General features: G+C 44.9%; 2 protein-coding genes and 1 long non-coding RNA gene across 11 annotated transcripts; 1 reads left to right on the forward strand and 2 right to left on the reverse strand.

Moving 5' to 3' along the window:
- Positions 1-5,855: 5,855 nt before the first annotated feature.
- Positions 5,856-54,319, reverse strand: LOC125449112 (zinc finger protein 239-like). 7 transcript variants are annotated; one of them, XR_007246829.2, is made up of 5 exons: positions 53,699-54,319; positions 51,787-51,968; positions 33,223-33,360; positions 19,701-19,799; positions 5,856-6,013 (listed from the first exon to the last, which is right to left on the reverse strand). XR_007246829.2 is itself a non-coding variant. In XM_048524763.2 (3 exons), the coding sequence occupies exon 3, from the start codon at positions 34,918-34,920 to the stop codon at positions 34,132-34,134; it is 789 nt and encodes a 262-aa protein (XP_048380720.2). In that variant the 5' UTR covers positions 34,921-35,029; positions 51,787-51,968; positions 53,699-54,308; the 3' UTR covers positions 33,395-34,131. The 7 variants fall into 7 exon arrangements, 5 of the variants coding, with proteins under 5 accessions (XP_048380720.2, XP_048380723.2, XP_048380721.2 ...); XR_009443167.1 differs by having other exon boundaries at positions 33,272-33,360; positions 53,699-54,318; XM_048524763.2 differs by lacking the exons at positions 5,856-6,013; positions 19,701-19,799; positions 33,223-33,360 and adding an exon at positions 33,395-35,029 and having other exon boundaries at positions 53,699-54,308.
- Positions 53,552-61,680, forward strand: LOC125449126 (uncharacterized). Of its 2 annotated transcripts, none has more exons than XR_007246840.2 (3): positions 53,552-53,751; positions 56,676-56,810; positions 59,654-61,680. It is a non-coding gene; the product is annotated as an uncharacterized LOC125449126 (long non-coding RNA). The 2 variants fall into 2 exon arrangements; XR_007246841.2 differs by lacking the exon at positions 53,552-53,751 and adding an exon at positions 54,209-54,429.
- A 6,772-nt stretch (positions 61,681-68,452) lies between these two features.
- On the reverse strand, positions 68,453-88,193 carry LOC125449119 (zinc finger protein 850-like). Of its 2 annotated transcripts, none has more exons than XM_048524777.2 (2): positions 85,783-88,193; positions 68,453-69,718 (listed from the first exon to the last, which is right to left on the reverse strand). In XM_048524777.2, the coding sequence occupies exons 1-2, from the start codon at positions 87,199-87,201 to the stop codon at positions 68,999-69,001; spliced, it is 2,139 nt and encodes a 712-aa protein (XP_048380734.1). In that variant the 5' UTR covers positions 87,202-88,193; the 3' UTR covers positions 68,453-68,998. The 2 variants fall into 2 exon arrangements, with proteins under 2 accessions (XP_048380734.1, XP_048380733.1); XM_048524776.2 differs by having other exon boundaries at positions 68,453-69,629; positions 85,775-88,193.
- Between the last annotated feature and the right edge of the window lie 14,350 nt (positions 88,194-102,543).

The raw sequence follows: 102,543 nt of genomic DNA on the forward strand, positions 1-102,543 counted from the left end.
GTTTTAGGTTGTATGTTCTATCTGCTCCAAATGTGCGAAAGGATCTCATTGTTACTCCATTTACTGAGTCGCCAGTGAGTTCACAAAAGACGACCGTAACTGTTATTTTCTGTTCATCACATTGAAGAATGAAATACTCGAATTGCGATCTCCTGTTGGTGTTAGTAAGCTTCAGCCCAAATAAAATGCCCAATATTCTGATTACAATCAAATACATCAGCTTTATGTTAAATCAAATGCCTTACTCTTTTTGTTCCATCTAACACACAAGTTAATCCTCTTGAAGGGGTCTCCCTCTTCCCTTATTCCTCCATCACCATCTCCAACAACTAGTGCAAGAAGCTCATACCTGTCACGAAAATATAATCTAATTAGCTGCCTCTGCTGCTTTCTTGCCGTTTCACTCACTCACCATGCAATACTGTCTCTAAAGTTCCTCCTTGTCTGAGCCCTAAACTTGGACCTTTCTTCAGTGTCTCTCCCATCTTGTTCATGCGCCCAACTACTCTGAGTTCAAAATTATTCCTCATGAACTTCTAAGTCGTCAGTTTTCCGGTGCTATATATGACGTTTCCTTCAGGTTCTGTCCCTCTTTTCCTTAAATCTGCTCCAGTCTCAAAGAAAACGAGGCTTTATCCCCTCCTTACAAACTACTGTCCCCGTCTCCAACTTTGCTTTCTTTCTTTAAAATCAATGCCATCTCATAAATCTGCTCCAACTTTTCCGGAACGCCATGTTTGAATGTCTCCAATCAGGTTTATGTCCCTATCACATTGCACATACAGATTCTATCAAAATGATAAATTACATCCTTTTTGGCCCTATCGATGGTAAACCAACGGATCCCGTCTTCCAGAGCCGATTGTAGCCTTTAATAAAATTGGCCACAACATGCCGCTCCAGTTTTGAAGAACAAAATGTTGGACTCATGTAAACTCTCTTGCTGTCTTGCTCTCTTGCTGTCTTCATAGATGTTGCCAGGCCTGCTGAGTTTCTCCAACATTCTCCGCGTTTGTTTCAGATTTCCAGTGTCCATAGTAATTTGCTTCCATTTCTTCCAATACCCCTCCACCGTTATTGAGCTCAGTGGGACTACTCTCTCCTGGTCGTTTTCTTCTCTAAGTGATCGTAGCACAGGCAATACACTTCACTCCCACTCACATACTTCTCTCTGGTTCCCCTGAGGATCTAGCCGTGACCTCCTTCATTTCTCATCAATATGCTGCCAACAATGACAGCATCTTTAAACACCAGATCAGATGTTCACTAATAGCTCGCAGCTTGACCTCAGCACCGTCCGAAAAACCATCACTGTCTAATCCCTCCTCGCCATTCCGGATTCTGGGCCTGGGCTCCGACCAGTTCCTTTTTCCTCTCCAAATTCTCTCTCTTCCCGCCCTTAAAGTCAAGATTCAGACGGTGGTTCAATGTTATTGTTTCACTCAAATTCACCAAATACCACAGTTAACAACATATATTTGCAAAGAATCGGATATTCCTGAGTGTGGAGGTAAGTCCAGTGGTTAGCTCAGATTTTCCTTCTTCCCAGGGCCGTGGTACCAAGCGGAGTCGATGAGTTATATTGATGCCGTCAGATTAAGTCCTTTTGTAATCTCTCACTGAACCACAGCAACGACGACTCAAAGACTAGCGTTTTCAAGTCGCAGAACTTCTCAAACAGTTTCACAGGAATATAAGCACCGATGAAATCACTTCGAGTCATAGAATTCTCGCACGGAAGCAGACGGGCCATGTTTCCCAAGGTAAGCTAATCCCAATTGCGTGTTTTTGCCAACGATCACTCTCAACCTTGTCTAGTCATGTACCTATCTAAATGCCTTTAAATGTAACTATACCTGAATTTGCCATTCATTCTGGCAGTTCGTTCCACACATGGCCATAACTCTGTGAGGAAATGCTGCCCACCCAGTCCTTTTCATTTTTTTTCCCTTCTCATGTTAAAAATCTCCCTAATTTTAAATTTAATTTCCCTGTGGAAATGACCTTTGTTATTCATGTTGACCACGCCCCTCATGATTTTATAAGCCTCCATAAGGTAACTCCCCTCAACCTCCTATGCTCCGATGAAAAATGTCCCAGCCTATCCTGACGACGCAAACCCTCCAGTCCTGACAACATCCCGGTAAATATTTTTTGAGCTCTGGCCTACTTACTTACATCCTTGCCAAAGCAGAGTGGAAGTGTGCACAGTGCTCCAAAAGCGACCTTAGGAAGGCCCTGTAAATAGGAAACTTGATGACCCAACTCCTGTACGCAGTGGCCTGGGCAGTGTATTGGCAGCACGCTAAACGCCTTTTTAGCCCATCTGTTCACCTGTGAAGTAAATTTCAAAGGACTATACACCTGAACCCCTAGGTCTCTCTACTCGACAGCTCTACCCACATCCCCATATAAATTGAATAAGCCCTTGTTTGTTTTAGCAAAATGCAGTACCTGACATTTATCCAAATTAAACTCCTTCTGCCACTACTTTTTTTCCCCATTGGCCCATTGTTCAAGATCCCTTTGGAATCTTAGATAACCTTTTTCTCTATTGACTATACTACCAATTTTGGCATAACCACAAGCTTACTAACCATCAGTCTTAAATTTTCATCCAAATTCTTTGTATTAATAACAGACAAAGGTGGGGCCATTACTAATCCTTGTGGAACACAACCGTCTACCAATACTCTCTGCCTCCGGCTGTCAAGCCAATTTTGCATCGGAGTAGCATGCTCACCGTGAATCCAATTTCATATAACTTTACGAATTAGTCTACAGTGCAAAACTTCGGCAAAGGCTTTATTCAAAACTATTTCAACAACTCCCTCCACAATGGGCTTGCACATAAATGATTGAATTGGAAGCACGAATAATTTACTAGCGATAGGTAATTGCTGAAATTTTTAAAAAAATCATGGGTGACTTGGCGATGGGAAGTGAAAGTTACATCGTGTACAAGGACACTTCTGGATGTAAAAGGTAATAAAAGGAAATCTTACTCCGTTCTTCAAGCTCAGGTCTTACCTGGATGCTGTACCATCAGGGTATTTCCTGTTTTCTTTTTATTTAATTCAAATTCCTCTCGCCCGCTGTTTTATACTTGTCAACCAATCGTTAATTTTTTTTGCCTTTTCAAATTGCAGATTGCCTTATCCTGTACATTCTCAGACTTCCAGTGCCTCGGCCAATAAAACACAGTTGCAGAAGAGCGTTAATTAAAAAAAAGTAAAATATTGGGATATTTGGAGAAAAGCGTAGAACTTCAAAATTTTACAGACAGGTTGCAGGAAGGACGTCAGGTGGAAATCCAGTATTTCTGGCACTTCTGATCTCTGCCTGCCCTGATCAACATCAACTTCTGGTGTACAATTTTTGAGAGCTGTTATCCATTGATATCCTTGTGAAAGATATATCTCAGTCTCATGGAGGTGTGACATGGTTCTTCCTTTTACAATGGATTCAGAAGAACATCTAATGATAAATGTGTAAATCCAAAGACGTGCAGAACAGAGGATCCTCCACGTATATGTGCACAAATCAGGAAATGTACCATAAGGTCTCGAGAGAAGGCCAAATAAACGTTATTTCATAAATGGCGCTACAGAGAACCAATACGAAGGAATCGTGTTAAACTGAAATAAAACAGCCGCTTTTCTCACCTGGAAAATTGCGCCAGTTTCAGATGTCACATCCTTGTAAGAATACAAAGTCAGGAGAGAGGGAAAATGGCTGATTCACAACACTGTTCCCCGGATGATGCAGCGCACCAGCTTTGAGAAGTTGGAACAGTTCTCCTCTGCTGATCTGCAGTTTTCCTGTTTTGATTTTGTTCGAGTCGGATATGGAGAAATTGCTTCCACTGAAAAAGGAACGAGAACATTCAGGAGCTGGCCAACTATAATTGGCAATCGAAACAAAACGAATTAGATAAAATGAAACTTATTTTAATGTGATGAGTTTTCCTGATAATTAGTGCTCCAGTAAAATGTGGAATGGACTCCGGGTTATTCGTGGCAATCAAAGTTTATTAGCATTCAGCCTGGCTTGATGCTTTGAAACAGCAATGGTGAGTGATCAGCAATGGCGTCAGTGTCTGTTAAACAATAATCATGAAAAATATGTTTTAGCACGTCCCACATTTAGCAACACTCCATATATTCTACAGTCAGTTTATCTTTAATGCCTTCACACTATCCATGCCTTCATCATTTTCATCCCGACTCTCTTACTTTGCCTGTGTATTTCTTGTAGACATTTTGCACATTTAACAATTGCAGCTGCAATGAAAATATGCGACTCCTTCTCCAATGGCTTGGGAGATTCTCTGTGTGTACTCAATGTTATTCAAGAAGCAATTTGTTTTATTCTTGAGAATTCACACGCGTGTAAGTATTGTATGTATTTAAGTCGACCATTCATCTCTTGTTGAAGCACAACACACATGTAAGGATTAAATGGCAAATGACAAGTTTGACAAGTTCTTACCAAATAATTATCAGCCATTTGATACTTCAGGCTGACTAAAATATCAGATTTCACCGAGGCAAATCTTAATGGATGAGTGAAATGTCTGCAGCTGTTTTCATTAGGGATTCATATTACATATGTATCTCCCAAATACACTATAACTTGCGGAGAGAGCTTCAGCATCCTTCGACCAGTAAGTTCCAGCATCTGAGAACAGGTTCTATTTTTGGGGCTGACTTCTGTCTTGTGCCACATGGGTCCCGATGGCTGAATATTTCCAGTACTCTTGATCTCTGCCTGCCTAATGTGCATCGAATTCTGATTTATAATTTTGAGGGTTGCTATTCAGTGATATCCGTGTGTCAGATAGACCATGGTTTCATTTCCTGGAATTTTGGCAGCTGTGGTGTGTCTAATGGATCTCGGGATTTGTGCTCCGTGAGGCTCATGTGTGAGAAAAACTCCATTTCTGAGAATCAGCCCTTGGTTCACGCGTTGTGTCGGTACTGCCGTCTGAACGTTGGCATTTTTGGCTGATGCATGTTTAGTTGGTCATCTTAGGTGGAGATTTGTCAATTGGGAACCCAGGCTCCACCGACATTGACAGTATTTTTGTTTTCGACAGAGTAAGCTGTCTGCCTTTTGTAGGCTTCTGGTGGGACAACGCGCATATGAGGAAACATTAGAGAACCTCCTCGCGCTCTAATCATTGGCCTCAGGGTAGTTAAGCATTAACCCAAATGGCTGGATGAAACACAACCTGTCATGAGGGAAAAACAGGAACTGCAGATGCTGGAGAATCCGAGATAACAGAGTGTGGAGCTGGATGAGCACAGCAGGCCAAGCAGCATCAGGGGAGCAGGAAGGCTGATGTTTTGGGCCTGGACCCTTCATCAGAGAGGGGGGAGGGGAGGAGGGTTCTGGAATAAACAGGGAGAGAGGGGGAGGAGAGGCAGTAAAACCCTCTCTCTCCTTATTGAATAACGAGAAAGTAACATTTGGCTGGGAACAGAGTGGGGCGTGTAAACTTGGAAAAATTATCATTACTGAGGGGCCTTGAAGAAAGAATTAAGCAAACTCATGGTTCCTACTTAGTTCTTTACCCGTTCAGATAGCGGTGTTAACAAAAGTTTTATGTTAACGTTAAGAGAAGTGAATATGACCGGGATGCCACATTGAAAGCAGAGCGCATGCGCTCTGAGCTGTAAATTTTAAGTACATTTGTAAAAGTCACCAGAAAGAGAAAATCCGGCCTCAGCATAAAGGGGAGGCAGAAATTCTGAATGGGGACACTCTTGCCAACAACATCAAAGTCTTCAAACAGCTCGGAAGGGACAAATTGTTGCATCATAATTATACCAGACGACACCAATACAGTAAAATGGGGAAAAAAAATCAATTATTCTCTCTGTTACATACACTTAAACTGAAGTTATTTCACTGCTAGAGTCAATGAGAGGACAGATTGTTGGTTTGGAATTCAGAGGCTTCGATAAACAGGTGAGGAAAATCTACCGGCTCCAAAATTCATTCACTTGACCTGGAAAATAGGGACAAAGGAACAGTGCAGATGGTTGCGATCGAGGCATTCAGATTTTAACTTGTACTCCATGACACTTAAAAACTTCACAAATTATATCCGTGTGTTTGAATTGCGAATGATTTAATTATTCCCACCCTCACCAAAGTGCTGTAGCTAATACTCAGGAATGAGGAGCTGAATGTAGAAGAAGTTGCCGTTTTGCTTTTACGCTATTCCTGACTTCCTTAGTCAGCCATGGTTGCCTCACCCTCCCCATACCACGATTTCTTTTCCCTAGGGATGAATTTTCGTTGTGTCTCCTGAATTACTACCAGAAACTCCTGCTGTTCCACTGTCTTTCCTGCCTCCTCTTCCAGTCAGTTCGGCACAGCTATCCCTTCATATCTCTGTAGTCGCCATTATTCAGCTGTAATACCGTTTCCTCTGATTTTATCTTCTCCTTCTCAAATTGCAGAGTAAATTATATCATATTATGATCACTGCCTCCTAAGGGTTCCTGCATCTTAAGCTCCCTCATCAAGCCTGCCTCATTTCAAAACACTAAATCCAGCATTGTCTGTTCCTTTGTGGGCTCCAACATGAGCTGCTACAAAAAGTCATCTCATTACATTCCACAAACTCCATTTCTTGCAATCTACTGCCAACGTGATTTTCCCAGTCCACCTGCATATTGAAATCCCCCGTGATCACTGTGACTTTGCTCTACTTACACACCTATTCTATCTCTAGGTGTATCTTGTGCCCCAGCCTCTAACTACTGTTAGGAGGCCTGTACACACTCCAACTATATACATTTTTTTAACCATTGCGCTTCTCAATTTTACCCACACAGATTCTACAACATCTCGCCCTACTTCGTTTCTTCCTATTGATTTAATTTCATTTCTTACTAATAAGGCAATCCCATGCCCTCAGCCCACCTGCCTACCTTTTCGATAGGATGTACATCGTTGCAGATTCAGTGCCCAATCCTGATCCCCTTGAAGCCACATCTCCATGATGCCCACCAAGTCATACCTGCCAATTTCAATCTGCACCACAATTGAGAGCTGTTTAAATGCTGCACCTTCTTCCTTATACTGCGAGCATTCAGATATAACACCTTCAGGCCTGCATTAACCACCCCTCTTCTCATTATCATTCGCTTATCCAGTGTGCTTGAAGTTTGATTGCTCGCCCTTTCCGAACACTCTGTCCTATTTGTCTCATTAAAGTTTCCAGCACAGAGGCAAATCGGGCAAAGTGTTTGAAAAGGACGAGCAATCAAACTTCAAGCACACCGGATAACTTCTCCTGAGTTCTCCTTCCCTGTCAGTTCTTTCATATTTTTCCACATTGTTGAATTCACCACGACAGACTACTGGCGCAAGTTTCACCATTCCCTTCCTGTGCCACCGCCCCCCTCCGATTACTTTCTAGTTTAAAGTCCTTGTGAGCAGCATTTTTACCCTCTTCGCCAGAATATTGGTCCCAGCTCGATTCCAGCATTTCAGTGCCAGTGACTGTGCATCTGACCAATGTCAGCTATGCATTTCCATACTATAATGCTGGGGGAAATTATCAACTTATCTGTCAAATCAGTGAACATTTAACAAAATTTATCTCTCTTATAGGCTCATAAACGCTACTTGTCAGAGTTCATAAAATGGGAAGAAATAGCATTTCCGGCTGGGGGGGGGGGGGGGGGGTGGCATTGCCAGGTGAAGACGTGAGAGCACCAAATCATAACAGGCTTAAGCAAAGCACAAGAAGCATTCTCAGTTGTCTACTTTTTCAACACTAGGGTGGATCAATAGCTTGGCAATTGAGACGTTTAAATGATGAACCCACCGTGTAAAGCACAGGCACCACTGGGATTCGATCCCAGGATCCCCTGTGCATTGTCAGGCATTGCACAGCATCATGCTGCCCCCTTATCCAAATATTCACTTTATAACCAGTAGACCACAGTAACTACGCTTTGTTTTCAGTTTCAATGTTGTTGTGAGATTTCTGATCATCCTGCTTTTGCCAAAGGCCGACAATTCAGTCTCCACAGGCAGAAGGGATGATAGTTTCGGGCAGTGGCATGTCCCTCTGTCATGATGTGGGAGACATGGGAAACTTTCAGCGCCCCTGGTGAAAAGTGCACAGAGCTGCAGCTCCAAACATACTGCTTTACAGAACTGGATCTGGAGCGGGATGATCTCAGGATCATCCAGGGTGCCAAGAACATCGATGATAAGAGCTAGAGCAGAAGAGACACCCGGATGGTATGTTGCCTGGTCAAGGGTTGCTCTGAGCGGTCCCAGAACATTCTGAAGCAGAAGGGTGAACAGCCAGGGGTCATCGTGCATATTGGTAAAAATGGCATAGGGAGACAAAGGGATGGGCCCTGTGAAATGGGCATAGGGAGTTAGGTAAGAAGTTAAAAACCCAGACCTCAAGGGTAATGATCTCTGATTACTCACAGTGCCACACACCACTGAGGATAGAAATAGGAAGATATGCCAGATGAATAAGTGGCTGAGGAGCTGTTGTAGAGGGTAGGTTATTCTGCTCTTGGATCATTGGGATTTCTTCTGGAATAGAGGTGACCTGTGCGAGAGGGATGGGTTGTATTTGAACCAGAAACAGTCTAATACCCTTGCAGGCAGACTTGTTAGTGTTACCCAGAAGGGTTTAAACTAGATTAGCAAGGGGTGAGACTCGGAATATGAGAGGGGTCTCAAGAAGTCAGGGGAAAATACATGAGCTTTCGAGAGCAAGTTTACTATTCAGGTTAGCCTGGGGGACAGTAAAGGGAGAGAATGGAGTTCTGGTTTAAACGCACAAGGCCTGACTCCTAAAGCAGATGAGTTCAGAGCATGGATTGGCTCTGGGGAATGGGATATCACAGCCATAACAGAAACATGGCTGAGAGAAGGGCAGGACTGGCAACTCAATGTTCCAGGGTACAAAAACTACAGGCCTGATAGAAGTACATGTTAATGTTGGGGCAGTGCCTCATTGATAAGGGAGAACGTAACAACAGTGCTTAGAGAGGATATTCTTAAGGCCTCCTCAAATGAGACCATGTGGTTACAGCTGAAAATCAAGAAGAGGATGGTCACTCTGTTGATGCTGTATTATAGACCTCTAAATAGGCAGCGGGTGCTACAGGAGCGTGGGTTACTCAGAGGGTCGGTGTGGACTTGTGGGGCCGAAGGGCCTGTTTAAACACTGTAGGGATCCCATGATTCTAATCCCAAGAGCTCCGACAACCAAATTTTAAAAAGAAATAAAAGGGTGGCAAGTGAGAGAACCGATCCCCTTAGGGATGAGTATGGTCATCTTTATGTGGAGTCAAAGGAAATGGGGGAGATTTTTAATGACTATTTCCCCTCTGCGCTTATTGAGGAATAAATTGTGGATGTTAAGGAAATAAAATAAGCAAATGTTGTTGTTTCAGCCCGCAAGCACATTATAATAGTGGAGGCTTTTGCAGCTTCCATACATATTAAGATGAATAGAACACTGGGCCTGACCAAGTCCATTCATATAAGTTGTGGGAGAATACAGGTGAAATTGTAGAGGACCTTGCAGAATTTGGCTTCACCTTAAGACATCATTGACGTTCCAGAAGACTGGAGGGTGGCTAATGTTGTTCTATTGTTTAAGAAAGATAGCAATGATAAGCCAGGGACCTACTGGCCAGTGATTCTGACATCAGTGGTAGGCATGTTATTGGAGAGAAAACTTACAGACAGGATCAAACAACATTTGGATAGTTAAGGTCTGATTAGTGATAGTCAGCAGGGATTTGTGCGCAGGAAGTCATGTCTGACAAGTCTGTTAGAGATCTTTGAAGAGGTAACAAAGAGGATGGATGACAGTAGGGTAGTGGATGTTGCCTATATGGAGTTGAGAAAGGCCATTGACAAGGTCCCACATGGTAGGTCAGTCATGAATGTTAGGTCATATGGGATCGAAGGACAGCTAGCTAATTGGATTCAAAATTGGCCAATGGTTGGAAGCAGAGAGTGATGGTTGAAGGTTTTCCTCAGATTGGAGGCCTGTGACTCATGGTGTGCCACAGGGGTCGGTGCTGGGACCTTTACTACTTGTCACTTACAAAAATGATCTGGATGAGAAAGTACAACGCATGATTATTGAGTTTGCAGATGAAAAATGATTAGGAAGTACCACCGAAAATGAAAAAGTTTATCAAAAATTGCAGAGGAATCTTGATCAGATGGGGGAGTGGTCTGAGGATTGACAAATGCAATTCAATACAAGTATGATGAGGTGTTGCACTTGGGAATGTAAAATGAAGGTAGGGCTTATGCAGTAAATGGTGATGTACTGAGGAGTGTTACGGAACAGAGGGACCTAGAACTACAAGTACATAGTTCATTGAAAGCGTGGCACAGTTGTGCAGGATGGTGAAGAAGTCATTCAGCATGCTGACTTCATCAGTCGAAGCATTGAGTGTAGGAGTTGGGGCTTTGTTTTACAGTTATACAAGTCGTTGTTGAGGCTGCACTTGGAGTATTGTGCACAGTTTTGGCCACCCATTTATAGGAAATACACAGTAACAAACTGGAAAGTGTGCAAAGAAGATTTATGAGGATGTTGCCAGGACAAGTGCGACTGAGTTCTGGGGAGCGGTTGGTTCAGGTGGGATTTTATTTCTTGGAATGCATGAGAATGAGAGGTGCACAGATAGGATGACACATACAGCCTATTCCCTAGTGATGGGAAATTGAAAACTGGAGCACATTGGTTTAAGATGACAGGGCAAAGATATAAGAAGGTCCTGAGGGGCAACTTCTTCTTGCAGACAGTAGTGAGTACATGGAATGGGTTGCCATAGAGAATGGTTGATGCAGGTACAATAATGATACTTACAAAAATAATTTGAATAGGTACATGGATGAGAAGGGCTTGGAGCAATATGGACCAAATGTGGTTAATTGGAACTGACTGAGTTGAAACAATTTCCATGCTCTTTGACTCCATACCTCTGTGACCCATAAGCCAGATTAATACACACAGACAGAACCGTAGAAGAGGAGCAGGGTATTCAGCATATTTTCTGTTGATTGCTGAATAATTCAAATTCCTCTCAAACGGTGTTTTGTCGATGTCAACCATTCGTTAACGGTTGTTTGAGTTTTCAGAATGTAGGTTGCCTTACTTGCACATTCGCCAAGTTCAGTGTTTGGAATCTTGCTCTGCCCCCTGTCTAAAGCACAATTGCTGAAAAATATTGACAATAATGTAAGGTAAATAGGTATAGAGTCCAGCCTGCCCGCGTTGACTGAACTTCCTAAGCAATCTAGTCGCATTTATCGGCATTTGGCATCTGTCCCTTTCACCTGTACCCATTCAGAACTTTTTAAAATGTCCTAGCTGTATCTAATGGGAGAACAACACAGTACTTCAGAGATTCACAGGGAGGTTGCGGGAAGGAACATGAAGTACTTCCGATCTCTGCTCTTCCCTGATTTACATCGATGTCTGACCTATAATTTTTGAGGTTTGATATTCTTTCATATCCTGGTGTCAATAAATCTCAGGGTGATTGAAAAGACTCAGACACTGGCTAAAGATAATTGACTTTTGGAACAAAGTAAAACTCAATGAAGTGAAACGCATTTTCATGCAGCGAGTGTTTTGGGTAATTAATGTACAAGGAAAATGTACAGTGAATTCGAGAATAATTGTGGCATTAGAAAGTTTGTGAGTCTTTAGCTTGGCGTAATGCTTTGAAAAAGCAGTTGTGATTGATCAACAAATACGTGAGTGTCTGTTGAACAGAAACTGTAAAAATCTGTCCAGCATCTCCCAAATTAAGCAGCACTCCACAATTTCGATAGTCGGTTCATATTTATTGCTTTTCAAATTATCACTAACGTCACCATTTTCATTTCCACTCTTTTGATCCGCCCATATTTCTTTTAAACGTTTTTCACGTTGAACAACTGCAGCTGCATTGAAAATATGCGACCCTTCTTCCAACAGTTTACGGGGAGCCTCTGAGCATGTCTAATTTCATCCACTGAGCAATTCATTGAAGTTTTGAGAATTCACACATGTGGAACTTTTGTAGATATTTAAGTTAATCATTCACCTTTTTTTGAAGTGCAGCATTCACATCATTAAATGATAAACACATATAAATGGGAAAGCTTGGTTTTGACAAATTCTTATCAAGCCTCAAATAATTAACAACCGCTGGGTGAACACAGAACATAGAACAGTACTGCTCAATACAAACCCTTCAGCCCACGATGTTGTGCCTACTTATTATTCTACTAAGATCAATCTGCCCTGCATATCGTACATTTAACTATCCTCCATGTGCCAATCCAAGAGTCGCTTAGAAGTCTCTAAAATATCTGACTCGACTACCACTGCTGGCATCAGATTCCACACACCTATCACTCTCTGTGTAAAGGAGCTACCTCTGAAATCTCCCCTATACCTTCCACCAATCACCATAAAATGATGCTCCCTCGTAATAGCCATTTCAGCCCTGGGAAAAAATCTCTCACTTTCCATTCTATCTATGCCTCTCATCATCTCGTACATCTCTATCAAGTCACCTCTTATCCTCTTCGCTCCAGATAAAAAAAGACCGAGTTCCCTCAACTTTCCCTCCTAAGACCTGCCCTCTAGTCCAGACAGCATCCTGGTAAATCACCTCTGCACCTTCACTAAAGCTTCTGCACCTTTCCTATAATGAACTGACCAGAACTGAACACAACATTCTAACTAGAGTCATATAGAGCTGCAGCATAACCTCACGGCTCTTAAACTCAATTCCCCTGCCAATGAAAGCCAACACACCAGACACCTTCTTTACAACCCTATCAACTTGGGTCACAACTTACGGATGGATGGACGTGGACCCCAAGACCCCTCTAATTCCTGCACACTGCTGAGAATCCTGTCATTAACGCTGTCTTCTGCATTCATATTCAATCTTCCAAAATGAATCATTTCACAATTTTCTGGTTTGAATTCCATCTGCCACTTCTTTGCCCATCATTTTATCCTGTCACTGTCCCGTTGCAACCTACAGCAGCCCTCCATGCTGTCCACAACTCCACCAATCTTCGTGTCATCGGAAAATTTATGAACCGATCCTTCCACTTCCTCATTCAAGTCATTTATAAAGATTACAAAGAGCAGGGTAACCAGAGCACATCCCTGCAGAACACCACTGGTCTTTGAGCTCCAGGCTGAATACTTTCCATCTACTGTCACATTTTGTCTTCTACTGGACAGCCGGATTTATATCCAGGCAGATACATTTCCCTGTATCAATGCCTCCTTATTTTCTGAATGATCCTATGATGAGGAACCTTATCAAATGCCGTTAGCAGTCACTTAGCGAACGATCGATACTGTATCCTGCTCTCTTTATGTTTTCGATGTAGTAATTGTTTGTGTATCATGTCATTGTCCGATGTAGTGATTGTTTCATGTAACATGCCATTGTGAGATGTAAAATTGCTTTTTGTATTATGCACCTGGTAAGGTATAAAAGGCGGGGACTGTCCACTGCTCATGGAGAATCACTTACGAGACTCTGCACTCTGTGCCGGGTTGAGTACAGTAATCCTCCACAGCTTGTACTTGCTTTGTAATAAAGGATTTGTGTTCTTCTAAATAGGTCAGTGTCTTGTCATTGCACCAAGTCCGTGAGGATCTCCAAAAAAGACCTAACACTACATCCTGAGGTTAAACACATTGTCAACTTCATTGAGCTTTAAGGGGCCCTATGTTCTCTCTAGTTTCTCTTTTGCTCTTTATGTACTTCGAGATTCTTTTTGGCTTAGCCTTGACAAATAAGATTAGGGAAATCTCATATCCCCTGTTTGCCCTCCGGACTTCCCTCTTAAGAATGCCCCTTCTCCATTTACGCTCTTCAAGAGATTCATTTGATCCCAGTTGTCTATTTCTGATGTGTGACTTTTTCTTATTCTTTACCAGAACCTGAATATCTTTATTTATCCATTACTACCTAGTCTGGCCAGCATTACCCTTCTCTCAAACAGAAACATAATGTCCCTGAGCTCTCATTATCACACTTTTGAAAGCATCCCACTTGTCAGTCATCCCTTTACCTGTGAACAGTTTACCCTAATTAACTTTTGAAAATTCCCATCTCCTACAATTAAAATTTACCTTACTCCTTTTCAGAAATTTGACTTTTAGGAAGGCCTCTCTTTTCCCCCGACACATCAGTAACTTGCCCTGCCTTATTTCCCAAAAGAAGGCCAGGTTTTGCTCCTTCTCTAGAAAAAAATAATTACGTATTCTGGATGTGAGTTTGCTCGCTGAGCTGGAAGGTTAGTTTTCAGACGTTTCGTCACCATTCTAGGTAACATCATCAGTGAGCCTCCGATGAAGCGCTGGTGTTATGTCCCGCTTTCTATTTCTAACCCTAACCCTAACCCAGTGCTTCATCAGAGGCTCACTGATGATGTTACCTAGAATGGTGACAAAACGTCTGAAAACTAACCTTCCAGCTCAGCGAGCAAACTCACATCCAGAAACTCAACCTGAGCTATAAATCTTCTCAAAATTTACATATTGATGAAGAAAAGTTTCTTTAACACATTTAAAAAATTCTTTACCTGCAAGCCCAACACTGCGGCAGTCCCAGTCAATGTTTGGAAAATTAAAATCCCTGCTATAGCAATCCTACTATTCTTTTATATATATATATATATATATATATATGAGATCATTGTAAGCATTTGGTCATCAATTTCCCTTCGATAATTGGGGTACCTACAAAATAATCTCATCAAGGTGATCATATCTTTCTTATTTCTCAGCTTCACTAGATAATCCCTCAGAAATATCCTCTCCAATTACAGTAGTATTGTTTTTCTTTATCGAAAATGTCACTACCCCCTTCTTTCTGCCCTTTCAAAGCAACTGAAACTTGGAACATTGAGCTGCTAGTCCTGTCCTTTCCTCAGCCAAGTTTCTGGAATAGTTATTTTGTCCCAGTTCCATGTTCCCACACATGCTCTGAGTACCTCAGCATTACCTGTAACACCCTTGTATTTACATAAATGAAGTTTAATTCTTCAGAGATACCTCATTCTCTTATCTGCCTTTTTAATTAACATGCATTTTATTTTGATTCAGAGCCATCCTCATCTGTTTTTCTATTTTCACTGCTACTTAGAAACACACGTGCACACCCACGCTACGAGTCACAAGGCTCCCAAAATAGAACTAGCGAAACCCACGTCATGTGTACTGGTTTTTTTCTGTCCCAGATGTGCTCCCAAAGATCCAAACATCTGAATCCTTCCACATTGCACCATCCCTTCAGCCACTGATTTATCTGCTCTCACTAGGACATGGCACTGGGAGAAATCAGAGATTGTAAATACCTTTGAGGTGTTGCTTTTCTAACCTTCTACCTAACCTCCCATATTCTCTCTGCAAAGCCTCATCTCTTGCTCTAACTGTGCCATTTTTACCAATGCATACCACAGCTTCTGGCTTCTCACTCTCCTCTTCGACAATATGCTTCAAATGTTTTGAAACATCTTTGACCCTCGCACCAGGAAAGCAACATACTATACAGATTCACACTCACAGCCATGGAATCTCCTGTCTGTGCCCCTGACCAGAGAGACCCCTTTCACAATTATTCTTTTACATCTTGACAAACCCTGCTTAACATGATTCATTCCTTACGCCCAAGATGTGACTGCCACTTCTATTTTTCTGAGAGCCATTCTCTTCAACAATACCCAGAACAGAGTCTATTTGAGGGAGGAATAGCCACGGAAGACTTCTGAACTGCCTTCTTACCTTTTCTGACGTCTATCCATTTATCTGACTGAGCTTGCTGTGTAACCACCTCTCTAAATCTACTAACCAGTGTCTCCTGTATGTCATCAGTGAAGTTAAGTCTAAAAGAAACTGTTAAAAGAGCTTTGCATTTATAAGAAAAAGTCCTCCCTAACCCACAGAATTTGATCTTAAGTGTGCAAAGCAAAAACAAAATGCTAAAACAAAACAATTTAACTAAAACTCCAATATACTGAAAAAAAAGTCTCCTCCTCAAGTGTTCTCTCAGTCAGCTTTCAAGTCTCTGGATCTGAGAAGAGAAATGCCATTCCCCGACCCTCTCATTATTTAAACAGACACAGCCACCAGTTCAAAACAAAAATCTTCAGTGTTTTGTCTGTGAAAACAGAAGGGGAAAAAAAAACTCTCTTCAGAGCTGTGAAACAAGCACATGGACAGATCTCTCCAACAAGGTCCGTGTGAAAAACGATCTCTCCTTTTTCAGGTATTTCTTTTCGTCACATTGTTTGAGACTCTTCATATTTGAAAAAAAAACAGAAAATAAAATCTCTCTTCACAGCTGGCGACGCTCGACAAATACATAGAAAGACCTCTCCCACAAACTCCATATATGGGGAAAAAAATCTCCAGTTCACATTTTCTCCTTTGTTGTGTTTTTGAGTATAAAAGTTCCAAAAATAATTTTAAGGTTTTGGGGCATAAAAATTCACAAGAAAAAGCCTACAATTCAGGAGTATCAGCAAGATCCATGCCACTGTTCTTCCACCTTTTGTTTTCTCTTCTGTCGTTTTGTGCAAACACTGACTGCTTCTCTTTCCGAGAGGCATTTAGGAACCAGTTCAGTTTTCATGATAATTTAGCAGTTTCCCCAAGTGCTGATTCCACGATTGACCAGATTAATTTCCGAGTTTCACAACGTGTGTCTGTTCTTCTGATTTCTTTTGATCTCTACTTTTATTTACTAATTTGAATGTTTGATTTGCAATTAGAGATTTCAAATGAAACCACATCCAGATCTGACATTTTCTCTGTTTGTTGTAACCTAATTATCTCAGGATTTTGAACATTAAAGGAAAAGGACCATTCACACAAGGAAGAAACATGTATTCTTTGTGTGTGGAAGAGTCTTTGAATGACCATCTGCAATGTCCAAATGCCAGCGCAGTCACAAGAGGGAGAGACGATGGAAAGGTGGGGAATGTGGGAATGGATTTATTTATCCTTCCCAGCTGAAAATTCACCAACGCAGTCACACTAGAGAGAGATTGTGGGATGGGATTCGCTCTGTCACTCAACCTGCTGGAACACCAGCGTGCTCACACTAGAGAGAGAGATCAATCGCTTGCTCCCTGTGTGGAGAAGGCCCTCAAACTCCCTCTTCCCCAAACAAAAAATAAGGACAGAGTTCCCCTGGTCCTCACTTACCACACCTCAAACCTCCACATTTAGTGCATCATCCTCCACCACTTCTGGCACCTGCAATCAGACCCTACCACCAAAGAGGCATTTCCCTCCTCAGTCCTATCTGTCTTTTGTAGGGGCCACTCACTCCACAACTCCCTTTCCCACTCCCACACTCCTAACCAACCCCACCACACCCAGCACCTTTCCCTGCAACTAGAGGAGATGTCATTCCTGCCCCTACACCTCCCCTCTCACCTCCTTTGAAGGCTCCAGACAATCTTTCCAAATCTGACAGGGATTTGCATGTACATCCTCACCTGATCTGTGATGACCTGTGATTCTGTTGCTTTGCCCTATTCTTCCACCCACCCCACCTCACTTCATATGGGCGGCACTGTGGCACAGTGATTAGCACTGCTACCTCACAGCACCAAGGCCCTGGGTTCGACTCCAGCCTCGGGCAACTGGCTATGTGGAGTTCACACATTCGCCTTGCGTCAGTGTGGACTTGTTTGGGCTGAAGGGCCTGTTTCCACACTGTAGGGATTCTATGATTATACCGTATCTGTTGCTCCCAACGTGGTCTTCTCTACATTGGTGAGACCAAGTGCAGGCTTTGTGACCAATTTGTGGAGTATCTGGAGTGTAATCAACAACACCTCTGGTTGCCAACCAATTTAACCCTGCCTCCCACTCCCCGGGTGACATGTCCATCCTGGGCCTCCTCCGGAAGCACAATGACGCTACGCGCAAGCTGGAGGAACAACACCTCCTACTCCACCTCAGGAGATTACAGCCCGATGGCCTCAACACAGAATTCACCAGTTTCAAAATCTCCCCATCCCCGCCTCATCCTCTGTCCAACCATCCCTCTTATCACTGCTTTCTTGAACTGACACAACCTGTCAACCTTCTCTCTCACCGATCGGCCGCATTTTTCCCACTGACCAATCCCCAGGACCTCCTACCCCCACCACTATCCTGCCAACCTTCCCCTAGCCCCACCCCTTCTATTTATTTCCGAGCTCCGCCCCCTGGCCTGATGAAGGGTGTAAACCCGAAACGTCAGCTTTCCTGCCCCTCTGATGCTGCCTGACCTGCTGTGTTCCTCCAGCTCCACACTGTATTGATGCTTTCAGGAAGAATGTTTTGGCATTTTGACACCATGACAGGGAGTTAGTTGCAATATATAATGGCGATGGGAAGGTGATGACTTGGTATTATCGTTGCTAGGTTATTAAACCAGTAACTCTGGAAAATGTACTAGGGACCTGGGTTCAAATCCCAGCACAGCAGAGGGTGGAATTTGAATTCAATTTTCCAAAAATCAGGGAGTAAGAACCTACAGATGACCGTGAAACCATTGCTGAGAGTTGTAAAATCCCAACTTCAGCAAAGAAAACATTTCCTCTTCGCCTAGACTAGCTTTTATGTGACTTCAGGCCCAGATCAATGTAGTTTACTCTGAAGTGCCAACCAAAATGGCCTAGCAAGCAGAGTTAAGGCTCGGCATTAAATGCTGGCCAGCCCGTGATGCCTACATCCAATGAATAAGTATGAACAAAAAATATACTTGCGAGTCAAGATAGTGTGTGACTTGGGATGAGAGGTAGTTGAAAGTGTTGGTGCCTGTGATTCTATGCCCTTGTCCTAACCAAGGGGGGATGTTGATGGCATGGAAGGTGCTGTCAAAGGAGCACTGGAGGAGGCCCAGGATGGACATGTCACCCAGGGAGTGGGAGGCAGAGTTAAATTTGTTGGCAACAAGAGGTGTTGTTGATTATAGCATATGGAGTGCAGATACTCCACAAATTGGTCACCAAGCCTGCACTTGGTCTCACCAATGTAGCGGAGACCATATTGGGAGCAACGGATACAGTATAATCATAGAATCCCTACAGTGTGGAAACAGGTCCTTTAGCCCAAACAAGTCCACAAAGACGTGGGGAGAATGTGCAAACTCCACATAGGCAGTTGCCCGAGACTAGAATCGAACCCAGGGCCTTGGTGGTGTGAGGTAGCATGGGTTACTGTTGTGCATCCCTTAGATGGTACACAGTGTGCTTTACTCGTGAGGAGAGTGAACATTGAAGCTGTTGGAATGCATAGCATCAAGCTTTCTGCATTTTCTTTGACTGGATTCTCCCCACTGGGAATGGTGACTTTTTTCCTTTGTTAACTCTAGATTTAACTATCCTAATGCACTCTCAGACGATATACCACATTGATTCTGCCCGTGATCTCAAGCTTATCCAAAGCGGCTGCTCCTGTGCAGACGCTCAAACAGTCTTGCTCACCCAGCACCATTCTAAAATTCAAATGGGGTGGTGAGATATGCAGTGAAATTAAACACCAAGAAGTGAAAAAAGATGAATCCTAAAAGTAAAAAGTTTCCTAAATTGGAAGGAATAAAAAAATCACAAACCAATAGCAACCAAACAGTAAAGAGATAGGAGATTCTAGCCAATACCTTGTCCTACTCCTCACCAATTTTGAGATACCAGGATCCATTTGTCAGCTTTTGTCCTTTGCACAGATGTTGCCTGACCCACTGATGTTTCTGCTGTTTCTGTTGGTGTAAAAAAAAAAGTGGCACATAGTCAGATATTATTCAGGCAAAGATTACATTAATCTACATTTTCATTAATTTCAGCTTACAGTGGGGAAATCAGAGGTAGCTGTGCTCTTGGACTCCAATACAGTTTCACCACAAGGGAGTTTATTTTGTTTATTCACGTGATACGAGTGGAGCTGGTGAGTGTTTGAGTTCCATTGCTGGTTGTCCTGGCAGTGGTAGTGAGCTGCGTCTTGGGTCGTGACAATCACTGAGGAGTAGGGTCCGCTACAATGCAGTGAGCAGTTGAGTTCCAGGGTTTTACCCTTCATTGCTCACTATTTTAAAAAAAAAAGGTGGTCACACACTCATCTCAAAGAAAGTTACCCCCATTAAAGCTGGTGGTGAACGCTTGGGCCTGTCAGTGTCTGAGGCCTCTAGCTGTTTTCCCGTTTGCCGCACATATGGAAGTGGAAATTTCTAATTCTTGTCTAGTGGCATACACCATTCATCTTATATTCTCTTACCTTGTTAGTCCCCTTAAAATGTGTGACCTTACACTTTTCAGGATTAAATTCCATTTGCCACTGTTCAGACCATCAGACCAATCCTGGTGTATCCTCCTATGGTCTAAGGCCTCCCTGGCAGAACCCACAGTGGGAATCAGTAACAGCTTATTGCTGTGTAAGTACTGCTTCACAGTGCTGTCCATGACACATCCCATCAGTTACAGATAATTGACATTTGATTGGTGGGGTAGCAATTGATCAGAATAGATTTGTCCTGTTTTGTGCCAGAAAAATAAAAGCCTGGGAAATTTTCCATATGTTTGGGAAAATGCCAGTGGTGTGACTGTACTGGGTTTACAGCACTCCGTGAGACATGTTTACATTTTTGACTTGAAGATGACGAGGATTTTGAGAAGGTGAGGTTTGAAATAGTGGGCACGGACAGAAGCCTGATCAGAGGAAACTGAATGTAGAGTTTTGTGAACATAACGCAGAGGTTCAGGAGGTGGCAAAACATTTAAGGACATTGGAGGGGAAGGGGGCATTGGAGGCGGGGTGGTAGTTTGCAGTGGAAGTATTGATGTGTTATTGACAGAAGTGGTAATAGCACATTTTAAGGAGTGTGACAGAGGCAGGATTTGATGAGACATGACCATCAATAATATCAGCAAATGTGTGGAAATGGTGTGGCCGCTTACCGGGAATAGGGTGGGGTAAGCAGAAGGTGGTTGCTGCGGACAGATTGAGCAATAAGTGAAAATATGGGGAGATGGGAGAGAAATGGAATAGAGGCATACATTCTAGAGTCAAGAAAGGGGAGCTTTAAAAGGCAGTTGGTTCCCAGAGGGGTCATGGGAGAGAGGAAGCAACAGAGGCAGCTGATTAGATTGTCAATGCAGCGAGGAGCTGGAGGAACACAGCAGGTCAGGCAGCATCAGAAGAGCAGGAGGGTCAATATTTCTGACCTGGACCGCTCATCAGGACTTGAAGGGCCCAGGCCTAAAGCGTCAACTGTCCTGCTCCTCTGATGCTGCCTGACCTGCTGTGTTCCTCCAGCTTCTCGCTGTATTGACTGACTCCAGCACCTGCAGTTCTTGCTATCGCTGATAAGATTGCTTGTCACTAATGCTGAGACAAACTCCATGAGTTCCTGCCCTTCATGCTGGTTGATGATGTTGTCTCCCTATCGTCGGTACAAAATTGCGGCAGGGCTAACATGTACAAGATGCAGTGACAATATTGACCCCATCCACCATCTTCCACATTCTCTGCCTGCTGCACATTCACATCACTCAAACTTTTGTTCAAGGTGCACACGACGGTGTCAATGGCCCCGCAGAAGGATGGCGGCCCCACAGCCAATTAACCATTCAGAAAGATGGTGGCTGTAAATCTGGGCAAAATCCGATTCTGTGCAAACAGGGATGTGATGTCTCTTGTTCACTATCTGAGACGTACATAAAGTGTTTGAAAGCTTCCCTCTTCCCCCACCGGCTCCATTTGCCCCCATTGGCTTATCTTACTCTGTGTCTCTGATCCACTACGCATGCTCTATCATGCACAATGATCTCTGTAAGGTGACAGAAACAGCTCATTCCCATTGTCCATCGATGCTGGTCTATACTTACATTTAAAGCTTGTGTTCTGTAACAAACGAGTACTTATTACGATCTGATTACAACTGTAGTTAAGAATCTAAAATCACGAAGCAGCCAAGTGTATCAGATGCGCACTGTATATCTATCATCAAAGTATCTTAACAGCGGGAAACACACTGATGATAGGCATTAAATTTCTAGGGTGACAGCAAATTGTGTGAGGAAGTATTACTGCATTTCATGCAAAGGTGCACAAAGTGCCACACAGCTGTCAGTTATTGCAAGCAGTTAAACTTTAAAAGGAACAATCTATTTAACTTCCATTCACTCCGAGAGTCAAGTCTTTTGATAATGTTTTAGACTGGTTTTGAACAATCAACTTCACGTGCGAGAAAAATAATAAGTATATCAAAACAGCAGCACTGCACTGAGAAGATTCATGGGCATCTTGTTAGAAGGTCAACCTGGGAAGTAAATGCTTCATTTCAAGATCTTTTTTTGCTGGCATCAAGGAATATATTTGGCAAATTGATTGAACCGTTGAATCAGTAAATGTCACCGCACATTATGAGGCATATCAATTTATTGTATTTGTGCAAACTTTAATTTTTAAGGTCTGCTAATAAGAAGTGCTAATGTTCTTCTATCTCTCTTTATTTTTGATTTTCGCACAATCTTTGTCATTTTTAACTAATATCCAACTCTTTTTAGAAAAGTGAGTTAATAAAAGAAAGGAAAAAGTAGTGTAGAGATGTAGGAGTAATTGCAACCTCTGTGCATTGTTTCAAATTTATTAAAGCTTTTCTGACATACTGACATGAATACTTGAACATGTCATTTTTTCTATTAGCTTTCAACATGGAAAAATAAATTGCAGTAATACTTGTTCTGGTAAAGTACTACCTCATGTTCTCAGTTAATTTATACAATCCAATTTCCCCTGCTTTACAAGCTGTCCGATAAATTGTTATGGGAAAGGAGGTATGTTTTTCTCCAGCTGTTCAAACCCTCATTAGTTCATGCTTGAACGATAATGGATATCACTTGTTAAAGGACCAGTGTTGGTTTTGGAAACAGGACGGTGCTGATGTCAGTTCGCAAGGGTACGTTCTACCCTCTGTGAACTTGAGGTCATGCAAAACTGTGCAGGCCATATGTGTTAACTCACAACAAGTCCCATTCCAGTATCTCCCCTGCACTTGTCGAATTACTGGCTCCCAGTCAAGCAATACCTGAGTGTACAATTGTCATTTTGTGTTAAAATATTTATAAAGGGAACATAGAAATATATGCTGCTGCTGTAGGTCATGAATGGAAAGATACGGTATCTTGTCATAAGAATAGACAATTGCAAGTGCTGGAGATCTGAAATAAAGCCGTTCTGTTATCAGACCATTAACTGTTTCACTTTCTCCTGTTGCTACCACACCCCATAAGTTTTTCAAACATTTTGATTTTATTTAAAATCCTTCCTTGAATCTGTTCACCCTGATTTTTGTGTTTCTCACTGCACCATTTTAAATCAAAGGGACAAGGAATATGATGAAAGCTTCAGATGGTAAAAATGCACTAAGTCTGATTCGGTACTGATAACTACGGAGGTAAACACACTGACCCAGCCACAAAAGTGACAAAAACTTGAGTAGTCAAAGACCCCGAAAGCAAAGCTGTCACCAATTTATCACAATATTGTTTCATGTGTGATTGTAAATTTTCTGAATAAACAGAAACCCTAATTTCCCATTCAATCCATATTGTCTTCCATTCACTGAAACTCCAAAACAAAACCTCAGCCGTCAATACACACAATATTTAAGATTGGAGCATTCCAAAAGTACACAATTCTTTCAGTGAAGAAATGCTTTGGCAGCTTAGTCCTAACTAGCTGATTCAATATCAGGAAGACATCATCTCAGTTCACGATGCTCAAGCCAGGGAGAAACAGCCTCTCAGGAGCTATATTGTCAGATTTTCACCATATTTCAGACCTTTCATTAATATCGCCTCTCATTGTCAGACTGAACTTACTCGTTCCAGCTAATTTCTCCTCCTGGGATTCGCTCCCTAACTGAGAAAAAGAATCATAGAGGACTACAGCACTGGAAAAGCCCTTTGGGCAATCAGTATGTATCATTCAAAAGAACAACCACCTAATTATTCTCATCAAATTTTACAGCATTCTTTTCAGAGCAATGGGACCTTGGCTATGCAAGTGCACACCTAAATACTTCTTCAGTGATATGAATGCATCTGTGTCCAACACCCTTACAGGCTGCAGGTTCTAGATTCCAGTAGGAGTGTAACTCCCCAGGTGGGGACAAAGACTCAGGATTCAGGCACATGGCAGATTTTTATTTGAGCAACAACTAGTTAATGCAGGGAGAGGGCAAAAGATCTTCCCTGAATCTGGCCTCAATGTGAGAACCCAGTCATTATTCTGTGGCTCAGATCAGAAGAGAGGTCATCGACACGCTCTGGTTACAACGGTAAAAACAGTATTTTGATACATTTTGTGTTACAATGATCACAGACAATGTGGTTACTGTGCTTTCCCCCTTTCTTTAGGCAACCAAATCCTGTGAAACACTTGATCAATGATGGACCATCCTATGGGCAGCACTGTGTTGCCTTGGTTTCATGATGCTTGACAGTCATTTTGACCTCTAGGCCTTGGGACCTTTCCATGAAACTTATTAATTCACATTCTAAAATTACTGGCCATACTCCTTCAGGCATGTCCCTGACTTGCTTATCTCTAAGGGATGCTTGAATTCTACTGTTTATTGTATTCCATTTGCTATGTTTATCAAATTCTATCACTCCTTATATAAAAAAGCTACTTGTAATAATAATTTATATTACAAAGTTTTGCTTCTATTGTTGGCACTTTTTAGCTAATGAGACAATATATGTCAGGCATCTCTGTAATTATTTCCCCAGTGCTTTCAATATACTTTGATTACAGATGTGGGTCTATAAATACATTGAAATCTATCTCTGTGATTATTTGAAGAATCTTTAACTAGAACCCATTTCTTAATATTGTTAATTGTTTCAAAGAAACAGCTAATTTTTGCAAACTTACTTTAGCTGCTGTTGTCATAGCTGCATGATGCTTAACTATCACTGTTGGCTTAATTGGACAACATCCTCCCTTTAATGAGACTGAAATTAATTTCTTGTTGCAGTTTAATGGTCTTTCAAAGTTTCTCTTCTTTTATGAGCCATAATTTCATTATTTTGTCCGTGCTTGTTACAAATCTTCAAATTGCTCGTCCTTGAATAGTTCCTTATCAAGATTGTCTCTGCGTTCTTTGTAACTTGCTGTCCAGAAAATGCTCCCTTTTGCCTTGGAATAACGCCACTTCGAAGGCACTAGTGTTTCACTTAAATGCTGAAGTAGGCTTTTTAATTGTGTTTCAATCAGTTTGTTAATGGCAGTTGGTCAACCATCTTGTGTCTAAATGCAAAGCAGGCGTTTTAAGAAAAAAATCGGGCCATTTTGTGTCTCTTAAAAACAGGCAGCTCCAACAGCTCCCCACTCCCCCTTAGGCCCTAGGCCAGATTATGGTCATTGGGACATCATTAATGATAAGTCCGTAACAAAATCCTGAATAGTCCATTACAATTTTTCTATGCTTATAAACAAAAGTATTGGCTCATGATCCTCTTCTCATTGTGTGCTGAGCTGGTCATTTTCTTTCATTGTTCCATGAGAAATCGCTATTTTTTGTAGTAAGTAAGCACAACCACCTTCTGGGTCTGTCGCCCTCCTGCAGTCATCTCCTTCATCAGTGTAGTAATGCAATTTATCAACATAATACAAGCAATATAAAAGAAAAGAAAATAATTACTGTTCCCTGGGCAACAGACGTCTGGAGGGATCCTAGCCACCCTGCAAACCCAACTCCATAGGATCGAAAATCGAGCCTGTTTGAGTTTGATTACTTCATTATGAATGTGATCAGCCAAATCAGAGTGTGCAACACTCCTTTCCAATGAGTGCACATGTGCCTCCATTTTCTACTAGTAGCCAATCAGTGGCCATCCTGTTCTGTAATGCTACGGTTCGGATGGCAACTAGCTCAGCATTCACCTTAGCAAGGGCTGGAGAGTTTTCATCTGCTGCCTGTTCTGGGGTTGGTACCAATCTTTAAAAGTAGAAAAGCTGGACTCTGCTGATTCCCAAATATCTCAGATACTGCCCATGCCCACTAAGTTAACCCATTCATTGTAGAAGATGTGCCAGCCGTGTGAACCCCAGTCATTACGGATTTGTTCTAACAAGTGGTCCATTCAGCCACTTCAGATACATTAATAGGAATAGGTCTCAGATGGACACTGCCCTCTGAATGTGTGGGGATGTATAAGTAAACCCAGCAGCGGGAGACATGAATATGACTGGCATAATTGTAAGACATATACATATAAATGTATTAACATCCAGGTTTCAGTCCGTCATGTACCTGTCAGCCTCTGATAGGATCAAAATTGAGAATGACCCCATACAGGATTAGCATTTTCACACTAATACCAATGTCAGCAATATACTTAATTACAGTTTTCACAAACCCACATAACATGCACACTGGCCGCAATGTATTCCGTCTGCCGAGAGAGATTGCGAGAGAGTGAGAGAGAGAGAGACTGACGGTTATACTCTTAACTCCTATATATCCTTACCTGGCTAGGATGTTTCCATTTACCGATTGTATATTCAATAATAATTGCATTCCTTCTACCTGTGAATATTATCTCATGAGGTTTGTCCTATTTGGGGGGTGGAGGGGGCCGTGAGAATAAAGGGTCCCTGGTTTGGGATTATTTTCACCAAGACCTTTAAACATGGGGCGGTATTTCAGTCCAGCAGCCTCCTCGTCCTTGACCAGCTGCTGGTCTGGTGCCAGTCTGTGAAATGTCTATACATGGCTACAGAGAGATTTCACGTAATCCTAGGCTCGTCCCTCGCTGTTAGTCAGTTCTGCATGCCCCCTATGGTTAGGTCCTGGGGAATTGTCATTGTTCGTCCTGTCATTAGCTCAAAGGCTTTGCCTTCTGAGCCATCAGAATTACCCCTTCTCCTACCATTATCTTGGTCAGAGCATTTTACAGCGTTCCATTCAGTCTCGCTACATTCTCCAGCTCTGCGGGTGTTAGGGGGTATGATAATTCTGTATTATTCCCAAGAGTTTAGATGATTTCTTCAAGCACTTCGCTGATTCTAATTGTAAGGAACTGCCCCACTGAGGTAATATTTGACCTACCAATATTTTTGTCACCAATGTTGCGGTGGTCTTTTGTGGGGAAAGCTTCTGCCCATCTGGTAAATGGGATGACCATGACCAGACAGAATTTCTTATTCTGACTCTGTGGGAATGGCTCTAGAAGGTCCAGTTTAATGCATTCGCAGGATCCCCGTGGGCAGGCCTGATGGCTCATTTTAACTTTTAATCCCCTGTCCTTGTTCTGTCTGTACACATTCGGTTCACCTCTGGCAAAGTTCAGCTTTGTCTCTTCCCATTCCTTTCCACTATCAACAGTTAGGTATTAACTGTGTCCTTTTATCCCTCCCTACGTGTGCTAATCCATAGTAAGCATTGCATAGCGTCGTTAGTTCTGCTATGAGGTTAGTAGGTAGGAAATGGAGGTGCGGCTTGAGGTTACTAACCTCATCCCACCTCCTTGACCTGTCCGTCTTCCCTGGACTGACCTATCCGCTCCCTCCCTCCCAACCTATACTCTCCTCTCCACCTATCTTCTTTTCTCTCCAACTTCGGTCCATCTCCCCCTCTCTCCCTATTTATTCCAGAACCCTCTCCCCATCCCCCTCTCTGATAAAGGGTCTCGGCCCGAAATGTCAGCTTTTGTGCTCCTGAGATGCTGCTTGGCCTGCTGTGTTCATCCAGCTCCACACTTCGCATTCCATATCCTATCTTGTCCTGTTGAGTTCTTTTCACCTAACATTTGCGCTTGAAACAAATGTACAGCATCAACAGACGGATAACTTGCAGTAGCATTTATTTAAAAATGTGGAGGACCACTCTACAAGTTGCACGCTATACGTGGGCGTATTGCACAGTGATGCCCCCCAATAAGGGAACTGTCCTCCCTTTATATAGGAATTTACACCACAGTCAATCATGTATGCAAGGTACAACATTTTACTTCCCCATAGTCATATGCCTAACAACAGTGATAGTACATGACTTAATCACCTAACTTTACCAGCAAAGTTTAGCTACTCAAAAACAATGTGTACAACTAGACAGTTCCTCAATTCTCATTCGCTGCTGTAGACAGTTCCTCGTCTTTTTAGCCTTAGTTCAACATTTACAGAGAGCAGAGTATAACTAGATTAGCACATTTTGTCTGCGAGACAGAGGTGCCCATGGCGCAGCTTAGAACCTAATTTCTTACATGTCAGCAGAACAAATATTCACCCTTTAACACTTCATTCCCTCCTTTTATCATTCTATGATAACTAACTAAATGATGGCTGAGACAGGCGCCGCCAGCTTATTCATAAGAATCTTACAGCCAGTATTTCAGCAACTGGAGTGAGGCCTTTTGACGCTGAGCGCGAATACCCCTGTGTCTTCCATATTCGTTTTACCGAGTCAGGGGCGTCCCCTTGTAAAGGCTGCACTGTGACAATGTCTGGTGCTCGTCGGTTTCGAGGCAGATGAACGATTTAGGGCCTGCCGGTTCATAGAGGACACAATAGAATTGCAAGCTGTTGCAGCGTCTTTGGCAGCTTGATCAGCTCTAGCATTGCCCTCACCGACACCTGCATCGCCCCGTACATGGGCAGCACGCTTGATCATAGCCAATTGCTTGTGGAGGAGGACGGCTTTGAGAAGGTTTTGGACATCTCGTGAGTTCTGAAAGGGCGATCCCAAGGAGGTGAGGAGCCCTCGTTGGGACCAAAGCTGGCCAAAATCATGGGCCACACCAAAGGCGTATTGTGAGTCGGGATATATAGCCGACTTCCCGGTGGTTCAGGTACAGGCTCGTGTTAAGGCAAAAAGTTCTGCTTTTTGGGCGGCTACAGGAGAATCGAAAGAGGCTGCTTCTAAGGTGGTCGTGTGGTCCACAATAGCATAGCCTGAAAGGGGAACTCCTAAAGATGATATTGAAGAGCTACCATCCACAAAGAATATGAGATCCGGCGTTGGTAATGGGGCATCTGAAAGGTCTGTTCGAGGGGAGGTTAGGATTGAGGCAAGAGGCAATCATCGGCGGCAGGGGGGGGGGGGGGGGGGGGCGGTTCCTGAAGCTCCTCCGGTGGGCTACTCAGGAAGGTGGCCGGGTTTACGGTCGAACAGTAAGAGAAGGTCAGCAGGGGATTATTAGGGAGAGCTACCTCTTAACGGCTCAGGCATCCCTGCGTAAGATGTTGGGTCTGATGGGAAGTCAGGAGGGCTACAATAGCATGTGACGAATAGATAGTCAGGGGTTGCTGGAGTGCGATATTGGAAGCAGCGGTTACAAGAGAGTAAATAGCGGGGAGAATTTGCGAGCAGGGTGGGAGTCCCATGGCTACTGGGTCAAGGCGGGTCGAGTAGCATGCCACCGGCCTTTTGCGATCCCCAGAGGCTTGTGTGAGGACAGCAGTTGCACAGTCCTCCAAGATACTGGCATATAACTGGAACGGCCTATCATACAAGGGTCTTCCGACCGCTAGTGCACTGGCAAGGGCCTTTTCTTAATTCTGTGAAGGCTGACTGTTGTTCATCTGATAGGGTGAAAGGATTTGGGGCCTTGCTCGAGGCCAAAGCGGTTAACTGTTTGGTGAGTAATGTTACGTTCGGGAGCCACTGTCAGCAGTAGTTAACTAAGCCTAAAAAGGCACACATTTGCTTGAGATTTGAAGGCAAAGGTGTCATTAGGATACGTGTAATGTGCTCGGGGGTCAACTGCCTATTGGAAGCGCTGATCAGAGTTCCCAGAAACTTTACTTGTCGCTGGGCGCGCTTCCCCTTAGCGGCTGATATAACACATCCCCAAGAGTGGAGAGCGTTCAAGAGATGGTCAGTATCAGCAATGTTAACAGGTTCCGAAGGACTAGCTAGGAGCAAGTCGTCAACATATTAGACAATGGTAGAAGCCATCCAGGAGCCGAAGCTCCTGGAGCTGCCGATGCAATATCTGAGAAAATAAAGTAGGTGAATGGACAAATCCCTGGGGGAGGCATGTCCAGGTGTATTGCTGGCCCTTAAAGGTGAAGGTAGATAAATATTGGGATACTGCAGCTAACGGGATAGCAAAGAAAGCATGCTGCAAGACAAGCAGGGCGAAAACACAGGCATACGCGGGAACATTGCTAAGAGTCGTTGCAGGATTGGGCATAACTGGGTGTAAAGGCTGGGCTATTTTGTTGATCTGTCTAAGATCCAGCACTAATCTCCATTCCAGGCTGGTTTTGGGGCACGTAAAATGGGGGTGCTGCAGGGTGATTGGCAGGGAACTAGAATACCTTGTTGGAGGAGTGACTTTATCAAGGTTGAAACCCCTTCAATAGCCTCTGGTCTTCGGGGATATTGGGGTATCAAAGGCTGGTTTGCCCCGGGGTAATCTGGATCCTTACAGGCTCTACAGAGGTGCATCCAACTTCATGCTTACAGGATGACCAAAGGTTGGAGAAAGGTTCTTCTGAGGGGTCGTGCTGGAGTTGGTGGTGACAGAGTGGGCCAGCTACGGTGTAAGGATCAGAAAAATAAGTTAAACTCCCATCAGTCAGTTATTGAGGTCTGTCATTGACACTAGGGTCTGACTGCTGCTCTAGGCGGTGGGCTAAGAATCCCAGGGCCTTTGCCTTATATCCTTCAGTCACGGACAAGGTGATGTGGGGAGATAACAAGCCTGATTGGTGCGAGAAGTGAACGGGAATGTCCACCAGGGGAGCCGACCCCTCCTCACCTCCAATGCATCCTATAATACTAACAGAGACAGTCGTTCTGAGGAAAGGAGCAAAGGTAGCCAGTAACTCAGTGGAGCTTCCAGTAGGATCATAACAAAGGGTTACATGTGGGTCAGGGGTCTGTAAGGGAGGAGTAAAATCTTCTGGTTTCAAATCAACCACCCACCATTGGGGGGAACAGTGGGTCCAAAATTGCCTCTTGATGGCCTCATTCTTTATAGCGATGCCTTCATTCAGGCAAAGGATTTCGAGCTGATGGGAACATAACTAATCTCTTCCTGCTAGATTAGTCCCGGAATCAGGAGTTTGGGCGAATTGAGCTGTACAGATAAGAGGGCCAAATTGGACAATCAGTGGTTCTGTCAGGGGGTATTGCCTCTCCTGCCCAGTTAGACCACTGAGGTACACGGAGGCAGGGGGAGAGCTTAAATCCGTGCTGACGCACACAAAAAGTGTCAAGTGTTGATGCTGTGGCTCCAGTATCAATCATAAAGGGGGCTTCCTGTCCTTCAACAGTCAAATGTATTATTGGTTCATCTTCATGGTCTCTGGTCAAAACTGGTAAATTTGAAAGAGGAGGTAGTCATGCCAAAGAGGGATTACTGGGGGAAAAAGGTCGTCTTTTCCCATGGGGCCTTCCTTGACATTGATTCTGCGGGCAGTCCCACTTCCGGTGGTCCCGACTATCACAATTGAAGCATCCCTGCGTCAGATGGGGTGGCTGGACCTTGCCTTTCGGTTTGGGGCTTGAGACATAATTAAGCGCAGCTCTTGGGGTTTCCAAGGAGTGTAGACCTGTATAGTGGCCTGGCCCACCTGTCCGGGATGTGGGTTAGGGACGGTTCGATTAGGAAACTGTCACTGTCTGAGTTTACGGGAACCTTTTCGTCTTCCCCTTTCGTATGGGCCACCGGGATCGACTGGTTCCTCTATAACCTGCTTGGCCATTCTTCACTCTCGGAATTGTAACATTGAGGATCATCATACTCACTACTGCTATCTGTATCATGTATTATACGGTAAGTCTTTCTGTCCCCTGTGTGCCTCAGAAGAATTAGTCCCTCGTTTTTTCTGGGTCTTGGAACGGGTTCTGGAGGCGACTAGATCATTGAAACTGTCCGAAGTCTGGTTCTGGTCAGCAGGGTGGGTAACATTTCCATGAGGAATGGGCTGGGTAGGCGGAGCAGGAACTGGAGTAGGTTGTGGTAGTGTGGAAGGTGGCAGAGAATAGGGTGGGAGTAAGGGCTGCTGGCCCTTGGACTGAGGCCGAGGTGGAGGAACACTGACGGTAGTGTTAGGGTATATAGGTTGGTATGGTTGTGATGATGGGGCACTGGGTGACACTTGCAATCTTCCTCTTGTGCATCCGCATCATTATCCTGGAATAACATGGGCAGACCAGACATGTCAGGAGGTACCTCCAATTTTTTTTTTCCCCACATGATAAACCGGTTTGACACTTTAATCCTGATTCCTTATCTTGCCTCTCCTTTCTCAATCTTTCCTGTTCTGCTTTACTCAAATCATAATCCTCACACTGCTGCTTCAACACCTCCCACAACTTAGGGTTTCCCTCATGATCACATACTCTAATCCCTCTTCGAATTGCATTATTCTCCCGGCTGGCCTGTTTAGACTTATTCGTTATTTCCTCAGCAGTCTTTCTCCACGTGGATATTAAAGTTTTCCATTTAGTGCCCGCATAGCATTTCCAAAAATTGCTTCTTTCGCCTTTATACATTTATCTACATCCCAAGTTCCTCCTAGTGGCCAAATATCATTCCCTAGTTTTTTTATTAAGGCATGCCGACGGATGTCTGAACCGCTCCTCATCCTCAGGATTATCTTGGCACATTCAATGTAGGGGAGCTCCCGTGCCACATTTATCCAAGGTTTGTCCCATCCTTAAACCCCCCGCTTTTTAGTGTTTTTTTTTAATCCAGTGTCTTTAGTCTCCACATTCACTTCAGGGTCCTGACCTTCGCGTGAGGCATTTCCCCTCTTAACAACCGGTCTAAGGCAGGGTGGTTGAGACAGACAAACACTGTAACTATTTTATACCTACGGCCGAACACTTATTCTACTTTATCAATCTTATACTAACCCCCCACACCCCACCTAAAATTAGGTAATTTTATCTGACCTAGGGACTCTAACCATGGCCACCGGGGTACTCTAACCTCCCGGATTTTCCAGTTACTACCCCCGACCTGGGGACTCTAACCCCAATAATACTGGAGGGCTCTAACCTCCAAATTCCTGACCCTGACCAGGGGACTCGAACCTCCCGGGCTTAAGGTCTGTTAACGCCAAAGAATATTATTCATGCTGTGATCCTGTCAGTACAGGGACCACTGGGACGAGGGTCGACCGAATGCTAGGTTAATGAGAGAGGTCAAGGCAAATCTTACCTTGTGGGCCCAGCTGTCTCATGTCACCAGCATAAGGTCGATCACTTACTCAGTCCTCCTAGGAGCTTTGTATGTATTGGGATCCCATCCTTCATCGCCAAATTGTCCTGTTGAGTTCTTTTCACCTAACATATATGCCTGAAACAAATGTACATCATCAACAGACAGATAACTCGCAGTAGCATTTATTTAAGTAAATGTTTACAAATATGGAGGATCACTCTACAAGTTGCACGCTATACGTGGGCGTATTGCACAGTGATGCCCCCTATTAAGGGAACCGTCTTCCCTTTATGTAGATTTTACATCACAGTCAGTCATGTATGCAAGGTACAACTTTTTACTTCCCCATAGTCATATGCCTAGCAACAGTGATAGTACATGACTTAATCACCTAACTTTACCAGCAAAGTTTAGCTACTCAAAAACAATGTGTACAACGAGACAGTTCCTCAATTCTCAATCACTGCTCTAGACAGTTCCTCATCTTTTTAGCCTTAGTTCAACATTTACAGAAAGCAGAGAATAATTAGATTAGCACATTTTTGTCTGTGAGACAGAGGTGCCCATGGCACAGCTTAGCACCTAATTTCTTACATGTCAGCAGAACAAACATTCACCCTTTAACACTTCACCTTGTTGGCCACCTCGTGTCTTATAAAGATGGGCCACCCTTACAGTCCCCACAGATTAAAAAAAACATGGTCATTTTATCCAAATTTTATCAGACCCTTTAATACAGCAGGGTTTAGTAACTTCAGTACAAACAGCCCAATGACCAAGGTTCATTCTTTGGTGTGAGTAAGAACAAAATCTTTCACAACTATGGTTCTTTGTGAATTTGCTGGTGTGTTAACAGATGGGTGACCAAGTGAATCCCTTCTCATACATGGAGCAAGTAAACAGTTTCTACCCAGTGTGAGCACACTGGTGTGTTAACAGTCTGGTTGACCGAATGAATCGCTTCCCACACACAGAGCAAGCGAATGGTCTTTCTCCAGTGTGAACTTGCTGGTGTTGCAGCAGATGGGTTGACTGAGTGAATCCTTTCCCACACATAGAGCAAGCGAATGGTCTCTCTCCAGTGTGAACTCGCTGGTGTTGCAGCAGATGTGTTGACTGAGTGAATCCCTTCTGACACACAGAGCAAGTGAATGGTTTCTCCCCAGTGTGAACTCGCTGGTGTCTCAGCAGATGGGTTGACCGAGCAAATTCCTGCCCACATACAGAGCAGGTGAATGGTTTCTCCCCAGTGTGAACTCGCTGGTGTTGCAGCAGATGGGTTGACCGAGTGAATCCCTTTTTGCATACAGAGCAGGTGAATGGTCTCTCCCCAGTATGAACTCGTTGGTGTCTCAACATGTTGGATGACGTGGTGAATCCTTTCCCACACTTGGAGCAGGTGAATGGTTTCTCCCCAGCGTGAATTTGCTGGTGTTCCACAAGTTTGGATGACTTGGTGAATCCTTTCCCACACTCAGAACAGGTGAATGGTTTCTCCTTAGTGTGACTGCGTTGATGTCTCAGCAGGCTGGATGACCAAGCGAATCCCTTCCCACACTGGGAGCAGTTGAACGGTTTCTCTCCAGCGTGACCTCGCTGGTGTTTCTGCAGGTTGGATGAATCAGCAAAGCACTTTCCATACACAGAATATGTGTATGGTTTCTCCTCACTGAGAACGGTGCTGTTTCCTTCCATGGTCAAAATCCAATGATGTTCAGGCTAAGACAAATTGAGTGGCTCTGTCAGATCCTGATGTGGCATGTGGTTTGAATGGCCCAAATGCAAATCCTGTCCTTCTAATATCCTGTGGAATTTGTTTAAAACAGGAAAAAGGAGCATGAGAGAAGGTACAAAAGCACAAAGACAAGTTCGGAAACAGCTGATCAACTCTGGGAATTTGTGTGGGGCCGACACTGGGAGATAGTGATCACGGAAGTGGCTGGATTGTAACAAAAATCTGACTGATTCACAACCATCATTCAGGAAAGGAAGCTTGCCACTTGCTCTAGTCTGACACAAAGCACCAAATTTTATTGGAGTGACAGTGCCAGGAGGTAAAGACAGAGAAAGTGATTTGGAGAGACAGAGAATGAAGCATTTTAGACGGTCTATGACTTGAGGAGAACATCCACACCAGTTCAGACCTACCAAGACTCAATGGGAGAAGAAGAGAAAGGAATAGGCAGGAGGTGAAGGAGCAGGATATGGTATACCTTTGATGTGATCAGAATTTTAACAGAAACTCTCAATCCCTCAACTTCCACCACCCAGAAGGCCCAGGACAACAGGAGTACCACAGATGTGAACTCATTCGCCTCCCAGTCACACACCGATCTGACCTGCCTGACATCCAGTACTGGACAGGGAGTTAGGGTGGAAGCTGAAGTCCAGGACAAACAGGGTAGTTATCTCTGGATTACTACCAGTGCCCCATGATAACGAGGTAAGAAACAGGGAGAGAGTGCAGCTAAACATGTGGCTACCGCACTGGTGTAGGAGGGAGGGCTTCCATTATGTGGACAAATGGAGCACATTCTGGGAGTGGTGGGACCTGTACAGGAAGGATGGGTTGGACCTGAACCGGAAGGGCACAAATATCCTGGGAGTAAGGTTTGCTTGAGCTATACGGGATGGTTTATGGATTGGCAGGGGGTGGGGAACCGGATTTGTAATTCAGAGGATGAGGTATTCAGCCTTCCAAAAGACACAGCACAGAGTGAGGCTGTTAATAAAGAAATGCGGTCAATGGAGCAAAATTCTGGACACAGGGATAGTTTGCAGTGTGTATACTTCAATACTGGAAGTATCAGAAATAAGGCGGATGAGCTTAGAGCATGGGGCAGTACTTGGAACTATGATGTTGTGGCCATTACAGAAACTTGGTTACTCAGGCACAGGAATGTTGGAAGTTCCAGGATTTAGATGCTTTAAAATAAATAGGGAGGGTGGTAAAAGAGGCGGGGGAGTGGCATTGCTAGTCAGGGCTTGTGCAGCAGCTTCTGAAAGCCAGTTTGAGAATGATATGTCTACAGAGTCAGTCTGTAGGAACAAGAAAGGAGCAGTCACTTTTTCTTTTAAACAGATCCCCTAATAGTTGCATACAAGTGGAGGAGCAGATTGGGAGGCAGATACTGGAAAGGTGCGGAAGTCACAGGGTTGTGGTCATGGGTGACTTCAAATTTCCAAATATTGATTAGAAACTGTTCAGTTGTATTAGTTGAGATGGAGCGGATGTTGTCCAGTGCATTCAGAAGGATTTCTGACACAGTATGTCGACAGACCAACACGAAGGGAGGCCACTTTGAATTTGGACCTTGGCAATGAACCAGGCCAAGTGTTAGACCTGTTGGTCGGACAGCATTTTGGTGGTAGTGATCATAACTCTGTTACTTTTACAATAGTCATGGAAAAAGATAGGTACATACAGCAGGGTAAGGTTTATAATTGGGGGAAGAGTAATGGTAATTCTGTTAGGCAAGAGCTAGGTAACATAAAATGGGAACAGATGCTGTTAGGGAAGAGCACTATAGAAATGTGGAGATTGCTTAAGGAATGCATACTGTATGTGTTCGATATGTTTGTCCCGAGCAGGCGGGAAGATGTGGTCGAGTGAGGAAGCCTTGGCTCTCAAGAGATGTCGACCAACTAGTTAAGAGGAAGAAGGATGCTTATATAAGGTTTACGAAATGAGGATCGACAAAGGCTCTACAGGGATACAAGTTAGTCAGGAAGGAGTTGAAGAACGGGGTTAGGAGAGCTACAAGGGGGTATGAGAAAACCTTGGCAGATAGAATTGTGATGGAAAATTTTGAGTGACCAACCTTGAGCAATATCTTTAGAAATGATTAAGGGAATTGCAGAAGTATGTAAACAAAGAAAACAGCACAATGCTACATAAACAAGATAAGGAAGTAGACGGTTAAGCTTTGCAGAGCACAATACAACATGAGCAAGATAAGGAGGTCGACGGTTAAGCTTGTAGAAGAATTCCACATATGGTATTGAATTATACTGGTTCAGTTAATTGTGTAAGTCTTAATGTAACCTGCCCAGCACCAGCATATGTATAAAACCTGATAAAGACAAGCGTGGAGCGTGCCTTCCTCTTACTCAAGTGGTGGGGGGAACGCGTCCTCTGCGCAGAGTCTGAAATAAAGAACTTGCTCTTATCCATGACAACCTGGCTCAGAGTCTTTAGTATTAATTGCTAACCCTATCGTGACAATTTTAATAAGAAACTCGATAATTTGGCAATGAGGATGGGATTCCGTGCTTGAGGGGAACGGAGAATTCCAGGGAGGCGTTAGCGCTGATGCCTTGAAGGCTTTTCACTTCATCTTGAACGCCTAAATTGGCATTTGGTGTAAGAGGACCGGGGAACTGCTGTGTCACCTCAACATGGGGATCAAGAACTAAATTGTGGCAAGGGGTTAGAAAGATCATGGAAACCCGACTAACATCCTCGTTTGCTGGTTTAGGAAAAACCAACTAGACAGACTTAGACTTGGGTCTGTCCACAGGTTGGACCTGTTAAGGTACCCAAGGGGCAGGTATTAGTTTGTTGATTTAGGAAAAACCAACCTCTGGGTGGATGCACTCAGATGAGGGAACCTCCGGAGGTGAAATCAAGTCAATCACTGAGTTTGTGCCAAAAATTTAAAAGGCCGGTCACGGGTCACAGCAACAGGAAGCAACAAAAAGATTTAGTAGCTACAAATAGTCCTAACATTCAATATATGATTACTAATTATGGACGGGAATCTGTGAGCCAGATTGGAGTGTGGATGAGAGAGTGTGGTTTCCCTGAAGGAGGAAGTTTTAGCTTAAGACAACTTGAATCATTGAAAACAAGGCTGAAACAGAAAGAGGAGGAAAAGGACAAGAAGAAAAACAAAAAATTAGGAGGTTGGGGGGGCCTATGGTATGTGGAAGACTGAGGCAGACATAAGGAATAGGCGATCACAACCTAGGGCTAAGGACACTGCGAAGAAGACGGATACTTTACAGTGCGTTAAGTCTGTTCCAGGCTCTCCCACTGCTCAGGATGATCCCGACCTTGACGGCTACCCTCCGCGACGTCCTACGGCTCCTCCAACGCACTCAGATGGTCAGTCTGCTGCAGAGCCTCCACCCACATATCGCACCGCGACTGCAAGTACCGCAGCCACGGACTCCCCCCCCCCCCCACCGCCCGCTGAGACCCAACAGACGATGAAGAACCGCGGTCTGAAGAGAATTGAGTTGGCTGACTCCCCGGTGTCTAGCCATACTCGGGGCAACGTATCCAGAGCAAGGAGCCGACCGCCGGATGATGGAGGGACCTGACAGTATTCGCAGTACCGCCATGGCCCCGATGGTTGAGGTAGCAGGTCCAGACGGGCAGCGGACACTTGTCCACCGACCATGGGCGATGAAGGACATTGAGTGTGCTTACGAACAACTCCCTGATCCCAGAGAGGCAGGAGGACAAAAATTCGCAGACGAAGAACCTAAGTTCTGTCATGAGCTTCGCCCTACCTCTCAGGATATGCGGCGACTCTTGGGAAGAAGACTGGGAGCAGATATTTCTAAAATCAAATATAGATGGCCAGAAGATAACATGCGTGCCCAACGAGTCCAGCGGGACCACGCTGACAACGGACCCTATAATGGCTTCGTTACGGAAGTGACAGACACCTGCAGAACAGCTTTCCCAGTAAAAATGGACATGACAAATATTGCAATGTGCAAGCAACGAGACGGAGGGATCGTGTCCCAATACCTCACTCGCCTTATGGAGGTCCACAATGCTCACAGCGGACCCACCCCACCGGCTGACTTGAATGCTGCAGAGGTAACGCCGTATGAAGCACATTTGCGAAATAGCTTCATGAGTGGACTGAGTGAGGACATCGCAAAAAAGGTGAAGGATACATGTATTACCTGGGATATGGGAAAACTTTGTCTCATTGAACAGCACGCCATATATGCTGAGAAGTTGTTGACACAAGGGGAAAGCGGAATAAAAGAAGGGAGGACCAGAGCCAAAGGGCGCAGTTAGCCATGCTACAGACGGTTGCTCAATCTGCTGAAAGTCGACAAGCAGGAAGAGGGAGAGAGAGAAGGCGAGGACGCGGAAGAGGAGGCCGAGGCAAGGGGTGGGATAGGACGGATGGATGTTTTCTCTGCGGAAGCAAGGATATTGGAAGAAAGATTGTCCAAGGACCGAAAAAGAGAAGACGGTAGAGAAGGTCTGGAGGAGGCTGGGGACGACGAAGGTATGCCTGAGAGGAAGGGTAAGTCCGGAACTTTGATGCTTTGCAATGAAGAAATGCTTGAGCTCATTACATGTACTAACATTAACGCGTCAACTGCGAATCGGTTTGCATGCGGAATAAGCCCGCGAGGAACGTATGCTAAGTACAGCGATGAGCCATATAAGCGAATGCCGATGTATACACTGGCCGTAGAAGGGAAGGAGCTCGTGTTTTTAGTAGACTCAGGTGCAGGGAGCTCTGTGATTCAGGCAAACCGATTAAGCATACCAATAACAATGAGCGGGCAGTACTTGAATTCTGTAGGAGCATCAGGAGTCGTGGCAGAGGAAAAAAATACCATGCCTCTGGAATGCGGAACCCCCCCCCCCCCAAGGGGAAAGATTCAAGTTCGCATTTCTGTTCTCGAACTGTTGCCCAATCAATCTCATGGGGCGTGACCTGATTGGAGAATTAAGATTAAACCTTATTGGTGCTCCAGAGGGATTGGGGGTGGTCGAGTGAGAGCAAACAAAATTCCAGGGAGTTAAAGTTGATGCTAGACCCCTGACGTATGTCTATCAATGGAGACTAAAGCTGAAATCTGTGAATTCAGTGACCCAAGCGCTCATGAAGGCGGCACACGAATGCGTTAACCCAACTAACACTGATTTTATGTCCGAAGACGAATTGCATTGTACGGCACACATTCACGTTGGAGGATCAGATGTCCAATATGAAAATGAGTGGTTTAAGGGAGCTCCAAAAGCTGGATATGCTGTTGTTACAAGAACTACATTGGAGTAAGCATAGATGTGCTGTAAGTGTCAACTTGTCTAGAGTAAAGTCAGAATCAGGGAAGGCCACACCTCTTCACAATCGAAGGGTCACATCCCCATGTGTCTTTGGCTAAGGGCAATAATGACAAATGCAGGGACCTGGGGCCGTGGGTGCTCAGAAATCTCAAGGTTAAGGATTGGGAATTACGCCCGAACTCAACTGTGTGGTTCAGAGTAAGCCTGCAAGTTTACAGGACCAGTCTAAATTGGCTGTCGCAAACGGAAAGAGCAGTAGAAATAGCCCCTACGACCAATGTGGGGCAGAAGAAGATGCATTGGTGTTTTGCGCAAATTAACCTTGATGATTCACGATTGCAAACGGTTCCAGAGGAGCTTTGGGCAATGGGAAAACATGATGTAGGTTTGATACGTAATTGAGAGCCAATAAGGATTATACCAAAATCTGACTAGAGACCATGCAAACCACAGTATCCACTGAGAGCTGAAGCTAAAGAGGGAATTACCCCTGTATTTCTTACTGAAAGCAGGAGTTATAGTACCCTGTGAAAATTCGCAGGTGCGAACACCTATTTACCCAGTAAAGAAAGCAAGGCTCCCAGGGGAACCTGGGGAGTGGAGATTTCTACAAGATTTACAAGCAGTAAATGACACTGTTGTACCCAGAGCTCCTAATGTTCCAAACCCATATACTATATTAGCGCAAATTCTGCCGGGAAGTCGATGCTTTTCTGTTGTTGATTTAGCTAACGCATTTTTCAGCATCCCTGTACATCCTGATAACCAGTATTGGTTCGCCTTCTCATTTAAGGGAAAGGCTTATACATTTACAAGATTATGCCAAGGATATTGTGAATCACCCATAATTTACAATGAAACCTTGAAAAAAAGCCTAGAGCCACTAGTCCTATCTCCAGGGACAGCCCTCCGACAGTATGTGAATGACTGTCTTATTGCAGCTCCAACTAAAGAACAAGGTGAAAAAGACACAGTGTCCTTATTATGTCACCTGGCTAAGGAGGGGCACAAGGCGAGTCTCTCTAAATTACAATTTGTTCAAAAACAGGTCAAGTTCCTGGATATTTGATATCAGAACAAGGTAAAACCCTATAGCAGACCAGGGTAAGAGCAATCCAGGAAATTCCCAAACCCAAAACCAAGAAGCAATTGATGTCATTTTTAGGAATGTGCTCATATTGCAGAACCTCTATCCCCAATTATGGTGTCCTTGAAGCCCCCTTAAGTAATATAGCACACGGGAAGCACTTGCAGGCACACAGTTTGCTGAGCTGGACTCCAGCAGCTGAAATGGCGTTTAACAGCTTGAAGTTAGCTCTGCAGTCCGCAGCAACCCTGGGACTTCCTGATCCAAACAAGCCTTTTACTCAGACAGTAAATGAGAAACATGGGTGTATGACATCTGTATTGTTGCAGGAACATGGGAAGAAACTTAGGCCAGTGGCCTACTTCTCCGCTAAACTAGACCCTGTAGCAGCAGGACTACCTACTTGTTTAAGGGCAGTTGCGCCTGCTGAAAAGGCAGTAACAGCCTCTAGAGACACTATAGGATACAGTGAATTGACATTATTGGTACCGCATGCAGTCTCACCGCTTCTCTTGGAGCAGAAAACAGCGCATATGTCAGCGGCCAGGTGGCTGAGGTACAACACAATATTATTAGAAATGCCAAACATCACAATTAAAAAGGTGTACAATACTTAATCCTGCCACCCTTCTCCCCATGGAGGGTGATGGTGAACCGCATGACTGTGTAGCTGTCACCAACGAAGTCTGTAGTCCGCAACCAGACCTACAAGATATCCCATTGCAAAAGCCTGAGCTAGAGCTGTTTGCGGACGGCTCTGCATTCAGAAATCAAAAAATGGGCCAAAACCTTGTGGGATACGCTACAGTCACGTCACACGATATATTAAAGGCAGAACCCCTCCCTAGATACTTATCTGCGCAAGCCGCAGAACTGGTCGCTCTTACTGAAGCATGCAAGCTAGCGGAAGGCGAATCTGTTACTATCTATACAGAGAGCTGATATGCCTTTGGGGTCACTCATGATTTTGGAACCCTATGGAAGCAGAGGCTGCTTCCTGACGTCAGCGGGAAAACCAATCACCCATCATAACTTGATCTCTGGACTTTTAGAAGCAATCCTTTTATCCACATCCATTGCTGTTTGCAAATGTGATGCGCATACAGGGAAAACTGATCCGGTCGCACAAGGCAATTCCAAAGCAGACGCGGCAGCAAAGGCGGCAGCGCTGAGACCTGTAGATGACAGCGTAAGTCTGCCAATGTTGATAACCCCTGTTCCAAGGGCTGATTTGCAGGACCTCCAGACGCAGGCTACACCAGATGAAAAGAGAGAGTGGTTGAGAGCGGGAAGCAAGTTAAAAGGAGTGTGGTATGGACCCAATGACAAGCCGTGCTTACCAAGGGCACAGTTCCCTCATTACGCTACGTTGACATACGGAAAGGACCATGTGTCAAAAGGAGGGATGTTGAAGAGTATCTCCACGCATTGGTGTACTAAGGGCTTTACTAATTATTCCCAAAAATTTTGTGGCCAGTGCATCATTTGCGCTACTAACGATGTGGGGAAGGGAATAAAAATGACACCGGGTGCTCACCCTGTACTGCAAGAACCGTTTGAACATATCCAAATGGATTTTATCGAGTTGTCCCCAAGTGAAGGAAAGAAGTACTGTTTAGTGATGGTAGACATGTTCTCTAAGTGGGTGGAGGCTTTCCCGATGGCTAAACAAGATGCCAGCGCAGTAGCAAAGGCCCTATTAACTGAGATAATCCCACGCTGGGGCATTCCAAGGAAAATTAGTAGCGATAATGGCACACCATTTGTGAACCAAGCCCTCAGGCAGATAGGAGAATACCTGGGAATAGATTTCAGACAGCATTGTGCATATCATCCCGCAAGCGGAGGAACTGTAGAGAGAGAAAATGCTACCTTAAAGAACAAACTAGCAAAGTGCTGTGATGAGATGGGGGTAACGTGGACAAAAGCCCTGCCTGTGGTATTAATGTATATGAGGACCAAAATTAGGGGAAGGGCAAATCTTAGTCCGTTCAAAATGCTGTTTGGCAGACCACCTAATACCGGAACTGGACCAAAACCTGTCGTAAGGACCCTGACAAGTCATTGTGAGGATGAAATGTTACATTATTGTGCAAAACTCTCCACAATTTTATCTCAGATACAGGCTCAAGTAAAGGAAGCAATCAGCCAGAGGGAAACTGCATGACTTGCAACCAGGAGACTGGACAGTGGTAAAAGACTGCAGGAGGAAGAGTTGGAAAGCTAAAAGGTGGCTGGGACCGTTCCCAATGCTCCTCGTAATGCAGACAGCAGTCAAGGTGGCGGAAAAAGTGAGGTGGATTCACGCTAGTCACTGCAAGCGAGTGCCGAAACCATCGCCCGCACCAGAGGAGACGATATGAAAGGAACAGCCTGGCTCCTAGTGATTGCCCTGCTGGGACTGGCAGGGGGAGGAGCAGGGGATCACACAGGAACATTGACTAAGGAAAAGCAGGGGATCGCACAGCCACATTGACGAAGGGGAAAACAGGCACATTCACATGTAGCCTATGGCGTGCCCGTTGCTGGAGGAATTCTTTGGCAACTTCTTGGGGGAGCTATGCGGGTACATATATTTTGTGTCGGGATCCGTGAGGGCCACAGGATTGGTCTATAGTGGGGCCAACCACAGCAACAGGAAGCCGAATCAGAATAACCCAAGCAACAGGTAACGATTATTGTAGTAGAAGGCACAGATGAAGGAATATACCTGTGCGGTTTCGGTATGCTGGGGTCTCCCCCCGCTTATATGAGAAGGTTGCCATTACTGGAGCAGACCCCCTGGACAGTTACGAGTTTGATGACTTAGATACATTAGACCCAAGCAGTAGCGAGGCAAGGAGAGTGTTGGAATGCTGCGGAGGCAATAGTGCATGTGCACTGGCTCTCTTGCATAAGGGAAGTCTGAAGGTTCAAGGAAGTTGTTGGGTCTGCCACGCACTGGCTGCACGATGGCAAACTAAGCCAATGACACTGGAAGTTGTCCAGCGGGCCCATACTGAGGAAGGTTGGGGAATTGAAGATGATGGCAATTGCATTTTCCCTCGAAGCATGTTTATGGTCTTGCACGTGGGCAAATTGCTGAGGGGAAATGAAGCGGTGATCCCACATCCCAACATCACATGCCTGGATAATCATCCAGTAGCCACTTATATGGTCTTTGAGGTACCTCTGTGCCGTGCAGAAACGTGCGCGTGTTCAGCACGTCCAGGGGGGCCAGAGCTAGAACGGTCCAGTTGTGTGACCTGAATATTAGTAGATTCCACAAAATCCCCAAATTGTACCTCACGGTGGGTGAATGGCACCACCCATGCTTTCCCATGCCCGTTCACCCAACTGACCTCACAATCGGGGCTCATGTGGGTGTGTGGGAGGAAAGCTTATCACACCTTACCATCCGAGTTCAATTGGAAAGGATGCTGCCACCCTGCAATTGTAACTACAGGAACAAAGGTGTACCCAACCCCGGAAATCCAGGCTGACCATTATAACACACGCCAACATAGGAGCCAACGGGGGGGGTCCCCTCCCACTACCAAGCTTATGTCCTGACCGACCCATGGACCTCCCCCAGTGCCAAAATAGGATGGTTATTAATTCTTGGGGCAGGCATGACCGAGGCCCTCAATAAGATCAATGGGTTGGCATGGTCAGTCCTGGAGCTAGCAAATGAAACTGAAGCAGCCCTGTTTATCATAAACAGTGAAGTGTTGGCTATTAGAACTGCTGTAACCCAGCACAGGCTGGCCTTGGATATCGTACTGGCAGAGCGAGGAGGAGTCTGTAAACTGCTCAATGTGTCTTGGGGGGGGAATGGGGACACTGGCTTATACACACTGTTATACCCATTGTGATTTATACTCTTGATTTTACTTCGCATGGGACCCTGCCTATGTAAGAGTTTGCGACTAGTTGTGTCTACATTGTCCAGCAAATACCAAATGGTTAAACGAGTAGATGCAGAGGAGCTAGTGGAGTTGGGATGGTTAAATGAATGGGTACCCCCATTCGACCGGGAAGCAGCACTTGATTAGACCAAGATTTCAGTTAGACCCCGTGCTATCAGAACTGAGGTGACGTGTATGAGCAAAGTTGAGATACATTAGATTTGAGAAGGACTCTGCTCCTGTCCAACAATTGTGTTATGTAATCTGTGTGTATTTAGGATTAATGAAGGTAATGTTGAAAGACTGTCAAGGAGAGACTATGCCTGATAAACATTCTTGGATAACCAGAAATTGGCAGCAAAATTGTATGTCGCAGCATGAAAGCCTGATGTTGAACATTCAAAATTTTGTCAGATATTGTCATTATATGACGAAAGGAGGGAATTGTGATGGAAAATTTTGAGTGATCAACCTTGAGCAATATCTTTAGAAATGATTAAGGGAATTGTAGAAGTATGTAAACAAAGAAAACAGCACAATGCTACATAAACAAGATAAGGAAGTAGACGGTTAAGCTTTGCAGAGCACAATGCAACATCAGCAAGATAAGGAGGTCGACGGTTAAGCTTGTAGAAGAATTCCACATATGGTATTGAATTGTACTGGTTCAGTTAATTGTGTAAGTCTTAATGTAACCTGCCCAGCACCAGCATATGTATAAAACCTGATAAAGACAAGCGTGGAGTGTGCCTTTCTCTTACTCAAGTGGTGGGGGGAACGCGTCCTCTCTGCAGAGTCTGAAATAAAGAACTTGCTCTTATCCATGACAACCTGACTCAGAGTCTTTAGTATTAATTGCTAACCCTATCGTGACAATTTTAATAAGAACCACGACAGGATCAAGGAAAACCCCAAGACATTTTAACACATACGTGAGGAATAAGAGAATGACCAGAGAAAAAGATTGTAAAGGGAAGTTATGTATGCATCCTAAAGAGATAGGAGAGGCCCTTAATAAATACTTTTCTTTAGGTATTCACAACTGAGAGGGATCCAGTTGTAGGGGAGGACAGTGTAGGCTAGAGGAGGTAAATGTTAGTAAGTAAGATGTACTAAGAATTTTGAGGAACTTGATGATAGAGAAGTCCCCTGGACCTGATGGGATTTATCCAAGGATTCTATGGGAAGTGAGGGAAGAGATCGCGGGGCCTTTGGCCTTCGTCAAAGACGAAGGATGCTATAGGTTACAGAGAGACATCGATAAGCTGCAGAGCTGGGCCGAGAGGTGGCAAATGGAGTTTAATGCGGACAAGTGTGAGGTGATGCACTTTGGCAGGAGTAACCGGAAGGCAAAGTACAGGGCTAATGGTAAGATTCTTGGTAGTGCAGATGAGCAGAGAGATCTGGGTGTCCATGTACACAGATCCTTGAAAGTTGCCACCCAGGTTGACAGAGCTGTTAAGAAGGCGTACAGTGTTTTAGATTTTATTAATAGAGGGATCGAGTTCCAGAACCAAGAGGTTATGCTGCAGCTGTACAAAACTCTGGTGCGGCCGCACTTGAGTATTGCGTACAGTTCTGGTCACCGCATTATAAGAAGGATGTGGAAGCTTTGGAAAGGGTGCAGAGGAGATTTACTAGGATGTTTCCTGGTATGGAGGGAAGGTCTTATGAGGAAAGGCTGAGGGACTTGAGGCTGTTTTCGTTAGAGAGAAGAAGGTTGAGAGGTGACTTAATTGAGACATGTAAAATAACGAGGGTTAGATAGGGTGGATAGGGAGAGCCTTTTTCCTAGGATGGTGACAGCGAGCACGAGGGGGCATAGCTTTAAATTGAGGGGTGAAAGATATAGGACAGATGTCAGAGGTAGTTTCTTTACTCAGAGAGTAGTAAGGGAATGGAACACTTTGCCTGCAACGGTAGTAGATTCGCCAACTTTAAATACATTTAAGTCATCATTGGACAAGCATATGGACGTACATGGAATAGTGTAGGTTAGATGGGCTTCAGATTGGTATGACAAGTCGGCACAACATCGAGGGCCAAAGGGTCTGTACTGTGCTGTAATGTTCTATGTTCCACCGACCTCAGTGTCGTCTGCAAATTTACTAACCCATCCTTCTACGCCCTCATCCAGGTCATTTATAAAAATGATGAACAGCAGTGAACCCAACACAGACCCTTGCAGTACACCGCTAGTAACTGGACTCCAGGATGAACATTTCCTATCAACCACCACCCTCTGTCTTCTTTCAGCAAGCCAGATTCTGATCCAAACTGCTACATATCCCACAATCCCATTCCTCCACATTTTGTACAATAGCCTACTGTGGGGAACCTTATCGAATGCCTTGCTGAAATCCATATACAGCACATCAACCTGTTTACTCTCATCTACCTGTTTGGTCACCTTCTCAAAGAACTCAATAAGGTTTGTGAGGCACGAACTACCCTTCACAAAACCGTGCTGACTATCCCTAATCAAATTATTATTTTCTAGATGATTATAAATCCTATCCCCTATAACCTTTTCCAACACTTTACCAACAACTGAAGTTAGGGTCACTGGTCTATAATTACCAGGGTTGTCTCTACTCCTTCTTGAACAGGGGAACCACATTTGCTATCCTCCAGTCTTCTGGCACTATTCCTGCAGACAATGACGATTTAAAGATCAATGCCAAAGGCTCGGCAATCTCCTCCCTGGCTTCCCAGAGGATCCGAGGATAAATCCCATCTGGCCCAGGGACGTATCTATTTTCATGCTCTGTAGGATTTCTAATACCTCTTCCTTGTGAGCCTCAATCCCACCTAGTCTAGTAGCCTGTATCTCAGTATTCTCAACAACATTGTCGTTTTCTAGAATGAATACTGTTGAAAAATATTCATTTAGTGCTTCCCCCATCTCCTCTGACTCCACACAACTTCCCACTACTATCCTTGATTGGCCCTAATCTTACTCTCGTCATTCTTTTATTCCTTAAATACCGATAGAAAGCCTTAGGGTTTACCCTGATCCTATCCACCAACAACTTCTCATGTCTCCTCCTGGCTCTTCTGAGCTCTCTCTTTAGGTCTTTCCTGGCTACGTTGTAACCCTCAAGCGCCCTAACTAAGCCCTCACATCTCATCCTAACATAAGCCTCTTCTTCCTCTTGACCAGAGATTCCACTTCCTTCATAAACCACGGCTCCCGCGCTCCACAGCTTCCTCCCTGTCTGACAGGTACATACTTATCTAGGACACATGAGCTTTTCCTAGAATAAGCTCCACATTTCTAATGTGCCCATCCCCTGCAGTTTCCTTTCCCATCCTCAGCTCCCTAAATCTTGCCTAATCTCATCGTAATTGCCTTTCCCCCAGTTATAACTCTTGCCCAGTGGTATACACCTATCCCTTTCCATCACTAAAGTAAACATAACACAATTGTGATCGCTATCACCAAAGCGCTCACCTACTTCCAAATCTAACACCTGGCCGGGCTCATTACCCAGTACCAAATCTAATGTGGCTTCGCCCCTTGTTGGCCTGTCTACATACTGTGTCAGGAAGCCCTCCTGCACACACTGGACAAAAACTGACCCATCTATAGTACTCGAACTATAGTATTCCCAGTCAATATTTGGAAAGTTCAAGTCCCCCATGACAACTACCCTGTCTCTCTCACGCCTATCAAGAATCATCTTTGCTATCCTTTCCTCTACATATCTGGAACTATTCGGAGGCCTATAGAAAACTCCCAACAGGGTGACCTCTCCTTTCCTGTTTCTAACCTCAGCCCATACTACCTCAGTTGACAAGTCCCCAAACATCCTTTCTGCAACTGTAATACTGTCCTTGACCAACGATGCCACACCTCCCCCTCTTTTACCATCTTCTCTGTTCTTACCGAAACATCTAAATCCCGGAACCTGCAACAACCATTCCTGTCCCTGCTCTATTCATGTCTCCGAAATGGCCCCAACATCGAAGTCCCAGGTACTAACCCATGCTGCAAGTTCACCAACCATATTCCACACGCTCCTGGCATTGAAATAGACACACTTCAAACCAACTTCTTGCTTGCCGGTACCATCTTGCGTCCCTGAAACTTTATTTCGGACCACCCTACTCTCAACCTTTTCTATACTCGAACTACAATTTTGATTCCCATCCCCCTGCTGAATTAGTTTAAACCCATCCAAATAGCCTTAGCGAATTTCCCCCACAGGATATTGGTACCTCTCTGGTTCAGGTGAAGACCATCTTGCTTGTAGAGGTCCCACCTACCCCAGAAAGAGGCCCAATTATCCAAGAATCCAAAACCCTCCCTCCTGCACCATCCCTGTAGCCACGTGTTCAACTCCTCTCTCTCCCTATTCCTCACCTCACTAGCACGTGGCACGGGCAATAAACCACAGACAACAACTCTGTTCGTCCTAGCTCTCAGCTTCCATCCTAGCTCCCTGAATCCCCATCTCTCTTCCTACCTATGTCATTGGTGCCTATGTGGACCACAACTTGGGGTGGCTCCCCCTCCTCATTAAGGATCCCAAAAACACGATCGGAGGCATCATGCACCCTGACACCTGGGAGGCAACACACCAACCGTGAGTCTCTCTCGTCCCCACAGAACCTCCTATCTGTCCCCCTAACTATGGAGTTCCCAATGACTACTGCTCTGCTCCTCTTCCCCCTTCCCTTCTGAGCAGCAGGGACAGACTCTGTGCCAGAGACCTGTGCCCCACTGCTTTCCCCTGCTAAGTCGTCCTCCCCAACAGTATCCAAAACGGTATACTTATTGTTGAGGGGAATGGCCACAGCGGATCCCTGCACTGCCTGCCGGTTCCCTTCCCTGACTGTAACCCCTCTGCCTTTTTCTTGTACCTGAGGAGTGACTACCTCCCTGTAACTCCTCTCAATAACCCCCTCTGCCTCCCGAATGATCCGAAGTTCATCCAGCTCCAGCTCCAGTTCCCTAACGCGGTTTTCAAGGAGCTGGAGTTGGGTGCACTTCCCGCAGATGTAGTCAGCAGGGACACTAGTGGTGACCCTTACCTCCCACATTCTGCAGGAGGAACATTCAACTGCCCTGACCTCCATCCCCATTATTCTAAATTCCCAAAGGGACTTCTATTTGTGCTTTTGTAAATGCTTTGGATGTAGGAACGGAAGGGTGGATTAGTAAGTTCACAGACGATAAAAAGGTGGGTCGAATTGTGGATGGTGCGGATGGCTGTTCTAGGTTACAAAGGGACATTGATAGGATGCAGAACTCGGCTGAGAAGTGACAGATGGACTTTAACCCTGAAAAGTGTGAGGTGATTCATTTTGGAAGGACAAATTTGAAAGCAGAATACAGTCTTATCGGAAAGATTTTTGACAGTGTGGAGGAGCAGAGGGATCTCGGGGTTCATGTCCACAGTTCCCTGAAAGCTGCCACCCAGTAGAAAGAGTTGCTAAGAAGGCATATGGTGTGTTAGCTTTCATTAATAGAGGGATTGAGTTCAAGACATGTGAAGTTATGCTCCAGCTATACAAAACCTTGGTTCGACCACATCAGGAGTATTGTGTCCAGTTCTGGTCACCTCATTAGAGGAAAGATGTGGAAGCATTGGAAAAGGTACAGAGGAGATTTACCAGGATGTTGCCTGGAACGAACGGAAGGTCTTACGAGGAAAGGTTGAGATAGCTAGGGCTATTCTCTTTAGAATGACAAAGGATGAGGGGTGACTTGATAGAGATGTACAAAATGATCAGAGGTCTAGATAGATGGGACAGCCAGAGACCTTTTTCCTCGGGTGGAAGTAGCTAATATGAGGGGGCATAGTTTTAAAGTGAGTGGAGGTAGATATAGGGAAGACGTCAGAGGTAGGTTCTTTACTCAGAGTGGTAGGGGCATAGAATGCATTGCGGGAGAGGGAGTGGAGTCGGCCTCATGAGGGGCATTTAAGTGGATATTAGATAGGCATATGGACAATAGTATAAGGTAGGGGTGTAGGTGAGATAGACCTTAGGTTTAGGGTAAAAGTTCAGCACAACATTGTGGGCTGAAGGGCCTGTACTGTGCTGTACAGTTCTATGTTCTATGGATGGGCAGAAAATTCATCTATTTAAATATTGTGGAGACGTAAGATATTACTTTTATTCCCTTTTGCAAACTGCACTCTGTTACCACTGACTCCATCCTTCTCCCTGGCACATGTTTGAGGGTAAACCAGACGGTTCACAACCATGATGAAATATTTCACCTTGAGGTGAAATATTTGGCTGTTCCCTCAGTTGCCAAGGGTATACATCATGGATTTTTCTCTTGAACCCTCACTGCCTCACTACCTCACTTTCCTCCTTTAAACTGCTTCTTTACACCTCGTTATTTGGCCAAACATTCAGTCACCTGTCATATTATCTATTTACGTGGCCCAGTGTTTACAGGTGCTGTCTGACATTTTACATGAAAGTACTGGGTACACTGTATTCCTTTAAAACTGATGTTGCTGATTTGTACACATATCACCATTCCATCATCATCACTGCATGAATTACATGGAATCTCTTACCGGTCAGCACCTTGCAAACCAGAGCACAAGAAAAAATGTCAAAACCACAGTGGTCAGATGAAGATGCGTCCCGACTCGAAACGTCAGCTTTCCTGCTCCTCTGATGCTGCCTGGCTTGTATTCCTCCAGCCCCACAGTGGGTTAGCTCATCCCTTACTTTGTCTGTGTTTCTAGATTCTGATCTGTGAACAAGGTATACAATAAAATAATCACAAAATATTGCACCTGCTGGAAATTTGAACAAAAGAGATACAATGCTGGAGATAGTCTGGATGACAGACATGGTCATACATTACTACAGGTCTCCAGCACAGAAAATGGCCCTCAGACCCATTGAGACTGTACTCGTCAAAAACAAGGCAGTATCCATGGAGTGATAAAAAGAGTGAATTGTTCAGGGTGTACAGAATGAATCACAGTGAACAAACGTGGTGCAAATTTGATGATCATTGCAAGCTCAGAAGCGAAACAGAAATGAACTATCGTGCAGGGAGAAACAATTCCTGATTGTGAAAGATCCTGAGGGATGGTAAAATTAGTAAGAGGGTCGTGCATTGTCAGGGGATATGCAGCAATGAAAACCTCACTTGGACATTGTTGGCAGAAGTAATAATGTAATACTAATTAGACATAAAAAGAATCCATTATTAGAGATGGAGGATGTTAATCAATAGCGGAGCGGTGATCAGGGAGAGCAGAGATTAAACAGAGCCGAGGAGGGAACAACTCTAGTCCCAGAGCTGGAGCCTCTCTCAGAACACAGAGCTGAGGTAAATCGAGAAAAGCTACGAGGTGAATTCTCATAAACACTCATCAGTGAAACACTCTCAATGTTTTCCATCTCCTCTCAAAATTTTGATATCTCCTGCTGGTAGTTGCAATTGGAAAGATTCTGAAACAGTGGAGTCAGAGTGAGATCTCACATTTGAGAAAATCTTAGGGGAGTAGGTGATGTCATTGTGCAGTTGTTGCTGTGAGATGATACTACCTGCGGTAACACCGCATCTAGGTATGTGCAAACCAGAGATCACCACACATTGTGAAGGATGGGAGGAGGCAGAGGAGACTTACCAAAATAGTTTGAGGGATGAGGAAGTGGAGTTGCATTGTTAAGTTAGAGAAACTTAAATTGTCTGAGGTGAAGCAGAATGAACAGGGATGAGATAGAAGGGTTTGTGAAACATTAATATGTGATAGAAAAGGAAAAGTTGTCTTGTTAGCTGGACAAAAGAAGAAAAAAAATATGGAACACTGAAGATTTTGGTGAAGAGCCACAGGGAGGATGTGAGGAAACACTTCATGCAGTATCGGATAAAGGTTTAGCTTTCGGTGCTTATTTACAGAGGCCGATGAAGAGAAGCAAGTGAATTTTCTGTTATCAACGTCCTCTTCTAATTCTGTCAAAGCAAAGGACGTGCATGCTTACTGATGCACATCGCTCCTCTTCACCATCGGCAGTCACCTAACGTAACAATAAGGTCTACGCGGGAGCCTCAGTTTCTGACTTAGGTCTTCACTTGACTGAACGGAACCACAAATCTTAAAACAGATGAGGCTGGAAAGCAACAAGTGGGGCTTACTTCCTTCTCTGCCGCCGCTCCGCCTCACCAGTAACGCACTGGGTGTAAAAGGCTCATGCAGCTTGATGGACAAGCTGTCCCCACTCTGAGCAATGGGCAGCAAGCTCCACCCAGTCATTGCCAATACTGCCCGCATCAAAGATGAAGACAGCGCATGCGCCCTGCGGCACAGCGCTGCAAAAAGATGGCGGATGTTAGCACGAGGCCTAACGACACGAAAGTTTGCAGTTCAACGACTGTCCTCACGCCGTGTAAACACGGGCACTGATTAACTTCGTTTCTTTTTTGGGGGGAGGCGTCGCAGCTTACACAATAGTTTCAGGCAAACTCACCGGCTCCCGCGGGATCTCGGCAGTCTCCGTCCATCACCGTTTTCGGACCGAAGGTAAGGAAGGTCCGTGAGCCGCCATTACTGGTTCCGCGCATGCTCTGTACTTTGACCCCAATTGCGCATGCGTTTTGCTCCCCTGTTTGCGGGATTGGGCGATTGGCCGCGGGGAGTGCTTCCGGCTCTCAAGTAATGAAATTACTACAACAACAACGTGCATTTATATAACACCTTTGCGCATCAGAAACTTACTGCGATATTCCACATCAATTTTAACATTCCCTACAATAAAACAGCCTTTTCTGCTGCCCCCAGTCGAGTCTTGGACACCTTGCTTTAGTTTACACATAACGAAAAGGGGGGGAATTTTTCTGAAGAACGGTCTGGGCCCGAAACGTCAGCTTTCCTGCTCCACTGATGCCGCTCGGCCTGCTGTGTTTGTCCAGCTCTGCACCTGGTTATCTCCTGCTGCTCTTGTGTGTTTGAAGGTGCTATCTGAGGATCTTTGGTGAATTTCTGCTGTGTACCTTGGAGATAGTACATACTGCTTCTACTGAGTGTTAGTGGTGGAGGGGGTGGATTTTTGTTCAAAACGGAACAACACACAGTTTAACTGCACCAATCAGATCACGGCTGACGTGATTGTGGTCTGAGCTTCACTTTCTTGCCTCCCAGAAGCCTTCACTTCTTTGTCTATCAAAAATGTTGCAGAATTAGGATAATTTAAACATACAGGTATCTACAGCATATTGTGAAATGCAGGTGCCTTCATTGCTGAAACAGGACATGGGGGTACAGGCACAGTTACAATGCTTAAAAGACACTTAGATAAATACATGGGTTTGGAGGGATAGGGGCTAGGAGCAGACAAGTGGGACTTGTTTAGTTTGGGATTGTTTAGCATGGACTGGGTGGACGAAAGAGTCTGTTTTGGTGTTGCACTCTGCGATATGTATTAAAATCTATTGTTATGTGTTGTCCCATTCATTCCTTAAATTCTCAAACATTTGAAAACTATGAATTTTATGAGGTTGGGAATTATGTTGAATCATTATCTGTTTCTTTGATATTTTGTTTGTGGTAAAGACTCTTTCGTTCTGAATTCAATCTCAGAATTGCTTTCTTTATTTGTACAAGCTTGTGAAAAGAATACAAAAAAAAGTTTCAGAGATAATGGGAACTGCAGATGCTGGAGAATCCAAGATAATAAAATGTGAGGCTGGATGAACACAGCAGGCCAAGCAGCATCTCAGGAGCACAAAAGCTGACGTTTTGGGCCTAGACCCTTGGGGGATGGGGTGAGGGTTCTGGAATAAATAGGGAGAGGGGGGAGGCGGACCGAAGATGGAGAGAAAAGAAGATAGGTAGGGAGGGGATAGGTCAGTCCAGGGAAGACGGACAGGTCAAGGAGGTGGGATGAGGTTAGTAGGTAGATGGGGGTGCGGCTTGGGGTGGGAGGAAGGGATGGGTGAGAGAAAGAACAGGTTAGGGAGGTAGAGACAGGTTGGACTGGTTTTGGGATGCAGTGGGTGGAGGGGAAGAGCTGGGCTGGTTTAGGGATGCGGTGGGGGAAGGGGAGATTTTGAAACTGGTGAAGTCCACATTGATACCATTAGGCTGCAGGGTTCCCAGGCGGAATATGAGTTGCTGTTCCTGCAACCTTCGCGTGGCATCATTGTGGCACTGCAGGAGGCCCATGATCGACATGTCATCTAAAGAATGGGAGGGGGAGTGGAAATGGTTTGCGACTGGGAGGTGCAGTTGTTTGTTGCGAACTGAGCGGAGGTGTTCTGCAAAGCGGTCCCCAAGCCTCCGCTTGGTTTCCCCAATGTAGAGGAAGCCACACCGGGTACAGTGGATGCAGTATACCACATTGGCAGATGTGCAGGTGAACCTCTGCTTAATGTGGAATGTCATCTTGGGGCCTGGGATAGGGGTGAGGGAGGAGGTGTGGGGTCAAGTGTAGCATTTCCTGTGGTTGCAGGGGAAGGTGCCGGGTGTGGAGGGGTTGGAGGGCAGTGTGGAGCGAACAAGGGAGTCACGGAGAGAGTGGTCTCTCCAGAAAGCAGACAGGGGTGGGGATGGAAAAATGTCTTGGGTAGTGGGGTCGGATTGTAGATGGCGGAAGTGTCGGAGGATGATGCGTTGTATCCGGAGATTGGTGGGGTGGTGTGTGAGAACGAGGGGGATCCTCTTTTGGCGGTTGTGGCGGGGGTGGGGTGTGAGGGATGTGTTGCGGGAAATACGGGAGACGCGGTCAAGGGCGTTCTCGATCACTGTGGGGGGAAAGTTGCAGTCCTTGAAGAACTTGGACATCTGGGAGTGGAATGTCTTGTCGTGGGAGCAGATGCAGCGGAGGCGGAGGAATTGTGAATAGGGGATGGAATTTTTGCAGGAGGGTGGGTGGGAGGAGGTGTATTCTAGGTAGCTGTGGGAATCGGTGGGCTTGAAATGGACATCAGTTACAAGCTGGTTGCCTGAGATGGAGACTGAGAGGTCCAGGAAGGTGAGGGATGTGCTGGAGATGGCCCAGGTGAACTGAAGGTTGGGGTGGAAGGTGTTGGTGAAGTGGATGAACTGTTCAAGCTCCTCTGGGGAGCAAGAGGCGGTACCGATACAGTCATCAATGTACCGGAGGAAGAGGTCGGGTTTGGGGCCTGTGTAGGTGCGGAAGATGGACTGTTCCACGTAACCTACAAAGAGGCAGGCATAGCTGGGGCCCATGCGGGTGCCCATGGCCACCCCCTTAGTCTGTAGGAAGTGGGAGGAGTCAAAAGAGAAGTTGTTGAGGGTGAGGACGAGGTCGGCTAGGCGGATGAGGGTGTCGGTGGAGGGGGACTGGTTTATTTTGTTTTCCATTCAGGCAGGAGAGAGAGTGTGTGACAAGGAAAATTGCAGCTTTGGGGATACAGGAAAGAAATGAATTGGAATTGTCTGTTCTAAATTTTTACTCTGGACTGACAGTGATATCTTTTATATAGCCCTCTTGCAAGGGATCGTGGAAGACTTCTAAATGTTCGGACAGGATTTCTCAAATTTATCAGGACCAGCATATCATTGGACTTTAACATGGAGAGAAAAATGACTGGAAAAGCACTGAGACGTAGACGATGAGAGTGAGTGTCAAGTTACACAGTTTTAAAAGTAAATTCACAACATATATGTATTTTGTGTGCAGACAAGGCTTGAACTAAGTTGTCCAACCTGAAGAAATACAAAGATGCTGGCAACATGGAGAAACAGTGGAATTTTGGGGACTGTGAGAAGGGATTCAATTACCCTTCCCAGCTGGAGATTCACCAACACAGCCACACCAGGGAGAGGCTGTTCATTTACTCCAGGTTTGGGAAGGGATTCACATTTTTGTCAATGTTACATATCCACCAGGGGACTTACACCTGGGAGAAACTCCTCTGTGTGGGGGCAGGGGGTTAACTTTCTGACCCAGCTGCTGAGGCACCAGCAGGTTCATATTGGTGAGAGGCTGTTTAACTGCTCTGAATGTAAGAAGAGCTTTAAAAGATGACAGGATCTGATCAGACACTCGCTGTTTCACAGAGAAATGTTTCAGTTGTTCTCCCTGCAGGAGGACATTTAGACATTTACAATCTTCAAAACAAAACACCATCAAGTTGACACTTGGAAGAGGCTGTTCAACTGCGCCCTGAGCGGGAAGGAATTTACTCTGGTTACCTCACTTCAGTTCACACTAGCATGTTCACATTGATGCCAGCTGTTTCAAATGTTCCGAATGTGAAAAGGCCTATAGGTGCTCTGCTAAGACACCAGCGAATTCTTACTGAGGAGAGGCCATTCACCTGCTCTTTCAGTGCCCAATTTCACTTTACACCAGCGAGTTCACTTTAATTAGAGATCTTTCCAATGCTCTGACTGTGAGAAGAGCTTTAAAACTACAAGGGATCTGCTCATGCACCAAAGTCACACTGTGGAGTGGCCATTCACTTGCTTCCTGTGTGGGGATTTGCCCATTCATCCGACCTCTTCACACACCAGTGCACGCAGGGGAGAGGCTGTTTACATGCTCCCTCTGTGGGAAGCAATTCACTTCACGATCTCACCTTAATTCACACTGACAGCAGATCTTCTCAATGTTCTGAATGTGAGAAGACCTTTCAAACCATAGACAGTCTGCTGAGACACCAGTGAATTCACACTGGAGAAGAGGGTGTTCATTTGCTTTGGAGGAAGTACTTCACTTTGTCATGCCACTTTTGGATACACCAGCATGTTCACAGATGACTGCAAGGATGACTTCTGTTGTTTCTGCTGCTGGTGATTAGAAGAGTTCATTCTGACAGATGGGTTTTATTTCTGATGGTGGTATTAATCCCATAACTGATCTGGAACTTAATTACGTTAACAGATCATAATACAACAATGTAATTTGGAACAGTGTGTCAGGTTCTTAATTTCTCAAAATACAATGAGAATAAATGATGTCCTTTTGATGACTGCACCTTGTTCAGGCCTTTTCTCATTTCTAACTCTGGATTCCGTCTGTTCTCATACTTCTGTTACTCCCAAGGACAAGTCCAACTCCCAGTCTTCAACTGTGTGTCTCTGGTTATTGAGTGAAGGTGTTAGTAACACTGCCTGAATCGCTAAAAACAAAACACAGTCTGTCTGTCCCTTTCAGCAACTGGACATAATGTGTGTCCTATAGCAAGCATCAATATAACTAATTTTGCATTAAACACATGGGTTGGAAGCCCCTGAACAATGTGGACTATGGTGAAGCAGTTGGGTACGTATATAAGATTCTGAAAATGAAAAGTCACATTTTCCACCAAAGGAGAGATGAGAATCTTGCTGATAAGTAGTGAGAGTCTGATTTTCATGCACTTACTCATCAATATTATCTATTCTCACCTGATTTATTTGCAATTTGATTTTCTCCCATGTGGCAGAGAGAAATTTGGTGCTGATGATTTCCAACATGAAAGTCTCAGTAGGTACCTGGTCACCCAACATGTTCCTCCAGGTCTCCATCTCCTTTCAGCATGAATACATCGGTGGGAAATCAGACCACTGAGATCTCTGGAGAATTTTTCCCAGTCTGGGCAAATGCAGATGATTGGATTGTCTTAATCTCAGTGACAACAAACCTCCTCACACTTGGAGGGGGAGAGGGGAGAGAGAATCACCTGTGTTAAAGGCAAAGAGAAGATGAATATGCACTGTTTTATTTTTACACAAAGCTGCTTTATTTGACATTATCTACATTAACATGTAACTAGACAGGTGGTTATTAACATCAGCAGAAACAGGTAGCTATGAACTTGGTTCACTCCTGGATGTGATTAATTGCAAAAATCCAATCATTGTAGTTCCTTGGTGAACTTGATAGTGATTCTGCAGATGCAAGCAGGTAAAGGGCTTCTCCCCAGTGCAATAACATTACCTTTAGCAGGTGGGATGATTGAGAGAAGCCCTTCCCAGAGTCAGAGCAGGGAAAGGGCTTCTCCCCTGTCTGTACACTGAGGTAAGATGATCGTCCAGATACAGCCCCACAGTCAGAGCACTCAAAACCTTTACAGCACTCCCCTCAGACTGGGCATTTCAAAGATCAGTCCTCTGTATGAATTACTTGTATGTCCTAGGTTGGATGAACTGATAAATCTCTTCCCACATTCTGTGAAGGTGAATGGCCTCTTCCCAGTATGAATTCTCTGGTGTCTCAGCAGGGTGAATGATTGAGTGAGTGAATCCTTTCCCACATTTCGAGCAGATGAATGGCTTCTCCCCAGAGTGAGCTCCATGGTGTCAGCAGGGTGGATGACTAAGTGAATCCCACCTCACAGCCAAAACAGGCAAATGGCATCTCCCCAGTGTGACTGTGCGAACGAATTGTCAGCTTTGATGGGTGAAAGAATTCTGTCTCACTGTGCCCACATTTCCGCAGCTTCTCATTGATGTGAATGTGTTTATGTTTTGACAGGCCGGTTAATTGGTTCAAGCCTTGTCCACACACAGAACCAGCTTCTCCCAACTGTGAACAGTGCTTTGTGCTTCCATGTTCAGTGTTCGATGACATTCAGCTTGTGATATGTTTGGCAACTCTCTCAGGTCCTGATGTAATGTTTGAGTTCAGTTTCTTAACTGCAAAACCTCCTCTTCTTAAAAACTCTGTGAAACTCATTTAGACAGACTGAAATCAAACTCAAAACCTTAGGCTATGAAATGTGAACTGGATGAAGCTTGTAATTTTAGAGTAGAATTTAACAATAGTGTAATAGAAACAATTTCTGACCATTACTGATTCTGTGGAAAGATAAAATTTTGAAGTCCGCAGCACACTGTCATGGACTAGGCAGTGGTGAAAACCTAATTTAGACACAATTAGCAGAAATGACAGTAAAATTCAAAACTGTGCTAAAATACAAGCATTATCAAGGGCAGAGGAAGTCAGACAGTGGTACAGAGGAGATCTGGAAGGGCAGACATGAAATAGAGCAATGGATGAACATAGATTCAGATCCAGTGTAAAGGAGCCACACTAGCTCCAGACTGTGCAATCTCTCACTGATAACAGAACACAGCACTAAAAGCTCGAACTTGCTCCTGAGTAATCAAAAAGGCTCAGCTCAGCTCTGAAAGAGTTTCACTACTCTCAATATTAGCGTCTCTTACTGGAGCTTGCACATGGAAAAATATTAGAAGCATTGGAAATCGAGGATCCCATTCGACACATTACCCTGTACCCCATGGTTTTTTAAACTTTTGACCAGTCTGTCACGTGGGACCTTGTCAAATGCATTAATAAAATCCATGTAGACCACATCCACTTCACTACCACACTGATCCTCCTTGTCAATTGCTCCTGAACTTAATCAAATTTGATACGACTTCCCTTGACGAAGCAATGCCGACTATCCCCGACTAGTCCATGAATTTTTTAAATGACAGTTTATCTGATTTCTCAGGATTAATTCTTAAAATTTGCCCATCACCAAAGTTGAGAGGCCTATAGTTGTTTGGCATTTCCTTGGTACTCTTTTGAAATAATGAAACCACATTTGGATTTCTCCAGCCCTCCAGCACCTCACCTAAGCCTAGAGTGACAGAGTTGAGTAGCATGGAAACAGACGCTTCAATCCAATTTGTCAATGATGACTAGGTATTCTAAACTAAACTCATCCCATTTGCCAGCAATTGGCCTCCAAGACCTGTATATTCATACACCCATTCACATGCCTTTTAAATGTTGTTACTGTACCAGACTCCACCACTTACTCTGGCAGTTCATTCCATATACACACAACCATCTATGTGAAAACATTGCCCTTCAGTTCTCTTTTAAACCATTACCCCCTCATCTTAACCCTATGCCCTCTAGTTTTGGACTCTGCTACCCTGGGGTAAAGACCTTGGCTATTCACCTGATTCATGCCACTCATGATTTTACAAACTTTCATGAGGTCATCCCTCAACCTCCGATGCTGTAGGAAAAATAGCCCCAGCTGATTCAGCCTCTCCCTCTAGCTCAAATCTTCCAACCCTGGAAGCATCTTTGTGAATCTTTTCTGAACCCTTTCAGGTCTTACAACATCTTTCCTATAGCAGGGAGACCAGAACTGAAGGCAATATTCCAAAAATGGCCTAACCAATATCCTGTACAGCCACAACATGTCCTCCCAACTAATATACTCAATGCACTGACCAATAAAGGCAAGCATACCATATGCCTTCGTCACTACCCTGTAAACCTGGATTCTACTTAGAAGGAACTATGAATCAGGACTCCAAGTTCTCCTTTTTAGCAATACTCCCCAGGACAATTAACGTTAATTGTATAATTCTGACCCTGATTTTCTTTGTCAAAATGCAGCATCTTAACATTTTATCTAAATTGAACTCCATTTGCTACTCCCAGGTTCACCTTCCCATCTAATAAAGGTCCTATTGTACTGTGACTTAACCTTCTTCTCTGTCGACTACGTGACCAATTTTGGTGTCGTCTGCAAGCTTACTAACCATATCTCCTGTGTTTGCATCCAAATCATTTATATAAATGACAAAACTGAGTGGACCAAGCACCGTTCCTTGTGGCACACCACTGGTCACAGGCCTCCAGTCTGGTGAAGATTGGAGAACAGTCCTCATAGCATCTGCTGTTTCGGCCCTGTGGTCCTTCAACATTCTAGGAAACAACTCATCTGGTCTAGATAACAAAGTGTGGAGCTGGATGAACACAGCAGGCCAAGCAGCATCTTTGGAGCACAAAAGCTGATGTTTCGGACCGAGACCCTTCTTCAGAAAAGGGGGAGGGGGAGAGGGTTCTGAAATAAGTAGGGAGAGAGGGGGAGGTGGATAGAAGATGAATAGAGGAGAAGATAGGTGGCAAGGAGACAGACAAGTTAAGGAGGCGGGGATGAAGCCAGTAGAGGTGAGTGTAGGTGGGGAGGGGATAGGTTAGTCCAGGGAGGACGGACAGGTCAAGGGGGCAGGATGAGATTAGTAGGCTGAAAATGGGGGTAAGGCTTGAGGTGGGAGGAGGGATAGGTGTGAGAAAGAACAGGTTAGGGAGGTGGGCACAAGCTGGGCTGGTCTTGGGGTGCAGTGGGGGGAGGGGACATTTTGAAGCTTGTGAAATCCGCATTGATACCATTGGGCTGCAGGATTCCCAGCAGAATATGAATTGCTGTTCCTACAACCTTTGGGTGACATCGTTATGGCACTGCAGGAGGCCCAGGATGGACACATCGTCTAAGGAATGGGACGGGGAGTTGAAATGGTTCGCTACTGGGAGGTGCAGTTGTTTATGGCGAACTGAGCGTAGGTGTTCTACAAAGCAGTCCCCAAGCCTCCGCTTGGTTTCCCCAATGTAGAGGAAGCCACACCGGGTACAGTGCTTGCAGTGTACCACATTGGCAGATGTGCAGGTGAACCTCTGCTTGATGTGGATAGTCTTCTTGGGGCCTGGGATGGGGGTGAGGGAGGAGGTGTGGGGGAAAATGTAGCACTTCCAGCGGTTGCAGGGGAAAGTGCTGGGTGTGGTGGGTTGGGGGGAGGGGTGGTGAGTGTGGAGCGGACAAGGGAATCACGGAGATAGTGGTCCCTCCGGAAAGCAGACAAGGGTGGGGTTGGAAAAATGTCTTTGGTGGTTGGGTCAGATTGCAGACGGCGGAAGTGTCGGAGGATGATGCGTTGGATCCGGAGGTTGGTGGGGTGGTATGTGAGGACGAGGGGGATTCTCTTTTGGCGGTTATTGCCAGGATGGAGTGTGAGGAATGAGTTGCGGTCTGGTGACTTATCCACTTTCAATGATCCCAGCTCCTCTAACACTTCAGCTCTCATTATGATTATTTTGCCCAACATTTCATACTACACTTCTTGGATTACGATATCCACATCATTCTTTTTTTTCTCTCGTGAGCCCTGCTGTGGAAGTGTCTAATGCAAATGGTGCACCAGAGTCTCTGTCATTCTGCGAAAGGGGAATTAAGCTGGAGTGAGGGACCATCATCCTCTTCCCACTGTGGACAAATCTTTATGGAGTTATGAACAAGTGGGATCTTCTCCAAATCTGACTCAAGACAAGGAGAGAGCAGGTGGAGCTGCCTCCGGATGCATGGACAATGATGACATTTGTCCCTCATTGCGGACTTCACCAATACAAGAGATTGTCGTTTTCCTGCTGCAAGAATAATATTTCTTTTTGAAGGAGGCCAAACTTGCACACAGACTCCGGCCGTTGCCTCACAAAACTCCGCACAGCTGCTCTAAGACTTCCTTGCTCCTGTGCTCAAACACTCTCGAGGTGCCTTCCTAACTGCTTGCTGCTCCCACATGCTGACTTTAAATGACTGGTGTGCAAGCATACCCAGGTCCCTTTGTACATCAACATTTCCAAACCTACTACCATTTAAAATAATACCTTGCATTCTGAACTTTCTACATTTGCCACTCACTCAACGTAATGAAATCATTCTGAAGTTTATTTGTGTCCTGCTCATTCACAATCAGCCTAGTTTTGTGTCAACAAACTTGGGAAAATTACATTGGATTCCCTCATCCAAATCATTTGATGTAGACTTTGAATAGCATACACTGATGTATACTTTGATTAGGAATCTTTCCCACAAAAGGACTAATCATATTTGTCTTTTGTTTCATCAAATGATTCGTTCTGTACTTGGTCTGGTTCTCCTTTCTGAAGAAAATTCACAAACCCTGGACTATATTACGTACCGTTCCAGTCATCACACGACTAGAAGAATGGGGATGCTTTGGCGAGGGTACAGAAAACGTTTTCCAGAATGCTGTGTGGCACAGGAGACTCCAGCTATGAAGAAAGATTAGACAGACTGGGTTTGTTTTCACTGGAAATCAGGAGGTCGAGGCGCAACATGATAGAAGTTCATAAGATTGTGAATGGCATGGACAGAGTGGAAAGTATGAGGCTTCTCTCCCCACCACCACCGCCCCCCCCCCCTCCCAGCCACCAGGGTGGAGAGGTCAATAACTAGGGGACACAGGTGCAAGGCGGGGGAGTTTAAAAGAGTTGTGCGAGGCACGTTTTCCATGCAAAGGATGGTGAGTGACTGCAATGTGCTGCTGGAAGCGGACACAGCAGCATTCGTGTAAGCACCTGGGTGAATACAGGTAGGGGACGGAGGGATACGAATTCTGTACCTGGAGACAGTTTTAGTATGGAAGGGCAACACACAATGGCACAAACGCGGAGGGTCAAAGGGCCTGCTCCTGTGCTGTTTTGTTCTTTGCTGCACAACCCGGAGGAAAATGAAAGGAAGAGGACTTCTAACCCGTTCTCCCCGCAACTGGAGGGCAGCGCAGGCGCAGTGCGGCTGCCGCCAGCACGCAGGCTCGGTCTGTCTCTTTCTAGACCAGGAGCTGCAATTGGTTGGGGGGGGGGGGGGGCGAACGGGCCAGATGCTCAAGCGGCCTCTCGCACTAACTCGAGGATACAGCCAGTTGCCCTGGAAACTGTGGCTCCTGGAGGGTGCGGGGCTCCCGTGATATGCACGTGCCTGGCCTTCAGATTGGAACTTGGGGAACGTCACCAAAGAGCTCAGCAACTCCTATCAGAGATAATGGGAACTGGTCCCTATACACCTGTATTCCGCATGCACATGGCCTCAGGGCCCTCCGCTTCTTCCTGTCCCGCAGGCCCGACCAGTCCCCCTCCACCGACACCCTCATCCGCCTAGCCGAACTCGTCCTCACCCTCAACAACTTCTCCTTCGATTCCTCCCACTTCCTACAGACTGAGGGGGAGGCCATGGGCACCCGCATGGGCCCCAGCTATGCCTGCTTCTTTGTAGGTTACGTGGAACAGTCCCTCTTGGGCACCTACACAGGCCCCGAACCCACCTCTTCCTCCAGTACATTTGACGACTGTATCGGCGCTGCCTCTTGCTCCCCAGAGGAGCTCGAACAGTTCATCCACTTCACCAACACCTTCCACCCCAACCTTCAGTTCACCTGGGCCATCTCCAGCACATCCCTCACCTTCCTGGACCTCTCAGTCTCCATCTCAGGCAACCAGCTTGTAACTGATGTCCATTTCAAGCCCACCGACTCCCACAGCTACCTAGAATACACCTCCTCCCACCCACCCTCCTGCAAAAATTCCATCCCCTATTCCCAATTCCTCCGCCGCATCTGCTCCCACAATGTGGCATTCCACTCCCGCACATCCCAGATGTCCAAGTTCTTCAAGGACCGCAACGTTCCCCCCACAGTGGTCGAGAACTCCCTTGACTGCGTCTCCCGCATTTCCCGCAACACATCCCTCACACCCTGCCCCTGCCACAACCGCCCTAAGAGGATCCCCCTCGTTCTCACACACCACCCCACCAACCTCCGGATACAACGCATCATCCTCCGACACTTCCGCCATCTACAATCCGACCCCACCACCCAAGACATTTTTCCATCCCCACCCTTGTCTGCTTTCCGGAGAGACCACTCTCTCCTTGACACCCTTGTTCACTCCACACTGCCCTCCAATCCCACCCCACCACATGCGGCACCTTCCCCTGCAACCGCAGGAAGTGCTACACTTGCCCCCACACCTCCTCCCTCACCCCTATCCCAGGCCCCAAGATGACTTTCCATATTAAGCAGAAGTTCACCTGCACATCTGCCAACGTGGTATACTGTATCCATTGTACCCGGTGTGGCTTCCTCTACATTGGGGAAACCAAGCGGAGGCTTGGGGACCGCTTTGCAGAACACTTCCACTCGGTTCGCAATAAACAACTGCACCTCCCAGTCGCGAACCATTTGAACTCCCCCTCCCATTCTTTAGACGACATGTCCATCATGGGCCTCCTGCAGTGCCACAATGATGCCACCCGAAGGTTGCAGGAACAGCAACTCATATTCCGATTGGGAACCCTGCAGCCCAATGGTATCAATGTGGACTTCACCAGCTTCAAAATCTCCCCTTCCCCACCGCATCCCAAAACCAGCCCAGTTCGTCCCCTCCCCCCACTGCATCCCAAAACCAGCCCAGCCTGTCTCTGCCTCCCTAACCTGTTCTTCCTCTCACCCATCCCTTCCTCCCACCTCAAGCTGCACCTCCATTTCCTACCTACCACCTCATCCCGCCTCCTTGACCTGTCCGTCTTCCCTGGACTGACCTATCCCCTCCCTACCTCCCCACCTATACTCTCCTCTCCACCTATCTTCTTTTCTCTCCATCTTCGGTCCGCCTCCCCCCGAGTGGCAGGAAGCAGAGGTGATTGTTGAGGGATATTTTTCTAACTGGAAGTCTGTGTCCGCTGGGGTCCCATAGTGGTCACTGTTGAGCCCCTGTTGTTTATGATTTATATAAATGATTTAGACTTGAATGTAGGACGGACATTCAGTTACCCACAGATGATACGAAAGCAATGGGTGGTAAATAGTGAAGACAGCTTTAGCTTACAGGACCGTATAGACAGGCTGGTCTGCTGGGCTGATCAGTAGTAAACAGAATTCAACCTGGATCAGGTGAGAAGCAACATATTTGGACAAGTTAATTGCTCATTGCATTTGGCTGTTTACCAAAAGATTACTGGCTGATAGGCTTCCTTCCATGGCTGGACTGTTTATTTTTTCCGTCACGTAACACATTCCTCGATTGTCAGTAGGGATTTTGGCTACAGACCAACTTGCCCAAAAATTGCTCACTCAACAATTATCACTGGAATCCCCAAACAGGCAGCTTCTAATTTTCAAAATTGATTCTATTCCTCAGCATTACTTCCAGTAGTTTCCCCACCACCAAGGTGGGGCTGACTGGCTTGCAGTTTCTTGGTTTATGCTTTGCTCCCTTCTTGTCAAAGTGCAACTTTATTCTAGTCTTCAGTCCTCTAGCACCTTTTCTGTGAGAGAGGAATTGAACATTTTTGTCAGCAACCCTGCTATTTTGTCCCAACAACATGGGATACATTTCACCTGACTCTGGAGGTTCATCCACATTTAAGCCTGCCAGACAACTCAAAACTTCTCTGTCCATGCTAATTTGTTTCAGTACCACTGCTGTGAATGTAGAACCAGAGAATGTCGGCCTGGTTCTGAATGAATACTTTGTGTCAGTGTTCACTACTGACAGACAAATCAGAGAAAGCTACGTGAATGAATTTAATGGGCCTTACCCTTTCCTTGATCCTTTTAACCTTTAATGTTCTTGTAAAACATTTTCCTTTATTTTAACCTACCTTTTCCAATTCATGTTCCCCTTATAGCTCTCCTTAGCTCCCCATTTAAGTTCTCTCTTGCACATTTCCCTGAAAGTATCTGCTCCCTGTGCACTCTAGCCCAAATCATATCTGGACTTATTAAAATCCACCAATTTAGAGCCTTGACTTGAGCCCCATCCTTATCCTTTTCCACATCAACCCTGAATCTTAAAAAAAGTTCTGAATAACTGTCTCAAAAGCTCCCCCACTGATACTTGAACCACTTATCTGCCTTTGTTACATAAAATCAAGTCCAGGACCTCCCCTTCCTTGTTGAGATTTCTGCATACTGGCTTCAAAAGCTGTGCTAGATTTTTTTTTCTTAAATGTTCCTCTCAACCTTTCACGCTATGATGATCGCAGTTAATGTTCGGAAGGTTGAAATCCACCCCTGCCCCACCAATATTATGACCCTATTACTGTTACACTTCCCTGAAACTTGCCTTCTTACTAGTTTTACTTGATCCACCCGTACAGGTTTATTTTAGGAGTTTATGATGCCATCTCTCCTTATTGCTGCAATAACTTCCCCAAACATAATTGTGACAGCTCCGTTTCCTTTGCCTCCTTCGCAGTCTTGCAATGAAGCCCCATATCCTGCAGTATTCGGCCTCTAACCCTGCCCTTCTCTCAACGTTGTCTCAGTGACAAGCATACACCATTTTTAATTTGTATTCTCAACTCATCTGCCTTGTTTCTCAAACTCGCAGCATTAAAGTCAATACCATTCAACCATGTCAATCCCACTCGTACCTAAAGTGACCTGTCATGTTGACGCCTTCTTGACTCACTTATTGATCTTTCAATTTTCTTCTTACGCTTTTGGATATTCCGTCTGGATCCCAGCCCCTTGCCAAGTTAAGTTGCACATGCCCCAATAGCACTTGTAACTACATTTCCGGCTATTAGCTCGCTCTGGATGTGCCTTCTCTCAACTGCTAATGTGAAGGGTATTGATTATCTTAACTCTAAGGCACTGAGAATTAGACAAAGACTTGATGCAACTTTGTTTTAACAAAATGCTAATTTGTTTTTTTTTATCCCAAATAAATAACTGAATCTGTGGTTTTACAAACATAATCAGAAATAGCGTCCAAAAGCATGGTTTGGATTTAGAGAAGAATAGCATCAAAATCCAACACGGACAATTACTAGGGAACACTCTTGTTTAACCAATCCTGGTAAACTTCAAAATCACTTTACAAACAATATGCAGGTGGATACTCTTTACCCAGCATAAGTGTGTTGATGGACAGCCACATGGCAATTTCTAAAACCTATTCTACTGACAGACAGTTGTATCATCTTTTTATCTGCAGTGTCAGCCCGTTTAATGGAGCAGGGTTTGGTAATATCAATACAAGTAGCCCAATGACCAAGGTTCATTCCTTGCTGTGAGGAAAAGCAAAATCCTCCACCTGTCGTTCTTCATGAAATTGGTGCTGTGTCAGGAAACAGCAAAACCTTTTGCATAAACACAGCAGGTGAACGGGATCTACCCAGTGTCATTTCACTGGTGCATAAACAGTTTGAAATCCCTTCCCACACACTGAAGAAGTGAACAGTCTCTTCACAGAGAATAGGCTGCTGTATCAACAGGTGAGTTGACTGAGTGAATGTTTGTCCCCAGCATGAACTCGCCGGTGTCTCCGCAGGTGGGATGATTGGGTAAATCCCTTCCCACAGTCGGAGCAGGTAAATGGCTTCTCTCCAGTATGAACTCGTTGGTGCTCCAGCAAGTTAGATGAGCGAATGAATCCCTTCCCACATTCAGAACAGGTGAATGGTCTCTCCCCAGAGTGACCTCTCTGGTGTATCAGGAGGTTGCATGACTGACTGAATCCTTTCCCACAAAGGGAGCAGATGAACGGTCTCTCCCCAGTGTGAACTCGCTGGTGTATCTGCAGGCTAGATAACTGACTGAATCCCATCCCACAGTGGGAGCAAGTGAATGGTCTCTCCCCAGTGTGAACTCGCTGGTGGATCCGCAGATTGGATGATAGTGTAAATCCCTTCCCACAATCAGAGCAGGTGAAGGGCCTCTCCCCAGTGTGAATTCGCTGGTGTTTCAGCAGACTGGATGACTCGGCGAATGGTTTCCTACACACTGAGCAAGCGTATGGTCTCTCCCCAGTGTGAACCCACTGGTGGATCCGCAGGCTGGATGACCGAGTGAATCCCTTTCCACAATCAGAGCAGGTGAATGGCTTCTCCCCAGTGTGACTGCGTTGGTGAAGTTCAAGCCTGGATGGATAAAGAAATCCCTTTCCACAATCGCCACATTTCCACCGTCGCTCCTCAGTGTGACTGTGCTGGCGTTTGGACATTTCAGATGAGTCTTCACAGAATTTTGGAACACTGCGTTCAGTTCTAATCTCCCTGTTGTAGGAAAGATATTGTTAAACTTGAAGGCATTCAGAAAAGATTTACAAATTTGTTGCTGGGATTGGAGAAATGAGTTGTAGGGTACGGCTGAACAGGCCAGGGTGTTTTTCCTCTGGGGTGTTGGAGTCTAAGGAATCATCTTATTGAGGTTTATGAAAGCATGAGGGACATGGGTTAGGGTGAATAGCCAAGGATGTTTTTCCCCAGTTTAAGGGAATTCAAAATGAGAGGGCGTAAGTTTAAGTTGAAGCAGGAAAGAATTTAAAAGGGTCCTATGGGTCAATCTTTTCACACAGCAGTACATCTATGAAATGAGCTGCCAGATGAAATAGCAGAGACAGGTGCAATTACAGCATTTAAATGGCATCCGGATGGATATCTGAATAGTAATTACTTAGAGGGACATGAGCCAAATGCTGGCAAATGGAACTAGGTCAGTTTAGGACATATAGTCAGTATGGATGAATTGGACCGAAGGGTCTGTTTGCATGCCGTGTAACTCTATGACACTAACTGCTTAAGCAAAATGGCAGAAATCCAAAATAAAAATCAGAAAAAGCTGGAGGCATTCAGAAGATCTGGCAACACCGGAATTGGTAACAGATACAGGAACCCTTGCAACTTTGAAGAAATGTTTAGATGATCATAGAAGGTACCACAATGTAGCTTACATGCTGAGTGCCAGAAAATGGGACGAGAGTAAATAGGTGCTTTATGATCTGCATGGATACAATGGAGACGTTGTGTTTACATTTTTACATCCGAACCTCTGACCCCATTTTGCTTATGACTATCTCATTGTAAGCAGGCAGAAATGGCAGGCAGTGAAGAATGCAAATTATTGGCCTTCACAGTGAAAGGATTCACATTCTGGTGCAGGGATACTTTTCTGTAAGGGCTTTGGTGAGCCCATGCCTGGAGAATTGTGTGCCACCTTTGTTCTCCTTTCCCAAGAAAGGATGGTCTGGCCATTGAGATAGCATAAGGAAGGTTTACCAGACTGATGTATGAAAAGAGACTCCATCCTCATTTAATCCTTTTTTTTGTCTTTATGAGCTGTTGGCAAGATTACTAACCAATATTCTGCCTCCAAATTCATGATCTGAATCTGACGAATCTAAGCTGACATTTTGGTTCCCATTCCCCTGTCACGCTAGTTTAAAACCTGACCAAAGGAACTAGCAAAAACCTCGAGACGATTAGTCCCAGCTCTCCCCAAGAAGAACTGGTCAGCCTTGTACAAGTCCCAACTCTGACAGAAACATTCCCAATGCTGAAAGAATCTAAACTGTTCTCTGGGACACAATTTCTCCAGCCACACATTAATTCAGTGTATCCTTTCATTCCTGCTCTCGCGAGCATGTGGCACTGGGATTAAGGCTGACATTATTACATTTCAGGTCCTCTATTTTATTGTATCATGTATCTTCCTATATTCTGCTTTCAGGCCCTCATCCCTTTGTTTAGCTATGTCGTTGGTATCTCTGTGTTCCATTACCACTGGCTATTCATCCTCCAGTTCTGGAATATCCTGCAGCCACTCCATGATATCCCTGATCCTGGTACCAGAAAGGAAACATGCCATCCTGGATTCATGTCTATGACCACAGAGGTTCCATTGTATCCATGCAGATCATCAAGCACCTATTTAATCTAGTCCCATTTTCTGGCACTCACCATGTAAACTATGTTGTCGTGCCTTGTATGATCATCTAAACATTTCTTCAATGTTGCAATGGTCCCTGCATCTGTCACCATTTCAGATGCTGCCTGATCTACTGCCAGAAGTGACTATTTAATCCCCAGCACTATATTCTTGCAACTCATTATCCTCCCCTTCTGTGCAGCGGTGCCACCTGTCGTGCCATGAATTTGGATGTTATTGATTTTTCCTGAGGCTATCCCTGACCATCCCAAACAATATCAAAAGTGATAAATCTGTTGAGAGTGGGAATGACCACTGGGGTGTCCTGCACTTCCGTCCTGAGCCTTTTACTTCATCTGATGGTCACCCATTCCCTTTCTGTCTGTGTAATTCTCGTCTGCGGTGTGACCAACTCACTAAACGTGCTGTCCATGGCATTCTCAATATGGTGAATGTTCCACAGTGAGTCCACTCATAGCTCCAGCTTCAAATGATCACACACCTTGCACGTGTAGCCATTAGTAACACTGGCAGCCTCCCTTGGTTCCCACTTTGTGTAAGAGGAACATACCAGGACTCTGACGTCTCCTGTCATGATCTCTTTGTAAATTAAGCTCATTATTCCCTTTAAGAGAATTAAATTAAGCTAAGGGTCACCGGACCAGAAATGTTAACTCTTTTTCTTCACAGATGCTGCCAAATCTGCTCAGCTTCTAGCAACTTCTGTTTTTGTTCCCATGTTAATTGAACTAAGGATGTTCCTTTGTTTCAGACATTTCTATTACATTCGAAAGTCATTTCCATTACAGAAACTAAAATAATATACTTCTAAACTGTAAGAAAATACTGTGCAGGTATCACTTACCAGTTGATTTTCTATTGGGACTGTGTCACTTCTTGAACCACCAAATTGAGACTGAGCATTACATTCAATCTTTTGGTTTCACCTTCTCCCTGTCTCACTTCATTCTCTGTTTTCACCCAACTCCAATGTGCACTCATTGAGCCAAGGAGCACTCTCAGTACAACAAAAACTAAGTTTCTGGAAAAGTTCAGCAGGTCTGGCAGCATCTCTGAAGGGAAAAACAGAGTTAGTGTTTTGATCTGGTGACCCTCAGAACTCTCAGTACAGCCTTCTCATACTAATTATCTACTCACACCTACACTGACTTCAGACTCCTTTGCTCTTCCAATGCAGTCAAAGGAAGCTCAGGAACAACATCTCATCTTCCAGATCAGCCCCTTTATAACCCTCCAGACTCAATGTGGACTTCAGTTGTTTCAGGATGAGAGAATCACTGGGATCTGGAATGACACACATTAAAAGGGCACTGGAATTCAAATCCATCAGGAATTCTAAAAGAAAATTTACAGCTATTTGGGATTGGAGAATTTATGGGCCAAAACCATGAAGAGGGTGATTTTTTTTGACCAAATACGACAGTTCTTTCAAAGAGATGAGGTGTAACTTAGGTAAATCTGTGCTTCCCTCTCAGGTCAGTGTCTGCTTCCTCAGCTGAAAAGCTGAACACGTACCCCAGGGCTGATCTAAGCAGGAATTTGAACATCTTGCTGTTTTTTTTATTTTTAAAAACGCATCAGAAATATTTTGCCCGCGACACAACACACAAACCTTTTTCCTTTCGCAGAGAAATGCCAATGATATTCAAATCCTGATGACTCATCGATCAGAACTTTTTTGATATTCCGCTCTGCAAATTATTCTCAATGAATATCCTGTAAGACGAATTCGCAAAAGAAAAATCACTGTCAGTCCAGGATAGAAATCTGAAAAAGACGAACACTTCTCTTGATTTCAAAGTTTGCTGGGTCAGTGCTCCTCTTCAAATCAGCCCGCCCCAACCCAAAGAAACTACGCACATGCGCAGTGGCAGTTTGCCCCCAATAAAGATGGCGACAACAACATGGGGCCTATCACGGTCCGTGGCCCGCAGCCGCTTTCCTGTTTGCTACAAACGCGGGACCGGGAGTTTTAATCCACGTGTAACAGAATATGCTGCGTGTTCATAAACCTTCCCGGTCCAGACTGCTCCATCTTCCTCCCAGTGTTCGCTGATTCTCCGGTCATCCTGTTTCCGCCTCCGGTACTCACTTGGGCGCCAGTCACGCGGTGGTGCGCCGGCAGCGTTGGTGATCACGTGCTACCTTGCTCGCTCCGCCCCTCGTTCACCCCCATTGGTTGGAGGACTGGCCGCCTCCGCTTGGTCCGCCAACTCCGCCCACTCCAATTGGTCGGTGAGCTGCCTTCGCTAGCTGGGCTCTCATGTTGAGATGGGGAGCCAGATGGTCACTTTCGAAAAACGGGTAAATCTTGACCGTCAGGATTACCTTCAACAACTTGCTCACCACCGGTACGAGGATCACTGGTCAATAGCTCCCTGTCTTTTCCCTATCGCCTTTCTTAAGCAGTGGCACCACGTTAGCCAACCTCCAGTCTTCCAGCATCTCACCTCTGGCTATTGGTGATACAAATGTCTCAACAAGGGGCCCAGCAGTCGCTTCCCACAGAGCTCGAGCGTACACCTGATCAGGTTCCAGGGATTTATCCACCTTTATGCATTTAAGTCCAGCATGACCTCCTCTGTAATTTAGAGATACTGGGAACTGCAGATGCTGGAGAATCCGAGATAACAAAGCGTGGAGCTGGATGAACACAGCAGGCCAAGCAGCTTTTCCGGGGCTCAGAATCTGACGTTTCGAGCCTAGACCCTTACCCGAAATGTCAGCTTTTGTGCTCGTAAAATACTGCTTGGCCTCCTCTGCAATATAGGCATTTTTCAAGATGTTGCTGTTTATTTCACCATGTTCTCTATTTTCCAAATCCAACTTAGTAAAGACTCATGCAAAATACACATTTAGAACACCCCCACCCCCGAACCATCTCCTGCAGTTCCACACAAAAGTGGCCTTGCTGACCTTTAAGGGGCCCTATTCTCTCACTGGTTACCTTATTTTCCTTAAATGTATTTGTAGAATCCCTTTAAATTCTTTTTAACCCTATTTACCAAAGCTAGCTCATGTCCCTTTTTTGCCCCCTCGATTTTCCTCAAGTGTATTCCTAGTTCCTTTATACTCTTCCAGGCATTCAATCAATGTCTGCCATCTATATCTGACATATACTTCCTTCTTGACCAAAACTTCAATTTCTCTTGCCACTCAGGATTCCCTACACCTATTAGACTCACCCTTTGCCCTAACAAGAACATACTATCTCTGGACTCATCACATTTTCCAGCTGTCCCTTTACCTGCAAAGATCCATCCCAAATCAACTTTTGAAAGTTCTTGGCTAATACTGTCAAATTGGCCTTCTTTTTCCGGTCTATCATTTTCCATCACTAATTAAAACTAATAGAATTATGGCCCCAAAGTGCTCCTCCATAACACTTCAGTCACCTGCCCAGCCTTATTCCCCAAGACTAGGTCACGTTTTGCACCTTCTCCAGTCGATACATCCACATACTGAACCAGAGAACTTTTTGTACATACTTAATAAATTCCTTTCCATCCAAGCCCTTAACACTATGGCTTTAGAAAGTTAAAATCCCCTACCATAACTACCCTATTATTCTTACAGATAACTGAGATCTCCTTACAAAGTTGTTTGTGAATTTCCCATTGACTATTGGGAAGTCTAAAGTACAATCCCAGGAAGGTGACCATCCCTTTCTTACATTTCCCAGGAATATCCTCCCTAAATATAGCCATAATGTTACCCCTGATCAAGAATGCCACTAATCACGCACCCCCCCCCTCCCCCCCACCACCGCTCCGCCACAACCCTCAACTTTCTATCCTTCCTCTTGCATTTATACCCTGGAATGTTAAGCTGCCAATTCTGTCCATCCTTGAGCCATGTCTCTGTAATTGCTATGATATCCCAGCCCCATGTTCCCAAGCATGCTGAGTTCATCTGCCTTACCTGTTAGGCCTCTTATATTAAAATAAATACAGTTTAATTTCTGCTTTGTTTCTGCCTGCCCTGGCTGGTTGACTTTCTCCTTTTACCAACATTGCCAGTCTCAAACTGATGATCTCTTTGCTCACTATCTCCCTGGGTCCCAACCCCCACTAGTTTAAATCCTTCCAAGCATCTCCAGCAAATCTCCCTACCAGCATATTTGTCCTGTTCTAATTCAGGTGCATTTCATCCTTATCATACAGATAATTTCTACCCCAGAAGAGATTCTAATGTTCCAACAATGTGAATGCTTCTCCCCTGCACCAGCTGTTTAGCCATGCATGCATCCACTCTATCCCTCTATTCCTACCCTCACTAGCTCGTGAAACCAGGAGTAATCCAGATATTACTACCCACAAGGACGTGCCTTTTAAATTCCTGCCTAACTTCCTATATTCTCTGCTCAGAATTTTTTCCTTTCCTCTTCCTGTGCCTTTAGGTCCAGTATGTTCAATTGCCTCCTGCTGGTCCCTCTCCCATTTGAAAATATCCTCAATCCTGGCACCAGGGAGGCAATACACCATTTTGGTATCTCGTTTTTGGCTGCCGAAACCTGTGTCTGACTGGCAAGTCCCCTATCACAATTCATTGCTTGAAATCTGGTGTACCCCTCATTACGTTAGACTCAGTCTTGGAACCAGAAAGCTGGCTATCAGTGCAACATTCCCCTAAGAGTTCATCATCCCCTACATTTTCCAAAACAGCATACTTGTTTAAGATGGGATAGCCACAAGAGACTCCTGCACTACCTACCTCCCTCTCCAACCTGGATCAGAGTGCAATGCAGGTTTCTTCCTGTTTTGATTCACTTCCCATGTTGTCTCAGCCTTTGTCTGTCTTCCTCCTTTTTAAAGTGCTGTAGTTTTGATCTTTTTTTCCGAAAATTTTAAAACAATCTTCTTTGTATAATTTTCTCTTTTCCCTATTAAGTTACATTCCAAATCAGTATTAAAAATGACAGCTGAATCTGCTGACACTTATTATTCAGTCTGTTCCAGATCCCCAGAACTCACTTGGTAAAATATTCTCCATCTCTTTACCCACATTATATGCCAATGATCTGTAAATAATTCTTCATCTCTGCACTTCAAATTTTCTAGAAATAAATTTATGTATTGAATAAGTCATTGCTTAACTTTCTCAGCTTTATAGAAAAGTATCTAAGCTTCTACAAGCATGCCACATAACAGAAAACACTCAATTTTCATTATTCATGGGATCCGGTCTTTGTTGCACAGATTAGTATTTATTGTCCCTCTTGCCCTGAAGATGGTGATGATGAGCTACCTTCATAAAATGCTGCAATGCACGTGATGTAGGTTCACCCACAGTCCTTTCAATGAGGGAGTTTTGGCATTTTGACTCCAGGACCGGGAGTTAATTGTGATCATGGCCTAGCAAGCAGTTAAGGGCAGTTAGACAATAAATGCTGGCTTGGGGTACCCATGATCCAAGATTAAGTAATAAAAGAAGTTCCAAGTCAGAATAGTGTGTCTTGGGATGAGTTATAAGTAGTGGTGTGGCTGTGATTCTGTACCCTTGTCCCAATTGGTGGCAGAAGTTGTGGGTATGGAAGGTGCTGTCAAAGGAGCATTGTTGAGTTACAGTAGTACATCCTAGAGATATTGCACACTGTGTTTCACTGGTGAAGGGAGTGAACACTGAAGTTGCTGGATGGGATAGCCTTCAGGCTAACTGCATTGTCCTTGATGGGTTTGAGTTTCTCCCCACTGGGAACAGTGCTTTTCCTTTGTTACCTCGAGACTTAACTATCCGAAAATACTCCCGGACGGCCTCCCATGTTGAAACTCCCTGTAATCTCAAGATCATCCAAAACTCCATTGCCCATGTGCAGACCTACACCAAGTCTTGTCTGCCCATCACCATTCTGTAATTCATATGAGGCAACAAGACTTCCAATGAAATTAAATACAGAGAAGTAAAAACATGATTCCTAAAAGTAAAAAATGTTTCCTAAGTAAGAATAAGAAAAGAATTTCATAAACTATGGATAAGACCCACAGGAAAGGAACAGTAAAGGGATAAAAGATTCTAGCTGACACTCGGTCTTATTACTCACCAACTTTGACCATCCAGCAGCAGCAACTTCACACATTATTGAGAAAGTTGAGCAGATTCTCTGTCCTCTCTCGTTTGGGTAGAATCATACAATCCCTATAGTGTGGCAACAGGCCATTTGGTCCGTCAAGTCCACACCGACTCTCCGAACAGCATTCTGCCCAGACACACCACCCTACCCTATCCTTGAACCCTTACATTTACCATGGCTAATCCATCTAAACTACACATTATTGGACACCGGGGCAATTAAGCATGGCGAATCCACCTAGCCTGCATATCTTTAAGTGCATCTTATGCTGATCCATGAATCAAAATGAATATTCAAGTCCCTTGTCAGCTGCTGGATGGAATCTCAGCACCCTGAGGTTGATCTTCAGTGTCCCCTTATATCAGTATTCCCTTACTTTTATACCCTGCAGTGATCCAGCTCTGGCTCCAAACATGCTTTGTTTTCTCTGCTGGGTACTGCTAGCAAGTGAGGAAAAGACAGCTGAAATTTCTCTTATCTATGATTTACAAGGACACATTCCATGGTTCACAACAGTTGCTTTTCTTCAGTCATTTTCTCATTCACCCAACGCTTTCCTGTTACTGTTCATTTTATTGTTTCTGACAGTTTCACAATGATAGATACAGACATTCACATGGTCAAAGTCTAAGCTATTTTCTCACTCACTCTGCTTGAATGTTATGTTATGGTAAATCACTGAAAAACCATGTCCTTTATCCTGACCTGATTTGTGTTTCCAATGAGATCATTCTTGGCTACATAATGTCTTATCAGTGTTGCCATGGTGCCCTGTCTGCAGGGAAATGCCAATTTGAGGCTCTAGCTCAGAATAAACTTCTTGTTCCCATAATACACACTGTATCAGAAATTACACCTCATTGTCTCTCAGCCAGGTTACTACTTCAAAATGTACAAAAAACTCAAACACACAAACCATTAAAAGTGGGCGGAAAAGTTGATGAAGTGGTCATAAAGCCAGTGGGCTCTTAGCTTTATAATTCAGGGCACACATTCTAAAAGGACAGAGGTAATATGAACTTGTTAATTGCAGTGCAATTAGAATATAGACCTGTGAGTTGACTTCGGTTTTGGGCAAATTGTTTGAGGTGATTACAAAAGTCAAGATTTGTGGACATTTATGGAGGCAAATATTGATAAGGGATAGTCAAAATGTTTTTATGTGAGGAAAATCTTGTCTCACAAACCTAACTGAGTTTTTTGGGGAACATACCAAAAAGATCCATGAAGCCAGAGCAGTAGATGTTGTTTACTTGGACTTTAGTAAAGCCTTCGAAAAGATTCAACATGGCAGGCTAACTGGTAAAATTAGGTCACATGGAATTCAGGATGAGCTTGCCAATTCCCGCATAATTGGCTTAATGGCACGTGACAGAGAGTGGTGGTAGAGAGTTGCTTTATGAACTAGAGGCCCGTGACCAGCAGCGTTCTACAGGGTCCAGTCTGTTTTGTTTGTCATTTATATAAATGATTTGGATGATAATACAAAAGACATTGTTATTAAGCTTGGAGACAACACCTAAATTGGTGGTATAGTAAACAGTGAAGAGGACTTTCTAAGATTACAATGGGGTCTTGATCCAATGGATCAATGGGCTGCAAAATGGCAGATGGAATTCAATCTGGATAAATGTGAAGTATTGCAATTTGGAACAACAAACAAGTGTAGGGCTCGTACAGTTAATGGTGGGGCCTTAGGTAGTTTTGTAGAACAGAGCAACCTAGGAGTGCAGGTATATAATTCTTTGAAGTTTGCATGACATAGAGACATGGTGGTTAGAGAGGCATTTGGCATGCTTGTGTTCATTGCTCAGTCTTTTGAGTATAGGAATTGGGAATGAAGTTGTACAGGATTTTGGTGAGGCCTCTTCTGGAATACTGTGTCCAGTTCTGGTCACCCAGTTATAGGAAGGTAGAAGAGATTTACCAGGATGTTGCCAGGTATGGAAGTTTGAGTTATAAAGAAAGGGCGGATAGGCTGAGACTTTTTTCATGGAGCGCAGGAGGTTGAGAGGACACCTTAAAGATGTGTATATAATAATGGGGAGTATGGATAGAGTTAATGGTAATTGTCTGTTGGGGGATTTCAAGACTAGGAGGCACACTTTTAAGGTGAGTGGAGAGAGGAAAGAGACATGAGGAGAAACCTTTTTACACAGAGGGTGGGGTCGTATATTTTGTGAACCTCTTGAGGAAGTGGTGGATGTCAGTACAATTACAGCTTTTAAAAGCCATTTGGTTAAGTACAGAATAGGAAAGGTTTGGAGGGATAAGGGCCAGGAGTAGGGGAGACTAGTTTAATCTGGGATTATGTTCAGCATGGACCAGTTGGGCTGAAGGGTCTGTTGCTAGTCTGTATGACTCTATGTATGTTCAAACCAGCCAGAATAATGTGTTCTGAATGTTACCTTAGAATACCTTTTACAAAACCACAGTCTTCTCTCGCAAGCATCACAGATTGAGGATGATTTACTTCCACTTCAGTGGTTTGGGTCCTGATGTTATTGAATAGTTCAATGCTGAATCTACGAACACTGCCACATGTGGGGCAGGTGATATTTGCTGAAAGGAATGGATGTGATGCTCAGATTTTCGCATGCTTCCTCCATTGGTAACATTTGTTCTCCATCTGGGTCTGTCAGAGATGCTCAAAATAGTTCAGAGATAGTGGGAACTGCCGATGCTGGAGAATCTGAGATAACCAGGTGCACAGCTGGATGAGCACGGCAGTCCAAGCAGCATGAGAGGAGCAGGAAAGCTGACATTTCAGGTCTGGACCCTTCTTCAGATTTCTGAAGATGACTTGTTGCAGCTTCTGAATGTCCAACCCTGTGAATACCCTGCAAAAAGAGTATATTTTCTCTTCCATTTCATTCACCTCACATCAGTCTTCTGACTTTTTTTAAATCTCTTCTCCATCTCAGCCTATTCTGATTTCCTTTGAACATATCTTTCTTCTTTGCCTGCACTATTTTCTGTGAATTCTACATTTTAATCATTCTAAGTGATTATAAACCCCATCCAAAACATCGATCATTTTAAATTGCTCTGTCAGGTCACTGCTGAGCTTTCCTTAAGGGCCCCAATCTTCAATCATTCCCAAAGGCTGCATTATTTTTAAGTTTAGAAGTTTATATCTGTCAATGCAGCATGGAGAGTGGGAAGAGAAAAGCATTTCTCTGGGTTGCAGTTTGTAGATCCTCCCCGTCTGGAAAAGGAGTTAATAAAACCCATCTGTTATTCCAACTCCCTCCCCACCACCTGTCACTGCCCCAAATCTCTCCAAACCCAGAACCAGGAGCTCCTACCCTGGCCTTTGCCGCCACATACCCTGTCGACAGAGGGAACCGTTCTCACCAGCCACCAGCTCCATCACTCCTTCCGCCCAGGCCCTAACTCACTGACCGGCATGCATACCGCTCTGCCTATGATAGTGGACTATCACTGCCTGATAGTGGATGATGGGTAATATCACCGCCACTGATTATTTTTCTAAAAACTGAAGATGAATACTTGTTTTGCTGTTGCATCTGGAGATTGGGCCACGGATGCAAATAGTAAAGCATGGAAACAATTTATTAGTCAAATGCAACTGGATGAATCCTCCGTTGTCCATCAGGAAATAGGAGAGTGTGAATTGGTAATGCATCCAGACAGCCCTGATGCAGCATTAATGATAACAGAGTTCAACTTCTGCAAACACCTGTAGATTTACAGTGACTCAGTGAATCATTACCCAGGCACAGAGTATTGAAACAGTTTCTGTCTGGTGTGAATGCACTTATAATCCACCAAACTCGGTAAACTTTCAGTCTCTGTGTCTATTTCAGAGACCCAGGATTCATAATAGTTTGCTTTCATTTGAATCTCCTCAGAATGGTTTCCTGGTCACAGTTCAGGGGGAATGCAGATCCCTGTGTTGGCAAGTGGTGGTCTTCTGGATGTGGACCACACAAATGTACAATGCAGCCAATATCTGTGCTGAGTGTGGCACCTTCTCCTATTCTCAGTTTTTCCAGTCTGAGCAAATGTTCGGCTAAAGTCAGCATTGAGCAATTTGAGGACTTTAAGCCTTCTGATTCTGATTCAAAGTAAACACTGTAGAAACGGCAGGCACAGTCAACTCATTTAGAACACAAATATGACACAAAGCCACTTAGGTCAACGTGGAAAGAGAAAACTGTTTGTTTGAATCTGTATCAAGATGGTGAGATGTTTTGTGTGTTACAGCTCGTGCAAATAGAGGGCGGTTGTCATATTAAATGGCGGTGTCAATTTCCTGCACTGGAAACAAACTCTCCATTTTAGAAAAAAAGCAAAATCTCATGACAAACAGTCGCAGCGGTTATGGGTAGAGAAAATTCAGCTTCAACTGACAGAAAACAATTAATATTAGGAAAACCTGTCAGCTACTTCAAATTAGGCTGTCACTGATTTTAAAAATGGCACAATGTTAATTCAAAGTAATATTTGTCAACTAAAATTAAAAAAACAAATTACGTTTATGCTGAAATGAATACTGCATTGATTTATTGTTGAAAGACAATTTTGGGAAGCAACATTTCTCCAGGATTTATGAACATGGGAGGAAAATAACTAACTGGATGTGTAAAGTTTTATTGAGAGAGGATGTGACTGAGGGTAAGAGATAGATTTAAAGAAAGCACACAATGAGAACTGGATTAACACACCTTGGGCCCAGTTCAATGGAATGCATTTGTCTGTTGCTAATGTGCATTCCACTGAAAGAAAAGTGCGGATGAGACTAATAAATTGACAGATTGTCATGACCCAATTGGGAAAGAGATCTGATACTTGAGTCCCACTATTCCCTAAGGGCATCCTCAAATATAAAGATTTAATCAGAGTACTCTAAGTCCCCAATTTTACATCGAATGGACTCTGGTTAACTGAAAACACTGACCAGGTTTCTGTACTTCATAACAACTGATCTTTATTGCAAATAGATCATTCCTAACCATTGGCAAACATAAACCAACACACAACTCTCATAGTTCAAACTCTGAACTCGCCCCGTGACCCCTCCAATTGTTCTTTCTGCTTTCCAAAACCTTCTGTTCTCCTATCTCCTGATTTACACATATAGTCAGCTCTTCACAAAAGATACAGGGTAGTTAACACTGTAATTGTCAAATCGTTTGATTATTAGTAGAAGCAACTGTTCACAGCAGCTGGTGGGAGATAATCTCTTGTTGTCTTCCAGACTTTGGTTACTTCACTACAGACAGCGCGCGAGAAAATATGACACTCATTTCTGCAATCTGGAGGCTTCTCTCTGTGTTGTTCAGAACCACAGCATTCAGCTCATCAGGAGCATCAGAGAATTTTAGTCATGTTGATGCCTTCAGACTTCGGCTTCAAGTCAACTCCACTGTGCACACATACCCATTGCCATGACCTCTTAACTCTCTTCCCCCACGGCGTACAAAAACTAACAGTGTGAACGCAACTCTCAAACAGTTTCAGTAACATATTTTTAGGAAGTGCAGCAACTCCGTCCACCGTCCTTTGCTTAGAGCAGTTCTTTCCCCATTTTGTTCCACAATCCAAAATAAATAGACGAAGTCTTTACAGAAGCTCTCTTGGAAATGTTACTGCCTTTGCCAACGAACTTTTAAAGAGAACTTGATTTGAATGTCTGACCACTACTGAAGACATTGCAACCTTGAAGGAGGTGGGAAGGGAAGATCTTTAGACAGACACCTGTGAGTGAACCTGGGTAGTTCATTTAAGTAGAAAGTCACCCTTTTCAAACTACTTAAATTTTATAAGGGAGTCGTTTTAAGACTAATATTAAACTCAGGAAGGCATTTAACCAAACGTGTGAATTTGTCACCAGTCAGAAATATATGATTGAATAAGTTGTCAGTGTCAGTTCATTAAATTGAGGAATTCATTATGAATCTGTGATTATGTTAAATACTTCAAACTCCATCAGCCTGTTTTAAATTCCATACTGCAGTTTCTGCCAGAAGGAATGTGTGATCTGATAAGATGATTAGCAATGAGTCCTCCAGGGTCTTGGCCAATCTTATTTGGAACTGAAAGGTTATGCAATGAGTAAAGGTTTGTGCAGGATCATAGAGAAGGGATGTATGGAACAGTCCCATTGCTTTCCTCATTAGCACATTTACCAAAATACCGAGAAGTAATTTGAATCAATTCAATAATTAAACAATACCACAGAGTTACAACCAACTCAGTTCAACTGCAGTATTCGCTGCTGGGGGATAAAATCCCCAGGGACCTGGAAGACCTATTGTGAGCCGAGTACTGGAAACGCTGAGGCAAGTTATTCAACAGAACTGTTGAAGGTGGTACTGTCGCAGCAGTCTACGTGGACTTACAAATGCTGTTTAAAACAGTGTCACACAAGCGACTTAAGTGAAACTTCTGGAATAAAAGGGACAGGAGCAACATGGATACAAAATTGGCTGAGTGATGGGAAACAGACAGGAATGGCTAACAAATTTTTTGGCTGTAAGATTTTCCGTGGAGACCCCTGAAGTTAGTTCTATACAAGTTAGTGGACAGCAATGTTGCTTCACAGCACCAGGGGCCCCGAGTGTGATTTCGACCCTGGTCGACTGTCTGTGGAGTTTGCACGTTCTCCCTGTATCTACAAGGGTTTCATCTGGGTCCTCCTCTTTCTGCCACAGTCCAACAACGTGCAGATTTGGTGGACTGGCCATGCTAACGGTGCCCAGAATTGTGTATGTTAGGTGAATTAGCCATGGGAAATGCAGGGCTACAGAGATAAAGTGGAAGGGTTTGAGTTTTGGTGTGAACTTGTTAGGCCAAATAGCCAGTAACATATTTTTAGGAAGTGCAGCAACTCTGTCCACTGTCCTTTCCTTAAAGCAGTTCTTTCCCCATTTTGTTCCACAATCCAAAATAAAAAGATGAAGTCTTTACACATTGGAGGGATTCAATGAAAATGCTTTGCTTTTCCTGACATATGCATAAATGATTTAGACATTGATGTGCAAGGGTTGACATTAAAATTTGTGAATGTTTCCAAGTTTTGAATCAGTGTAAACTGAGGAGCACAGTGTAGAACTTCCAAAGGAATTGATAAGTGGCTGGAATGTACAGATCGCTGGCAGATAAAGTTCGATGTGAAGAAGAGTGTGGTGATACTTTTTGGCAGAAGGTACATGGAGGGACAGTATAAAACACAACACGGTGTGCACAACCAGACAGATGTGGATGGGTATATGCATTAGTCATTAAAGGTGGCAGGACAAGTGGAGAGAGCAGTTAATAAAACATACAGTATCTCTGGATTTATTCATAGGGACACAGTACAAGAACACAGGGTATGATGAACTTGCATAGATACTAGTTTGATCTCAGCTGGAATACAGTGTATAGTTCTGGATGTGATACTAGAAGAATATGAATGCACTGGAGACAGTACAGAACAGGTTTATGAGAATTCTTCCAGCGATGAGAGTCTTCAGTTACGAGGCTAAATTGTAGTAACATCACAGAGTTCCCACATTGTGGAAGCATTCAGCCCATACCGACCCTCTGAAGAACATCCCACCCAGATCCACCCCTCCCCTTGTAACCCTGACATTAGCATGGCCAATCCATTTAACCCACACAACTTTGGACTGTGGGAGGAAACTCACGTTGAAATGGGCAGAGTGTACAAACTCCACACAGACAGTTGCCTGACGGTGGAATTGAACCAAGGTCCCTGGGTGCTTTGAAACAACAGTACTAACCACTGAGTCACTGTGCCACCCTGACTTTGGGAACAGTTTCTTTGGAGAGGAAACTAAGAAGATATTTGTTGCAAGTTTTCAAAATCATGACTGTGTGTCGATTGATGGGGAGAAACTGTTCCTGCTTGTAAAAAGGAATGCAAACCAAAGGACACAACTTTTAAGTGTTTTGCAAAACAGGCAACTATGAGGCAAACATTTTTTTCACAAGTGTAGTCAGGATCTGGAATTGGAATAGACTATCTGGAAATATGGTGGAAGCAGGTTCCAAAGAGGCATTGAAGAGGTATTTAGCTGACAATTAAGGTTAAATAACAAACAAGTTTACAGGAAAAATGTGAGAGAATTGAACTAGGCATAATACCTCAGAGAACTAATGCAGATGTAATGGCTGAATGGCTTTGTTCTATACCATATCAATTAGGTCTAACTGGAGTGGAGTTTATGAACATTTTGGATGTGATTAACAGGAAGATCCAATAATTGCAATTACTCATGAACTCGCTGGTGGGTCAGCAGGTTAGATGACCGAGTGAATCCCTTCCCACACTCTGAGCAGGCGAATGGCTTCTCCCCCGTGTGAACTCGCTGGTGTCTCCGCAGGTTGGATAAGTGAGTGAATTTCTTTTCACACGTGGAGCACCGGAATGGCCTCTCTCCAGTGTGAATCTGCTGATGCATCATCAGATGGGATGATCGAGTGAAACCCTTCCCACACTCGGAACAGGTGAATGGCCTCTCTCCAGTGTGAATTCTCTGATGCATACTGAGTTGAGATGATTGTTTGAAGCCAGTCCCACAGTGAGAGCACCTGAATGGTCTCTCATCAGTGTGAACACGTTGATGGCGCATCAGCTCCCCGGAAATTTTAAAGCACTTCCCACAGTCTGGACATTTGAAAGGTCTTTCAGTGGTGTGAACTTGCTGGTGTGTCAGCAGAGTGGAGGACTGAGTAAATCCTTTCCCACACTCTGAGCAGGTGAATGGTCTTTCCTCAGTGTGAAATCGCTGGTGTTTCAGAAGATTGGCTGTCCGAGTGAATCCCTTTCCACACTCTGAGCAGGTGAATGGCCTCTCCCCAGTGTGAATGCGTTGGTGGAGAATGAGGTCAGATGATCTCCTGAATCCAGCCCCACAGTGAGAGCACTTGAATGGCCTCTCATTGGTGTGAATACGTTGATGGAGTGTCAGCTCCTGGGAACTTTTGAAACCCTTCTCACAATCGGGGCATTTAAAAGGCCTCTCATCTGTATGAATTCGCTGGTGTCTCAGCAGAGTGGGTAAAACAATGAATCCCTTCCCACACACAGAGCAGGAGAAAGGTCTCTCCCCTGTATGAATGCGTTGATGTGCCTGAAGATGAAAAGACTGAGTGAATTTCTTCCCACAGTCAGAGCAGGTGAACGGCCTCTCCCCAGTGTGAGTGCGTTGATGCACAGTGAGGGCAGAAGAATGTCTGAACCTCTTTCCACAGGATGTGCAGCTGAACAGCTTCTCCTCAGTGTGAATTCGCTGGTGTATTTGGAGGGTGGACAACTGAGTGAAATCTTTCCCACACTCTGAGCAGGTGAATGGCTTCTCCCCAGTGTGTACTCGCTGGTGTGCCTGGAGGGTGGATAAATGAGTGAATCCCTTCCCACACTCAGAGCAAGTGAATGGTTTTTCTCCGTTGTGGGTGCGTTGGTGCACAGTAAGAGCAGAAGAATGCCTGAATCTCTTTCCGCAGGAAGTGCAGCGGAACAGCTTTTCCTCAGTGTGAACTCGCTGGTGTGACCAAAGGCCAGATGACTGAGTAAATGCCTTCCCACACACAGAACAAATAAATGGCTTCTCTCCAGTGTGATAACGTCGATGGTTTTCCAGCAGCGATGGGTAATCAAATCCTTTACCACATTCCTCACATTTCCATGGTTTTTCCATGGCACATGTGCCCTGTGTTTCTCTAGGTTGTGAACACAACACTTGAAGAGTTTCTCCTGTTTTGAATAGTGTAATGTTCGTTTTGAAGTTTTGTAACTGTTTAAAGCTCTTTCCACAGCTCACACTCTTGGGTGAAATATTATAGCCAGGTCAGCACAGACAAACATTTCCCCTGGTGCATTCAAAGACCCATGATACTAAGAACTCTTAAAAAATAACCTTGGGAAAGACGTTCACAAAACTGTCCACCAAAAGCATAGGACAGCAATTTAAAACTAAGAATTCCAATTTGTATGGAAACTGTGCGGTTCATCAAAAGTGTAAGTCACCAATCCCACAAAACACCGTCATCCCTGAGCTGAAATCCAAAGCCTTGGGTCCATCCTTTCCATCACCCCGCGTATTCTCCACGTCTAATGTGGTTGAATTCATTTCTTTAGCCCACTCTTGGATTAGCAAGATAGCTAAACTTACGTCCTGCTCAACATATAGCCAGGATGGTGACCACGAATATGAGCCTATTCCTCGGGAGAAGCTTCAGGTCTGTAAACGCGTGATCTGCAGCTTGTTTTTGGTCTTTGGGCTCTGCACCGGGGAAGGGGAGGATCAGTTCTCAGGGTTTCTGTCTTGTCTCCTTCAACCAATTAGAACGTGGGCTGGGCTGCGGCCTGACGTCACTGTGAAGGCTGGGAGCAGAGCTAGGAACTCCCTGATTGGTCGGCAGCATTGAGCATGCGCATTGTCCACAGTGACTTTCTATAAAGATGGCGGCCACCGAATAAGGCCTAACCGACGAGAAACTGTGGCTGGTTCAGTCGATGCAACAGTAACTTTTTCTTGCTTAAGTTGTTCTCAGGGTGTTTATAAAACATCCCAATCCACGCTCCCAGATCCATCCTCCTTTCTCCGCGAACCTGAGAGTAGTCACACCCGCCATGATGTTCCGACCGAATCTCTCCCTCCACGGTTCACCAGCGCTGCGCATGCTCTCTTCCGCGGTAAACCAGGTGATTGACGGTGGCTTTGCACCAATAGGAAGGGGAGGTGGGACTGAATGACCGCGGTTGGAGCGTGTGATCCTCCAGCCAATCGGAATGAATGAGAGGCGGGGCTGTGACAGCGCCTCCCCCTGACTGAGACGCTCAAATTCCAGGAGTTTTCCTACTTCCTTGAATAAACTGTGATGTTGGCTGTTTTGGAATCCGCTGGGAATTATCCACAGTCTCGGGTTGTTTGTAAAATTACAACCGATGCAGAATCTCTGCAGCTACTTACTTTAGAAACAGAGCTGGGGGCTTGATCTGAATTTAACCCCTTAGTTTGTCGAGTACTACGACTCTCCAACAAAGACAAAGTTGCTGGAAAAGCTCAGCAGGTCTGGCAGCATCTGTGGAGGAGAAAAAAGAGTTAACGTTTCAGGTCTGGTGACCCTTCCTCAGCTCTTTTTACTCCTCCACAGATGCAGCCAGACCTGCTGAGCTTTTCCAGCAACTCTTTGTTCCTGATTTGCAGCATCCGCAGTTCTTTTGGTTCTTACCACTGCTCTCCAAATTGCCAAGCCACCCACAGTACTGTTCAGGACACCATTTGATGGTCACTGGGGGATGTTCTATCCTGATGTACTTTATTAAGCATGTTACATTACTCGATTCAAATTAGCCTGATCACCCATTGGTCCCTTCTGCATCACTGGCCTCTTTGTTGGGGAAGTGCCAGTGTTGGACTGGGGTGGACAAAGTCAGAAGTCACTTGACACCAGGTTATAGTCCAACAGGTTTACGTGAAACCATAAACTTTTGGTGCGCACCTGCTTGAGGTGCAGTGAAGATGACCTCAACCATGATCTTGGTTTCACATTGCACTACAGGTGACCCTACCATACTGTTCTGTATCTGTGAAATCTTCCCTCCTGTCTTGTTTTGACAGCATTGCCTTCATAAATTGTTATGATCTCTCTACTTAGTTTGTACAGTTTTGCATTATTTCTTTCTTTGATTAGACCCTCGGCATGTGAGTCATACCTATCATGTTAGTCTAGTCATTTAGTTTATCTCCAGCACCACTCTATTTTTAATTTTTTGTAATTATTCTATGCCTCACACTCAGATTATAGGTCATCCCTTCACTGGTTATTCAGCTGTTGACACGTTACTCAGAATCTGATACTCTTGGTCATCTACAGAGACTTAGCATCTAACAATCCACTCACGCCAGTTGTGTCATCTTTTGATCTCTCTACCTATAAACTCTGGGTCTGTGTGTTCTCACTACTTGTGACAAAGCAGCTGCACTCTGCAAGCTTGCATGATTTCACATAAACGTGTTAGACTATAACCTGGTGTCCTACGACTTCTGATTTTGTCCACCCCAGTCCAACACCAGCACTTCCACATCATTATGTGCTCTCCAGTCACCATCAAGCATTTACTTAACATTTGGTAAAGCTAACAGTCAGGGCTATGCAAAAATGTTGATCCTCAGTCTGGCTACCAAGCTGTCTCAGCAGGTGAGATAACAAAGTGTGGAGCTGGATGAACACAGCAGGCCAAGCAGCATCTTAGGAGCACAAAAGCTGATGTTTCGGGCCTAGATGAACGGTCTAGGCCCGAAACATCAGCTTTTGTGCTCCTAAGATGCTGCTTGGCCTGCTGTGTTCATCCAGCTCCACACTTTGTATTTAGATTGTCCAGCATCTGCAGTTCCCATTATCTCAGCAGGTGAGATGATTAAGTGAATGCCTTCCCACAGTCAGAACAAATGAATGGCTTCTCCTCCGTGTGAATGCGCAGGTGTTTCAGAAGGTCAGAAGTCTGAGAGAATCCGTTTCCATACACACTGCCTTTTTCAAGCAGAAGCTGGTGTGTGTCGGGAATGAACTGCCAAAGGAAGTGGTGGGAGCTGGTACAATGTCAGCATTTAAAAGGCACCTGGATGGGTATATGAATAGGAAAGGTTTAGAGGGATGGCAAATGAGATGAGATTAATTTAGGATACCTGGTTGGCCTGGATAAGTTGGAATGAAGGGTCTGTTTCTGCACTGTAAATATCTATGACTCTCTCTCTCTTTCTGCAGCAAATCACTGCAATCTGTTCCTGGTTCAAACAGGGAGCTGGGTTTCAGGTTAGGTCAGTGGGAACTGGATTACTCCTAGTTCAAACCAGTGTAATCCAAACAGATACCCAAGGATGGCATGGACATAAAAACCTAACCTGACAAAGAAGCAGTGAAATGAAAGCTTGTGATTTCAAATAAACCTCTTGGATTCTAACTTGCTGTCATGTAACTTCTGACTTTGGAAATAGAGATTGCAGACGGAAGGTATGTAGTGGGGACTGACAACAGCTGGAATACCGCAAACAGTTTCAGGACTCTGCATCTTTTTGCGGCACCAAATCTGAAGATATATAGACTGGCATTGGAGTTGGTCCAGAGAAGGTTCATCCAGCTGATCCCAGGAGGGCAAAGAGACTGTCTTATCAGAAGAGGTTGGGTCTTTACTGAGTTGAGAAGAATGAAGGAAAGACTGGAGGGACCGGCTCTGGGGGACGGGTGGAGTCCTCAGTGGGAGGCCTCGGGCTCAGAAGGTGGGCCCTAAGCAAGATGGCTGCGATGGTGATAAGATCAAAGACAAGTTCCACCATTTCCAGGGTTCATGATGACAGAGCCGAGCCAGAGACTTCATTGGCTTCCCAAGTTGGCAAGCATCTGTGCCAACTATGGCAGGGGAGGAAGAGAATGGCAAGACGGGATGTGAGTTGAGAGTAAAAGAGGATCCGCCTCACCCCTGCCCCCACATGTCCTGCGCATCAGGAACCTTCTGTCCATGCCTTTCACCTCTTGGAGCTGGCAAAGATGCATCTCGATAGCACTGATCTCCCAGAGTTTTGAGGTTTCGCTGGAGCCCTTGGCCACCCCCAGCCATGTGTTCCCTTGCTTCCCCGCCTTGGCATAGCTGCTCATTGCCATGCCCCCTCTTTGCTCACAGGGCACAGGGTGATCCTGCAAAGCAGCGGGAGCTGGGAAAATGCACAGGCAATGCCGTGGTCTCCCTCATTAATTTGTAGTTCAGTCTGGCCAATTCCTTTCCTGCTTGGGCGGGAGAGGGAGAGCAGAAGGAGAGGCCGAGAGAGGCAGAGAAAAAGGGAAGAACACAACATCATCAAAAGAGAGCGGGAGACAGAAAGTGCATGATCAAGAGGGAGAGAAAAAGAGGACATAACATCATCGACAGAGCATGCGTGGGTGAGTCAGAGCGCGGGAGTGTCTGTGAGAGAGTATGTGACATAGTGAGAGAGAGAGAAAGAGTGAGAGAAGGAGAGACAGCAAGAACGTGAGTGTGTGTGAGAGAAAAAAAAGGGCGGAGAGAGAGAGGGGAGGGGGGAGAGTGGGTTAGAGAGAGGGGGTAAGATAGAAAGTGTGAGAGAGAAGGAAGGAGGGAGAGAGAGTGAGAGAGAGAGAGTGGGCGTGAGAAAGAGAGAGAGAAAGAGAGGGGGAGAGAGAGAATGTCTCCACATACAGGTGGGCTTTTTACCGATTTAATTTTGTTAGGCTTGGCATTGAATTTTTTGACGGCCAGTTTGCATATTCAGCTACCATTTGATATTCACTTTGTCTGGAAATATCGTCAAGAATTAGATGAATTATAATCTCTCAGCACTGACGCTCTGACAGTGCCTGGTCGTTCAGTGCTGACCCTCCAACAGTGCCCGGTCACTCAGCGTTCTGGTTGAGGCCTGGTTCCTTGTTTGCTGTTGTACTCACTTGCATGGCTTCTGACAGGTTTTGAAGCAGCTGAGGACCATAGTAAATTCTTGTGTCAACTGGGAATAACAGTGTCCTGGGCGTGAGAGAAATTGAGAGAAGATGAGCAAGAAAGCTCTTCTTCCTGATCACCTTTGACCAATTCCTGCCTCATCCTGACAGCAAGCTCAAAACATTGGCCAATTTCCCTCCCAACTCAGCAACAGGCCCAAGACCATGGCCAAGTACCATCTCATTCTCACCTTGGGCACAAAATCCTGACCAATTTCCCTCTTATCTTCAAAAGCCTTCCTCAAAATCCTGACCAAGTCCCATCTCCTCCTCAGCAACAGGCCTGTAGCTCGTTCCAGGATATGTGACTAACCATGTATGTAATACGGGTCTACCCCTAAAGCCCCAAATACCCCAAGAGGTGTGCTTGTTGTAATTTCAGCACTCAGCTACAGGGGGCAGTGTGTAGTCATACTAACTGCACCTGCGGTGGATACCATGGTGAGCTAGAAGTCAGAACAGATGCAGGTCCTTTGGAGGAGGAGATGGGTTGAAAAGACAGAGGAACAGTCAGGGCCTGAGTGGAAAGAGGTGTTGGGAAAGGCTTGGGCTGCAATGTTGACAGCAGCAACAGAAGGACTAGGAACCTGGGGAACAGGCTGGAGAACCTGAGGCCTAGAAATGCAAACATTAGTGACAAACCCAAGCGCCTAAGGCCTAGAAATACCAACCTTAGCAATAGGTTCCAGAGGGCGAGGCCTAGAAGCATGAACCTCAGCAATAGGCCTGGGAGCCTGACACTGAGGAATGTCAACCTTAGCAAGAGACTGGTAACCCCAAGGCCTAGGGAGGAAAACATCAGCAACTAGCCTGGGAGCCTAAAGCCTAGGGAGGCCAACCTTTGCAACAGGCCCAGGAGATGAGATTGAGGAATGGGAACCTTAGCAACAAGCCATTAGAGTCTGCGCATAGCAATGGCAATTTCTCCAAGCTGAAAAGCCTGTGGGCTAATAATGCCAAATTTCAACAACAGGCCAGAAAGCCTGAAGCCTGCAGGTTTTCAAAGGCTTGGGCATTTTATATCTGGTCTGCTCCCCACTGATCACCAGAACTCCACAGACAGAGGTGAGCTGCCAGCACTGCTGACCAGTTACCTGCTGGGTGTAGTCGGATTTGTAGAGGTTACAAACTTGGATCTCAGAGCTGTTCTCAGTGCAGTCATGGTACGGCCTTCTGGAGGTGAGACACAACCTCCTGGAATGTGGGCAGAGTGAGACAGTGAGAGAGCTAGAGATGGGGATAGGGAGGGGTGGAAGGATTGGAGAAGGCTACAGAGATAGGGGAGAGTAGGGGCTAGAGGAGGTGAGAGAGACAGGAAGGGAGAGTGTGAGGCAGTGGCCAGTGACAGAAGAGATGGGGGTCTCCTTCTCTCCCTCCCTCACCTTTTTCATGTTGTCAGAGGTCTCCAGTCCTGGGTGAAAATTAAAGCCACTGTTTTCCATGAAGGGGGAATGAACCCGGTCATGAACCATCATCTGGGCTCCAGCTATCATCGACAAGAAGCAAATGGAATTGTTCTGTTTGAACCTGAGCACAAGGGACAATTCTGGGCATCACAAGTGAGAGAGAGAAGCTTTACTCTGTATCTAACCTCATGCTGTCCATGTCCTGAGTATTGCCATTCACTGTCTATTCCCTTGTCTTGTTAATTCTCACAACACCCATCATCTCAGATCTTTCAGGATTATATTCCATTTGCCATAATGTGCCAATCTGACCAGTCTGTCCATATTATCCTGAAGTCCTTGTGGACTACATGGCAATCTTTGCAAGACATGCCAGATCATCCACATAGATACAATCGTTACATGTTCGGAACACCGTTTACAATGTACACAGCAGATACTCATGTGACTTGGCCACAGTTGTTGATCTCATACGATACAGGCAAGAAAGCCCCGATGTATGGTATATTGGTGAGACCATATCTGTGATATGGGCCAAATGCAGATGTGAGGCTAGCCTAGTTTGGGAAACTCGTTCAGCATGGCCGAATTGGAACAAAGTGTTCATTGCTGTGCTGTTTGTCTCTTGACACAAGTGATCCAGTTCAAAAACTAAACTTGCTGATGTCAGTGTGAGAACTTGTTCTTCAATATGAGGTCAACACACTATCTCTGATTGTGTGAATTTGTTCTTCCTCATATTTTAAAAGATCCCAAAATAAGAGAGGATGAATTTAACTGGCACACAAAACAGGAGAAGTGTTTAACTTGAAGCTGCTAAAGAATATAAAAGCCTATGGTGTTGGGGCCAACGTCTGGTATCGATAAACAATTAGATGACTGGCAGAAGAGTGGGCATGAAGGAATCTCTTTCAGTATAGTAATCAATGACGAGTGGGGTTCTGCAATGGTCATTGTTGGGGCCACAACGATTCACAATATACATTTAAGAAGTTGTCAAAAGAACTGAAGGCATTGTAGCTAGGCTTTCAAATGACACACAGATAGGTGGAGAGACAGCTAGTTTTGAGCAACTAAGGAGCTGCAGAAGGACTTAGATAGACTAGGAGAATGGACAAATAAGTGGTCGATGGAATACAATATGGGCAACTAAGATTCTGTACTTTGGTCAGAAGAAACAAGGCATTGAACGTTCTCCAGAGGGAAAGGCTTCAGAAATCTGATCAACCACTTCCACCACCATCACCACTATCAGGAAAACAGCTCCAAGCCTTCAGAACTTGTCTTATTATCACTGATTTCAACATGTGAGTTTTGTTTTCTGGATATTTTCATGAAAATAAATCTCCTCCACGCGGTATATTGCAGTGGAACTCAAATAACTGGGTCACTCTGTTCCAACAGCCATTACCATTTCACTGGAACATGAAATCCACACCTTCCTCCTTCAGGACAGATCCTGAGGTCCAGACTTCTTGGCCGAGGTGTTTCTCACCATCCCCAATGTGTTATGGTGCCATATGGTGTTTGGAAATCCATCGGGAGATATTTAATGAGGTGAAAGCCTTGATATAACTGACACCTTCCTGTAGAACATAAATTGAAACTGACAAAAAAAACCCTCCTGTTGCATCTTTTTCTCCTCAGACCTGTTTCTGTGCGGCCTTTTGACAGGAAGATATGAACAGATCTCACAATAGTTTGATTGAAACATTCAGGAGGACAATGATAATTAATTAAATGGAAGAATTTTAAACAGAAATAAATTCTGTAGGTTGGCAATGAAGGAAATTGCTTGGAGTCAGTGCAGTCATGCTGTGCTGAAAAGCCTTCATCTGCAAAGATGGTGGTGTGAAATGTTTCAAGATTGATGGGTGAGAAGGACAGCCCCAGAGAAAGAGGGAGAATTGTCAATCGTAGAATCCCTACAGTGCAGAAATAGGCCCTTTGACCCAACAAGTCCACATCGAACCTCAGAACACCCACCCAGACCCATCCCCAATAACCCACCTAATCTACACCTCCCTGAACACTACAGGCAATTTAGCATAGCCAATCCACCTAACCTGCACACCTTTGGACTGTGGGAGGAAACCAGAGTACCCAGAGGAAACCCACACAGACAGAGGGAGAACGTGCAAACCCCACACAGACAGTCACTGAGGCTAGAATCGAAACCGGGTCCCTGGCACTGTGAAGCAGCAATGCTAACCATTTTGACACTGTGCCACCCAATAATACAAGTAACGTGGGGATGTCGGATGGTCAGTCGTTTTGAGGGAACAGATTCAAGAGATGAGGTGGTGGATCTGATGGACGTGTGCTTTGATGGGGTACGACAGGAGGGAAAGTGGAGAACGATGTCAGGGCTGGTATGTATGTCTTGCTGCATGCACAAATGGCTGTTTAAAGTAAAGATGCCAGGGAGGGAGAATCCTACAAAAGTATCCAACTTGGAATCAAAGTATTACAAAGACCTGCCACAGTCCATTTAATAGAAAGCTGATTTATTTAACTTTTATCCTGAAAATGTAAACATTGCTTTCAGTTTCTGGATGTGATTAATAGCAAAGTCCAATCATTGTTGAGATGTGCGATCTCTCTGCTGTCTCAGCAGGGTGGATGAGTGAGCTAACTTTTTTACACATGGCGCAGGTGAATGGTTTCTCTCCAGTGTGAACTCACTGGTGTCCTCAGAGTTGGGAGATTCGCCTGAAAACAGTCCCACAATGAAAGCACCTGAAAGGTCTGTCATCATGTGAACACATTGATGGGACGTCAGTTCACAGAAATTCAATAACACTTCTCACAGATTAGGAGTTTGAAAGGTCTCTTCTCAGTGTAAACACACTGATGATAAAACAGTCCTGTCTGAGCATTTAAAAGGTTTCTCCTCAGTGTGAACACATTGATAAGTCAGTCCCCAGGAGCTCATAATTGCAGTTCCCCCCAAAAAAAATCTGTCCCAATGTGAACAGGCTGGTGTCTCAGCAGGTTGGATGACCGAGTAATTCCCCTCCCATACCTGGAGCAGAACAGTCTCTCCCCAGTGTGTACCTGTCACACAGAAAGAGCACATGAATGGTCTCTCCTCGGAGTGAACATGGTGGGATATCAGGTCCCAGGAGCTTTGTAGCATTTCCCAAAATCTGGGAATTTAAAAGGTCTCTCATTAATGTGAACAAGTTGATGGGACATCAGGTCCCTGAAGATTTTAAAGCACTTTACACAGTTTGAGCATTTAAAAGGTCTCTTCTCCATGTGAGCAAATTGGTGGGACTCCAGGTCCTTGGGCGTTTTATAGCATTTTTGACAGTGTGGATATTAAAAAGATCTGGCTGAATGTGAACACATTGATGGTACAACAGCATTCTGGGATTTTTACAGCACTTCCAGCAGTCCAGCCATTGAAATAATCTCTCCTCAGCATGACCGAGTTGCTGCTGCAGCAAGTTAGAAGACTGAGTGAACTCCTTCCCACATACTGAGCAGGTGGATGGCCGGCTGCTGGTGCGTCTGCAATGTGTTTCCAGCTCAGATGGGAAAACAAATTCCTCCCCACAATCCACACGTTTCCGCAGTTTCTGCCCAGTGTCACTGCATTTGTGGAGTCTAATGATTGGCTGAAGCCTACTCCTCACACACGTACGGTTTCTCTCCACTGTGAACGAGGTTTTTCCCATCCATATTCAAAACCTGACGACATTCCATTTGTGATCAACTGAATGACTCCATCAAATCTTCATGTGATATCTGGTTTTAAATCTTCCCCTTCCAATATCCTGTATAATTGATGTCCAACCAAAAAAAAAACAAGAGAGTAAGAGTGAATCTCTCAAAGATTCTGGCTTCTATATGAAGAGAGAGTGAAAGGCATGAACTGAAGGAGAGGGATTTTATACACCGATACATTGACCAGAATTTGTCAGGATCTTCTAAACACTCAGCCTCCACCCCTGAGAAGGAGCAGGGTAACAGCTGGACACATTCATGTCGGAGAATTGAACAGAAGGATCTGCTGATGAGTGAGATGAAGATTGGAGGGTGGAGGCTCCCATGGAGCATAAATACTGACAACAACAAATTGAGCTGATTGGACCTAGCCCCGTGCTGCAGACTCAATGGGACGAACATATGTATTTATGTCAGATTTTGTACTGGGAAGAAAAACATTCTTGACCATGCAGGAGAAATGTCTTTCACAGCTTTTGGGGATCATTTCGGCAGGAATGTGTAATCCCAGGCTCAAACATCATCAGCCTCACTGGAAGCAAAGTGGTGAGAGCAACTAGTCCAGCAGAAAGAAACCCTCTGACTCTCCTACTTTACCCACTGTCCAAATGAACACGGCTCTGTCCTGGATGTCATTTACGCTCATTTCTAAATCAATTCTTGGGGTATAGTATCAACATCTATGTCAGCATTTTCTGCTCATCCTGAATTGTCTTGCTCGAGAAGCTGTCTTCCGGGACTACATTCCTTGTGGTGTAGGGACACCCACAATGCTGTTAGAGGGGAGTTCCAGGATTTCAATCCAACAACAGGGAAAGAACAGCCAATATATTTCCAAGTGATGATGGTGTGCGACGTGGAGGGATGTTTTCAGGTAACTGTTGCCCTTGTTCTTGTCCATTTCAGCGGTTTAGAGTTTCGAAGGTGCTATCTAACAGAACGGATACTGTTGCTGATTCACAGCAGATCCTGTATTCACTTATGAATTTGCTTATGCTTCTGCAGATGTGATGACTGAGTGAATTGTTTCCCACACTCAGAACAGATAAATGGCTTCTCCCCAGTATGCACTCGCTGGTGTACATGTAGGGCAGATGACTGTCTGAATCGTTTCCCACAGTTGGAGCACTTGAATGGTCTCTCCCCAGTGTGAATTTGCTCATGCTTCCTCAGGTGTGATGACTGAGTGAATTCCTTTCCACAATCAGAGCAGCTAAATGGTCTCTCCCCAGTGTGAACTCGCTGGTGTGCACGCAAACCCGACAACTGAGTGAATACCTTCCCACACTCTGAGCAGGCGGATGGGGTCTCCCCAGTGTGAGCTCGCTGGTGTCTCAACAAGGTGAAATATTCCCTGAATTTCTTCCCACACTCGGAACAGGCAAACGGTCTCTCTCCAGTGGCAGCACGCTGATGTTTCCGAAGGGCAGACGAATCAGGGAATTCCTTCCTACATTCAGAGCAGGTCAATGACCCCTCCCTGCTGTGACCACGTCGATGAAATTCTTGTGCTGAAAGCGAATGAAGTCCCTTCCCACAGTCGTCACACTTCCACGGTTTCTCCCTGTTATTGGTGTCGCTGTGACTCTGAGTGTTCAATAATGAGCGGAAGCTTCACCCGCATGGAGCATGGGTATGGTCTCTCCCTGCTGTGAATGGTATGATGCTTTTTAGGCTGCGTCACCAATTAAAGTTTTTTTCCAGAGTCGCTTCACTGGAAGACTCTTACTTGGAGTAAGAGGGTGTGTCACAGTGCTTTTCCAGTCAAATTGATGTTAAAACCTTCGATGCAGACAGAACAAATGGACATTTCTCCATCAATAGTTATTTAATTCTGGTTATTTTAATCACTATCTGCACATGAAGTTTGTTTAGTGATTTCTGCACAAATTAAAAATTCAGAACAGAGGGTTCTAGTTTTCTCTGGGATAGCTTTTTCCTCTCTCTCCTCTCACATTCTCGCACAATGCTCACTCTGCTGTCTCTAATATACACCCTCCCCGTTCTCCTGAAGGTACTGATAAACAGATCCAAAGTCATTACTTCCTGTCCTGTACAGACTCTGCTGCTGCATAAGTTCACTTGCTTCCCTTCAGTTTTTACGTCAATAATTTCACGACAGAATGGGGATAAAAAATGGAAACAGAAAGGTAGATAAAAGGAAGGATTTTGTTCATAGATGTTGGACAGAAAAGGAGGGTTCAGTCTGGCAGAATCTTTCCAGTCCTTGATTGTTTTTCATATGTCAATTTCTAGCATTATGACAATTAGGGGATTGGAACCTGGACTTGTGTGGGCATGGTGACACTTTGACACCCCACAAGTTGAACAGTATAAAAAGTGAGTGCCTTTGTTTGCCAAAAAATCACAACGTTAATATGTTCCACCCCAGGGGCAGCACAGTGATTCAATGGTTACCACTGCGGCCTCACAGCACGAGGGACCCAGGTTTGATTCCACCCTTGGGCGACTGTCTGTGTGCAGTTTCTCCCCGTGCCTGCATGGGTTTCCTCCGGGTGCTCCGGTTTCCTTCCACAGTCCAAAGATACGCAAGTTAGGTGGATTGGCCATGCTAAATTGCCCGCAGTGTCCAGGCATGTTTAAGTTAGGTGGGGTACGCATGTGGAAATGCAGGGGTAGGGGAATGAGTTGCAGTGGGCTGCTCTACAGAGGGATAGCATGGACTAGTCGGATTAAATGGCCTGTTTCCGCACAGGAGGGATTCTGTGGTCTATGATCTATGAGGTATGCCTTGCACATGCTCCGAAGCTTGTCATTATTCTGAACATGTGCAATTTCAGGTGTTCCGACATGTGTGGTTCCTGCATTAGAGTTGGAGACCCCAAGTAGCTACTGGAGCACTGTCTGTGGGAAGTGGATGAAAAAAGTGGACAGTGGTTGGAACAGGATCGTCATTCATAGTACTTGCACACCATCACTGGAGTTTACTGAGAATACCCGCTTATGCAACAAGATTGCACAAGACCCTGTCTTCTATGTGATGATGGCATGAGACAAAGAGTAATGACGGAGAGTTGCTTTTTGGACTGGAGTCCTGTGACCTGCAGAATTCTGCAGGGAGTGCTTCTGGGAACTCTTTTCCTTGCCGTTTACATAAATGATTTGGATGAGAATACAGAAGGCACGGTTAGTAAGTTTCCTGATGACACTGATATTGGTGACATGTTAGACAGTGAAGAAGATTTTCTAAGATTACAGAGGGATCTTGATCAAATGGGTCAATGTGCTGAAAAATGGCAGATGGACTTCAACCTGGATAAATGCGAGGTATTGCATTTTGGTACAACTAACAAGAGTAGGACTCGTACAATTAATGGTAGGGTCTAAGGTAGAATTGTAAAACAGAGGGACCGAGGGATGCAGGTAATAAATCTTTAAAGCTTGCATCACGTAGCCAGGGTGGTCAAAAAGGCATTTGGCGCACTTGCCTTCATTGCTCATTCCTTTGTATATAGGAGTTGGTAAGTCATGTTAAGGTTGTACAGGACATTGGTGTGTCTTCCTCTGGAATACTGTGTCCAGGTCTGGCCACACAGTTGTAAGAAGCATATTATCAAGCTGAGAGGTTCAGAAGAGATCTATCAAGGTGTTGCTGGATATGGAAATTTTGACTTCAGAAGTCTGGATATACTGGGAATATTTTCACTGGAACATAACAGGTTGAGAGGTGACCTGATGGTAGTTTATAAAACAATGAGAGGTATTGATAGAGTTAATGGTCATTGTCTTTCCCTAGGATGGGGAATTTCAAGACTGTGGGGCACATTTCAAGGTGAGAGGAGACAGCTTTAAAACAGACATGAGGCAGATTTTTTACACCAGACGGAGGTTCGCATGTGAAATAAATTTCCTGAGGAAGTGGTGGATGGGGGTACGACTACGCAATTTAAAAGACATTTGGATAATTACTAGAATAGGAAAGGTTTGGAGTGATAACCGGAACTGCAGATGCTGGAAAATCCAAGATAATCAAATGTGAGGCTGGATGAACACAGCAGGCCCAGCAGCATCTCAGGAGCACAAAAGCTGACAAAAGCACTGCCCTCCAACCCCACCACACCCGGCACCTTCCCCTGCAACCGCAGGAAATGCTACACTTTCCCCCACACCTCCTCCCTCACCCCTATCCCAGGCCCCAACATGACTTTCCATATTAAGCAGAGGTTCACCTGCACATTTGCCAATGTCGTATACTGCATCCATTGTACCCAGTGTGGCTTCCTCTACATTGGGGAAACCAAGCGGAGGCTTGGGGGCTGCTTTGCAGAACACCTCCACTCGGTTCGCAATAAACAACTGCACCTCCCAGTCGCAAACCATTTCCACTCCCCCTCCCATTCTTTAGATGACATGTCCATCATGGGCCTCCTGCAGTGCCACAATGATGCCACCCGAAGGTTGCAGGAACAGCAACTCATATTCCGCTTGGGAACCCTGCAGCCCAATGGTATCAATGTGGACTTCACCAGCTTCAGAATCTCCCCTTCCCCCACCGCATCCCAAAACCAGCCCAGTTCATCCCTTTCCCCCCACTGCACCACACAACCAGCCCAGCCCTTCCCCTCCACCCACTGCATCCCAAAACCAGTCCAACCTGTCTCTGCCTCCCTAACCTGTTCTTCCTCTCACCCATCCCTTCCTCCCACGCCAAGCCGCACCTCCATCTCCGACCTACTAACCTCATCCCACCTCCTTGACCTGTCCATCTTCCCTGGACTGACTATCCCCTCCCTGCCTCCCCACCTATACTCTCCTCTCCACCTATCTTCTTTTCTCTCCATCTTCGGTCCGCCTCCCCGTCTCTCCCTATTTATTCCAGAACCCTCTCCCCATCCCCCTCTCTGATGAAGGGTCTAGGCCCGAAACGTCAGCTTTTGTGCTCCTGAGCCTGCTGTGTTCATCCAGCCTCACATTTTATTATCTTGGATTCTCCAGCATCTGCAGTTCCCATTATCACTGATAAAACAACCCCGCACGGCCCGTTTCTATCTCCTTCCCAAAATCCACAAACCTGCCTGCCCTGGTCAACCCATTGTCTCAGCCTGTTCCTGCCCCACCGAACTCATCTCCACCTATCTGGACTCCATTTTCTCCCCTTTGGTCCAGGAATTCCCGACCTACGTCCATGACAACACCCACGCCCTCCACCTCCTCCAGGATTTCCAATTCCTTGGCCCGCAACACCTCATTTTCGCCATGGACGTCCAGTCCCTATACACCTGTATTCCACATGCACATGGCCTCAAGGCCCTCCGCTTCTTCCTGTCCCGCAGGCCCGACCATTCCCCCTCCACCGACACCCTCATCCGCCTAGCCGAACTCGTCCTCACCCTCAACAACTTCTCCTTCGATTCCTCCCACTTCCTACAG

Source organism: Stegostoma tigrinum, chromosome 43 (assembly GCF_030684315.1).
Source record: "Stegostoma tigrinum isolate sSteTig4 chromosome 43, sSteTig4.hap1, whole genome shotgun sequence".
In the NCBI taxonomy this organism is placed as follows: domain Eukaryota; kingdom Metazoa; phylum Chordata; class Chondrichthyes; order Orectolobiformes; family Stegostomatidae; genus Stegostoma; species Stegostoma tigrinum.

Excerpts from the sequence above, each read along its gene's own strand:
- LOC125449112 (XM_048524767.2), bottom strand. The coding sequence starts at position 34,920 with ATGGAAGGAAACAGCACCGTTCTCAGTGAGGAGAAACCATACACATAT.
- LOC125449119 (XM_048524777.2), bottom strand. The coding sequence starts at position 87,201 with ATGGAAAAACCATGGAAATGTGAGGAATGTGGTAAAGGATTTGATTAC. Across the intron at positions 69,719-85,782 it reads ACCTGCTGACCCACCAGCGA|CACAGTCACACTGAGGAGCG; the intron begins GTTCATGAGTAA and ends TCCAAACGCCAG.